We start from the raw sequence: 144,179 nt of genomic DNA, 5'->3' as shown, positions 1-144,179 counted from the left end.
GTCCGAGCAGCTGAGGTGCTATGGGCACAAGGAATGGAGACGGACAGGTGGAGGCAGAGATGCCACCAAAGAAGGCCAAGCCTGTGCTAGCTCCCTCGGGAACTGGCAGAAGCTACGGGAGCCGGACATCTCAGAACCTTCACCCTGTGACCTGGTTCAGTCATTATCCGCGGGTCTCCATCCCTGGCCACTAAAATGTGCCTGGGGAGGACTGTGGTCGAGAGGTCGGGAAAGAAAGGGGTTCCGGCCTGGAATTACCCTTCTTCTGCTAAACTCCAGAGATAGTGAGTTCACTGGCTCCTGGACTGGACACCCAGGAGCAGCCGCCGGCTCCAGCCCTAGTCCCTCTAGCTGGCACAGGGCACAGGAACGTTCCTGAACTGGGGATTGGCCTGGGAAAGTTATTCTTAAAGTAGCTCTGACTTTTAGGATCCTGGCTGTCTTTGGCCCCTTCTCTGTGGGATGGTGGCCCCCTTTAGCCCCCAGTACAGCCCAGAAAGGCCTTTAGTGGGTCTAAAATTGGCCACCTGGGGGGTGGGGTCTCAGCTTTCCGCTGGGTGGCTGGGACAGCGATGGGGAGGAGGGAGTCCTGTTGCAACTGGAGGAGGCCTTTCTAAGACTGGGGGGTGGGGGAAGCTGCCCACTGCTGTTTATCCAGGTGTGGGATGGGAGCACGGGCATGATCAGCACCAGTGCAGCCCCATAGTTGACCTCAACCACTGTCTCCAGTCTCTGCTACTCAAATAGATGTATTGGGAGGATTTGGTCTAGCACTCCTCCACTCTGTAGGTTGGTCTGTCCTTTCCTTTTTGTCCCTAAGAGAGAGACCTTTCACATCTTTGTCCTTAAGAGAGAGACCCTTCCCTGAGAAAGAGGAAGGAGATGGCACCTTTGTCATTCTACTTGGTGCCATCCTTTGGTGGAAGGGAACAAGAGCAACCTCAGATTTGGGAGGGAAGAGGAGTTTAGGGGCTTTTCCCTTTAACCCTGGTCTTGGGAAGACCCTTAGGTGGCTCCTCTGCAGATAGCCTTTCCAGGGCTTAGTGTGGAAGTGCTGGGGGCTATCTTGTCTTCCTGGTCTCCTCTCTTCTGCTGTCCTCTCTGCCCATTGAACACTCGGCCCCTTCCCTTTCCTGAGAAAGTATTTCTTCTTGTCCTGCCTCATGTGTGAGCCCCTGGAATCTTTCCTGTGCCTACTTTAGGTTTTTCTCCTAATGCTCCCCGATTCTGCCCTCCTCTCCCCATACACATGTGTATGCCTCCAAGCATAGTAAGCTAGCATGTAAGAAGAGAAGCATGCACGACTGTCCCCATTGGTTATTAGCCCTATGTGATAAACAGCTAGTGCTTCCAGGAACTTACTTCCCTGTGCTCTAGGCCCCCTCTGCAGCATGAGGGCCTCATCCTCAATACAGAGCTTTCCAATACAGGCTGTATGCTGGAATTACCTGAAGGCCTCACACAGGGATGCCTGGGCCCTGTCTTCAGAGACTCTGACTGAATTATCTGGAGTGGTGTCCAGGCATCCAAATATTTTGAAGGCTCCCGGGTACTTCTAAAGTGCACAGATGCAACATTAGATGGAGAGACAGAGAGGCAGCAGCCTGGGGACCAACTGCAATGTACAGATATTACTGTGCGTTCAGGAGGGCTAGCAGAAGAGGTCAGGAGAAATGTCAGGAAAGCCAAAAAGAGAGGCCCCTGCTTACAGGAGCAGGAAGCTGGAGACCGCTGAAGGGCAGCCTCGGGGCCCTGGGACAGGAAGAGGCTGGGGCAGCTGGGTGCCCATGGCTGTTCTCTCTCAGGATACTAAAGAAGCAATGGAACAGGAAACCAGCCGCTACCTTTCTCCCCCAGGAGAGGAGACCTAGAGAAACTTTCACGCTGAGTTAAAACACAGGAAAACAAAGTCTGTTTATGAGACGCTTTTCAGCACACCCGTCCCGTTCTTTTGCCCAGTACACACTGGGGCCTCTTCCTTGTCTGTTGATTAAACTCCAGCATCAGGTCCAAGTGGCTTCCCTGTACATTGTCAAGAGTGGCATGGAGCCAAAGGCTGAGTCTAAGGGATCTTCTCCTCCAAGTGCTGAAAGCATGGCCCACAGGCCTAACTGATCCCTGTGGAGCTTCCAGCCCAGTGATGAGATAGTGAATCAGGGGCCTCTCAGCCCCTCCTGAAGCCAGAAGCAGCAGCTCCTTTGTTAGAGATGTGAATAACTCACCTCCCATCTCCACACTTCAAAACTGCTGCTCAAGCTTGGAGGTACTTGCAACCTCAAGCAATCTTCAGAACCTCTGGCCTGCAAGTCAGAGAGACACAGCTTTCCCTGCAAATCACAGTGCACCAAGAGGAGTCTTGGATCTCAGCAGCAATGACAGCAGTCCCTGAATGCCACTTCTATCGCCTGCTGGTGTGGAAAATAATCTGAAGTGCTCTCAGCAGCTCAGAGTGGCTTTGACCAGTTCTGCCATTGAGCATATTAAAAGCATGATTTACCCGTGGCTAAGTGTAGGACATTGTCTGAAGTCGCCTGCGTGGATCAGGAAAGTGTCTTCAGATTCCCACCTGAACTTCAGGGACACCCTAGACATTGCAATGATAGAGACCTCAGCTGTACCCCAAAAACTCAACTGTTAAACCAAATATAAAGGTGAGGGCTTCCTTAAGATTTCATTAAATGGTTTCCTTTAAATAAATTGATCCCACAATCAGATGAGATAAAAGAAAAGTCAGCCAGAGAAAGGCACGGGACTAGGATAGGTCACATTGGTCCAATGTTTACAAAGTATCAAAATTAGGTCCACTCTGCTGTCACTGTCTGGAGGACAGGGGCTGCAGCACACTGGGGTAACCATGAGCAGCACCTCTGTTCTTTGGTAGTTGTTTTCAGACTGTCTTAGCAACCTGGCTTCATGGTTGTGCATATAAAGAGAATGAGATGTAAGATGGAAAGCAAGGATTTCAATTCTGAGCCATCTACTTACTGGGGTATGAGCGTGGGTGGGACCCTTGGAGGAATGCTTCTCAAAATGTGGACCCAGACTGGCAGCATCAGCCTCTCCTGTTACGAATCCGCATCCTGGTACCCACCCAGACCTGCTGGATGGCAAATGCAGAGGGTGGGGGCCAGCCATCTGTGAGTTAACCTGCCCTCGAGTGAGGGACTCGATGACTCTGGAGTCTGAGAGCCACTGGCTGGGCCCTTCTGGGCCTTGCTTCCTTATCTGGCCACTTCCCAGGATAGTGAATGAGGATCAGGAAAGAGAATTTTCCATGAATGCTTTCTGAAATCTCTAAACCATGGCCACATGGGCTATGGGGCACTCGAAATGTGGTGAGTTCAAAGTCAGGTGCTGTGTCAGACACACATGGGATCTCAAACACTTATGATGAACAAAGGAATGTAAAATATCTCATGAATACTTCTTATATTTCTTACATGTTGAGATGATAATATTTTGGAAATAGAGATAAAGCATATTATGAAATGAATTTTACTTGTTTCTCTTTTTTTTTCACCGTGGCTACTTAAATTTTAAATTTCATTCGCACCACACATTCCATTTCTACAGCATTATAGACCTACAGGATATGGCTATTCCTATAGCAATGCTGCCCAGGGTTATAAATGATGCCACTAACAAGGTGGCCCTGTGCTGTCAATACAGGAGCCACTAGACCCCTGTGGCTCTTTGAATTTAAGTAAGTTGAAAATAAAAATTTAAATGGGCTTTCTTAGCATATTAACTACATTTCAAGTGCTCAGTGGTCATGTGAGGCTGTGGCTGCCAAGCTGGGCAGTGCAGTCCTGAGATGCTTTCATCACAATGGAAAGTGGAACTTTTGAGGTTCAGAACCTGGAGTTCCACCGTGGCTCTTACAGTCTCAGCCATGGTTGCATACCTTCCAAGCTCCACCGCCTCTTCTTCCTCGTGGGCAGATCCCTGATTTTGTGTAGGACAGCACTTGAAATGTATTTGTGTGCTCAACATTGGTTTCCTCTCTGGAACCTGGGATCACTTCAGGGGTGGACACGTGGCCCAACCATGACTGATGAGACATGCGGGGAAATCTGCAGAGGCAACTTCTAGGAAAGGTTGGGCTCTTGCAGCCACCCTGTGACTATGAGGTGAGAAGCTTGTCCAGTGTGATAGCTGATCCACTGAAGATGACAAGGAAAACAGCAGAAAGGAACCAGGCTACTTGATCATAGTGAGAGCTGATAAGGCAGCCAATCTGAATTTCTTTCTACGTAAAACAATTAACATTAGTGTTTCATTGCATTTTCTATTGCTTGCAGCCAAAAATACTCTAACCACTGTCCTTGGGCAAATTACTGACCTCTTTAAGCCTTGATTTTCTCATCTCTGAGAGATGAACACAAGAGTTTGTATTTCATTGAATGAGATAAGGTAATGATAAGAATAAGAAATATTTATGCTGCACTTACTATGTGCTCAACTCTGTTCAAAACAGTTTACTCATTTAACATACGTATCATGCTTAGCCTAGGATCCTGAACCTTTTATGTTCTCAAACTTACCCTTATAATCATTGCTATTGCAGGAACTAGGCTATTAATTCAGACCTTCTGTTCCTAGACATTTTACCAACAGTGAAAGTAAACTTTCACTCCTCCCACCACCCCACAAGGAAAATTACAGGAGCATTTGAAAACATTTTTGAAACTCAAATGCTCTCACAATTGAATGACACAGGAATCAATACTTAGAAAACTCTGCCTTTTCAGTGTTCAGAGTATAATGCATATTTTTAAAAATAGACTCAATACAAGTTCTTGCAAATCTATTTGGAAGCGAAAAGAGCTCATTATAACAATGGTTCTGGATGGATTACAAACTTCTCAGTTTAGAAATGGGTTTTTGTTTTGTTAGTACACCATGCTCTCTACTATTATTTACTGCATAGTTTGAGTCACTCACTAGTCAATTTCTCAACGCTTTGTCAAGGACTATGAAGGGCTGAAGATTTACTCTACTTGAGAACGAACCAGGTAACCTCCCACAATTTCACAGATGCTAGCAGAAGACAGGGCACTCCTCGGTTAGACACCTAGGGCTTCATTACTTAGGGCCCAGCAGTCAGTGTGGGCACCAGTTCCCCTTACCCCTCTTCCCATTCCCACAGCTCATGGTATGTGGGTGGGTCCACGTGGACACTGCACAGAATTGAGGAACCTTGCATTTAAGAAGACTTAATCTTACAAGGGGCTGATAGCAAACTTTCCCAAACCTTGTCCCAGAGAAAGATATTGTCTTTATCATCCTGATCTGAATACTAATCTTCCCTCTGTAGAAGGAGACAGTATCTCTGTTTCCTAAGGCTCTTGCTGGACAAACATCTTTGAAAGGACAGTTCAGAGGAGATGCTGTCAGAGTCTTAGCTCACAAGATGTGCAGAAATGGAAAGGCCATGGAGAATTGTCTCCCAACACTGGGAAACCACTCAGTCTCACTCACCTCTACCATGCTTTTTCAGTGTACCCTATTTTTTTTCTCAGCAAAGCTGCTTGCTATATTTGCATTTGGCTCTGAGCTGACCCCAACCTCAAGTGTTACCTCTTGGTCATCCACCACTTTCTGAATAAATTATATTCAGTGGTCCAAGTTCAGATGACGAGGGAAGGGAATCTGATGGATCCAGCTTGGGTCCAGTATCCAGGCCTGGTTCAATTAGTGTCATCAGGGGTCAGTGCCATTTAACACACTTTGCCCACCCTCTGTGGATGGGCAGGAGTGGGTAGAGTCCTGTAGGGTAAGGACAGGGAGACAGCCTTGGTAAAAGTTCATTTAACAAGGATGGATTGCATAACTGGTTTCATCATTGTTAGTAGCAGTAGTCTCTCTATAAATCTTATAAATCACTTATATTGAAAAAAGTCATCAAGCATGACTCAAATAACTTCAGCAGAAAACAGTCACCCTAATAAAGTCATTTAATTATATATGTCTATATATTCTGAATATTCAGCGAAGTGGATTATGCCACCGGCTGAGTGTATCCAGAGTGATGCTTGACAGCTCCTTTTATTGCTAATGGCTCACAGAGTTTATGCCCTTTAGGAAGTGCCAGAATCATTAGTACTGTCACTGAAATGTGCTGTTAATGTAAATTCTACTCAGAAAAATGGAACAGCAATTGCAAAACCAGCAGCTGGAGAATGGGCAGCCCAGTGAGGAAAGATCAATGGGAGAAAGGCTTGTAACTTTCTCCCATTTTCTAGAAATTTGTGACTTTCTAGAAAACGAAGCCAGTCTCAACAGTGCCTCCAAGGACCTGAAGCTTCTCCAAGTGCTGTTTTGAATGGGAAGGCAGGAGTCGGAACTGGCCATCCAGGACTGTCTACATGGCCTCTCTCTCTTCTCATCTTCCTCTAAGAAATTTCTCCAGTTTTTCAATCTTGACCTCTCAGAAAAAAGAGATTCTGATCTTGTGAACTGATGCTGCATGTTGAATGAGTTTTCATCCTGCATGATACTTCATGGATTTATTTGCATTTTAATTATTCTTTTATACAAAAGAGCCATAGAAAAGAAAAGTCTGACCCAAGTTTTGTCAAGATAAAGCAGAGTATGGGAAGTGGGCAACTGTGAGAACTTGGTTAGAGCCAGTCTGTATAGTTTAGTATTTAATGGGGAAGTTTGGGGTGTGGGAAATGGGACCTATTTCCTTTGCTCTTGAGGTTAGGTTGAGCCATCTGGCTCCCTGCCCTGCAGTTCCCATAACTGAAGAGTTATACATCCCATAACCCCTGCCCACTAGTGAACCCCTTCCTCAGCTCTGGGACTGATTGTCTTCAAGCTGAGCACACACTGAGCACTGGGCCTGCCTTCTTCCTAACACAGGTTAGGACTGACTTCTTGCTTTGTCCTTTAACTTGAGTCCCCAGCCCACACCCCTGACATGTGGCTTTTCTCTCTCTCCTGCCGTGCTGCTCCTGGGCTGGCACCTAGGCTCCTGAGACAGGGGATTTCTGCCTTGTAATCCCACTGGCTTTCTAGGGCTGGAGTCCTTGGCTACCTGTTCATTTATTTATTAATTCATTCATCCATCTAGGTTTTTGTAAGCTCCAGACATTGGATAAAGCATTTTGAGGGATAGGTGAAAACGAAATCCTGCCCTTTACTCTTGAGAACTCACTCTGCTGTGGGAGGAGAGACAGGCAGGTAAGCAAAGAGCTCTCCCAATGCGATGACAGCCAGACCTGAGCCTGGGTCAGTGACTCAGGGAGCAGGGAAGACAAACCTCCTTCAGCTTGGGGCCTGGGACAGACTTCACGATGGGAGAGAATTCGGATAATTACTCAGCCTTCTCCTCTAGATCAGAGAAGGTGGGCAGGATGGAACCATGTGCATGGGTGGATGGGGGACAATCTAAGGACTCATTTTTTTTTCTGTGAGGCTGGAGCAGAGGGCCCCTTGCCTTTGCTTCTCTTGACCTCCCCTCTCCTGCCTGTTCTGGCCCTCAGTAGTCTCACTTGGCAATAAGAGTTGGATTCTGGGTGGGTGCCTGGACTGGAGAATCTTTGGCTGTTAACACTGTTCACACAGTTCAATATGGCTGGAAAAGTGTGGATGGAGCCATGTTCAGAGTAAAAGAAGGTGTGCTTAAGGTTTATACGTACGCACTCTCTGCAACCCCCCTGGAAGCTTGGCTACAGGATGGCAAGGGGTTGGCAATCATCTTCAAAGACCGAATCTGGAGTAGCTCTTGGAGATGTCTTTTCATAGCGTTAGATGCAATTACACCAGCAGGTTTCAACTCTTCTGTTTTAGTAACAAAATTCATGCTAAAAATAAATATTTGCTGAGTGACTGATTTGACACTCATCTTTCAGAGAAGCCCAAGAATGGCCCAAGTGTTGTTCTTTTAGGCCTCTGGTTGTCAAATTGGGATCTTTAGACCAGGAGCCTCAGCATTCTCTTGAGTCTGCCTAGAAATGCACATTCTGGGCTCTACCCTCCATGCTCTGAATTATATACTCTTGGGGCACAGGAATCTGCATCTAGCAAGCCTTCCAGAGGATTCTGCTAGTGCTTCGGTTTGAGAACCAGTGCTCCTGACTTTGGTTGGCCATTGGTGTCTGTCTGAAGAGGGTCTCCACTGCCCCAGGCATGTTCCTTCTCTCACTGCTGCCCCCTGGGATGGAAACTCGACATCCCCTCTTTCCCTTCCTACTGGCACCAACGGTACCAGAGCAAACCCCACAATCTCCATGCCTACATTTCTTTGACATCCACCTGTCACCATCTTTGGAGGATTCAAGTGAAGTTCTTTGTCTTTTATGGGACAGAGCTGTTTTCTAAAGTCATAGTAACATTCTCGGTCAATGTAAGATAAAATGACTGGGAATTTCACTTTTAAAAATAGGTATATCAAAGGGAAAAATAGTAACAGTTCTGGTGGAGAGACCTGGTGAGCAACACCTTAAACCAAGTGATGAAAGCTGAAATCAGCAACACTGGGATGAACCTGCATCACGTAATAGCGGATGTGATGCCCTGACAAGAGCACCAGTCCTGTTTGCAGCATCACTGCCCCAGATGCATGCCTGAATCTGTTCCTTAGGATACATCAGGAAACCCAAGCTGAGGAATGTTCTACTAAATAAATGATCTCTACTCTTCAAAAACATGCGGGTCAAGTGACAGGTGCCGAGGAGAGGGAGAGGGTCTAGGAAGACCCTAGTTGGGACAATTGGCAGCATTCAAATGTGGCCTGTGCATTTCATACTGGTACTGTTCAATGTGAAATTTCTTGATTTTTGTAAGATTCTCCCTGGGGCCTGATAGCTTAAAGGGATGAGTAACTCCTCCCTTCTCAGGCCCAGTCCCAAGGTGCAAGACCACTTGCATCAGCAGCCTGTGCCAGCAAGATAGCAGAAGCAGGAAGAGAGCCGGCCAGAAGACACGTACCCCTGAAGATTGAGAAACAGGCCATCCGGGTACAACGTAGCAATTACGTCAGACTAGGACACTTCCTGTTTAAAGGAGACTATAAAACCTTTGTCCTGTCCTCACTTGGGGCTGACGCCATTTTAGGCCTCAGCCCGCCTGCACCCAGGCGCTCATTAAAACAGCATGTTGCTCCACATCGCCTCGTGTTGTCTGTTGGCACGCTCTCGGGATTCGAACCGATACAAGAACCTTACAATTTTCTTTATGTAAGAGAATGTCCTTGTTCTTAAGAAAAGCCAGCTGAAATATTTAGAGAGTAAGTTTGCAGGATGTCTATAACTTACTGTCAAGTGTTTTAGACAGGAAGAGAATCACATAATGGAAAATGTAAACAAGTGAATGTGAGAAAGGAGTACATGAAAGTCTTTGAACTATTGTTACAACTTTTCTGTGGAAATTTACTTTTCAAAAGTGCGTATAGACATATAGGAAGAACAATTTTAGTAACTAACATAGTTATTTTTTAGTAGTGAGATGATGGGTAGTATTTCTTTTAAAAAGATCTGCTTTTCCCCAAATATTCTGTAACAAGCATGAACTATACTTGAAATCAGAAAAAAAATGAAATGATAAAGACAATTGTTTCTTTTCATACATACTGCAATGTAGCACATGAAACTGAGATCGGAGAGACCAAAATAGATGCCCTTTATCAACTAAGGTGGACTTTAAGGTTAAGAAAACAGAAAAGTTTTCTTCTCTGGTGGAGCAACTCCTTAAATTCCTAGGGCTACAAGAAAAGCACACCCTTGCTAAACTCCCTAACAATAAGAGCTATCAGGCAAATTCCTACCTCCGATTTACAACCCAGACCACCACAACTCTGATTGGACAGAGGACCTTAGAAACATTCTTTTCTGATAAGCAACTGAAGACGTCAAATCAGTTCCAGCAGCTTACAGAGACTGGGCACACATTGTGTTTGTCTCCTACAGTTCACTTTTTGATGGAAAAAGCCACATTCTACCTTATTTTTATGCTGAAACCCCACCCCAAAGGGAGCACGGAATGCATGGTAATACATCTGTGCCTATTGTGCGTGTGCTCACCTCCCCTCTCCACATGCATAGCTTTCCCCCAAACCTACTGAGTACATGTAACTCTATCGTGTGATACAGGCCCTGTGAGACATAAAATCCATTCTGCCCCTTCCCTCTTCAAAGAGAGAGCGCCAATGTCATATGCTGGAGACAGTCTCTTCCTGGTTTGCAAACTTATATTGCCAGTGTAACTGAAATAAATCCATGAACGAGGCACAGGGCTAGTCAATCCGCCAAGACACCAATTCACAAAGAGAAGGAGATTGAATCCTAGGACCCTGATCTAGAAGATGGGAAGGAACCTTAAATCCATCTCTCCAAGTGTACAATTCTCTCTGGGGCCTGAAAGCTTAAGGAGATGAATGACTCCTCCCTTCTCAGGCCCAGTCCCAGGGCGCAAGGCCACTTGTGTCAGCAGCGTGCATCAGCAAGTCAGCAGAAGCAGGAAGAGAGCCGGCCAGAAGACACCTACCCTGGCCGGAAGACAGGTACCCCTGAAGATCGAGAAAGAGGCCGTCTGTGTACAATGTAGCAGTTACATTATACTAGGACACTTCCTGTTTACAGGAGACTGTAAAACCTATGCCCCGTCCTCACTTGGGGCTGACTCCATTTTAGGCCTCAGCCTGCCTGCACGCAGGCACTCATTAGAACAGCATATTGCTCCACACTGCCTCCTGTTGTCTGTTGGCGTGCTCTGGGGGTTTGAACCGATACAAGAACCTTACACCGAGGAGTTTGGTATAAGGGATGTTAACGGTTTTGGAGTGGGCTGAAGTGTGGGGACGGTTGGTTGGTTGAAAAGTGCAGGGTGAAGTCATGGGATGGGGAAGTGGTGAAACTGTTTCTCATGCTGATTCTGTTCTTCTATGGGGGTCTTCATGCTGGTGGGTGTTTAGTAGGAATCTGGGATCTGGAAAACACCCTAGGCAGTTCTTAAACAAAAGCCTTATGATTCTAACATCAGAAATCCTATTCATAGGAACAATAGGGATGCCAGTGGTCAGTATCAGTGCTGCATGACTTTCAGTTACAAGGAAGTGGGTCAAAGTGCAGGCTGATTAATGCTTAATTATAACTCTATTTCTGTCCAGAATTCTTGCTAACCCTGTGAGGATGGCTTCACCAATAAAATACTCCTTTCTACTATTTAGCCATCCTAGTGGTCTTTTGAATGAAAAAGAAAGGCTGAGAAAGATGGAGTAGGGGCCTGCGGTCCCCCACCCCTCACCCCTCACCCCTCATTCACTTGCTGGTGCTCCCTTCAGCTCCCTTCAGCCCCCATCACTGGAGCTAGATGTCCATGAGCATTCTGCATTTTCTCTTCTTTCTGCTGACTAAAGAGTATCATGTTTTGCTGGTTTTTCTTCCATATTTGCTATTCTAAGGTGTTAGAAATGCTTAGAGCCAGAAAGACACACAAGAAACAACTGTGAAAGTTGATCATACAAATCGGGTCATTCTTATCATATCCAAATAAAACCGCCAAGAAGCCAAGAGGGAAAGGTGCTCAGGATGCATAACATTGCTCCAAGAATATAATTTTCTGCAAGCCTGGCTGCTGTAACCTGAAACCAGTTTTATCTAATAGCTGCTAAAATGACCTGCTGCAACTCTAAGACCAATTATACCCATTCCATTACTTACCAATCAAAAGTTGCCACCTCACCGGAACTGTACTAGTGCCAATGAACTTTCTCAAAGAGCAATACATAACACTTCTCTTTGTTATAAAACCTCCAACCATCTCTTTGTTCTTTAGACACACCGAAAACCACCCAATATGTGGTCTTGCAATTCTTTCTTCCCAAATAAAATGTTAAATTTAGAGGTTCATCTTTACCTTTTAATTCTTTGACACAACCGAATAGGACAAAGCAATGCATTTAACTTGTTCAACTGTTGATGAAATCATTGCAAAGGCAGCTCTAATTTTTTTTCAGACCTCAGTCTACTGACAGCATGAACAGAAAGAGAGGGTCTCTTTCTGCTGGTGCTTCGGTTTGAGAACCAGTGCTCCTGACTTTGGTTGGCCATTGGTGTCTGTCTGAAGAGGGTCTCCACTGCCCCCAGGCATGTTCCTTCTCTCACTGCTGCCCCCTGGGATGGAAACTCGACATCCCCTCTTTCCCTTCCTACTGGCACCAACGGTACCAGAGCAAACCCCACAATCTCCATGCCTACATTTCTTTGACATCCACCTGTCACCATCTTTGGAGGATTCAAGTGAAGTTCTTTGTCTTTTATGGGACAGAGATGATTCTCCACTCCAGAGGGTCTGGAGTGATTATAGGAATGTAATCGCCTTGAACAATCAGCGTGTTTTACAGCCTACTGCCCTGCATTTTGTGTGGAATGCAGTTGTCTTATTGCTTGGAACCAGCTCTCAGTAGACCTCAGCAGCTTATAGACAAACCCGAGTGAACTTTCCTCATGACCATGCTAGTGTCTCCATCCTGGGATGAGCCACAGCTTCATCACCATAACATGCAACCTATGTGCTGGTGTGATGACTCGCTGTGTCTGCACCACTGAGGCTCCTCCTCCACATGCCATGACGCGTCCTCTCTTCTCTCCATCTCCCCATGAAGTCCTCCTGTCACTTTCCCTCAGGGAGACATGGCTTTGGAGAGTACTCCCAACAGCATGCTTATTTGTGCCAAGTAATAAAACTCCTGTTGATCAAACCTACAGTCTCAAGGAGATTGATTTCTTACTTGCCAAGCAAAAGAACCTGGGTTTTTTTTTTGGGGGGGGGTGGTAAAAATAGTGTCTAATCCACATGTGCAATTAGCATTCCAGTAGACTTACACCATCAAAAAGATACTCTTTCTTCTGTCCTGCAGGGTGCCTTCTCCTCTGTCCTGCCATGGGTGAGGCTGCCTGGACTTAGGGGAGGCACTACCTTCCCTTTTCTTTGCTTTGCCTGCCTCACTGAGCAACTCTGAGGTATTACGGAGATGCCTATCTTTCCTGGTAATTTTAGCATTGTTACAATGTGCAGATCTGGACAATACTTTGGAGATGCCAAATACACAAGATAATGGCTGTTATTTTAAAGCTCTTCCTCCTCTGCAAATACAAGTTACTAAGATAATACAGAGGGCTTCACTATAACAGGTGTGGCTTTGGATGTATAAACAGTGCAATATACCAGAGTCTCTTGATTAGCTTGAAGTGCTGTGGGCTGAAATCAGGACCTTAGATCTCTGCCAGGGGTGGTAAATGTGCTCACTTTTCCTTCCAAACAATGGGTGGTGAGCCTGAAGGAAATGCCTCCAGAAAAGCTTACTGCTGTGCTACAACACCTTGTCTGTGTTTTAAAGGGCCACAATGGAGGCCCTCCCAGTCCACATTTGACTTCTCCCATGTATACTTTTCTTTTGAGATATGTTTATGACTTATTTGCGAGTTATTAGAAATAACACAACTGTTAGAAATAACACAGTTTCTTAAAAATATCTGTTTGTGTTAAGTTTCCAGAACTCTGTGACCGTGTTCAAGAGAAGACTGTCAGTAACGATAGCTACAAACCACACTCTATTTTCCGAGATCTTTTTGTTACGACAGACTTGCTGTCTAAAACCCTGCTTGGCCCATAGTGTTACTGGAAGGAGGTCCTGATCCAGATCCTAAGAGAGGGTTCTTGGATCTCACTCAAGAAAGAATTCAAGGCAAATCAATAGCGTAAAGTAAAAGCAAGTTTATTAGGAGAGTAAAGGAATAAAGAATGCCTACTCCATAAGCAGAACAGCCCTGAGGGCTTCTGGTTGGCTGTTTTTATGGTTATTTCTCAATTATATGCTAAACAAGGGGTGGATTATTCATGGGTTTCCTGGGAAAAGGTTGGGCAATCCCAGAACTGAGGATTCCTCCCCTTTTTAGACCATATGGGGTAACTTTCAGACATTGCATGGCATCTGTAAACTCTCATGGCGCTGGTGGGAGTGTCTTTTAGCATGCCAACGCATTATAATTAGCATGTAATGAGCAGTGAGGACAATCAAAGGTCATTTTCGTCACCATCTTGGTTTTGGTGGGATTTGGCTGGCTTCTTTACTGCATGCTGTTTTATCAGCAAAGCCTTTGTGACCTGTTTCACGTGTCAACCTCCTATCTCACCCCATGACCCCTTAACCTTCTGAGAATGCAGCCCAGTAGGTCTCAGCCTTATTTTACCCAGCCCCTATTCAAGATGGAGTCGCTCTGGTTCGAATACCTCTGACAACAGCCCATCTGTTCAATACGTAACTATTTAATTAAGTAAATTCCTGCATGTCTAATTAGCTCCTGTGAGTAGTTCATAGGCCTCGTTCCCTTTCGCAGAGCTGGGGTTCTAGGATTCCACGGAGTAGCAGAGACCTCTGCAGCCTTCTGGGGAAATGTGCTGTGTTTCCGCAGGTACTTCCCTCAGCCCCATACAGCATCAGGACATTCTCCAGGTGCTCCTGGGTAGGAGGGTGCCATGAGGGCTGTGGATTGAGTAGATGTGGGCTGTGGGACTGTGGGAACCTGTCTCTGAGCATCTGATTATCTGACTGCCACCGTGCAGGTGGGAAGGAGAAGCTTTAGAGTCTAGTGTTTTACCGCAGGTAAAGTCTAGTGTTTTTTACTGCAAGATATAGCAATCTTTTTTTTTAAAAAAATGTAATTCATTGAAATAAGCCTTCCTCAAAAATTCAACATGAAATGACAGGTGCTTTCTCATCTGTCACAGGCATCTCATGACTGGCCATGTTCAGGCCTTGGGCAACGTGTTTTTCTGCATATTTCGATAAGCCTTAATTTTGTGCTTTTTCTCTTGAATCTGACAACCAAGACACTAAGTTTTGTCAAAATAACCTGCGCTTATGAATTGCAGAATTCTAAAAAGATACAGGCGATTTGTCAAGAGCCCTTGAACAGCATAAAGCCCTTTTACCCGAGTCAGCATTGCCTCAGCCAAATCCCTGCATGGAACGACTGTCTGCAGCCAGCCCCTGGCACCGACTGTCACTGCCAACGAGTCTTTGCAGCGCAGGGCTATTTCCTCCACTCAGGCTGCCTCTGTTCACAGGAGAAAGCAGGTTCCAGGCTGCAGCTGCTGCATCCTGTCCCAGAAGGTCTTGCTGGGCATTTGCACTGACAGCCACTGAGTGGCACTCATGGCGTGGTGCCTGGCTCTTGAACTCCTTGCAGCTCTGGGGGTGCCTTTGGATGTTACTAGGGTAGATGGGGGAGCCAGCTTGCAGGTATCATGATCCTTCAGACCAAGGAGAGCCACCTTCCCAGAAAGACTCCCCTGCTCCCTGCAATGAGTGACATGGACCCACAGCGGGTCCTTTTCTCCTGTCTCCTGGAGAGACCCACTCTGGGGGTCATTCATGCTGTCGTCATGCAGTGGGGCTCATCCTGGCTCAGCTCTGTTCCCCATCCCCACCCTCTTCCCTTACCGTCCAATGAACACGAATGCTGGCCCACGTTCTGATTCTAGAAACCCAGCCCGGAACGCTGCCCTTATAAAGATGAGTCCAGAGCGAAGCCTCCTGCCAGCGTGTGTGTGTGTGTGTGTCTGTGTGTGTCGAGAACACAAGGCCAATGGTGTTCAAGGAACAAGTCACCACCCACTTCCCAAGTAGGGTTGTCAAACTACAGGATACTTGGTTAAATTTAAATTTCAGGTAAACAATCAATCATGTTCTAGGATAAATAAGTCCCAAATATTGTATGAGACGATAGTTTGGAGCTTACTTATTTTTAGTTTATTGCATAAGCTAAAAAACCACTACTTATATAAAATTCAAATTTAACTGGGCATTCTGTGTTTGTATTTGCTAAATCTGACAACTGTACCACTGTGTTTTTTGAGTCTGTGTCTATTTTGAATTGATGCAGAGCTTAAGAAAGCATTTGCAGCCACTCAGCTTCTCCTCATGAATAATAATTGTAGTAGTAGTAGTAGTAATAGCAATACCAGCAATAGTAATAGGAGTAGTGATAATTATAGCAACAGCAGCAGTAGTGACAGTAATAATTATAATAGCAACAGGTGCAGTAGTAATAGTAGTAGTAATAATAACAACAACAGTAGTAGTAATAGCAGTAGCAGGCATATTAATAGCAGCAGTGATAGTATTAAGTACAAATAATAATAGAAGCTAGCACATATTTAGTGCATCTTATATTTCAGGCAGTGTTCTGAGAGTGTTACACATATTAACTGATTTGATCCTCCAACTTCTCCCTTCCCCTGCAAGGTAGGGACTATTATGATCCACATTTTACAGATGACACAATAGAGGTCCTAAGAGGTGAAGTGATTTTTCCAAGGCAGCACAGCTGATAGACAGTGGAGTGGGCTTCAAACTCAGACAACCCAGGGTTCATGCAGTCTCTTAGAAGAGTCAGATTGCATGAGTTTTCCAGAAAAGTCAAATCATTTCCTGACCAAGGCCTAGGAATCTTTTTGGAGTGAGTAGGGATGGACAGGGAGTTGACCCCTTCTCTCTGCAGTGTCGCCGGTTTCTCATCCTGATCCTGCCCACATATAATGCAGGCATGTCCTCCTCTCTATTGTGTCTTGGGAAATTAACCTAAGCTTGTCATGAGCACCAGTACAGTCAGCTTCTTCTCTGGCTCCCTGTCTGGCCTACTCCCTGGGCTCTGGGTTTGTGGCAGGTACTACTCGTTTCCCCTCTGGTGCTGGAAGAGGCTCGTTCTGGCCAGGGAAGCACAGGGGTCTCTAGTATCCAGGTTTCTTCAACACTTATCAGTTAAGGAGGTTTGCATTCTTCCTCCAAGCACTCTGAAGAATATTCTCTGTTCCTGCTTTCTGCAAGTCTAAAAAGGTCACAGGTGGCCTGGCTAGCCCTCCCAGCCCTCTCAGCATCTGTGAAGGGTCTCTGCCTTGCTCTCCAGTTAGAACTAAAAGAGGGGAGCTGCAGCTGTGTTCCCTTCTGAGCGAAGGATGGAGGGGGGTTGTGTTCCCTTCAGAGCCTTCTGAGCACCTCCCCCCACCCCATGTCTCAGCACCTCTCTTCACTTTGCATTCCAGAGCACAGCTTCTTTTGATAGCTTGTTCAAAACCACTGCTGAACAAACACAACTATGATAGCAGCTAAGGATGGTTTCACAGCCGAAAGAATAAGAATGTGGGCATGGGAGTCCAGCTGACCCAGGTCTGATTCCTGGCTGACATTTGCCAGCTGTTATCTTGAAGCCATAACTTCTCTTCTCTGAGCTATGTTTCCCCTTCAGTAAAATGGGTATGATCTTTAAGGCATTCCCCTCCTTGCAGGGCAGCAATGAGGCTGAAATGAGGGGGACGTTTAAGTGGTCAGCGGGGGCCTGCAGAAAGGTCTGGAAAGGAGCTTTTCAGTTCTGGAAGAGACAATACTTGGAATGACCTGCTGTGAGCTGCCCAATTTTTTCAGGGTTTCAACTAAGGGCAGGCCCTGGTCTGTGCCACTCTGGGAAGTTAACACCCTGATCAATAATTTGCCTCTTTACTGGCATGAAGAACCAGAGGTCAAAGTTGAGAGGACCACAGCTGCTAGGGAGTGAGAATCCTGAGAAAAGGAGTCCAGAGAGGGGGTGCATGAACTCTGCTCGCTTCCCTGACCAACCCTTGAGCCACACAGGCACAGAGCAGGCGCCAGGCACCCAGCTGAGGATCAGGGAGCTGACTGCATTTGCTCTCTTCCCTGAAAAAGAGGGTTTCCAGTTTGAGCCCAGCTGAATTATTTTCCAGCTAAAACAAATAAGCAAGCTAATAAACAACCATTAGCATTGTTCTTAGAGGATAATTCACTCCACAGCATTCTGACCACAATGCCAGAAGACAATACGGAATTACTCAGTACATGAAGCACCAGGAAGATGACAACAGAAGAGAGAGGACCCAGACATTGGAATCAGCAGGTGAGGATGTTAAAGTGACTATTGGCTGTATGCTCAATGAAGTAAAGGAAGACATGCTTATAATAAACAAAAAGATGGAAATTCTAAGTGGAGAGAGAGAAATGATTAAAAATAGAAATTGGAGAACTTTAAAAATACAATGCCTGGAGTAAAGTTATTAGAATAATGTCAGGCACTCAGCAAATAGGTAGATGTCAAAGCAACGTGGAATGGAAGACATACTCAGTTTTATCAGAAAGGAACTACAGCAGAATAGAGTATACTTTTAGATAAAAATGTTATTCAGACGTCATTGATTATGAAGAAGCCTGTCTTTATGAAATTGAATTCCTCCTGAACTATTTCTTACAAAACACTCTTTCAGCAATTGGGCCATATTGAGCTGCACTTGAAGCCTGCTGCCTCACTGAATAGTGGGATCTTGGTGGGGGTAGGTGGAGGGGGATTGCAATTCATCTAAAAGCTTGTGGGTTTTGTGGCAGCATGGTAGAGAGAAAGAATACAGACTTTGGAAAGAGATGCTCATTCAAATCCTAGGTGTCTTTACCAGTTCTGTGACCCTGGCCCAGACAGTGTGTATATTTGTGCCTATGATTTTATTGTTGTTGTTGTTGTTTTTAATCTAGAAGGTAGATATTTTAGAAGCTGTGCTTATAGACTTGTTATGAGGATTTAATATGAACATTCATTGTAGTATGAGCCTGGCATATCATATCACCTCCTCTGTGTCTGTCAAATTTAACACTTTCTGAGATGTTTCAGATCCCTGGGGATTTTGTAATAGGCCCTTGGCTGAGCTTTAGCTGGGTCTCCGCAGGAACTTAGAAACTCCACACACAGACTGATGGGAGGAGGGACCTTTAGGCCTCCATTTGCAGGAACTGCTTTGCTCGGGCACCAAGATCAGCCCAGGACCAGGCAGAAGCCTGCCATGGGCAGCCTCAGCTTGAGGGCCACACACCTGAGGCCTGGGGAAGGGGAGCCCAAGAGCAGGTTCTGAAGAGGCCCCTTTTAGGATGAGCCCGATCAGATAAAGGGGAGGGAACTAGCCAACAACACATCTTTAAGGCCCTGGATAATAAAGTGTGCCCCAGTGAGGTAGGAGGTGGGACTCAATTCTGGAGATAGGTCTCAGATGTCAGACCACATTGAGGACTAGTTAAGACAGGGATGGAGTGGAAGTAGCTTTCCCTAAGATACATCCACCAGTGTGCCATGTGAGTTTACCATTGCCATGGCAACATCCAGAGGTTACCACCCCTTTCCATGGCAGTGAGCAGATGATCCAAAACTTACCATCCTTTTTCTAGAAATGTCTGCATACTCTGCTTTTTAATTTACATGTAATTAAAACTGGGTAAGAATGTGAGTGCAGACCTGCCTCTGATCTGCTGCTCTGGGCACACTGCCTGAAGGTAGCCCCACTCCATGAGGAGCAGAGCCTCTGATGCTGCTGTGCACATCTGCTTCAAGAAAATCTACTGTTTAACATCACAGACTGGCCCTTGAATTCATTCCTGCACGAAGCCAAGAGCCCTCTCAGGCTAAGCCCCAATGTGGGGCCTTGCCTGCCTTGTATCACCAGGGCAGGCTGTGGACCTTCTCTGTGTTCTGAGAGCAGCCCAGACGGTCTCACCTGGGTGGCTGTGCCTCCCTGCCACCCCCAGGCTCTGCAGCTTTAGGAGCACCTGCCATGCTCATGGTGTTCCCCATCCTGGGAGTGAATGCTGGGCAGTGAAGTGAACATTCGCTCCCTTTCTATTTCTCCATTGTTTTCCAGGCCCTGGCAAGAGAGCTGGAAGCTGGGGTTAGCAATGGATGCAAGGCAAGCATATTTAAAAAATATTTTTGCTATAACTTTAGAAGAATTAGAAATAAAGATTGAAATCAAAATACTCAGGTGGTAACATTTCAGCTTTTAGAAGAGACTAGGGGCCAGACGCAGTGGCTTACACCTGTAATCCCAACACTTTGGGAGGCCGAGGCAGGTGGATCACCTGAGGTCAGGAGTTCGAAACCAGCTTGGCCAACATGGTGAAACCCTGTCTCTATTAAAAACACAAAAATTAGCTGGGCTTGGTGGCAGGTGCCTGTAATCCCAGCTATTCAGGAGGCTGAGGCAGGAGAATCGCTTGAACTTGGGAGGTGGAGGTTGTAGTGAGCTGAGATCTTGCCATTGCACTCCAGCCTGGACAACAAGAGTGAAATTCTGTCTCAAAAAAATAAATAAATAAAAATGAAAGAGACCAGAGATGCCACTCTTTAGCTCAGAGCTTCAGGGTTCTCCAAGGCTGAGGGAACATCATCCTGGCTCTTCACCTTGACCTGTGAGACCTTGCTTAGCTCTTCACCCTTATCTTTTGCCTGTTGAACCCTAGCCTGTCTCAGGCTCACTGATAAACTGCAGTTTCTGCTAAACAGTCCAGCACAATTCCTACCCCAGGGCCTTTGCACACACTGTTTCCTATACCTGGTGTTTTCTTTTCTTTTTTTTTGAGATGGAGTTTCACTCTGGTGCTCAGGCTGGACTGCAATGGCTCACTGCAACCTCCGCCTCCTGGGTTCAAGCGATTCTCCTGCCTCAGCCTCCCAAGTAGCTGAGATTACAGGTGTCTGCCACCACACCCAGCTAATTTTTGTATTTTTAGTAGAGACAGGGTTTCACCATGTTGGCCAAGCTGATTTTGAACTCCTGACCTCAGGTGATCGAACCACTGTGGCCTCCCAAAGTGCTGGGATTACAGGTGTGAGCCACAGAGCCTGGCCCCTAGTCTCTTCTAAAAGCTGAAATGTTACCACCTGAATATTTTTAGTAGAGATGGGTTTTTGCCATGTTGGCCAGGCTTGTCTCAAATTCCTGATCTCAGGTGATATGCCTGCCTTGGCCTCTCAAAGTGCTAGGATTACAGATGTGAGCCACTGTGCCTGGCTGGTGCTTTCTTTAACTCACATCTGGGTGTTACTTCCAATTCTTAATTTTTACCTGCCAATTTCTACCGATTTGACAAACCATCAGTGCATTTCTTTGTCTGACCGTGTTTCCTACCTTTCAGACTAGGCGGGAGCCAACGTTTGATCATTTTATTAGGATGACTCAGCACTATATTATTAGCTGTGCAATTATGTGTCTACTGACCTTTTTTTGTCTCTGGCTCTGGGACAGCAGAAACTTCCTCTGCTTGTGCACTGCACTGTCCCCAGGGATGAACATAATCTGGATTGTCAAATATGTGTTCAGCAAGGGAGCAGCTACTTGCTTTCAATGTTCTAGTTATTTTCTTAATTTCTCCCTCCTTCTCTAAAATCATTCCTAGGAAAAAGCTAACGATCCTAGATATGTAAAATGAGGACCAAATGAATCTTGTTTCACTAATCGTTTTGGAATTTTAAACAAAACAGTACGTTCACTAAATTCAGATTTTGTTTATATACAATTTATATACATTTTTATATAGGGCACATTTATACCCTGCAGTGTGAAATTTTCAATTAATTATATGCTGTACCACTTCAAGAGCATCACTGTTAAGTCCAAATGGGATTGGTCCAGGCATCAGCTATAGTGTACCTTCTTATCAGCAATGAAAGCCATGCCCACCAACTAGTGGGACCTAGTAGCTTCACTGACAGTGTCAGCCCAACTGCCATAATCAGCCATCATTTCACTCTCAGCTTCTGCTGACTTTTGCTCTGGACCAGGATGGGAGTTGGAAAGGGCTTGAGGGGAGGGCTGTTGTACATTTATTTTGCAAGGTGTTGATTTGCAATGATGAAACGGAGGGTTAGACATAGCTTGGTGTACCTAATGTGAGTGTGAGAGGCAGACAGCTGTCTTAAGTGGAGATGTTTGCCAGCCTCAATTACTCTCAGAACATCATTGCCCTGTCTTTGGAAATCTAGATCCTTTCAAAGTAAGCTTCAGAATTTTCGTTTGAGAAAAAAATAATTGGAAAGCTTTCTCAGAATCCAGGTGTGTGCTAGGAGGGTCTTCAGAGTTTCACATAAAAGGGTCATAGTTTGTGAACTGAAATAGCAAAGGAAGTTATCAATTTCATACTCAGCAGGCTTCAAATGAGCACCTTGAATTCTCTGAGCAGAGACCATTGGCATAAATGCCTGTGAGGGAGGTGACCGACCTGGGTGTGTCCCAGGCCTACCCTGTGTGTAGACCTGGAGGAATAGGACAGCATTTTCATCAGAAGGAAGTGCCTTAAGGCCATATCCACAGGGACACTTAATCGAAGATGGCAAAAGGTGCTTGCCTCACTACTTCAAGAATAAACTTGTTTGTAATCTTCAAAAACCATTTCAAGCCCATCCTAGCTGGTGTCACTACTGCCTTGTGAGGTATCAGCAGGAGATATCATGGCTGCTGTTAGAGCTGGGAAGTCTACAGTTGATGGTTAAATGCTTGCTGGAGAGCCATCCTGCCACACCACGACAGAGCTGGGTCTTGAAAGGTTTTCTGTTTCCAGGATCCCAGAGGTCATGGTCCCAAATGTCTACAGGGGTCAGGGAATAATTTAAGTTAATAAAGTGGACCAAGGTAGTAGGGCAATAGGGAGTGGTGGGGACCATGGCCAGGTGGGATGCTATTCCCCATCTAAAAGGAGAGCTGCACTTCAGCCCTATCTGATCATGTAGTACTATGGGGCCTATTTTGCTACATCTAGTAATTTTACCAAAATTCACATTTGATGAAAAATTATTTGCAATTGCTTTTTAAAAAAGGTTGCAGGCTAAAGAAACAAAATTTTAGTTGATATTTAGCCCACAGGTGGTGGTGTTTGTTTTTCCATCAGGAGCCTCTGTAGAAGAGGGTTGGATGGGGCAGAGTGGTGCCCAGGGAGGGGCATTGGCAGTGGTGTGTGCCCTGTATTCTCAGTAGCCGCCTGTCCCATTTGTTCTGCAGAGGCTGGGTTATAGAGCTGGGGAACGGCTTTCCAGTCAAATTTCCCCTGAAGGGAAAGTTAAAAATGATGATGGTTAATCCCATTAACCTGGCAGATTAGATGCATGAAGTTCCTTGTCCCTGAGCCCACCTCCCTCCCACAACCCAGCTCCCAGCAGAATCCTGCCACAGCATCCACTTCTCTAAAATTATTTGTGGGTTTTATGGCAAAATTTCTGTGTTTTTTAGTGGGAAATGCAGTTAGTGTCTAATCTCCTCTTTTCTCATCCAAGCCTGCTTTTTGTCACGTCATTTTTGTAGACAGAAGGGCAGTAAGGAGCTTCAGTTGTATCTCCAGCTGTCATCTTTGAGCACTTTATCCCACGTATTGGCGGGCTTCTTGAGAACAAACAGTCCAAGGCTATGGGTGGGACCTTTCCAGTCCCAGCAGGTCATTCTCTGGGACCTCGCCCACCCCATGGTGAGGTGGGTTGGGGGGCAGGGGTGCAGACGGTGTCTGTTACCTACGGCTGTTTCTCACCAGGAACTCTGGGGTTCCCCTTCATAAAGGGCACTGCACAAGCCCCTAGTGTGTTCTCCACTCTCTAGGACAATTGGATTTGTCTGGAAGACCTGCTGTTTCTTCCAGGAGGATTGATGTGGTCTCGCAGATAAAACACATTGGCAGGAAGCCAGAAAGCACAACCTCCTCTGTCCTCCATATCCACCATACTGGCGGAGCCCGCTCTCCTCTGAGCCTGTGTCAAACTTGGGGACCCAGAGGGTGAGGCCGGGACCCTGCCCTTCGGGTGCTCACAGGCTCTCATTTGACCTTTCTGGGCTCTGCCTGAAGTGTCTCCTATTTATTTATTTTGCTTTATGTTATTTTTTGAGACAGGTTCTGGCTCTATTGCCCAGGCTGGAGTGCAGTGGCGTGATCTCAGCTCACTGCAACCTCTGCCTCACAGGTTCAAAGGATTCTCCTGCCTCAGCCTCCTGAGTACCTGGGATTACAGGCATGCACCACTATGCCCGGCTAATTTTTGTATTTTTTATAGAGTTGGGGTTTCGCCATGTTGACCAGGCTGGTTTTGAACTCCTGGCCTCAAGCAATTCACTGGCCTTGGCATCCCAAAGTACTGGAATTACACCTGGCTAAGCCTCTTCTATTTAAAAATAGAAATAAAAGAAAAAAAAAACAGATCAAAACCAAAAGTTATAGTGAGAGTGGACAAGCCCTGGACAACAGCAGGCATGAGGACTTACAGCCCACATGCTCAGGTATGCAAGAAATAAACTTATCTCTGCGTCCTTAAATCAAGGTCATTCTGACCCATAACCCCCTCCCCACAACTAAATTCCTGTTAACTGCCATCTTCGGCATTAGGAGAGGTGCCTCCCTTTAGGGCCTCATGGAGAAGGGTGTGTGATCTCTGTTAACCTTGAGCTCCCTGAGCAAACCTCAGGTCTTGCCACCCCTCTGGGTGCCCCACAGCTGAGCGCATAGCCAGGCTTCCACCCCAGGACTCACACTGCCCATCACCTTCCCAGCCACCCAGGGCACTGTCCTGATAGCTTCTCCCACCCTCTTCCAGCCACCAGGTGCAATCTCCAACATGTGCGGGCTTTGGGAAAACACAATCGGGCAAGTGAAGTTTGTTGCAGACAAGTTCTTCTTCCCCTCTGCCACAACCTCCTCCAAGGTAAGGACGTGTTCAGCTTGTCTATCAGCTTAAACAGGGAGAGTAAAGGGAGAAAGGCCAGGGGAAAATATAGAAATCAGTGATCCCAGAGTGATCGTGACAGAAGACAAGCAGAACAGACTCGAGGGGGAGATGTGGTAGTTTGTTTACATGGCATGATTCAAGGGTCCCTGCTAGGAGATTTTATAGTTTAGAATCATTCAGAGTGCCATTCTGCCTAAGATGTTCAGCATTAGAACATACTTTGTCTCCAGGAAATAGCTCTTACCTCAAGGCACTGTTTGTCATCACCACCATGTGGGCCCATGACCAAAGAGGAAGAAATCTGTCGTGGCAGACACTGGAGGAGGTGGAATTCTTGGCCAGGCTGTGTGGGTGTGGACTTTGCTCTAAGGGAGTGTGCCCGTTAGAACTGGGCAGTGTCCAGAGACAGCACCTTGAAGACCCACGTTCTTGGTGTGAAGAAGAAAGTGTTCCAGTGTCTGGGGGTTCAGAGGAGAATGCTGCCACTCACAAATTGCACAGCTTCTGAGCAGCCCAGACGTGGGGCTGGGGACATTATCCCCAAGTGTTTTTCATTTCAGGTGGCTTTTCCTGAGTTCAGCTATTCCTTTCCCATCCTTTTCTTCACAGGCCAGGAAGGAAATTTTTAAATGATTTATTCGGGACCCTAAGGTCTCTAGGTTACTTGAGTTTTTCTCTTTTTAGTCTTGAATTTCTATTTCTCTAAAAATTATATATACCTCTTTTAAACGATAGTCCTAGTGTTATTTTTATTTGAGAAATTGGAGATTATATATATGCACACATATACATATGTGTATATATGTACATATATAGGTATATATTGTATGTCTATGTATATACACACGTGCATATATACATATACATATGTGTATATATACATATATATATCTACATATACATATACATATACACATATACACACATGTGTATATATACATATATGTATACATATACACATATACACACATGTGTATATATACATATATGTATACATATACACATATACACACATGTGTATATATACATATATGTATACATATACACATATACACACATGTGTATATATACATATATGTGTACATATATACATATAGGTATGTGTATACATATATGTGTATATACACACACACACTCACAAGGTATATATCACGAATATCACCTCCTTCCCATCTCTACCCACCCTGATTCCCTCCCTGGAGGCCTCCGCTGCTGCTGGGGGTCTCTTCTCCCAAGGGTGGCAGCAGGGTGCAGGCTATGGCCTGAATGTGCATTGCCTTTGTTTGTGTTGGAGATGACCTCATGTCATTACATAAGCCACCTCATTCTTCATGACTGCATTGTATAGGCATCTCATAATATATTTAATTAAATCCCCTTTAATACATATTTAGATATTATTTTCTTTAGTTCTAAGCATCTACAAGTGATGCTTCATGATTCATTCAATATCTGTCTATATATTTTTTTTCTTTTTATCCTTAAAAATGTTTTCTCTGTTTCTGATTCCTGATTTTTATTTTATTATATTGTCTTTCCTAAAATTACTGTGTGTAAACATCACATCTGTGTGTGTGTCTTGGTTGTAGGTCAACTCAATTTTTGGTAGACTGGGGAGAAGTAAAAACAATGTAATTTTCTGTCCCTGTGCCATCCTTGTGGAATGGGATAGAATTGAATTCCTTTTATATGACTCTCACTGTCCCTGTGACTTTATTGCCACATGCTTTATATCTGGTATAGATTTACCCTGGAAATGTAGGGATCTTTCTAGGCAGCTGATATTTCAGCCAGTCTCCTAAGAAGATGCAGAGTGAGAAGATGAATGTTTCCGGCATTCTTTCTAACTCACCTGTGACAGAGCTATGGCATGCTGTGCAGGAGTGAAAACACGGATCCAAGTCAGTCATCGCAAGTTCCATCCTAAATGACTGCGGGCCATGGGCTCACCCTTTGTTGGGATGTCTGGGTCTTCCTGGCTTCACCTGTGACTAGGGAAGCTCAGAGTAGCTCAGCGTCCTCACCCTGCGTCAGCATCAGAATCACCTGGAGAACTTTATAAACAGCATGGTGCCTGGTCCCAGGCATGTTCCTTGGGTATATATCCTGGGCTGACAAGCCCTGGGACTGCATGACTATTGAATCCATGCGATTGAATGACAATTGCGAGGTTTTCAGTAGAACAAGAGGACTTGCGAAACTTGACCTCCTCAAATGTAGTTTACTGCAGCACTTTAAGGCTCACAGTTTTGAGTGTTGTAAAATATTTTCTCTCTCCAGTTTCATCTCTAAGTTTTCTATTTCTTGGAGTAGAAAAGACAAAATATGAATTTAAATTCATTCTTGGGGAAATAGTAAGCTGGAAGCCACCTTTCCCAGTGTTCAAGACTGGGGAGGAAGACTGCTGAGGAACTGGAAGTGCATAACCCTCCCGTGACAGAGGAGGGGAGGGGTGGTGCCTGGGGTACCAGCCTGAGACTGGAGCCAGGTTCCTCGCCCTGCCACAGAAATCTTCCCACCCATAGACTGGCTGGGCCAGGAGGGATTCTAAGTGCCAAGGCTCTGAGGGTGTCTTGGGTTCAGAGCCCCTCTTTCTTGGGGCCTCTAATGGTGACCTGCTCAGGGGCTGATTGGGAGTCACTCCTTGTGCGTTAGCCCCCTGCACTGTCCTTCCCATAGGAGAAGGGCATTCATCACTTTTATGAGCATATTCTCCTTATTGGTGGAAATCCAGCTGACTTTTATCTGTCTTTTTAAAAATTTTTTGAGATACGGTCTGGCTCTGTCACTTAGGCTGGAGTGCAGTGGCGTGGTCACAGGTCACTGCGGCCTTGATTTCCCAGGCTCAAGAAATCCTCCCACCTCAGCCTCCTGAGTAGCTGGGACCATAGGTGTGAGCCAGCACGTCTGGTTAATTTATTTTTATATTATGTAGAGACCAGGTTTTCCTCCATTGCCCAGGTGGGTCTCACGCCACTGGGCTCAAGATGATTCTCCTTCCTCGGCCTCCCAAAATGCTGGGATTACCGGTGTGAGCCACCGCGCCGGCCCAGCTGACCTTTCTTAAGCCTTCACTGTTGCCTTGCCAGAATGTTGCGTACCTTCCCTGCAGTCCTGTCATCTTTGCATTGTTGAATGTGTCAGAGACCTTAAGTCTGCATGTGCAGAGGTGATATTTTCATAGTACATTTAAACAAAACATCAATTTAAAACGCAAGTAAAATTGTAGGCATTATCACACTGTGCAGGGCCACACAAGGGGCTGCACTTGGGAACAAAGTGAATAATCAGAGGCTGTGGGAGGTAGGCTTTGTAGTGTCAAGAGGGTAGAATGACTGGGCACAGTGGCTCACACCTGTAATTCCAGCACTTTGGGAGGCTGAGGAGGGCAGATCACTTGAGCCCAGGAGTTAGAGACCAGCCCAGCCTGGTCAACATGGCAAAACCCTGTCTCTACAAAATACCAAAAAAAAATAAAATAAAATAAAATAAAAAAGCTGGGTATGACGGTGCACCTATAGTCCCAGCTACTCAGGAAGCTGAGATGGGAGGATTGCTTGAGCCCGGAGAGGTCAAGACTGCAATGAGCCATGAATGAGCCACTGCACTCCAGCCTGGGCAACAGAGTGAGACTCTGTATCAAAAAAAAAAAAAAAAAAAAAAGAGAGAGAGAGAGAGTAGGTGTCCTCTGGTTCCTGTGGGAAGATGTGATTGCCTTATTTAAATATTTCTGTGGGTTGGCAAAGAACTAAAACCTGTTACTCAGGGATAAGCAGGAACTGCATCTGGCCCCCTTTAGAAGTAGTGTTATTTGGCTAGGGGGCCTTATCATGGAAACAGAGTAGGGAGGGAAACCTGGAATTAGGCCATTTGAGGTCCTCCCAATTCCACCAGGTGTCAAGGTAGCACATGATAGTGGACGTAAATTTAAGGCCTTGTATCACAATGGATGAATGAGAGGAAAAAAGGAAGAAAGGAATAATGGACAGATGGATAGGAGGATGAATGGAAGGAAAGATACACAGATGGAAAGATGGGAGAAAAGATGGTTGGCTGAATGCACTGGTTAAGAGCTAGGCCTGAAATTATACAGGAGCTGTGGGATAGAGTTTGGCTTCTGACTGCCATTTGTTATCTTTGTGGGCTTGGGTAAGTTACTTAATCTGTCTAAGTACAACTCCCTGCACCATTACCACTGACCCTGCATCTTGTGAAATATGGATTTAGTAACAACTGCCATTGAGGATTTTCATGAGGATTAAATTAGATAATGGTGGATGCAATAGCCAGAAATACACAGTAAGTGCTCAATCAATGCCAGTTATTCTTTGTTTTGCTCCATTTTATTCCAAAGAAGTTTTGAGCTAGCTTTGAAATCATACATGATAAATGTATTGCAAATTTCTTATCTAAGTCTATATATTGTGTTTTCACTATCTTAATGATATATTTTAAAAAGGCATTCTAATTTTTAAGATAATTTATTTTCTCAATACTAATTGGGTATACCTAATTATAAAAACCAAAACCTGAAATGCTATAAAATCTGCAACTTTTGAGCATTTACATTATGCTCAAAGGAAATGCTCATTGGAGCATTTCAGATTTTAAATTTTTGGATTAGGGATGCACAACCATAAGTACAGTATATAATGCAAATATTCAAATATCACACCCCTACATGCCAAATTCGAAGTCTGAAATACTTCTGTTTCCAAGCATTTTGGATAGGGATATTCAGTCTGGTATTTTTTTGTGTTGTTGATGTTGTTTTGAGGTTGCTGCCTTTTGTATACTGTCATAATAATATTCTGTCTTCTTCTAAAAGCTTTACTATTTTACTTTTCACATTTTCATTCACTATTTATCTGCTAATAATTTTTGCATACGGAGTAGGGGTCAAGTCCATTTTATCCCACATGGAAGCCCAGTGGACCCAGTGCTTTATTGAAAAGACCACAATTTTCTCACTGCCTTTCAGCGGTTTCTGTGCCTAAATCAGGTGGGTCTGCTTCTAGACCCCCTAATCCTTCTCATTGTTCTTGCCTATCTTTGCACCACTACCACATTATTTTAAGAACACATATGCAGAATACATAAAAAAACTCTTACAGAAGATGAGACAGCTAGCATATATGGGATAATAAATTTTACAGACACTCAAGTTCATTTGAATTTTTGGCTTTTAATCATGGATTTAACCTGCCTTTATTGAGTGCCTAAAATGCACCATGCTGAGTGAGCAAAACTTGTTGCATTAATTTACTTATTTACTTGTTAGCCTTTACCTATGTGTTTTTCACTTTCCTTGATAATATTATGTGAGTGACCAATAAGAGAGGCAGATGTCCAAGGATTTTGGAAGTTCAAGATGGAATAATGGCAGCAATGCAAACAGAAGCCATAGAGAAGGCAATGGGCTGAGTGTGGACAGGAAAGGCTGGGGCACGTGGAGAAGATGGAGATGGTGCTGCCGCAGGTCACGTGGCTTACTCCTGTTACAAATTTGAAAACGTCCAACTGGAATGCACATTAATTCTTATATGCAGGAACAAAATGTTCAAGGCATTTAAAAAAATTGGAGCTCTCCTGGGAAGAATAGGAGATGACAAGACACAGCAAACTGGGAAAACAAAATTAAATGATTAACAGCTGACTCTCAATTGCAATGAAAGATTTAGGAATGATAACCGACACAACATTCATTCCACTGTAAACACCCCAGGTGTGCAAGAAAAGTGATGTACTCCATGTCAGTATTTTCATGGTGACCATTTACTAAAGACATTTGTAATCATCTGTCAAAAGACAGGGATATCAGGGAAATCATGCAATTATGTCTAAGTTTAGGATTGCATGTGTAGCATGCAATAGCCAGAAAATAAATGTTGTAAACACAGAGTGGGTGGAAAGGAAATAACAGAGGGTTTGGGGTTTATTGGCCTGTTGGGGAAATAAAAGCATTCAAAAGAGCCATTGAAATAATTTCTCAAAGCATCTCAGTTTGGAGTTAAACAGTGCCTGTTATTATTGTGATGTGACATTTAGTAAGTTTAACGGGAAAACTTGACTTTGATCACAAGACTCATGTTTATATAAACCAAGTTTCTGGCAAGATCTTCAAATAGAATCTGATGACCCTGAGGAATGGGTTCTCTCTCACTCTACATGGAGATAGGTTTCCCTCTTGCTTTTCATATTGAATATGAATCCCCAAGGACTTGGGCAACACAGAATTTTCTGAAGGGTGGCAATTTGAGCCACCACCACTTAAGCATCTCTTGAGTCAAAATGGAGGTGGCAGGTGTGGCTGCTGTGGACGTTGCGTATGCCAAATAATCAATGAGTCTAGATATTTGCAAGAGGCCTGTTAATGGAACTAGTTCCTCAGTGAATGAAATTGGCATGTATACTAACACAATAATTTGCCTGCATGAAACAGAAACAACTTGAGTTGAAACAGCATCTCCCCACACATAGAAGGGAACTTAACCCACAGTCTCTGGGGTGGCTCAGGGCAGTGAATCTCTGTGATAGGAATGTTATCAAATCTTGGAAAAGGACAGAAACTAGCAGATGAAAAGTTGTGGGAGCCCAAGCAGCAATATCTCCATCTCTTGGCCCTCCCTCTCTGTTTCTGTTTCCTTTTTTCTGCTTCACAGACTCACTTCTCTGCTAATCACATGGAGGGAGGATGGCAGCACTCCCACTGGCAACCAAATCTGCATGTGACATCCTGCTGCACAAAAACACCTAGTTCCATAATTCCAGGGGATGACTTGCTGGGGTCAGTCATCCTCCTTGAGGAGGAGCTAACTGCTATCAGATTTTACTCTCATACAGACAGACTAAGCAACTTCACACAACACTTTTAGTGGTTTCTGTGTTGATTGATTGATTGATTGATTGGGTTTGAAGGACTATCAAGACCAAATGTATCATTCTCTGTCAAGAGGATGGCCCTTTCCAATGTGGGTGGGCATCATCCAATCTGTGGAGAGTCTGATTAGAACAAAAAGGTGGAGGAAGTTTGCTTTAGCTCTGCCTGACCGCTTGAACTGGAACATCAGCCCTTTCCTGCCCTCAGAGTTCCTGGTTTTCAGGCTTTCAGGCCTGGACCAGATTCTACACCAACAGTTTTCTAGCTCTTATGTCTTTAAGCCACACCATCAGCTTTCCTACCAGCTTCTCCAGGTCTCCAGCTTACAGATGGAAGATCATGGGACTTCTCTGCCTCTGGGATTACATTAGACATTTATTCTTATAATGAATCTCATTATATAATTTTTTATAATAAATCTCTCTGTTGGTTCTGTTTTTCTGGAGAATCTTAGGTAATACAGATACAATGCACCCCAAAGTTTAATATAACATCTGGCATAAGTAGGTGCTCAAATATGACAGTGGAGAAGAATGACATTTAGAATGCTCTGATTTCTGCTCATAATTCATTTGCTAATTCACTATACTATAGGAGAATAATTCTACTGTGGCATCCTGGTGACCTCACATGTATCCACACAGGCCACACAGGCAAAGACATGAACCAGATTGACTCTGAGTCTTGGCAGAACGCTTTGCGATCTCCCAGAACACCAAGGTTTTGGAAGTCCTGTGAGGACCTCGAATCTATCTTGCCTCATCTGCCTGAGAGGCTGTCATGAGATGGTTCCTCATCGCCTCCTGGGTTCTGATGCAATTTGAGGCTTTCTGCCTCATGCACTCCAGGTGCGGATTCTTCTGCTCAGCTCAGCACGGGATTGGCCCAGCAATGTCTGTAGCAGTCATGGGCCCCTTTTGTTTTGAAGTTGTCCTGTTTGGTGTGTGGGATGAGGACTTGGGAGCTAGCACCTTTAGCTATTTAGTCCTTCTTTCTGTATGTAAGTTTACCAAACTGAATCTGAAAATGGCTCATTTTATCTTGACCAGCCGAACCAGTCCTGCTGCAGCTGTGGCCTTGCTTTCTCCTGGGTGCTTGACACAGACTGCTTTGAGCATCTTCTCTGTGTAGCACTGGGAACCCTGGAATGAGCAAGGTGGCCTTTGTCCCTGGTCCTGGGCTCAGATCTCTTTGTGCCAGTGATGATGACAGCTTTATTAGAGGTGGCACAGGATGACACACCTCTGACGAGCAAAGCAACTCCATTGGCCCTTCTCATTCTCTCAATTTACCCTTAAACTCCCCCTTAGTACAGAGACTGCAGGCAGAGCCATCATGCTTTCATTCTGCCCTCTGTATGCCCAGAGGCCACACTCTGGGATTAACAGTGAGCCTTGGTGAACTTTCTGAGTCAGTTTTCAGATGGAACTAAGAGTGGTCACCACAAGAGGATTCTTACGGAGGCTTCTGGGTCCAGGTCACCAATGGTGATTTAAGGGTTAGAAGGCCCCTACAACAAGATAACTTTGTATTATTCATTGTAGGAGAGAAAATAGCTTCAGCAGTTACTTCTTATCCCCAAAACTTTGTTTCTGTCTTGTTGAGAGAACTTTCAAAGCTGTCTTGAAACAAGGATTTGAGGGAAGTGATTTTTCCGAAGGTGAGCCCAGGATGCGTCGTCAGGAAAGTGGGGAAGGAAGACACGGTAGGGGTCAAGCCGATACACGGTGGAGGTGAGCAGGCTTCCACTGCAGGTGCGTGGGGTGCTGGTGAGCAGGTTTCCGCTGCAGGCGACTGGGGCTGAATCCCATGGGAGGGCTCTAGGAAACAGTGTACAACATACTGCAGGGTTAGCTGTGCCTGCTCCTGGGCTGAGGAGGCCGGTGTGACTACTCACCCACCAAGTCCTGTCTGTCATTGCCCACGGGTAGCTCCTGGAAGTGTTGGCTCCGTGGCATTTCTAGCCTGTCTCCATGGGCAGGGAGGAGGCTCTTTTGGGGAGGGGCGAGTCCTCGATTGTGGGGACTAGAGTGGTGAGGGCCTTGGGGACGTGGGCAGGGAACCAACCCCACCAGCTCCCACCTTCTGCCTCCTACAAGTGTTTGTCTGTTGTGGAGCCAGCCTGAAGCAAATCTGATCAATGCAATCAGCTGGGAAGGCTAAATGCCCGAATGCCAAGACATGGTCCTGACCAGAGTGGATGCTGGCTTTAGACACCCTGCGTGGGTTCTCAGAAGTAGGACTTGTCAAGAGCCACTCTAAGGACACCTCTCACTTCAAAGAACGTCCAGTTTCCTTCAATGGTTTATTGAAAAAATGCGTGGGGAGAAAACATTTGAGGGCAGCACAGAGACTTGGAACCTATCACAAAGAGACACAGTCTCCATTTCACAGTTATCTTTATGGGGTGCCTGACCGGTGTCTTCAGAGTGTTTGTAAATCTGCCTTTGATTTTGATGTATTACTAGGCAGCACTTAAGATAAAATTGCTTGGGTCTGGTCTGTGGATGGAACAGAAGGAGAGGCTGGCCTGGCTGGTCCCGTCTTAAGTAGAGATTTTATATGCCTTGTTGGAACAATTTGTGGTCATCTTGGATCTGAGGCAAAGGAAAGGAAACGTTAAATACTCACAATGTCCTGCACAGCTTTGTGGACAGTTCTGGAACTCAGCTTGCCTTTGTGGAAAAGACCAGCAATTCCTTCCATGAGCATGCCTTTTATGGTTAGCTGAGATCTTCAAGGACCATTTGCATCTGATTCTCACAATAGGCAAAGGGTGTTCTATGAACTAAACGTTTGCACCCACCCCCAGAATTGATATGTTGAAACGCTGGCCCTCAAGGTGATGGCATTAGGGGGTGTGGCCTTTGGAAGATGAAGTCACAGGGGTGGAGTGTTCATGAATTGGATTTGTATCCTTCTAACAGAAACCATGAAAGCTATTTTCCTTTTCTGCCATGTAAGGTTACAGGGAGAGCACCCTGTCTGTGAAGAAGCAGGTTCTCATCTGATACCAAATCTGCTGGCACCTTGATCTTGGACTTCCCAGACTCCAGGACTGTGAGTAACACATTTGTGTTGTTTACAAGCTGCTCAGAAGGTGGTAAATTGTGATAGCAGGCCAAATGGACCACGACAGGGTATAAGTTGTTTTATCCCCATTTTATAGAAGAGGTAAACAGGCTCAGGATGAGCACAGGCCAAAACCGCCTAATGAATATTAGCAACCAGATATTTCCTGGCACACAGTCCACACCAAGTAAATGTTTGAGCGGCTGTTGAGCTGAATCATTGTTTAATTTTTGTCTTTCCACCACAGGAAGATCACAGATTGACATCAGCAGGAAAACTTGCCAGGCAGCAGGAGGATCCATTTGAAAACTCACGAGAAAAAGGCCCTTGAGGCCTTTTTCCTGGTTATTGAAGACATCTTAGGAAACACTTATGGTGACAATTAATCAAGCAAAAATAGATCCAGTTTTTCTGAAGATCAAGCTTAACATGTGTGCCATGCTTTAAAATGTCTTTCCAGGCACTCTCTCCTGCCCACGGATCTTGCTTGGGAAAGGAATGGGGCAAGTGGAAATGGCCATTTCTTAGATGAACACATCAGGGACTTGCTCCAGTCTGAAGTCTATACAGAGCTAGGCTTTGAATCCAGTCACGTAACTGTAAGTCTATTTAGGTGTTTAACACTTTTGCCTACCTCTGTCTGTCCTGGGCCAGCGAGGCAGCCCCTTTGCCTTTGAGGAGTTAAGGGGCTGGGGCGCCACTTCACCTGTCTTGTGTCTGCACTCACACTTGCTCTCTGTCCTGTTCAGTCTCTCTTGACTGTTGGGGTTCATTGCCCTCAACACCATATGCCACTTAGTTCACATCTCTTTCAGCAGGTGTGTGTTCAGAGCTTGACGGATTACCACCAGGCTGGGCCAACAGGGTCGTTTTCAAGTCAGCTAGCCCTAAAAGGGCAAAAAATTGTTGCAATGCTCCCAGATGTAACTCTGACCTGGTATGGTTCAGGGACGAGGCCACTCACACACACTTGGGCAACTGCTCTTCTCGTGACCAGCCTCTTTCTGTGGGAATCACTCCATGGAGCCACCGTCTCTCCCAAGCTACAATGTTCTACAATGGTGCAAGTGGGGGAAAAATTTCAACAAAATTTTGGATATCAGCTGCTTTATGAAGGCATGATTTATAATGATTTATTATAAAATGATGGTGTTTTAATGCTCTTTTTATTGGTTTTCTAACAGTCGTGGAAACACCATCAGGAGGATATAGCTAGACTCTGGGGGAAATGTCCACACATACGGTGCTCAATCTATCCTTTCACTGACTCCACATCTATAGATTTCATAGGGGGTCTTCCCACGGCTTCTCGGGAATGGGCCAAAGGTCATCTTCTGTGCTTAAGATTTGATAATTTAAAAATTGTAATGCTTAATTGTGTTTCAAAGCATCAAGATATCAAGACCTGAGAATAACCAAATTGAAATGTCCCCATGAAAACATTGCATGACCTTCTCAGTCCCGTCTCTGAGTAGTCAGAGCCTCTGTCCACTTGCCCTGGATGGCAGGGTGACTCTGTAGCCAGACTGAACTTGCTCACACTCAGCTGCTCTTTAGAAGAACACCCCAAGGCCATTCAGAAAAAACAGAAACTTTGAGGAGGTTTGTGTAATATCACAGTGCCCTTCACATCTGAGCTCCACACACTTTCTAGAATGTTTCAGGCCTATGCTTATGAGGTTTTTTTTTTTTTAATTTTCCTAGAGTCAATGGAGTTTTATGAAGGAAAACTATTAGAGGATTTAATTTCAAACTATTATTTTTGCATAAACCCACATCAGCTTATAAAGGCGGAGAGGCAAGCCCTGAATCCTTAAGCATAGAAAGCCATTAGGCCCCATGACTCTCTAGAGGGGTGCTGGTTTACAGGGATTACCTGTGTTATAAAAAGCAAATGATGTTCTTCTGTATCTCCTCCCATACTTGAATCCATTCATTATATCCCATGAAGTTGCTAACTGCAGAATGAGCATGGGATCAGAACCTCCTGGTTGGGGAAACTTTTTTTTTCAGTTCAGTGATCCTAGGGAGGACCACTCTGCTACACTGAGACGGCAGTGCACCATTCGGGTGGCCCTCACACCACATGGTATCCACCCCTTGAGTCAAATGTTGTTCATAATTGTAAAGGTCCTGACATCCTTGCATGGTGCATCTCATAGAACAGGCACACACTGGTTGTTGGTTAAATGAACAAAACTCTTCTATCCCAAATCATAGTGCACATTGCTGAAAACTTCCAGACAGAGGCCATTCAGTCCATTCAGTGCTGGCTTGGGACTGAGCTTCAGCCAGGGGGCTCCTGCAGTGACTTATTCATGAGTAGCAGAACGTGTGCTCCTCCTGGGTCCAGGCTTCTAGTACTGCCATCACACTGCAAGGCCGGGAAACTGCAGTGCTAGGTTATAAACACTGAGGATATTGTTGGTTATAGCAGGGGGGAATTCACAATTTTCCCTCTAAACCTTAACCCCCTCCCCTTACACACACACACACACACACACACACACACACACCATTAATATAGACCCATTTTTCACTATTATCAAATTGCAGCTCTTTGAGGGGAGAAATAATAAAAAATAATCTAAACCAGTGGATCTCAAATTTGAGAGGGCATCAGGATCCCCCTGAGGACTCCTTAGCAGACAGATGGGTGGGCCAGGCCCAGATGGCTCTTGGGCAGCCCCAGGACTTTCATTTCTAGTGTGTTCCCAGGTGATGCCGACGTGGTTGTCTTGGGCACCAAAGCAGAGGCCCACTGGAATCAACCCACACAGCAGCACGAGGCTGCAAAACCTCAGCATTCCTTCCCCACTGCACCAAAGGACTTGTTAGAGAAAGGCCAGCTCCTTAGAGTTTCTCAGATAGGAACAATTTGAATATCACCTATGGGTTACAGATGAGAATGCACATAAAATTGTTATTTTTCCACAGGCATAGCAGCAAATCAGCCTTTCAGAATATTGCAGGATCAGCAATGAAATTCCCTTTGCCAGAGAAATGGACAAACAAGGAAGCAACAATGGTGATGGTGGAAGTGTTCTTCAAGTCTAAGTTTGGGTTCTAGAAACATCTGGCCAAATAACGTCTTTCACAACTAAAATAGAATATAAAGAAGCCATTTGACCTGCCTCAGTTATCATGGTCATCATGACAAGCTGCAGCAGGACAAATCAGCTTAACAATTTCGGAAACTGCCAGAAATGCTATTTGGATTAATTTTTATTTGGGAGTTGGCTAAAACTGGTCACATCCCCAAATACCTCAAGATAAACAACATAGCATTATCATACAAATCTATATTCACCAAATTAGGTTAAAATAGGCTGTTTTGAGAAGGTTGAATTTTTTTATGGGGATTATTCCCAAAATACGTTTAGACACAAGAAGTTCAACTTTTCTTTTTTCCATATTTGATGTCAATCAAACTAATTACTACATGTTTGGAATTGCATTAATTGTATTCTTCAGTTACCTATAAAATTTAATTATCATGTCTTTATGGAAATTTTAATATCAGATATAAAGAATGGCATATTTAAAATGACATTTTAATACTTTATAAGAAGCAACAGAAATTCGACTTCCAAAGCACCTCTCAGTACTACCATTGGAGTACATCTATATTTTTCTGTCAGAATACTATCCAAAGCAAGCATAAGTAATCCTTATTTTCACGATACATTGATGCTCAAAAGTTGTGTGTTCAGCATGTCTACAAAGTAAATTACCGTATATTTGAAACAGCAGACTAAAACTGAAGTAACATCTGGAAAAAATTGCCCTAATTGCTAGCCCCTAAATTCATCTGACCTTGACACTCTCATCTGAATTTAAAAGTGTTTTAAATTCTTAGCCAATCAATTCAAGCCAGAACTGAATTCATATGTCTTCAGAAACTGCTAATCTAGAACAATGTAACTAGAATAGATTCCTGATCAAACTTTGGTTTTGTTCAGGTATCCACTCATTTCCTAGGTGACCCAGAGGCCACAACTCACAACTCCACCCCTTCCCGTGGCTGGTCCAGGCTGTGCAGATCTTGTAGTCACAAAGTCCTGGCAATGGGCTGGGGGTGGGATCTGACCTAGTGCTGACCAACATGTCAAAAACAGATGGCTGCAGAACCCTCTGGAAAAGCTTCCCTCATTCTTAAGGAATCCTGTGAAGAGATGGTCTGTTTCTGTCCTGTTCCCTGGATGTCAAATGTCTGGGTTTGAGACCCAGAACTCCTGAAGCCATCTCACAACTACAAGGGGAGCAGATGTAGCCACTGAGGATGGCCAAGCAGAGGGAGGGAGGACCTTTCCTGCCAGCATCGCCAGCGGCTGAATCACAGCCCAGAACCCCACAGCACCCTAAACGTCCTCTTAACAAATGTAATACGTTGTCTTACTGTTTGTGCCTGTGTGAAAAGTCCTCTTTGCTTGCAGTGAAGGCATCCTAGTTGATAAACATGAAATTTGAAAATTGGAGATTTCTTGGAACCAACATTTCATTTGTTTCAGTTCATTTTCGTGGCTCATCTTTTAAACCCTCTATTGAATTGCTTTTAAGAAGATATGCTGTATTAAAAATTACTCCTAAACTATTAGTTTTTCTAGATGGAAGGATATTCAAGTATCAGGTTTTCCTAAAATGGGTCACATGAATATTTTCTTAATTGGCTATTCAACCTGGGCCACATTTCTTTACAATTGATCTCATGTTTCCCTTAGTGTTATTTAAAGTGTCAAGTGAAAAAGGCAGTAAAAAAATGTGTCTTGGTGTTTATTCCTACAGACTGCTGGACTAAATTATTTGTGGTAATTGAGGCCTAATTGGCTATAGGTTTTGTTAAAATTTGTGAAGTAATCATGTTATCACCCAGCCAGAATTCCCTGGTTTTGAACTTGGGGACTTAGATTACTCTTTAATTGGACACATATCTCATGTCTTTCCTTTTGTTTCTCTGACAACTAGAGACCCTAGATTTTCCAGCAATTTCCCAATTCTTATTATTTATCCAACACATTCATTATTCTCACTGATGCTTGTGGAAAATATAACCCCTGTGGAAACCAATTAAGAGGTTTTCTGTGTAAATGACTGAAAACTCCATGCAAACCAGTTTGAACAATAAAAGAAACATTGTTTCTAGAAACCATAAGAAACACCTAAAAAGCCCAGAGATCAGAAGGCCCTTCCATGTTGGTTTAACAACTGGATCTAAGACATCATCTATCCTGCCAGCTTCATCCCAGGGCCCGCTGGCTTCCCTCACTGCGTGGCTGCAGCAGTTCTGACCTTCACACTCACATGCCTCACCATCCAAAGAGGAGAGTGTCTTTTCCAGGGGCCCAGATCTCATGTCTCTTTGACCAAACTGGGTTATGTGTCTGTTCTTGAACCAGGATTTATGGAGAGAATCACCATGGGAGAGGCAGGATGGGGTGGGATGGGTGTCCTCAAGGACTGAGACCAGTCAGGCCCCACCGCCAAAGCCTTCTGAAATAGGGGAGGGAAGAATGGATGTTGACAAGACAGAAAGTGACTTCCACAAGTAGTATACCCAGATCTGTGTACATGGAGCCATGCCCTATGGCAGAGTTTAATATAATACAATATTCTCCTTTTGATTTTTAAGATAGTCACTTTTAAGCTCACCGATTCTGAAGGGTCAGTTGTTTTTACTGCTCTGCATAAACCCTCCCTTGGGCCCAGACACCCACACAGCCCCAGGCTTCTGCTCTTCCTTTGACTATCCCATGGCTCAGAGATCTCATGGACTATCTTGGAGCAAACACACCCATCTTCAAGTGCACTTCTGCATTAAGGCAGGAGGAAAACAAAGAAATGGGAGACACAGAAGCCAACAAGCTAGAGTTGTATATACAAGAACATGAAGGAATAGGTGAGAGAGCCAATGGAAATAAATCCTTCACTTCAATAGTTCCGAGGGGCTGGTCTGATTTCTAGGTCCTTCTCCCAGGGCTGAGGGGCTGGTCTGATTTCTAGGTCCTTCTCCCAGGGCATGTGGACTTGTATGTTTGACTGAAGTTCCATAAGCCAATGCTAGCCCACATGCAAGGGTGACAGCCACCACTTAGCCATCACTAGCCAAAAGCAGGACATTTGTCTCTCAAGTCCATGGCCTAAACACTGACTGTGCCCCTGCTGCTAGGCACTGTCCCAGTGCTGGCAGGTAGACCCCAGGGCATCTGACTTGCTGCCGTAGAAGTCCATGAAACATTTTTTTCAGGGTCAGAGGTGTGACAGCCAGTCTTGGCTTCTGTCTCTACAAGAACTCCCAGGGCTTCCCATGAAGCTCTAGCTGAACATGGTGTCAGGGATCCAGGTCTCAGCGGCCTGCTACCCATAGCACAACAATGGAAAGCATATTTTTCTGTATGCTTATTTTGCTTCCAAAATTTTATCTCCAATTTTGAAAGTAATACATATTTATTATAAAAAGCATAAAAAGGGGTGGAGCCAAGATGGCCAAATAGGAACAGCTCCAGTCTACAGCTCCCAGCGTGAGCGACACAAAAGATGGGTGATTTCTGCATTTCCAACAGAGGTACCATGTTCATCTCACTGGGGAGTGCCAGACAGTGGGTGCAGGACAGTGGGTGCAGCGCACTGTGAGTGAGCCAAAGCAGGGCAAGGCATCACCTCACCCGGGAAGCACAAGGGGTCAGGGAATTCCCTTTCCTAGTCAAAGAAAGGGGTGACAGACAGCACCTGGAAAATCGGGTCACTCCAACCCTAATACTGCGCTTTTCCAATGGGCTTAACAAACGGCACACCAGGAGATTATATCCTGCACCTGGCTCGGAGGGTCCTATGCCCACGGAGCCTCGCTCATTGCTAGCACAGCAGTCTGAGATTGAACTGCAAGGCAGCAGCGAGGCTGGGGGAGGGGTGCCCATCATTGCTAAGGCTTGAGTAGGTAAACAAAGTGGCCGGGAAGCTCGAACTGGGTGGAGCCCATCACAGCTCAAGGAGGCCTGTCTGCCTCTGTAGGCTCCACCTCTGGGGGCAGGGCACAGACAAACAAAAGACAGAAATAAACTCTACAGACTTAAATGTCCCCGTCTGACAGCTTTGAAGAGAGTAGTGGTTCTCCCAGCACGCAGCTTGAGATCTGAGAACGGGCAGACTGCCTCCCCAAGTGGGTCCCTGACTCCTGAGTAGCCTAACTGGGAGGCACCCCCCAGTAGGGGCGGACTGACACCTCACACAGCTGGGTACTCCTCTGAGACAAAACTTCCAGAGGAACGATCAGGCAGCAGCATTTGCATTTTACCAATAACCGCTGCTCTGCAGCCACTGCTGCTGATACCCAGGCAAACAGGGTCTGGAGTGGACATCCAGTAAACTCCAACAGACCTGCAGCTGAGAGTCCTGACTGATAGAAGGAAAATTAACAAACAGAAAGGACATCCACACCAAAAACCCATCTGTATGTCACCATCATCAAAGACCAAAGGTAGATAAAACCACAAAGATGGGGAAAAAACAGAGCAGAAAAACCGGAAACTCTAAAAATCAGAGCGCCTCTCCTCCTCCAAAGGAACGCAGCTCCTCACCAGCAATGGAACAAAGCTGGACAGAGAAGGACTTTGACGAGTTGAGAGAGGAAGGCTTCAGAGGATCAAACTACTCCAAGCTAAGGAGGAAATTCGAACCAATGGCAAAGAAGTTAAAAACTTTGAAAAAGAATTAGATGAATGGATAACTAGAATAACCAATGCAAAGAAGTCCTTAAAGGACCTGATGGAGCTGAAAACTGAGGCACAAGAACTACGTGATGAATGCACAAGCCTCAGTAATTGACGAGATCAACTGGAAGAAAGGGTATCAGTGATGGAAGACGAAATGAATGAAATGAACTGTGAAGAGAAGTTTAGAGAAAAAAGAATAAAAAGAAATGAACAAAGCCTCCAAGAAATATGGGACTATGTGAAAAGACCAAATCTACGTCTAATTGGCGTACCTGAAAGTGACGGGGAGAATGGAACCAAGTTGGAAAACACTCTGCAGGATATTATCCAGGAGAACTTCCCCAACCTAACAAGGCAGGCCAACATTCAGATTCAGGAAATACAGAGAATGCCACAAAAATACTCCTCGAGAAAAGCGACTCCAAGACACATAATTCTCAGATTCACCAAAGTTGAAATGAAGGAAAAAATGTTAAGGCCAGCAAGAGAGAAAGGCTGGGTTACCCACAAAGGGAAGCCCATCAGACTAACAGCTGACCTCTCAGCAGAAACTCTACAAGCCAGAAGAGAGTGGGGGCCAATATTCAACATTCTTAAAGAAAAGAATTTTCCAGCCAAACTAAGCTTCATACATGAAGGAGAAATAAAATACTTTACAGACAAGCAAATGCTGAGAGATTTTGTCACCACCAGGCCTGCCCTAAAAGAGCTCCTGAACGAAGCACTAAACATGGAAAGGAAGAACCGGTACCAGCCACTGCAAAAACATGCCAAATTGTAAAGACCATCAAGGCTAGGAAGAAACTGCATCAACTAATGAGCAAAATAACCAGCTAACATCATAATGACAGGATCAAATTCACACATAACAATACTAACCTTAAATGTAAATGGGCTAAATGCTCCAATTAAAAGGCACAGACTGGCAAATTGGATAAAGAGTCAAGACCCATCAGTGTGCTGTATTCAGGAAACCAATCCCACGTGCAGAGACACATATTGGCTCAAAATAAAGGGATGGAGGAAGATCTACCAAGCAAATGGAAAACAAAAAAAGGCAGGGGTTGCAATCCTAGTCTCTGATAAAACAGACTTTAAACCAACAAAGATCAAAAGAGACAAAGAAGGCCATTACATAATGGTAAAGGGATCAATTCAACAAGAAGAACTAACTATCCTAAATATATATGCACCCAATACAGGAGTGCCCAGATTCATAAAGCAAGTCCTTCGTGACCTACAAAGAGACTTAGACTCCCACACAATAATAATGGGAGACTTTAAAACCCCACTGTCAATATTAGACAGATCAATGAGACAGAAAGTTAACAAGGATATCCAGGAATTGAACTCAGCTCTGCACCAAGTGGACCTAACAGACATCTACAGAACTCTCCACCACAAATCAACAGAATATACATTCTTTTCAGCACCACACCACACCTATTCCAAAATTGACCACATAGTTGGAAGTAAAGCACTCCTCAGCAAATGTAAAAGAACAGAAATTATAACAAACTGTCTCTCAGACCACAGTGTAATCAAACTAGAACTCAGGATTAAGAAACTCACTCAAACCGCTCAACTACATGGAAACTGAATAACCTGCTCCTGAATGACTGCTAGGTACATAATGAAATGAAAGCAGAAATAAAGATGTTATTTGAAACCCACGAGAACAAAGACACAACATACCGGAATCTCTGGGACACATTCATAGCAGTGTGTAGAGGGAAATTTATAGCACTAAATGCCCACAAGAGAAAGCAGAAAAGATCTAAAATTGACACCCTAACATCACAATTAAAAGAACTAGAGAAGCAAGAGCAAACATATTCAAAAGCTAGCAGAAGGCAAGAAATAACTAAGATCAGAGCAGAACTGAAGGAAATAGAGACACAAAAAACCCTTCAAAAAATCACTGAATCCAGGAGCTGGTTTTTTGAAAAGATCAACAAAATTGATAGACCACTAGCAAGATTAATAAAGAAGAAAAGAGAGAAGAATCAAATAGACGCAATAAAAAATGACACAGTGGATATCACCACTGATCCCACAGAAATACAAACTACCATTAGAGAATACTATAAACAAATCTACGCAAATAAACTAGAAAATCTAGAAGAAATGGATAAATTCCTCGACACATACACTCTCCCAAGACTAAACCAGGAAGAAGTTGAATCTCTGAATAGATCAATAACATGCTCTGAAATTGACGCAATAATTAGTAGCTTACCAACCAAAAAAAGTCCAGGACCAGATGGATTCACAGCCAAATTCTACCAGAGGTACAAGGAGGAGCTGGTACCATTCCTTCTGAAACTATTCCAATCAATAGAAAAAGAGGGAATCCTCCCTAACTCATTTTATGAGGCCAACATCATCCTGATATGAAAGCCTGGCAGAGACACAACAAAAAAAGAGAATTTTAGACCAATATCCTTGATGAACATTGACGCAAAAATCCTCAGTAAAATACTGGCAAACCGAATCCAGCAGCACGTCAAAAAGCTTATCCACAATGATCAAGTGGGCTTCATCCCTGGGATGCAAGGCTGGTTCAACATATGAAAATCAATAAATGTAATCCAGCATATAAACAGAATCAAAGACAAAAAACACATGATTATCTCAATAGAAGAAGAAAAGGCCTTTGACAAAATTCAACAACCCTTCATGCTAAAAACTCTCAATACATTAGGTATTGATTGGACATATCTCAAAATAATAAGAGCTATCTATGACAAACCCACAGTCAATATCATACTAAATGGACAAAAACTGGAAGCATTCCCTTTGAAAACTGGCACAAGACAGGGATGCCCTCTCTCACCACTCCTATTAAACATAGTGTCCGAAGTTCTGGCCAGGGCAATCAGGCAGGAGAAGGAAATAAAGGACATTCAATTAGGAAAAGAGGAAGTCAAGTTGTTCCTGTTTGCAGATGACATGATTGTATATCTAGAAAACCCCATTGTCTCAGCCCAAAATCTCCTTAAGCTGATAAGCAACTTCAGCAAAGTCTCAGGATACAAAGTCAATGTGCAAAAATCACAAGCATTCTTATACATCAGTAACAGACAAATAGAGAGGCAAATCATGAGTGAACTCCCATTCACAATTGCTTCAAAGAGAATAAAATACCTAGGAGTCCAACTTACAAGGGATGTGAAAGACCTCTTCAAGGAGAACTACAAACCACTGCTCAATGAAATAAAAGAGGGTACAAACAAATGGAAGAACATTCCATGCTCATGGGTAGGAAGAATCAATATCGTGAAAATGGCCATACTGCCCAAGGTAACTTATAGATTCAATGCCATCCCCATCAAGCTACCAGTGACTTTCTTCACAGAATTGGAAAAAACTACTTTAAAGTTCATATGGAACCAAAAAAGAGCCTGCACTGCCAAGTCAATCCTAAGCCAAAAGAACAAAGCTGGAGGCATCACGCTACCTGACTTCAAACTGTACTACAAGGCTACAGTAACCAAAACAGCATGGTACTGGTACCAAAACAGAGATATAGACCAATGGAACAGAACAGAGCCCTCAGAAATAATGCTGCATATCTACAACTATCTGATCTTTGACAAAGCTGACAAAAACAAGCAATGGGGAAAGGATTCCCTATTTAATAAATGGTGCTGGGAAAACTGGCTAGCCATATGTAGAAAGCTGAAACTGGATCCCTTCCTTACACCTTATACAAAAATTAATTCAAGATGGATTAAAGACTTAAATGTTAGACCTAAAATCATGAAAACCCTAGAAGAAAACCTAGGCATTACCATTCAGGACATAGGCATGGGCAAAGACTTCATGTCTAAAACACCAAAAGCAATGGCAACAAAAGCCAAAATTGACAAATGGGATCTAATTAAACTAAAGAGCTTCTGCATAGCAAAAGAAACCACCATCAGATTGAACAGGCAACCTACAGAATGGGAGAAAATTTTTGCAACCTACTCATCTGACAAAGGGCTAATATTCAGAATCTACAATGAACTCCAACAAATTTACAAGAAAAAACAAAGAACCCCATCAAAAAGTGGGAGAAGGATATGAACAGACACTTCTCAAAAGAAGACATTTATGCAGCCAAAAAACACATAAAAATGCTCATCATCACTGGCCATCAGAGAAATGCAAATCAAAACAGCAATGAGATACTGTCTCACACCAGTTAGAATGGCAATCATTAAAAAGTCAGGAAACAACAGGTGCTGGAGAGGATGTGGAGAAATAGGAACAGTTTTACACTGTTAGTGGGACTATAAACTAGTTCAACCATTGTGGGAGTTGGTGTGGAGATTCCTCAGGGATCTAGAACTAGAAATACCATTTGACCTGGCCATCCCATTACTGGGTATATACCCAAAGGATTATAAATCATGCTGCTGTAAAGACACATGCACACATATGTTTATTGCGGCACTATTCACAATAGCAAAGACTTGGAACCAACACAAATGTCCAACAATGATAGACTGGATTAAGAAAATGTGGCACATATACACCATGGAATACTATGCAGCCATAAAATGTGATGAGTTCATGTCCTTTGTAGGGACATGGATGAAGCTGGAAACCATCATTCTCAGCAAACTATCGCAAGGACAAAAAACCAAACACTGCATGTTCTCACTCATAGGTGGGAATTGAACAATGAGAACACATGGTCACAGGAAAGGGAACATCACACACCGGGGCCTGTTGTGGGGTGGGGGGAGCAGGGAGGGATAGCATTAGGAGATATACCTAATGCTAAATGATGAGTTAATGGGTGCAGCACACCAACATGGTGCATGTATACATATGTAACAAACCTGCACATTGTGCACATGTACCCTAAAACTTAAAGTATAATAATAATAAAAATAAATAAAAAGCATGAAAAGACCAAAAAATTATTTTAAACTCACACACACACAAAATTCTACCAAAATTTTACTGCATGTCATTTTTTTTTTTACCTTAGTAACAATACATGCTTTTTTCTTTCTCTACCAGCATTTTCATACACTTCATATGCACAGACAAATAATTTTGTGAGTGCATTTTTGCCTGTCGTTTTTCAGTTTGCTTTTAGTCTGCACAGAACAAAGCTCTCATGAACATTGCTTTACTGAGGGCATACTATTTCATTGTGTGACTGGACCATAATGAACTCGGCATCCTTTCTTAGGACACTTAAGTATTTGCAATTGTTTTCTATTTTATAAATATTTTTCCTTGCATAATGCAGCCACTGCATTTTAGATTTTTTTAAATAATTTTCTCATGTATTGAATTATTATTTTTTTTTGAGACAGGGTCTTTCTCTATGTCCCAGGCTGGAGTACAGTGGTGTGATCATGGCTCACTGTAGGCTTGGCCTCTTGAGCTTCAGCAATCCTCCCACCACAGCCTATTTTTTGTAGAGACTATGCCTCACTGTGTTGCCCAGGTTGATCTCAAACTCCTGGCCTTAAGCAATCCTCCTGCCTCAACCTCCCAAAATGCTGGAATTATAGGTATGAGCCACTGCATCCAGCCCCAGGCGTTAAATTAATGAAGTGAAAGTTATTATTTAAAAATAGTTATTCATATATGCAGTAAGAGAGGAAGTGATGTTTCAGGGACTCTGAGTCTGGGGGAAAAGTCTTTCAGAGTCAGTCAATCCCTGAGCTGAAAATTCACTAGACCAGATGTTTCCTGATGCTGATAAAAAATTATCAAAGTCATAAATGTTTTCAAAGTTTATACTTTTAATATGTGTAAAACCTTTGGAAATTATCACAACTTACAATGTGTGATTTGTGATTGGTCTTGTTTCTTTCTGGAGGACAGGATGAAGAATGAGGTCAGGCTACATCTTTCAGATTGGCAGGTGGCACCTTCACCCACGTTCCTCACATAGGCCCCCCTGCCCTCCCCCGGCTCTGCCATGTGCATGCACACACTCACACACTCACACAACGCTGACACAACTCCACACACTCACACTGATGAGGATTGCCAGGTAAAATCCAGGTATAAGATGCGCAGTTAAATTGAATTTCAGTTAAACGATGAATACTTTTTGAGTATAGATATGTCCCATGCAACATTTGAGACATTACTTATACTAAAAATCTATTTGTTGTTTATTGGAAATTCGAATTTAACTGAATGTCCTTTTATTTGCTAAACCTGGAAACTCTACTATTCCCACAAACATACATACACCCAAACATGATCACATGACTCGCACATATACACACTTTCCTTTGCATTGTATACTGTTTATTTGCTTATTATAATATAAATGGGTACCCCAACCACTGAAATGAAAAGCACATGTCATGGCAGTAGCTTGATATATACTTTTAATAAAATTACAAACAAATCTCATGTCTTACAGGTGACCATCCTAGAGCATTAAAAACAGATCCTGGGTTGGGCAGGGTGGCTCACGCCTGTAATCCCAGCACTTTGGGAGGCCGAGGCAGGCAGATCACGAGGTCAGGAGATCGAGACCATCCTGGCTAACACGGTGAAACCCCGTCTCTACTAAAAATACAAAAAATTAGCCGGGCATGGTGGCGGGTGCCTGTAGTCCCAGCTACTCGGGAGGATGAGGCAGGAGAATGGCATGAACCCAGGAGGTGGAGCTTGCAGTGAGCCAAGATCGCGCCACTGCACTCCAGCCTGGGTGACAGAGCGATACTCCGCCTCAAAAAAAAAAAAAAAAAAAACAGATCCTATTGTGTCTGGAATTCTAGTGGCCAAAGTGAGTTCCAAATTCTAGTGGCACAGCGATTTTCACAAAAGAGGCCAGCACACAGGCCACCGTCAGATAGCTCAGGGTGATGTGGTCCTCAGCTCACTGCTCCCCCTCACTCTTGGCAGCTTCAGATCTCCCTGTAAATGCTTCCCCTTGCACTTCCTAAGTTCTGGGCATGTTTATTTTACAGAAAAGGGTCTCAGCCCATCTGGGATTTGTTTGGAAGGGATATAGCCTCTCTGCTTTCTTTATAAAAGTAACCCCGAGTCTTTCTGTAAGTGGGCCAACTGTTAACTCAGCAGTGGGCCTCACCTTTTCCTGGGTGTGTTTCTGGAAGCAGTGTGTGGAGCCTGAATGTTAACTGTTTCATGCGTTGTGCCCCACGCACTGTCCCCTGCTTGGTCTTCTTTAAAATAACCTCTACAGGGCTGCCTGCCCCTCTCTTCTTTGTCCTCAGGGCCCTCAGTTTTGCTGAACAAGTAGGCAAGCTCAGCTTATCTTACGTGAATGAGTGAATGAGTGAATGAACCGGAGATTGGATTCCAGCTCCTTTTAATCTGTTTGTAGTTTATAATTTTCACCATGAACAAGTGGTGCTCTTGTAGTCAGTGATCATTGAATTCAAACTAAGTGGGTCCACCACGACCAGGACATTCAAAACCATCTAAATTTTGTATATAATTCCAGGAATAACTTGAGAACTATTCTGCTTATTCCTCTTGGTATAAACTGAAGGTGTGTGGAATAGTAATAAACCAGGCCAAAGAGTAAAAGGACACCCCAAATATTCATATGCCACAACTTCTTTCAGTGAAATGAAGGAAATGAAGAAAAAAAAGAGCCACAGCCTATGCAAGCTGGCAGTGGTTAGGGAACCAGCGGCTCCAGGGTGTGCAGTGAAGGGGAAATGCGCTCCTGGGGCTGCTGAGTCGGTGAAGGCGGTGTTGTGGTTTTCCTGCAGGCTTTCACATCCACGTTGGCTAGTGCTAAAGGAAAATCCACTCCTTTACTTAGAGCTCATGGTTTCCTCCCATCCGTAGAAACTGAGGCTCTGCGGATGTGGCTCAGGGAGAGGTGGTTGGCATCATGAGAAGCGGCAATCATTCAGCATCAGGCTTTTTCTTTCTTCCAAGGAGCATGCAGAACTTTCTGCACACTTATTTCATTAGTCCCCTGAAGAGCCTGGGGGTGGGGGAATTGCCAAGAAATGCTCTCCACGTCCCACACAATTGAAAACAGATCTGCCCAGGGTACAAAGGAGACCAAAGCAGGGTGCCTTCACTCCTCTGCACACTGCGCCAGGTCTGTAATGTGCCATCTTCAGCTCTTCATGCCAGAACATGTGGCTTAGTGCAAACAAACACATCCACATACCTAATCACTCTGTGAAATCCACATCTAAGTACACATTTGGCCCTTTCGACCCCCCAAGAGACTGCCTAACATGGGCCTGCTTTCTTGTAGAAAAAGCCTATTGTCATGAGGTCAGAGACTTGGTTTCTGAGAAGAGGAGACAATTGTTTTATCTGAGGAGGAAGGATGTAGGGGGGAGCAGAGGACAAGATGGCTTTTGTCTTTAATTGAGGATGTGTTTTCACAAACATAGAGAGAAGTATCTACGCATCTATGGATAGGCTCCGGCCATTGCAATCATTTGTCATCTTGCAAAAATAAAAAAGGGGACGACTCTTCAAAGAGACATAGCCTTAACTCCCCACCCCTTGAGCGGGGGCGGCTCTTATGCACTTCCACAGAGCAGAATGTGGAAAAGGGAAAGTAGCTTTGAAGCTGATAAAACTTACCACCCCCCGGCAAGAAGTCATGCCGATTATGTGCCTTTCATATGCTGTGAGGGTGCGATACTTCAATTCTGTGGTCTTCTCCCAAACCCCCAGTCCAACCATCAGAAATATGTCAGACAAACCCAAAAGGAGGGACATTCCACAAAATGCCTTACCAGGACTCCTCAAGACTATGACGGTCATCAAAACCAAGGGAAGTCTAAAAAATGGTCACAGAACAAAAAAGCCTCAAGAAGCCTGAGGGGCCTGGTGTGGTGGCACATGCCTGTAGTCCCAGCTACTTGGGAAGCCAAGGTGGGGGGATTGCTTGAGGCTAGGAATTTGAGGCTTCAGTGAGCCATGATTGCAACATTGCACTCCAGCCTGGGCAACAGAGCAAGACTCTGTGTCAAACAAAACAAGAGGCGCAAAGATGAGATGTAATCTCGTATCATGGGTAGGATCCTGGAACAGAGAAAGGACAAGAGGGAAAAACTACTGAAATCTGAATAACATATGGATTTAGTTAATAGTAAAGTACTGATATTTGTTGCTAGTTGTAACAACAATGTACCCAGTAATGGAGTTGATAACAATCAGAGAAACTGAAGAGGGGCATCCAGGAACTTTCTGTACTATCTTTGAACTTTTCTATAAATCTAATGCTATTCTAAAACAAAAAAGTTATTTAAATTTACAATAATAAAAAGGGGTGGTCCTGAGCAGAAGGTATACAACATCTATGCTTGCAAGGAAGATTTTTAGAATGTGGTATACAATTAAAGTTCTTGAGTTCTTTCCAGGTTATAGTAGAAAGAGAATTTTGAGGGAAGCTGATTATTAAATAATGAAATTCTCCAAGGCAAAAAGCACTTGCCTTATGCTAAAAAATGTGAACAGAAATACCCAATACCAAAAGAATCTGAAATTCAGCCCCTCTGTTAGAATTTGTTATATAGGCTTGGATACCAGTAAGCTGAGGTCATTTTTTTAGTGGGTAGAAGGGACTGTGGGACTGTGCAGAGTAAATTCTATGTGAGCCTCTGATGAAACATGGCAGACTGACCCCAAACCTTTGTCTTCACTTCCTCTCCAAATGACTGTGATGATGGTAAAGAAATAAACAAAACATAATAAGTACAAAGAACATAAAGAAGAAGCCATTCCTAGAATAATGTTGATGTGGTTTGGCTATATCCCCACCCAAATCTCTCCTTAAATTGTAGTTCCAATAATTCCCAAGTGTCATGGGAGGGATCTAGTGGGAGGAAATTGAATCACGGGGGAAGTTTCCCCCATGCTGTTCTCACAATATTGAATGAGTTCTCACAAGATCTGATGGTTGTATAAGCATTTGGCATTTCCCCTGCTGGCACTCATTCTCTCTCCTGCTGCCTTGTGAAGAGGTGCCTTCTGCCATGATTGCAAGTTTCCTGAGGCCTCCCCAGCCATGTAGAGCTGTGAGTCAATGAAACCTCTTTTCTTTATAAATTACCCAGTCTTGGGTATTTCTTTATACCAGTGTGAGAACGGACTAACACAGATGCTTTAGAAGAGAAACAGCTAATATCTACAAATAGCCTTCTCTGAGGCTGAATATCTGCCAGTCTAAATTCTCTCCCTATGAGAATTTGTAGATGAACTGGTGGTAACATACCTAGGCAGAAAGGCAGAAAAAAACATAAACTAAGTGGCTATGGAGGAGAGTAGCAGCAAGAAGTCAGCTGGTGCATCCTGCAGAAACCCACAATAGCCCTTGGGCCAAGGCACGATACCCCAAGGGCAGTGCTGAAAGACAGTCTGATAGAGGATTCAGTGGGTGCCTCCCTGATCCCAGGTTTCCCTCTCCCCAAAGGCAGGAGGTCAGTTTATTCTCTGGAGACATTGAACCAAGCTATTTTAGGATTCTGTACACACAGAAGAGGGTGCAGACCAGCCCGAGGGCCAACTATAGGGGGATTCTTTGAAATTTTTCATCATGAACAGTGGGGCCATTTTTCTGGCCCTTTCCTCTGACCTGTTCCCAAAGACCTGCAGCCCAGTGTGCACTTATCAAACCATGGATTAGAGGATTATTTTGAAGAGACAGACCCCATCGTACTTAACTTATCCAGAGAAACAGCTCCAGATAAAAACTGTTATGGGCTGAGCTGTGTCTTCTAAAATTCCTGTGTTGAAATCCTAACTCCCAGTACCTCAGAATTGGCATATTCAGAGATGGGGCCTTTAAAGCGGTGATTAAGTTAAAATAAGGCCATGAGAAAAAGTTTTGAAACCCAACATGACTGGTGTCCTTATGAGAGGAGGAAATTTGGACACAGAGACACCAGATGTACACCGAAGAACCATCGCATGAAGACACAGGGAGAGGGCAGTCATCTGTGAGCCAAGGAGGGAGGCCTCAGAAGAAACTCACCCTGCTGGCATCTGGATCTCAGACTTCCACCTCCCAGAACTGTGAGAAAATAAGTTTTTGTCGTTTAAGCTGCCCAGTCTGCGGGACTTTACTCTGGCAGCCCCAGCAGACCAACACATGTATACTCTGGTGTGTGCCAGCGAAGAGGCCAGCCATGTTGCCATGAAGTCCACCAGCTGACAGGCAAGCACATGAAGTTTCTGGTGTGATCAGGGCTTGGCAAGAAATACAGATCACAGACTCAGAAGCAGGCAGAAAAGAGTTTAATGAGGAGGCGATTTGTAGAGGAAAGGTATGGTGAGAGAAACCACAAGGGACCGTGAAGCCCCTGGGGTGAGCAGCAGAGTGGAGCTGTGATTATTTCCCAGAACCCAAGAAAGGCTGAGGCTATCAGAGAGGGACAACCACAGGGACTGTCACCTTCAGAAGAAGAATGCAACCACTGCCAAATCACAGCTCAGTGGGGAGGGTTCCGGGACACAGACTTCTTAGACATTCTCTCCTCTCTGTGTCTGACCTCCTGCCAGTGCCCCTCATTGGCTGAATCCACTGGAGTCCAGAGTGCAAAGAAGCTCCGGTGATGCTGCCATGCAGATCAGCCTCCAGGGCAGAGCAGAGCAGAAGAGGATGGAATCTAGAAGCACAGGTACAAGATACACAGCTCACTCTCCAGCCAGCTTCCCTGTACCTCCCCATCCACTGTTAACAGATGGCTGAGGATGACCAGGTAGATGAAATCCTTCAACACGAAAGGTAGACCAAAAAGAGGTAACCACACAAACCCCAAACAAACAAACACAAGGAAACTGGAGGAGGCACACAATATAGTAAAGAGAATGTTTTTAAAAGGAGCCCAGAGAAAACAAGGTAGCAAACAGGAAAAAAGATGACCCAAGGCAAGTTATTCCGTTTTAAACATGTGATACTGTGCAAAACGGAAAAAATCAGATAAGATGAAGGAAGACCCAGAAATGAAAAATGTGATAGCCAAAAGCTTAGTTTGTTCTAGCTGCTGTAACAAAATGTCAGAAACCGGGTGGCTTTTAGAAAACAGAAATTTGTTTCTCACAGCTCTGGAGGCTGGGAAATCCAAGATCAAGGCATCAGCAGATTTGGTGCCTGGTGAGGACTCTCTGTCTGGTTCACAGGCAGCATCTTCTTGCTGTGTCCTTGGTTTTTTTGTTTGTTTGTTTGTTTGTTGTTTTTTGTAGACGGAGTCTCCCTCTGTTGCCCAGGCTGGAGTGCAGTGGTGCAATCTCGGCTCACTGCAACCTCCGCCTCCTGAGTTCAAATGATTCTCCTGCCTCAGCCTCCCGAGTAGCTGGGACTACAAGTGCATGCCACCATGCCTGGCCAATTTTTGTATTTTTAGTAGAGACAGGGTTTCACCGTGTTAACCAGGATGGTCTCGATCTCCTGACTTCTTGATCCGCCCACCTCAGCCTCCCAAACTGCTTGGATTACAGGCATGAGCCACTGTGCCTGGCCTCTCCCTTGGGTTTTTAAATTAAGGGCCCTAATATCATTCATGAAATCACCCTCCAAAGACTTTGCCTTGTAATATCATAATCTTAAAAGTGAGAATTTCGACACAGGAATTTGGGGTGAGGGACATATACATTATGACCATATCAATATTGTAGAGAAATATTAGAAGATTAAAGGACTCTTTTGGGAAGTAAAATAGACAAAAAAGAAGCAGAAAAATAGAGAAAAGAAACCTAGAGGCATCTTCTGTTCCAGAAGATGCAGCAACTGGCTCTTCAGAGTTCCAGGAAGGCTGAAAAGCATAAAGGAAAGGAACCTGTCAAATAAGCAGTGGAACAATTCTATACTCCTGAGGCATGTGTCTCCAAGTTAAAGAAGCCGTAAGAGTACCCCCCCAAAAGACAGGAGAAACATACATACCAAGGACACCTTCATGACATTTTGGGGTTCTAGAGAGAAAAAAAAAACGTCCTGAAGGTTGAGGGTGACACAGAGAGAGCAGAAAGGAGAGAAGATCCCATTAAAAAAAAAATCAGAAGGCAATGCTGGAAGGGAAGAAGTTAGTGCAGCAAAACCTTCAAATTCTAAAGTACAGCCTAGAATTCCACATCCAGTCAAATAATAAAGTAGAGGCAGAATCCAGATATCCAAAAATATCAGGTGTCTGCTTCCAGGAAGATAGAATAGATGGACTATCTATCTATCCATCCCTATCCATCCTGCTAAAAGTAACTAAAATTTGGGACATTGTGTGCAAAGCAAACATAAGCCTCTGAAAGGTGAAGAGAAAGAGGCAGATGGGCCAGGGACCCCAGGACCCAACGGATGACCTAGCGGTAAGTCCCAGGAATCTCTTTTTGATTCATATTCCAGAGTCAGAGCTAAAGAAGTGAGCCACCCAGAAATACCAACAGGCACAGGCAAGAAAGGCCCCCCAAAAGCCTGCTCTCTCTGGCCAAAGAACTAAGACTTGGCAAGACATAAAACCTTCAGGCACACTGCCAGTGAGAATGTAAATTGTATAACCTCTTTGGAGAACAGCGTGGAGATATGGCAAAGAACTAAAAATAGAATTACCCTTTGGAGTGGCAACGCCACTACTGTGTATCTACCCAGAGGAAAAGAAATCATTATATAAAAATGATACCTGCACTCATATGTTATCACGGCACTATTCGCAATAACAGTAATATGGAATCAGTTTAAGTGTTCATCAGCAGATGATTGGATAAAGACAATGTGATACATATACACAATGGAATACTACTCAGTCAAAAAAAATGAAGTCATGTCTTTTGAAGTAACATGGATGGAACTGGAGGCCGTTATCTTAAGTGAAATAACGCAGAAACAGAAAATCAAACACCACGTTTTCATTTATAAGTGGGAGCTAAATAGTGTATAAACTAGGACAAATTGTGAAATGATGGACATTGGAGACTCGGGAGGGTAGGGAATAGGAGACAGGTGGGTGATGAAAAATTACTTAATGGGTAGAGTACACATTATTTGGGTGATGGGTGCCCTAAAAGCCCAGACTTCACAACTATACAATATATTGATGTAACAAAATTATACTTATATCTCTTAAGTTTATACAAATTTAAAAAAGAAAGCCTGTTAGCAACATCTGCTTTACTCCATCTAAACACCACAGAAAATCGGCAGCCCCATCTCCACTCACCAAGGCCAGATGGGGAGCCTAGACTACCAGGCTAATGAGGAGTCCAGCCCCCACAATGAATGGGTCACCGTCAGAGAAGACTGAGTAGGGAGCCAAGACTTCCATCCCTGCCAGCCTGTGAAAGTCCCTCACTCCCATGTTACCAGGAAGACCGTGGAGGGAGCCTGGACTTTTTGTGGATGCTCATCAAGTTGGAAGAGTTTTCTTCTATTCCTATTTTTCTGAGAGTTTCATCATAATGGGTGTTGAATTTTGTCAAATGCTTCCCTTCCCCCTTGATATGACCATGTGATTTTTATTTAGTCCGTTAACATGGTGGATTATATTCATTTTTACATATTAAAGCAGCCTTGAACTCCTGGGGAAAAAAAATCTCACTTGATCATGGTATATAGTTATGTATTGCTGAATTCTATTTACTAATATTTTGTATGGATTATTGCATCCGTATTTTTTAGGGATAGTGGTCTTTGGGGTTTTTTAGTACTATCTGGTTTTGGTATCATAGTAATTCTATAATCACAAAATTAACTGGCATAGCATCCTTTCTGCCTTATTCTTTTGGTCAAGTCATCAGAGCCAGGATCAAGGGGAGAGCACATAGAGTGCAAAGAACTTTGGGGCCACATTTAAAGCCACCATAAAATTCAGTTAGGCATTCTGAATTATGACTCAAAAGGCATTATTTCAGGAACAATTTAATGGGGAATAATACTGTGCTTTCAGAACATCACAGGCTAAACTTTTGGGTGGGGGCAGAAGGAAGGGAACCATCTGCCTTTGTGGCTTGTCTGCATTGTTTCTATGGGAAATGTGTTCTGAATTCCTAAAACAATGTGCAAACAAGCTTTTTTAACTCAACCCTTTGTTTGCTGTATGATATTTCTTAATTCTGAAATGTAAAAAGCCAGTGGGGTAAGTCGTACAAGGTGACTGGCAGGACCTGCTGGAGCTGAAAAGGAATTGGGTAAGAAAATAGTGGCGATGGTTGCACAGCTTATTACAAGTGCCTGAAATTTGTTGGCCTGAAAGCCAAGGCTGATCTGTTACTGGATGATTGCCATTCTTAGACAAGTGATGGCAGATCCAAGGGTGTTGCTTCCTCTCATGTCCTCAGCGCTAGTGTCCTTGGGGACAGCAAGTGTTTTCCTGGCAAGCCACACTTTTCAGTTCTTTCATAGCTTTAGTCAACAGAAAAGCAGCCCTATGCTTTCCCACAAGCTAGTTGAGAGTTGTGGAACTCCACATTCCTGGATGTGCACAAATTCCTTGTGGTACCTCTTGCTTAGACTGGCGCCAGCCACTCTTGTTACAAGTTTACTTTACACTTAAACCCCTTCTCACAACATTTCCTGCCAGGTGGGGTGGTGAACCTAGCGGGGACTGTGATCTCTACAGTTTTAGGACCTCCTTTAAAGAATAGTCTGTCCATTAAAAGAACCGTCTAGATTTCTACTATGTGTCCCAAGTTTCTTAGTTTGCTTGTGTTGTCTCAATTTCCCCATTTGTAGAACTTCTTCTTCATGGACTTCCATCATAGAAGCTAACACCACAGGCAAGTTCCCTTCCCCACTGAGGGTGGGCTCACCCATGCTGGGGACTCCCTGCTCATCTGACCATTGATAGTTTGCCTCCTCTCATTGACTTCCGATTGTCTCTTAATTTGTTAAATATTTCCTTTGTTTCCTCTTGTTCCCCCAGAGGCTCAGTCGACTTTGTTCCTCTGCCTACCACCACCTCTGGGTTCTGGAACAGAATATCCAAGACCAAATTCTGTCATAGATGGCAGTACATGTGACAAGGCCATCCTCATGTCAGCATGTCAGGTGAGGGCAGGTTTGGGCACTCTGGCCTATGGGAAAACCCAGACGAAACCAATATGGATAGGGTATTGGTACAAGTAGCTCCCCACCCACCTGCTCACTCTCCTCCCAGTTCCTGTAGTCCTTGAATAGGTTCTGCACTCTAAAGCTTTGATATACATTTAATTGGTAACCGACAGCTGACTGAATTGTGAGGTGCTTAAAGAGGAGACAGGTTGTGCTACAGATAGACTGCAGTCAGTCACAAGATGTGTCTGGAATATGGGTTTTTTTGTGCCACGGACCTCTTTGGCAGTCTGCTGGAGCCTGTGAAACCTTTCTCAGAAGAAAGCTGATAAGTGCTGAAAATCAAATACGTGTGATTTAAAGAAAAAGCACTAAACTATGTAAGTATAGTCATGTCTATGTGGTTTTAGCTATTAACAGGTCCTAGCAGCAAGTGTGATAACTTCTATAATTTCCAAGTAGTGGGGAACATAAATGCTATTTGAAGATATATTTACATGTTTGAAATGAGATGAAAATATCTTCAATTTCTGCTGGAAATAAAGTCATAAGTCCTGATAATAAAACTCTAGCTTGTTGCCTCCATTCATGGTAGAAGGAGATGCCAAATTTCAGTTACAGGCTAGTGGAAATAAAGATGTAATTTCTTCTTAACCAAATTTCTGTCCTCAGACCTCAAGGTGGAGATCCCATCCCTGTTCCTAACAGAATTCTCCCCAAGATGAGAAGGACATTTTGTTAGGGAAATGGATCTTTGGCTCTGCAAAGGAGTCATCCTGGCTGCTCAGGAGTATGGGGGAGCTGTTGATCATATTAAATTGAGAAGGTTTTCTTACTGCCCCAGGAAGCCTGAATTCAAGTTCCTGGTGACTTGAGACAGAGGAAGGAGAGGCAAGCTAGATGCTTTGTGAGAGGGATTTGGACAAAGGCTTAGGGTAAGCGTAGGTGAGTATGTATGTGCGAGGTGGGGATGGCCTGTGCCCAGGGGAAACAGTGGTGCCTGCTCAGATTTAAGCTCTTTCCATTTTACCTATCATCCTCTGCTCTTCCAAAGTTCCATGCAAGGGTCCTTTGTTAGGTGCCAAGAAATGATGAAGAAGGGACAGTGTCAGTGCTTGAAGGAAATGAGAGATGGATAAGCCAACAGGCAAGCAAGGGAAGACCTAACACCTCCACTCCCCCACAGCTTTTAAAAAAGCCCACGTGGAAGCTCAAAGCTATGGAGGAGGATTCAATCACAAGATGTCCCAAGCTCCACCCCTAGCTGCCCTTGGGAATGTTTGGTTCATCATGGCTTGACATGTATGTGATACTTAGTATGACAAATATATAGTGAATACCATATAACAAAGTTTATTAACTACCAAAAGGTAAATTCCAAGAAGAAAAGAGTGACACAAATTTTGTTCCTTTCAGCTCATGGGGTGAGTGGAACAGGTGATTCTAGAGAGATGAAGAACTTGTTTTCTGAGTGGTCCAACTTTGATTTTCCAAGTTAACTATTTGGAGTCCTGAACAAAACAGGTAAAGAAGAGCAGCTCTGACTAAGGTCAGACGGGGCTCTGGACCAGCATTCCTGTGCCTGTACCTTTATGAAGCCCAGGCAGAGGGACACTGCCTCTTCCAGCTCCAAGGAATGGATCCATAATAATGACTGGGCCATGGATCAACAGGCAGCACAGCCTACGATCCTGGATTAGCCCTCCTGCCCATCCCCAGAATTCCTGTAAGCTCTTTATCCAGGCAGGAACAGAGCCCTAGGCATGTTCCTGAGGACTCAGGCACCTGGGCTCCCAGGCATGCCCAGATACTCCCTTCCCCAGCCTGAAGAGCCAGCACCAGTGACCTGGAATTTTTTTCAGAATTATCTTTGAAAATTTTGCTACCCTCTTCTGGGCCCTTTATATTGAAGCTTTTTATTGGCTTTTCTTTGGACTTATCCAAAATTGACCCTCTTTTGTGGCCCTTTGGATGACTTACAACGAGGGGGCAGCAGTGAGTCAACTACCTCCACTGCAGCCTGCTTCCAAATGGCTGTTCACTGTTCTTCCAATTACCTGTAGGTTGAAGAATTTGGACTAGATTCTATTCTTTTTAGAGGATATTCTTATAACTCCTACTTGAAGATTTGAGACAGCATATCATTTATTCATTGTTATGCTAATTACAAGGGACCGTTTCACTGGAGGGTTTTACCAAACATTCAAAGTCAAGGTAACACCAGTTTCATATATCACTTCCAAAAAAGAAAAAAGCATGTTATAGGACCAACAGGTTCATATACTGCTGTGCAGTAGACCAATTACACTGAGACAGCAGGGTTTGCAGAGAAAGTTTAATGATCATAGTGCATCAAGTGAGGAGATGGGAGGAGACCCTCAAATGCATCTCCCTGAGGAGTTCTGAGCTGGGGTTTTTAAGAGGACTGTGGAGGGTGAGGGGTTGGAAAATTAGGGTTGTTGATTGGATGGGGTATGGGGGATGAAATCATCAGGATGTAGAAACTGTTCTTTTGAGTCAGCTCCTCATGGGGTCCTTAAGACCAGCTGAGTCAGTAGCTGCATCAGTATACAGGACCTGAAGCAGTCTCCCAAAAGGAAAACGTAACTTGAACATCATGAAACTCTATCTATAGAGCAGTTAAGGGAAACTACAGGGTCTACACGACTACAGCACAACAGGCACTATGCAGCTCAGAAGAAGCGTCAGAGAGCAGCTGACCTCATGATGAACGCCGAGTGGGCTGCAAGCTGGGCATATTTTGTTTCTCCCTTCTCTTCTTCCCTCATTAATTTATCAAGTTTATAGGAACTGTTTCAGGCCGGTCACACTTCTCAATGGATTTGAGGAAGCCAGTATTACCTGGAGATCAAAGCTAGAAAGAGAGCACAAACACAAAAAAACACTAAGTTCTTGAGAGATGTTAGTCTACAGATATAAAAATTCTCACAACATTAACAAATGCAACCCAACAATGCACAAAGAATAGTATCCCATGATCAAGTGGTATTTACTCTAGTTATGTAAGGTTGTTTTTAACGTTTTAAAATCAACTGGGTATGGTGGCTCACGCCTGTAATCTCAGCACTTTGGGAGGCTGATACAGCCAGTTCACTTGAGGTTAGGAGTCCAAGGCCAGCCTGATCAACATGGCAAAACCCCGTCTCTACTAAAAATACAAAAATTAGCTGGGCATGGTGGCTACTTCAGAGGCTGAGGCAGGAGAACCACTTAAATGCAGGAAATGGAGGCTACAGTGAGCCAAGATTGTGCCATAGCCCTCCAGCCTGGGCAACAGAGTGAGACTCCACCTTTTAAAAAAATTTTTCCATAAGTTATTGGCGTACAGGTCGTATTTGGTTACATGAGTAAGTTTTTTAGTGGTGATTTGTGAGATTTTGGTACACCTATCACCCAAGCAGTATACACTGCACCATATTTGTAGTCTTTCATCCCTCACCCCCATTCCACACTACCCCCCAAGTCCCTAAAGTCCATTGTATCTTTCTTATGTCTCTGCATACTCGTACCTTAGCTCCCACATATCAGTGAGAACATACAATGTTTGGTTTTCCATTTCTGAGTTACGTCACTTGGAATAATAGTCTCCAATCTCATCCAGGTCACTGCAAATGCTGTTAATTCACTCCCTTTTATGGCTGCATAGTATTGCATTTTATATATATACTACAGTTTCTTTATCCACTGATTGATTAATGGGTATTTGGGTTGGTTCCATGATTTTGCAGTTGCAAATTGTGCTGTGATAAACATGAGTGTGCAAGTATCTTTTTGAAATAATGACTTCTCTTCCTCTGGGTAGATACTCAGTAGTGGGATTGCTGGATCAAATGGTAGTTCTACTTTTAGTTCTTTACGGAATCTCCACACTGTTTTCCATAGTGGCTGTACTAGTTTACATTCCCACCAGCAGTATAGAAGGGTTCTCTGTTCACTGCATCCACGCCAATATCTACTGTTTTTTGACGTTTTTATTATAGCCATTCTTGCAGGAGTAAGGGGGTAATTGTGCTTTGGGTTTGCATTTCCCAATCATTAGTGATGCTGAGCATTTTTTCATGTTTTTTGGCCATTTGTATATCTTCTTTTGAGATTTTCTATCATGTCCTTAGCTCACTTTTTGATGGGATTGTTTGTTTTTTTCTTACTGATTTATTTGAGTTTGTTACAGTTTCTGGATATTAGTTCTTTATCAGATGTATAGATTGTGAAGATTTTTTCCCACTCTCTTGGTTGTCTGTTTACTCTGCTGACTGTTCCTTTTGCTGTGCAAAAGCTCTTTAGTTTAATTAGGTTCCAGCTATTTACCTTTGTTTTTATTGCATTTGCTTTTGGGTTCTTGGTCATGAAATCCTTGCCTAAGCCAGTGTCTAGAAGGGATTTTCCAATGTTGTCTTCCAGAATTTTTATAGTTTCAGGTCTTAGGTTTAAGTCTTTAATCCATCTTGAGTTGAGTTTTGTATAAGGTGAGAGATGTGGATCCAGTTTCATTCTCCTACATGTGGCTAGCCAATTATCCCAGCACCACTTGTGGAAAAGAGTGCCTTTTCCCCACTTTGTGTTTTTGTTTGCTTTGCTGAAGATCAATTGGCTGTAAGTATTTGGGTTTATTTCTAGGTTCTCTGTTCTGTTTCATTGGTCTATGTGCCTATTTTTATACCAGTACCATGCTGTTTTGGTGACTATGGCCTTATAGCATAGTTTTGAAATCAGGTAGTGTGGTACCTCTAGATTTGTTCTTTTCACTTAGTCTTGCTTTGACTGTGCAGGCTCCTTTTTGGTTCCATATGAAATTTAGAATTATTTTTTTCTAATTCTGTGAAGAGTGATGGTGGTATTCTGATGGGGATTACGTTGAATTTGTAGATTGCTTTTGGCAATATGCATTTTCATAATATTGATTCTAACCATCCATGAGCATGGGATGTGTTTCCATTCGTTTGTGTCATTTAAGATTTCTTTCAGCATTGTTTTGTAGTTTTCCTTGTAGAGGTCTTTTGACTCCTTTGCTAGGTATGTTCCTAAGTATTTTATTATTTTTTTTTGCAGCTATTGTAAAAGGGGTTGAGTTCTTGATTCAGTTCTCTGCTTGGTCGCTGTTGGTGAATAGAAGAGCTACTGATTTGTGTACATTAATCTTGTATCTGGAAACATTGCTGAATTCTTTTATCAGTGCTAGGAGCTTTCTGGAGGAGTCTTTATGGTTTTCAAGACAAATGATCATATCGTCAGCAAACAGTGACAGTTTGACTTCCTCTTTACTGATTTGGATGCCCTTTATTTCTTTCTTTTGTCTGATTGCTCTGACTAAGACTCCAGTACTATGTTGAAGAGGAGTGGTGAGAGTGGGTATCCTTCTCTGGTTTTAGTTCTCAGAGGGAATACTTTCAACTTTTCCCCACTCAGTATTATGTTGGCTGTGGGTTTGCCATAGATGGCTTTTATTATATTGAAGTATGTCCCTTGTATGTTGATTTTGCTGAGAGTTTAATCATAAAGGGAGGCTGGATTTTGTTGAATGACTTTTCTGCATCTATTGAGATGATCATGTAATTTTTTCTTTTAATTCTGTTTATGTGGTCTATCACATTTATTGAGTCGTTTATGTGAAACCATCCTGCATCTCTGGTATGAAACCCACTTGATGATGATGGATTATCATTTTGATATGTTGTTGGATTCAGTTAACTAGTATTTTGTTAAGGATTTTAGCATCTATATTCATCAGAGATATCAGTCTGTAGTTTTCTTTTTTGGTTATATTTTTTCCTGGTTTTGGTATTAGGGTGATGGTGGTTTCATCAAATGAATTAGGGAGGGTTCCTTCTTTCTCTATCTTGTGTAGTGTCAGAATGATTTGTACCCATTCTTCTTTGAATGTCTGGTAGAATTCTGCTGTGAGTCGGTCCTGGACTTTTTTGTGTTGGTAATTTTTAAATTACCATTTCAATCTTGCTGCTTGTTATTGGTCAGTTCAGGGTATCTAATTCTTCCTGATTTAAGCTAAGAGGGTTGTATTTTTTCCAGGGATTTATCCATCTCTTGTAGGTTTTCTAGTTTATGTACACAAAGTTGTTAATAGTGGTCTTGAATGATCTTTTGTATTTCAGTGGTGTCAGTTGTAATATCTCCTATTTCATTTCTTAGTGAGGTTATTTGGATTTTCTCTCTTCTGTACTTGGTTAATCTTGCTAACGGTCTATCAATTTTATTTACCTTTTCAAAGAACCAGCTTTTTGTTTCATTTATCTTTTGTATTTCCTTTTGTTTGTTTCCATTTCATTTAGTTCTGCTCTGATCTTGGTAATTTCCTTTATTCTGCTGGGTTTAAATTTGTTTCATTCTTGTTTCTCTAGTTCCTTAAGGTGTTACCTTAGATTGTTTGTGTTCTTTCAGACTTTTTGATGCAGGTGTTTAGGGCTATAAACTTTCCTCTTAGCACCACTTTTGCTGTATCACAGAGGTTTTGATAGGTTGTGTCATTTTTGTCATTTAGTTTGAAGAATTTTTTAATTTCCATCTTGACTTATTTTTTGGGTCAGTGCTCATTCAGGAACAGGTTATTTAATTTCCATGTATTTGCATGGTTTTGAGGGTTCCTCTTGCAGTTGATTTCCAGTTTTATTCCACTGTGGTCTGAGGAGCGCTTGATATAATTTCAATTTTCTTAAATTTATTGAGGCTTGTTTTATGGCCTATCATATGGTCTATCTTGGAGAAATCTCCATATGCTGTTGAACAGAATGCAGTTGTTGGATGGAATGTTCTGTATGTAGCTGTTAAGTCCATTTGTTCCTAGATGTAGTATAAATCCATTGTTTCTTTGCTGACTTTCTGTCTTGATGTCCTGTCTACTGCTGTCAGTGTAGTATTGAAGTCCCCCACTGTTATTGTGTTGCTGTCTGTCTTATTTCTTAGGTCTATTACTAATTGTTTCATAAATTTGGAAGCTCCAGTGTTAGGTGCATATGTATTTGAGATTGTAGTATTTTCCTGTTGTACAAGGCTTTTTACCATTATATACTGTCTCTCTTTGCCTCTTTTTACCATTGTTGCTTTAAAGTTTGTTTTGTCTGATATAAGAATAGCTACTCCTGCTTGCTTTTGGTGTGCATTTGCATGAAATGCCTTTTTCCACCCCTTTACTTTAAGTTTATGTGAGTCCTTATGTGTTAAGTGTGTCTCCTGAGGGAGCAGATAATTGGTTGGTGAGTTATTATCCATTCTGCAGTTCTGTGTCTTTTAAGTGGAGCATTTAGGCCATTTACATTCATTGTTAGTATTGAAACGTGTGTTACCATTGCTTTCATCATGCTTTTTGTTGCCTGTGTACTTTTGTTTTTTTGATTTTGCTTTTTAACTTGTATTTTTGTTTTATAGGTCCTATGTGATTTATGCTTTAAAGAGGTTCTGTTTTGATGTGTTTCCAGGATTTGTTTCATGATGTAGAGCTCCTTTTAGCAGGTCTTGTAGTGGTGGTTTGGTAATGGTGAATTCTGTCAGCATTTGTTTGTCTTAAAGTGACTATGTCTTTCCTTCATATATGATGGTTAGTTTTGCTGGATACAAACTTCTTGGCTGATAATTCTTTTGTTTGAGGAGGCTGAAGAGAGGTCCCCAATCCCTTCTAGCTTGTAGGGTTTCTGCTGAGAAATCTGCTGTGAATCTGATAGGTTTCCCTTTATAGGTTACCTGGTGCTTCTGTCTCACAGCTCTTAAGATTCTTTCCTCCATCTTAACTTTGGATAACTTGATGACAATGTGCCTAGGCAATAATCTTTTTGTGATGAATTTCCCAGGTGTTTTTTCTGCTTCTTGTATTTGGATGTCTAGGTCTCTTGCAAGGCCAGGGAAGTTTTCCTTGATTATTCCCCCAAATATGTTTTCCAGACTTTTAGAATTCTCTTCTTCCTCTGGTACACCGATTTTTCTTAGGTTTGGTTGTTTAACATAATCCCAGACTTCTTGGAGGCTTTGCTCATATATTCTTATTCTTTTTTCATTGTCTTTGTTGGATTGGGTTAATTTGAAGATCTTGTGTTCGAGTTCTGAATTTCTTTCTTCTACTTATTCAATTCTATCCCTGAGGCTTTCCAGACCATTTCTAAAAGTGTGTCCAATGTTTCCTTAATTTTTGATTGTCTTTTTTTTAAGCTATCTATTTCCATGAGTATTTCTCCTTTCACTTCTTGTTTCTTTTCTTTTTCTTTCTTTTTTTTTTTCCTTGCATTGGGCTTCACCTTTCTCTGGTGCCTCCCTGATTAGCTTAATAACTAACCTCCTGAAATCTGTTTCGGGTAAATCAGGGATTTCTTCCTGGTTTGGATCCATTGCTGGTGAACTAGTGTGATTTTTTTGGTGGTGTTCAAGAGCCTTGTTTTGTCATATTACCCGGGTTGGTTTTCTGGTTCCTTCTCATTTGGGTAGGCTCTGTCAGAGGGAAGGTCTAGGGCTAAAGGCTGTTGTTCAGATTCTTTTGTCCCACAGTTGTTCCCTTGATATAGTACTCTCCCCCTTTTCCTATGGATGTGGCTTCCTGTGAGCTGAACTGCAGTGATTGTTATCTATCTTCTGGGTCTGGCCACCCAGAGAGTCTACCCAGCTCCGGGCTAGTACAGGGGCTTGTCTGCACAGAGTCCTGTGATATGAACTGTCTATGAGTCTCTCAGCCGAGGATACCAGTGCCTGTTCTGGTGGAGGTGGTGGAGGGTGCAATGGACTCTGTGAGGGTCCTTAGCTTTGGTGGTTTAATGCTCTATTTTTGTTCTGGTTGGCCTCCTGTCAGGAGGTGGTGCTTTCCAGAAAGCATCAGCTGTAGTAGGGTGAAGAGGGACTGGTGGTGTGTGAGGCCCTAGAACTCCCAAGATTATATGCCCTTTGTCTTCCACTACCAGGGTGGATAGGGAAGGACCATCAGGCAGGGGCAGGGCTAGGGATGTCTGAGCTCAGATTCTCCTTAGGCAAGTCTTGCTGCAGCTGCTGTTGGGAATTCGGGTGAGATTCCCAGGTCACTGGAGTTGTGTACCTAGGAGGATTATGGCTGCCTCTGTCAAGTCTTGCAGGTTGGCAGGGAAGTGGGGGAAAGCCCGAAGTCACAAGCCTTACCTAGCTCCCATACAAACTGAAGGGCTGATCTGACTCCCACTGTGCACTGCCCAACAGCCCCAAGTCTGTTTCCAGGCAGAGGGCAAGATAGGCTTGAAAACTTTCCTGAGGCTATCTGCCTCCCATCTGCTAGAGAAAAGGGCTTTAGTTCTTCCCTGGCCTGTGAAGTCTGCATGCCCGATCTTGCCCTCCCCTGAGTTCTAGCCAGGAGGCTTCTCACACCATTCAAATTGTTACAAAGTTCGGCTAGAAAATTCCTTCTCCTTGTGGAGTTTTACCCCCTGCTCCTCTGGCCACCCTCCCAATGGATCCCTGTGGTGCCAGGCAGGAATATGCTGCTTGGGGACCCAGTGAGCTCCCAGGGCCTTTCTGCTCCTTACTATACCTCTCTAGTTTGCTTGCCTCTCTAACGTGACTCAGATCCAGGTAACATTGGAAACTTCTCCTGCAAAAAGACCTTCAGCTTCTCCACTGGGGGTGTGTGTTCAGGAGAGGAGGTGTCCCTTTCCCACTTCTGCTGTTGGGGCACTCACAGTATTTGGGGTGTCTCTCAGGTCCTACAGGAGAAGTCTGCTTCCTTCAGAGGGTCTGTGGGTCCTCCTGGGATTGCTGGTTTGTTCTTGCAGTCAACCTGAAGTTAAAATTCGCAATGCAAGCTTCTGCATGCTGCTCTGTCCAGAGCTGCAATCTAGTCCTGCCTTCCGTCTGCCATGATCCCCTGAATCCTGAGAGTCCATCTTTAAATAAAAAGAAAAAGAATCAGTTAATGTAATCCACCATATCAACAGGCTGAGAAAAATGGACCCAGGAAAGCATTTGATAACATTCAACACTCACTGGTGATACAAACTCCCAGCACACTAGGAAGAGAGAGGAACTGTCTGAGCTTTGTGAAGAAGACACAAAATCTATAGCTGATCTGTAGTCTGTAATGTATAGCCTCATCTGTGCTTTCCTTGAGGCCCTTCTGGTCACTACTCTGATACCTGTGTTTACCTGTGCCCAGGAGCTCTGTGGCATCTTGCATAAGTAACAACATCATCCTTGCATCTGGACAGACTGGTGCAAGTAGCACATTATGATGATGCATCTCCGTTTTCTCATGACATGAGGAGCAATTTCACAAAGTTTTGAGTATTTCTTACGTTACAATGGAAAGAGAAAGCTGGAGCTAGGGTTTTCTTATCAAGGTTCCTTTTTATAAACCTACCTGTGGGATTCTGCCTTGTCTGGTCTGTGTTAGAAGGAAAACTGTGTGGTGCATGCGGTTTGGCCAGTGTTAACCGTGGTCTGGAAGCCCACCTGGCAGTGGTGAGATGAACACGAGGCATTGAAAGAATGAATAAAGAATCCTCTATGTTTTCTGCTATCTTTACAATGACAACAGAGGCAATGGTGGAGAGCAATGAAATTATTAAGATATACATCTTCCTAGCTAACCTGGTGAATTTAAGAGTGTTCTACAAACCAGCCCAAAAATCTGAGGAATCTGAGAAGCCGAAGAAGAGGATCACGAATCCAATTTCTCAAAAAAAAAAAAAAAAAAAAAGGGACTGATGAACAGAAGCCATGTCTGTGTCTCAGGTGTGTCTGTCTCTGTGTCTCATTGCCGTGAGACAAGATGGTGGATTCCTCACGCCATCACTCCCAGACCCAAGGCTTACATACCATAAGGAATGAATGGTTCAGAAGGGTTGTGTAGGACATCTGAAGTATAATAATGTTAAGGTTGTTTGATCCAAGGGCAGGATTTATAATAAATAATTGCTCTTAAACAAAGAATGATAGGTAAGTTAGAAATCCTAGCGGCTTCCTGGAACAAGGGTTAATCAAAAGCCAACACAACAGATCAGCATCCAAAATGCAGTTCTTTGGCCTCCACACTCTACCTCCTATTTGCTCTTACATTATCATGTGTCCTCTTCTTCCACAGTGGTCCCTGAACCTTTAGGGAGGGTACCTGATATTGTATAGCTTTAGCAGCAGTACAAGGGCAATAATGAGCCATTCATGCAGAAGGGGCCCCCTTTAACTAGAGCATTTACCATGACCTAGGTAATAGACATATTCAGTGGGTGAATATTCAGCTTATCATAAAGCCAGTCCTTGCATGTGAAGCATATCAGCTTCTTCATCTGTTGTGCTCCACTAGGCATTTATAGAATGAACTGGACAGTTCCCCTTCTCAAGGTAGGCAGACAATTTTATCCAGTGGCTTTTATCTGGTCTACCATGCTGGCTGTTCTCTTGGGAATACCTGTGTATCTGGATCATATATATACACCCAGCTGTGTTTGTTCAATAGTGAGCCGTGGGTCCTGTATCAACCCAAACATGCTCTTCTACTCTGCAGCACTTAAAAATCAAAGACTTTCACAATCCATTTTAGTAAAGGTTCCTCAGCAAGTTGATGAAACCAATCTGTAAAATGGAACACTCCTTCACACTATACCCTCTGGTTTCAATAGTTACTTGTTTTTGCCCAACCCCCACATAGACTACCTTCTCAGTAACCGTAGATCTCAGAGGCTGTTTTGTTTCTGGCATAATTTTCTATATGGTGAGCTTTGAAGTTAGTGACCTGAGCTCACACAGGCCTACATCTGAGCTGGGTCCATCCTCAAGGCCCAACGCAGCACATTCTTTTTATTTTCATTTTAGCTATTATAGATAATAACCAGGAGATTGAGTATTTTATATTTTACTATTAGTTTGCATCTCCTTATGAATCTAGTGAGTCAATTCCCTGGGAGTTTGATCCATCTCTAAGTTCCACTGGTAACTTATACCCTTAGTAACTGAATGGAATTCAGCTATAGCTCCATACCATGGTGACCACATGGTCACCCAAGAATCAAAGGTTTCTCATTTCCCACCATTTTATCCTTCCTTTCCATCCATTTAGTTTCATCACTTTTTTCCTTTGTTTTGAAACAACTTTTAAATAGCCTCTAAACAAAATGACTTTTTCTTTAATTGGAAATTGTATCTTCATGTTCTATAAACATGTTTATCTGAAACATTAACTTTAATATGTTATATATGTTAATCATATTAATCATATATGTAAGTGAAAAATAAAATTCAAGGACCTCTAACCAACTGATGGACCCTTCACCTGGGCCAAGGACATTCCAAAGTTAATTTGAAAAACTATTTCAGGCCATAATGGGAAGTAGGGGGTTGGACTGCCTCATTATACCCTCCTCCTTTTGGAATTCAGGCACAGCTGACCAGCATTTACATTACTACAGATTTTTTTTATCTTAATAGAGATGGGGTCTCACTCTGTTGCTCAGGCTGGTCTCAAACTCCTGGGCTCAAGCGATCCTCTTGCTTCAGTCTCCCAAATAAAACAGATCTTAAGACTGACAAAGCAGACTCTTTGTCGCAGTAAGACACCAAATTCCAGCCTGACTCTACTATCACATGACAGATAGCCAGCCCTGAAAGAAATTGAAGTTTTTTTTAAATCCCAAATCATATTTGACATGTTTTGAAATGGCCCTGCAAAGCTATCTCTTGTGGGGAAAATCTACATTCTGTAGAGAATCTCCATTCCTTTCCAGGTCTCTTCCCTGGTCCAGGAGAGAATTAACTAAGAGTCTGGCATCTTTTTTGTCTGATAAGAGCTCGAAACCTGCCACCTGGAGGCTTCATCTGCATGATTAACCTTGGTCTCCACAACCCTTTATCTTAATCCAGACATTCCCTTCTATTGATTCCAGGTCTTTAGATCGTGGTTTAAGTGCAGAGATGGAGATTCCTTTACAAATGAAGAGTTCCTTTAAAGACGTACATTTATTTTAAAAAGAGTTATAAAGACTGATTTAGTTTGATACTAGTTTGTTTCTTCATTAGATTACTGGATTTAGGGTGGAGGCTGTTAGGGAACAGGGCTAAGAAAGCATGCAGTTTTTAGGGCCTAATTCATGCTTTTTTTTTTTTTTTCCTCAGCCACCCCAACACAGGAAAAATGTGGTTCAGAAGGGATGTGTAGGACAATTGAAGTACAATAGCATACGGGTTGTTTGACCCAAGAGCAAGATTTATGGTAAGGACCTGTTCTTATACAAGAAACAATAAATAAACTGGAAATCTCAGAGGCTTCCTGGAATAGGGGTTAATCAGAAGCCAACCTGGTGGCTCAGCGTCTAAGATGGAGTTTATGAATGAATCCTCCACAAACAGGATTCTCTCAGGGAGGAGGATGGAGGACTTGCATCCTAAGGCTTATAAAATTAGCTGAAAAAATAGGTGCCCAGATTGTTGCAAAACTAGAAAAAGCTTTTCATGAAACATCTAGCACAGACAAAAGACAAACATCAAGAGGGATTTTCCTTAAAGCTCCAAAAACTCTAGGCTTACTGACAAGCACTGAGAAGTTAAAAGCACACCACCTGCTGATTCAGAGCTGAATGAGTCAAAGCAAACACATAAAAAACTCAAAGAATTAGGAAGAAATAACTAGACTTCAAGTTGGGGTTTAAGTTTTTGCAAAAGGTAACTTTAAACTCAAAAAGCCTGTGAGTACTAAGAAACTTCTAAGCTAAATAAAATTTGTGCAGAAAGACTATAAGCTATAAGACTATAAGGCTATAAGCCCATTGACAACCCACCAGTCTTGGCAGTCCCTGACCACACCTTGAAATATAAAGCTTTGGTTCTGTGCTCAGAATTCCAGAGCGGCAACTTATGATAAGATGATTAGATCAAGTTAAGTCATTCCTGAGATGAGTGAGCACTCTATGGAGACCATTCCTGAGGGGCTCAAAAAGGGGCAACAACACCTGTCTCATCAGGTGAGGTTGAACAAAGAGGATCATAGATGCCAAAGCATCAGCAACAGATTGATAAACTGGAACATGTCCTCACACAGATGCAGGCATTGTCCTTATCAGGAAGAACTGACCGGACCACACAGCAGCAACAGCATCCCTCACAGTTGGCATGCAGCTCAGAGGTTCTCAAACTCAGAACGACTGAAAAGAGGTATACAACCTTTATAGTTTAACTCTGCAGGCAAGCTGACTTTGAAGGAGCTGGGTGTAGTTCATTCAGAGTCGGGAGAAAGAAGCCAACTCATTTTCTATAAGACATGTGCATATACAGCTTCAACTAAATAGTGTCAAATATTAGAAAAATCAGAAATGAGGCTGGGTGTAGGGGCTCATGCTTATAATTTCAGCACTTTGAGAGGCCGAGGTGGGAGGATCACTTGGGGCCGGGAGTTTGAGACCAGCCTGGGCAACGTAGCAAGATGCCATCTCTGAAAGAAATTTAAAGAAGTCACCTGGGTGTGGTGGTGCATGCCTATAGTCCCAGATATTCAGGAGGCTGAGGTAGGAGGATCACTTGAGCCCAGGAGTTGGAGGCTGCAGTGAGCTATGATTGCAGTAATGCACTCCAGCCTAGGTGACAGAAGGGACCCCATCTTTAAAAAAGTTTTTTGGTGGAAGATCTTCAGGGGAGTTTTGTGCTTATTTACAAGAAGGAATGGCATTCGACATAGACCGACTTTCAAAAACCTTCAAAACTGCAAAGAATAAAACTCTGAAGTCTGATCTGTATGATTTGATGTATGGGATGAGCTTTGGAGGCAGAAAAAAATGCAATAATAAATCTGTGTGAAGATAAAGAAGCCCATTCTAAAGAATTCTTATGTGTTCTTTAGGATGTACAGCAAGAGAAATGGGAAGAAACAAGTGTGAACAGTGGATGGCAAGCGTACAAACACAAGAAGAAAGTCTCTTTTCCATGGAAAAAGTCACTAGGTCTCTGGAGAAGTCTAGAAATGCTAACAGTGTGATTGTAGCTGACCTCATGGAGCCAATCAAGATCATCAGTCCATGAGTAAATAGAAATGGACACTGAAGCAAGACCTGGAGGATGTGAGTCTCAAACATGCACCTGAGCTCTGGCTGACAGCACGATCGAGCTCCAGCAGATAGAATGTTGAGATTCTAGAAGTGAAAGGAACCTTTGAGAGAACTCTGAGGACACAGAGCTCTGTGAAGACCTGGCTCATGCCATGAGTATCTGAACATGCTTCCCGGAGGCTCTGGAAGACACTTGGACTCTGCCAGCCTGCCAGGGAAAAGGGAGGCACCCAGTACAGCTCCAGGAACTGCAGCACATGCTATACTAGAAGACAGATGTCTCAGTCTATGCAGGCTTCTGTAACAGGATTCTATAAACCAAGTGGCTTACAAACATAAATCTCTCACAGTTCTGAACACAATTCTGGAGGCTGGGAAGTCCAAGACCAAGGCACAGGCAGATTCAGTGTGTGATGTGGCGAGGGCTGCTTTCTGGTTCACAGACAGCTGTTCTAGCTATGTCCTCACATGGTAGAGAGAAACAGCTTGAGATTTTCATCAGGACACTAATCCTGTTCATGAGGGATCTAGCCCCCTGACCTCATCTAGTCCTAATCACCTCCATAAGACCCCACCTCCTAATACCATCATATTAGAGGGTAGGTTTTCACCATCTGAATTTTGGGAGGACACAAGTTTTCAGGCCATAACAGAGGCCGTGGATCAGGAGAAGAATAACTTCATGGTGAAGCAAGGCAAACATGTTATGATCTCCCTGGTAAGTATCCCAGGAGTCCTGATACCACCTTCTGGAAAACACATGTGGCAAAACTCCTGGAAACACAGGAACAAGAGAGATGAAAGTGTCTAAGGTTTCATTGTAACCCCACTGTCAGACCTCAAAGAGAGAAATCCATATCCCTGAAGTCTTCAGAATGAAGCAATTGTTGTGTGAAATGGCGTGCAGACACCTGGAGTGGTTTAAGGAGAAGAATGAGCTCCTGCCAGGTCAGCTAGGTGGCATTAAAAGACAGAAGGACAACAGTGATGGAATCCCTGACAGGCTGAAGTGCAAGGAAGCAATGACCTAAAACAGACTTGAAAAAGTCCCGCTGCTGAAGAAATGCTGAAGGCAACTGACCTTCAGACTGAGGCAATGGGCTGCCTTGCATGTCATGGGAGGCAAAGGCATGGGGATTGGGAGGTTCAGGCACTGCAGGCAAATGGGCCTCTGAAAGCAGGTCCTGAGAAATGTCTGCAGGGAAATTAAGAGAGAGAGACCAGATCAGGAAGTTAGGAGGGCCAAGACCTACAGCAGACGATTCTGCATGTGGCAAGGGCAGAAAAGTGTCCCAAAATGTGTCCTTACAAGGAAAGCAAAGAAAGCATCCAGAGAATCCCAGGCAGCTTCCTGGAAATCACCTTCACCTTGCTTTGAGATTTTTTCTCCCATTCTACAAGTTAGAGTTAAAAGTCTCTAGGAGGTTCCAAGCTTTTCCACATTTTCCTGTCTTCTTCTGAGTCCTCCAAACTGTTCCAACTTCTGCCTGTTACCCAGTTCCAAAGTCGCTTCCACATTTTTGGGTATCTTTTTAGCAACGTCCCACTCTGGTGGTACCAGTTTACTGTATTAGTCCATTTTCACAGTGCTGATAAAGACATACCTGAGACTGGGAAGAAAAAGAGGTTTAATTGGACTTATAGTTCCACATGGCTGGGGAGGCCTCAGAATCATGGCAGGAGGTGAACGGCACTTCTTACGTGGCAGCAGCAAGAGAAAAATGAGGAAGAAGCAAAAGTAGAAACCCCTGATAAACCCATCAGATCTCATGAGACTTATTCACTATCAGGAGAATAACGTGGGAAAGACCAGCCCCCATGATTCAGCTACCTCTGCTTGGGTCCCTCCCACAACACCTGGAAATTCTGGGAGACAACAATTGAAGTTGAGATTTGAATGGGGACACAGCCAAACCATATTAAAAGGGCAGAACCTTTTGAGAGAAGGGAGAAAAAGCTCTGCTTAAGAGTTTAGACTGAACTTCCCATTTAACCCAGCTGATCTCAAAGCATCAGCATTTTATGGCGGCATATTCTAAGGGCCCAGCCCTGAAATTCTTGGGGCTGGCTCTGCCATGTGTCTTAAGAAGCCTTAGAGACAACTATAATGCTCTAAGTTTGAGAACCACTGGTTTAACCTAAAGGAGATAGAGTTTACCCAAGAGACAGCTTTATATTTGAGGAAACAGATAATGTTCAGTCCATTCCTGTTAACCCAACTTGAAAATGGGATGTCCCATTGAGTTAAGATGCAGAAAGAATGAGCATTGTAGTGTGTGAACTGTGTTCTGCTCACCTCAAATCCCCTTTTTGGGCTGGGGTTGGGGGAGGTTATCTCTGAGCCCTCCAAGGGGAAGAGAGGGGTGCAGTTAGGTGGCTGACTCTGCTGCCCAGGAGATGTGGCCAGTACAGCTCCCCATGATGGCTGTGGTGGGAGGATGTGAGTCTGGTTAGAGCTTCACCAAAGCACACAGGGCCCCTCAGATGTGAGCCAGCAGCCGAGACTCAGTCGGAAAATGCCTGGAAAGGAGGCACAGAGGGAAGGGAGCACAGCATCATGCGGGCTCTGGGCGGAATCTCTTACCCTTAATTTCACCCCCTCCTGTGGGACCTGTGAGGAGTTGTTAAGGCTTGTGGAAATCACAAATTGGAGGAAAAACAAGTATTTTTCTCAGTATATATTTAAGGTTTCCTGAAGTGTGGTCACACCTCAGAAAGAGCTTGAGAAAATGTCCTCATTTCTGACATCTCAGCAAACCCCTGACAATTGCAGTGAATTCAGCTCTGCAGCAGAAAAAATCTGGGGTCATATGCTCTGCTGATACCTTTTTCCAATAGGGCCCCTGTGTGTCCTCGGATGCTCACTCCTGACCCCAACAGCCCAAGCTAACCCCCCCTTCTAAATCAACAAAGCTAACCTATAACAACCCTTGGGACTTCAGTGGTTTCTGTAGGTGACTTTTGAAGGCACCACATCCTTAAACCCAAAAGGAGTTTAAAGTCACGAAACAGAAGATGGTGGTGTTGACATTTTTATGCGAAGTCTGCGAATCAACAAGCAGTCTTCAAACCCAGCTTTATCAAGTTATCGATGCCTGGCAGATGGCCACCAAGCGGTGTGACATGCTTGATTCCTGCATTGCCAGCTGTGCCCTGAATCACTGTCTGATTTGAGAGTCTGACTTCTCACAGCACCTGTCTGTTAGACCCATCATCAACCTGGGTCCCACAGAAGGGGCAGACATAGTGGCCCAAGCTGTGCACTGGTTTCCAACTTGCTCCATAACCCCTGACTCCATGGCCCTCAGTAGATAATGTGGGTGCTACCCAGATCCCTTGAGCTCCCTTTACCATTTCTGTGCCCCTGTGGAAAGCTTCGGTGTACTTTTGACAGCATTCGCCCATGGTTCTTCAGAGGCCAGCCCTACAGCAACTGCAGCCACTTGCCTGCCCACACCCAGTAGGGTTGCCAGGGAGTCTATTTTTCCTCCAGGATGGCCTCCAACAGTGCTAGCGCAGGGGTGTGAAAGTCTCAGGTTGGGACATCTCTGAGGAGTCACCTGCCCTCCCGAATTCCCTGCAGGATGGGGTGAAGCTGCCTGCTGCAGCCTTTGCTTGAAATTCACCCTTGCAGTCTCTGTCACTCCTGTGTCCCTGTCCTGCTCTGCTTACCCTGCTCCCTTATGGGGCACCCATAGTCCACAGGTCTCCTCTCAGGCGCTGCTTCTGGAGCAGCCAACTCAAGCATCCTCCACCCCACAGAGCTGATTCATCCAAGATGGCCTAATAAATTTCACCTCCTGGGGTTTCACCATCACAACACCAAGAGCTGGCCTGAGTTAGCTGAGCTTCATGGTTGTGGGTGAGACCGTGGGTGAGACCCTGAACTGGCGAAGAGAGAAAGCTCATTTGGAGAGGAAGGGTGAAGAGTGGGAGAGGGGACAGAGCTGCATGAAGGAGCAGATGTGTTGCCTGAGAGGCACAGAGTCTTCCTTGGCATCACTCAGTGTTCCGATCCTCATTGCCTTCCCGAGGCCCTGCTGCACTGCATTCCCTGCCATGCTCTTTCAAAGTCTGTGTCCTGCAATATGCCCATCAGCAGAGCTGCTCCAGTTGGCCTGTTCCTCCCAACAGAGGGAGGCCCACCTGAAACAATCTGCATGAGGATGAGTCTGTTTGGAGACATGTGGGGTCCAGGTGCTCTTCATTCTCCATCCCACATTTGCATTCACCTGAGGCTGGATGGGGCAGCTCCCGTGCATGCCAACATCGGCCCACCCCAAGTCCTGTCTCCCTCTCAGCCTCTGCAGGGACATTTTCCAGCACCGGGGCAAAGGGGCAGCCTGGAAGGGGGGTGAGCAAGTGCTGCTAGGAGCCACCCTCAGTCGATGTGGAATGGGAGTCAGTGATAAATTCCCCAATTCCCAGCCCAGCCACCCATAGCAATAACCTGCCTCCCATTTCTGTGCCCCCCTTTTCCCAGCTGCTCCCAGTGCTACCTGAAGGTAGGGGGTCCTCTCCTAACTAAACTCCCCGCAGCTGAGCAACCTCTCAACTAGACTTCCTGCAACCAAGACCTCGACTCAATCTCCTTTTAGGGTGACCCCAACTAATACAATAGGGTCCCTCACTTTTCAAAGCAGAGTGAGAAACTCTCTGAAGCTCTGGGGCAGATTCTTGACTCTGCTGCTTCCCAGGAAACTTGGAGAATTTGGTTAGTAATGAATGCCTCTGTTTACCCCTCCACTCCCCTCTTTATTAGTTCTTTAGTAAGTCCTATCCATAGAGGATTAAAAAAAAAATCCTGTTTGTTTATGGTTTGGATGCACCAGGAAAAATTTCTACGACAAGTCGCAAGGTCAAATTTCCAGGAAGCCTCCAACTGATAAAAGGCTAGTAATTTCTAATAATAGCAGATACTTATTGAGTATTTACTATGTGTCATGCACTGGCAAACTTTACGTGTATTAACCCATTTAGCCCTCACAAAAGGCCTGTGGCTTAAGTATTCCTATTACCAACAGAGACATGAGCCAACAGGCGCAGAGAAGTCAAGCAACCTACCCAAGGTTGCACAGGTAGTAAGCACAGAGCCAGGATTCAAATCCAGGGAGTCTAGCTCAGAGCCCATCCTCTGAGCCACTTTGCCATTCTGCCCATGGAGGACACTGGCTGGGCGTTTGAGGCATGGGTTTCCCTAGTAACAAAGGTAGGCTTTGGCCTTCCTGGAGCATTTCTAGGAGTCCTTACTGCCCAGAAAGCCAAGTTCATCTCCTCATTCTGGCATGCAGATGCTCCCGGAGAGGTATGTTCATCTTGTCCACCTCATTGTTCAGCCACAAAAGGGAATTCCCTCCCCTCACCCTTCCCTCTTACCAGTGAGGCTGTGCACAGCTTCTCACAGAGGCCCTGATGGCCAGCACCAGACCTTGGGCTTCCCACCCCTGAAACGTCCATCCTCACCCAATCCCCCTGCTTCTCTACACATCAGACACATGCTGGCAGTCTGTTGGGGTGCTTTTTAATGGCCTGTGCAATGTTTTCTATATTTAAAAAAAAAAACTTTTTTTTAATTTTTATTTTTTGAGATGGAGTCTCTCTTTGTTGCCCAGGCTGGAGTGCGGTGGTGTGATCTTGGCTCACTGCAACCTCCGCCTCCCGAGTTCAAGTGATTCTCCTGCCTCAGCCTGCCGAGTAGCTGGGATTACAGGCTCCCCCCACCACGCCTGGCTAATTTTTGCGTTTTAGTAGAGACGGGGTTTCACTGTGTTGGACAGGCTGATCTCAATCTCTTGACCTCATGTGATCCGAGTGACTCGGCCTCCCAAAGTACTAGGATTACAGGTGTGAGCCAATGTGCTTGGCCACCAACCTTTAAAAGTCAGGAGAATTTACATACATATATATATATATAGAGAGAGAGCATCAGCTTTTCTTGAAAAAAAAAAAAAAAGTTCAGTTACGATACTGCAGTCCTCCAAGCCCCAGTTAGAAAGGACGCGTGCACTGTGGTTTGCTGTCGCTTCCACCTCTTTCTTTGTCTTAGGTCAGGTCAAACCATGCATTTCCTCGCTGAGCCATTGGCATTTGGTATCCAGTCCCCTCTTCCAAACCCAGCTATAGTGCCATATCTTGCTAAAACACAAATTCCAGGGCCCCACCTGTAGAGCTTCTGATTATGTGGGATTGAGGTGGGCCTGAGAATTTGCATTTCCAGTAAGTCCCCAGGTGATGCTGATGATGCCGGCCTGGCAGCCACACTTTGAAAGCCACAGCTCTAAGTTAAAACCTGGCTGTTCCCTGAGCCTCTCCTGACCTTTTCCTTGTGGTCTTTTTTTCTCCTTGTCACACACGAGGACTGCAAGGAGGTAGGTATCTGTTCCTAACTGCTACTTCCAGACCAGACCACTTCTCTTCCCTTGTCCTGCAAAACCTCTGCTCATTTGAAGCACATACAACGAGATTATACCGCCTTCCCTCACTTAAGGGGTATGTTAATATCTGACTCTTCTTTTGTCTTCGCTCTTGAACACATTAAAAAATCCAAGGAGATCATCCGTCCATTGCCCTGGCTTCTCAGCACCTTGACTTCCTCATGTCTAACTCTCTTTATCCACTCCTCTTCAGCAATCCCCTTCCATGGTCATTCCATCTCCAAGATCTCAATTTTGAGCATTCCATTCTCAAAATTCCATCTTCTCTCATTCTAGCTCACTCATTTTGTCACCCTTACTGCAAACAATGGGACACCAGCAACTGACCCATTATCTCCTTACTTCATCCCCTCCCCTCCCTTCCCTTCCTCTCCCCTTCCCATCTCTCCCCTCCCTTCCTCTCTTCCCTCCTCATTCAGTCCCAGCTCCAGTCTCTTTTCCTCTCTTCTCCTGGCATATAGCCTCAGCTCCCTTCACTGTTGTCACCTGACAAATTCAGGTGATAAACCTGATTCTTTCCCTAACCCACATGCACACCTGAGGACTATAGCCAGGACAGAGCCCACATCCATGCTGACTGTTCACATTTGTTTTAATTGAGCTTTCTTTAAAAAATTTTGAGATAATTGTAGAGCCATTTGCAGTTGTAAGAAATGATACAGAGAAATTCTGTATATCTTTTACCCAGTTTCCCTAAAGGTATTATCTTGCAGAACTAAGAATGATACCACAAGCAGGATATGGACGTGGATACAGTCAAGGACATTTCCGTCACCATGGGACCTGCCTGCTGCCTTTTTACAGCCACATTTCTCTTCCATCCCTTTCACTTCCTTAAGGCCAAGAAACCACTTATCTGTTCTCCATTTTTTTAAATTTGTCATTACAAGAATATTGTTTAAATTGAATCATACTATTTCTATTTTCCATCTGTTTAATCCATTTAGAGAAATGTGTGTTTATGTGTTTTGCTTGTTTCCTGATTAGGTTGGTTTTTTACTGTTGAGTTCTACGTATATTCTAGATAGTAGTCCTTTGTTAGATATGTCGTTTTCAAATACATTCTCCCTGTCTGTAGCTTTTTTTGTTGTTGTTCTCTTGACAGGGTCTTTCACAGAGCAAAAGTTTTAAATTTTGATGAAGTTCTATTTATCAAATGTTCCAACTTTTGATGTCAATTCTAAGAACTCTTTGCCTGGTCCCAGATCCTACAAATATTCTTCTGTTTTTTTTTTTTTTTCTAAATGGGTTATAGTTTTACCTTTTACATTTAAATCCATGCTCCATTTTGAGTTTATTTATGTTCAAAGGTGTGAGTCTTAGGTTGATATTCTTTGTTTGTTTGTTTGTTTGTTTGTTTGTTTGCCTGTGGGTGTCCAGTAGCTTTAGCACTGTTTGTTGAAAGGGCTGTCTTTCCTCCATTGAATTGCTTTTGTACCTTGTAAAAAAAAATCATTTGGGCATATTTGTGGGTCTTGTTCTGGGTTCTCTATTCTGTTCCATTGATCTATGCATCTACCCCTTTGCCAGTGGTTCTGGTCATGTTGTAAAGTCATTCATGGAGTCCCCGCTGGCCCTTACCCATGCCCATCTGCACCACTGGATCTCTCTATTCTGCTCATCCTTGGTATCATGGGAATGGCCATATGACATCTGTTGCCATTGCTAAATGTCCATCACCCTCTGCACCCACTTCACTCTCCATCCATGTCCTCACTTCTGACTGCCTTGAGGAGCAGGTGTATCAGAAGGGAGTTGCCCCATCACCCCACCACCATGGCATCTACTGACTGCCTCTTTCTGGCATGCGTGCTCTCACTTTCCTCCTAGTGTGTCCCTGAGGGTTCCATGCTCCCACTGAAGGCCAGCCCTGCAGCTTGCTTACTCAGCCACATGTCCTTCTCTTGCATTTAGGAGTTTGTTCTTCCAATTCTCCTTTCTCTTTCTTGAATTCCCGAATTTTCCCTATCATTCCAATCTGCATAGAAACATGTCACAATATCCCCCAAAAATGGGAGCCACATGAACTTCTGTGGGGAAAATTGTGAAGGACTTTGAAATGCACCAAAAGCTTAGTGGATGGCTTCTGTGGAAAACAGGTATTGTTTAGACATAGTTTCCCTTTTATCTGCTTCTCGGGGTGGAGCGGGGAGTGCTCTGTACCTTTCATTGTCTTTGAGCTATTTTATAACTATGTGAGTTGTAGATACCTGATTGATAGCAATAAAATGATACTTACCCATGAATACACAAATTCTGTTTTGTGTAAAGACAATTAATTTTTCTTCTGACTCTGTGGAAAAAGCAAGTTCGGCATCTATTTATAAAATTTATTTCAGCATTCCTAATTCAGTTATTGAAGTGTGGTAGTTTGAATTCTCCTTGGAAACAGAGGTAACATTTTACCATTACCTCTGTTTCTTCATTAATTAATAAATTGAATAAAATCTTGGACAAATATTAATTTTATGTTTATCTGAGTCATGATTTTAACTTTTAAATATTATAATCCTTTCACACATTCTTAAACCCAGATCCTTCTACAGGTACACTTCCATTTTCTTGCCTCTCTTTTGGTAAAGGCAGTTTTAGTCAACCCTCTTGACGGTGTGGTCTATACTTGTCTCTGCCTCCATACTGGGTCAGTGTAAAGAAGGGAATGCAGTATGATGTGTGGCATGCCTGAACTCTGGACTGAGATTCAAACGTGTCTCATGTGTGTGCCTCTGTCTCCCGATGATGTCATGACTTGCTCTAATCAATAACAATATAGAATCCTCTGTATCAGGCCTTTCTAGACCCCTTTAGATGCTAGGAGGGGGTACAGGAGATGGTAAAAAAATGTGAAGGATCTTTGAAGCCACTCATGTCCTTGGCAGTGTAAGAATTCTTGCTGTATTCCACATGACAGAGAATGCTATGATGGGAATTTAAATGCTATTCACCCATATTACTCTAGACCAAGGTTTCTCAATCTGGGTACTATTGACATTTTGGGCAGGGTAATTCTTTGTGATAGGGGGCTGTCCTGTGTGTTGGGGGATGTTTAGCAGTGTCCCTGTTCTCTATCTGCAAGAGGCCCATAGCTCCCCTTCCCCACCTAGTGACATCCAAAAAGTGTCTCCAGACATTGCTGAATGTCCTTGGGGTTGGGTGGAGAAAAATCACCCTAGCCAAGAGCCACTGTTCTAGAGTTTCTAAATCTGACCAGCTATTGTGGTAGGTTTGCCTCATCTAATTTTTGCAAAGAGCCAAAGGGGTCCACATGGAGTTGTCATTTCCCTTAGGAGCTTCTGCCTTGTGCCCACCCTGCGTTCTGACTGTAATGCCAGGCAGTAGGTCGGACAATGAGCAGCCTCAGCTCTCTGGGGAATCTGGTTCCAGTGGTCCTAGGGCCTCTGCAGTCAGAAATGCTCCTCTTTGTCTAGCACAGTTTCTTTGACTAACAATTTAAATTATCTTTACTCTCCCCAAGGTGGTGAAGAACAATTGTGAACCATTTGAATTCAGAATCAGGAGGTTAACCTTGCAGACACAGCTCAACCTCTGCCAGGCTAATATGACCAGGCAAATCATTACTATGTGGAGATTGATTTCTTAATCTTTAAAGTGAAGTGAACTGGTGGAAAGATCTTTGGGGCCCTGCCCTCTATATTTTTTAATGAGGACTGCCTCCCATCTTCTTCCTCTTTGCCTTGGCAGGTTACATGAGCTCCCATCTCATCCACCAGCCGTTGTCCTCACAGCACTTCATTACTTTCCCCACCATCCCCTCCAGACTTTGTTTAAGCCTGGCTTCCCAGTCTGCTCCCTTAATTACCTGATCGGTGTGCTTTTCTTTATGGGAGAAGAGTTCTAGATTATCGTGCTGTCCAGTACTGTAGATACTAGCCACATGTGGCTATTGATATTTTTAAAACTTATAATTCAATACAATACAATACATTTTAAAAAATAATTCAATACAATTCAATACAATACAATCAGAAATCAAGTTTTTTTAAAAAAATTCTTCATGAATTGATTTTGTGAAGTTATACTTTGTCTAGAATTTTGTCCATTCTGTGCACATTTCCAAATGAAAAACTGAGTTTTTCAATGGCACTAGTCAGTTTCTCTGTAGCTACACACGGCTGGGGGCTACTGTATTGGGTAGTGTAGATGTGAAAGAGTTGCATATTAGCACAGAAAGGTCTTTTGGACAATCCTGAACGCTAAGTATTTCAATCACTTTGTCCTCATGGACTTGGATATATTTATTTTATTAAGCTGAGTGTTTTCATGCATCTGTTATTTTTAACTTCTCTTCCTCCCACCCTTACGTCACTCAACATTGGATGATTCTTGGAGTTTTGAGTTGTCTTTTTCAGCCTTATGTCATAATTGCTAAATTTAATCCATTGAATAGGGACAGAAAGGTGATGGGATGAACTCACACTTGTGCTTCAGCTGAGATGGTACAGGGACCTCATTCCTGCACGACAAAAGAGAACACTGAGGTTCTAGCTTCTCCTCGACTTCCATTTCTCTTGACAGAGAACCCCTGTGTGGGGCCACGTAGAGTCCTGGGAGATGTAGCTTAAAGCCCTCAAGGGGGTGTGGTTGGGGAAATACTCTCTCTAAGCACTTCTACCATTGCTAGGTGCCTCCTCGGTTGCAAGAATTGAAGAAAGCTCTACTTCCCAGATGCAAGACCATGCCGCGAGGCTTATCCAGTACTCCAGTTTCAGACATGAGAGCAAATCTACCCAGGACTAGAAGCCATCATCCTGAGGTCACATCTCTGCCTCCTCACCCTCTCTGATGTGAAATTAAACTTAACTATTGTCCAGATCCCAGTTCAAGTTTCTTTTATCGCAGAACCTTAGTTTTCTATCTCCTCGGGGGAGATGATAATACTTACAAGGAGACAGTGGGAATTGTTATCTGAGGATGTTTGTAGCATTACCAAGGCAGAATCCAGCTGAGAATGGACACTCAGCACAGAGCTTTTTCTTCCTGAGTCAAAGGCTGTCTCTGACGCCAGGGTCTCAGATGTTCACACTGTGGGTGGTGGTGGCCTTTTCATGTGGTTATTCTTCTTAGTGCTTGGGTTATGAGCTCCTTAAGAAAGGAGGTGCCTCTCATATATTCCACTGGGTCATATATTTAGAACATGGCCTTTAGGCAAATATTTACTGTTAGACAGATTATTGCCTTGCTAATTTCTGGCATCAACTGTGTCTTTGTTGAGAAGGAAGGCTGACTCATAGTCTCAAGACCATGGGGAGACAATGTATTTAACTAATATTTAATTTATATTTGTTGCACAACTATATGGTCAAGAAATACAGTGGGAGAAAGAGAAATATAGTTTCATCCCTACCCATGGTAACAATCAACTCGTGGCATGAGAACAGTCTTTAATTTTGGTTCTTTGAGAATGACAAATGGTCAGATTTCACAGAACCCTTTCATGGGATGAAGAACTCAGAGAGGGCCTGGGCCCACAAGGGGCTGTCTGGGGTCTGTTCCCAGACTGTGGTTTGACTGGGCGTTGTCTGTGGGGTTTTTAGTGATTGTGCCATTGGTGGCCTTGGCTCCAAGTTGCAGTTGTTAAAAGGGCTATTTCATTACATTTTGTTTTCCTTATAGCATAGAGGGTGGGGAGAATGCCGGACTAGGAGTCACGATGACTCTGCTGCAGCCCTAATCTACCATTTAGATGTCAGATCCTGGCCAGTCATGCATTGCTTGGGCTGCCATGTCTTTATTCAAGACATGGGAACACCAGCCCTCTCTATTCTTATCCAGGAAAGGAATCACATTGGGAAATGGATATGATGAGTATGCAGATGCTACATAAATGTACACATATTTTTTTTCCTTTGGGCAAGTAATATAATTTTTTTCCACTTCTATGTGCAAAATGAAAATGATGATATTTACTTAGCCCAAAATACCTACTTTTAAGAATATAGGTAACATTTTTAGGAAAAAAGGAAAGAAAACAAACTTGATGTCAGTGGGTATGGGGTGGAGTCAGGTTTCTAACCCAGATATGGCCAACACTATAATTCCAATCTCTACAAACAGGGGCACCAACACTTCCCATTCTCTGTCTTTTGCAGGCAGAATAGTGGCGATTGAAGAATGGACCAAGAGCTCTGATCACTGAATAAGAAAAGTGTGTGTGTGTGTGCGTGTAGGGATTCTAAGTAATACTATTTCTGACTCAGAATTATTTAGCATCTTGAAAAAGTTTAGGATTTGTTTTAGTAGAGCTTATTTTTCAAGATTCTTCAGCTGTTAACTAACATTAACTATCTAATGCCTACAAAGTACCTTCCTCATCATAATAATTTGTGTGCTTTTTCTAAAAAAAATTGTCTGGCTAGCCAATAAAAAATTGGTTCAAATTTGCATCAAATATATGTAAATCAAAGCAGGAAGGAGTTTGAGCAGTAAGATTGGTAAAGGTCAGAAAGATTAATAAAATCTGCAACTGGTGTTGGTGTGTTGAAATAGGTACCCCTGATGGGGTCGGTGAGAGTGAAAGACTGTAACTTCTCTGCAGGATGATGCATGAAATGTGCTCATCTCCTTTTCCAATTCCAGACACTTTTTCTCAGAAGAGCATTAGGCAAGACACAGAGCCACTTGTGCAGGCTGTCCATTACAGCAGGAAACAACAGAAATATCTACCAATGGAGGGGTGGGCATTCTCACAAATTACTTTACAGATATGCTATGGGTTACTATGACACCCATGATGATGGCTATCTATATTTGGTAATAAGAAAAGGTTTTGAGTTGAAAAATCAATATAAAAGAAAGTTCTGTTTAATGCATACCTTTTAAATAAAATTTTACCTGTAGACATATATGAACATGCAGATGTATAGAGAGAGGATTAGAAACATATTTGTTCATCAAATGAAAATAATGGTTATTTCTGGACCAAGGACTTTCAAATGACTTTCAGTTTCTTCTTTATGAGTTTATTTTTTAAATAATTTTAAAACAAATGCTTACTATATTATCCAAGAAAATAATTTTTTTTAAAGGATAAATATAGTTGATACTTTGTAGCATGAAGTAAACAGGACAGCTATCTCACAAAGTTGAAGTTCTCCAGAGAGACAGAACCAATAGGAGATGCCAGATAGATAGATAGAGATGAGAGGGGATTTGTTAGGGAAATTTGCTCACTTGATTAGAGGCTAAGTCCCACCATAGGCTGTCTGTAAGCTGGATAACGAGGGAAAGTGATAAGGTGGCTCAGTCCAGATTTAAAAGCCTCAAAATCATAGAAGCTGGTGGTATAACTCAGTCAAAAAAGGACAGTCTGAAAATTCAGGGGGCCACTGGTGACAGTCTTGGAGTGCAAAGGTCATAGAATCTGGAGTTCTGGTGTCCAAGGGCAGGAGAAGGAGGAGGTCCCAGCTCCAGGAGGAAGAGAGAGGGGGTAAGAGAGGGAGCGAGCAAATTCAACTTTCCTCTGCCTTTATGTTCTATTTGGGCCAGCTGATTGGATGGTGCCTCCCCAACCCCACATTGAGGGTGGATCTCTCCAACCTAGTCCAGAAACTCATATGCCAATATCCTGTGAAAGCATCCTCACAGATACACCTGGAAATAATGCTTGGCTAGCTATCTAGGCATTCCTTAATCCAGGTGATGACTAAAAGTAATAATCACAGTGCATATTGATAAAAGATTTGGATTTACTAGACCTTTAAAGATCTTTGAAAATATGCAGCTGCTTTGAACTGCCTGTGTTGCCCCCAAATCTATATGTTGATTCCTAATCCCCAGTGTGATATTTTGAGGTGGGGTCTTTGGGAGGTAATTTTGTTTAGATGAGGTCATGAAGGTGGTGCTCCTAGGATGAGATTATGTCCTTATAAAAGATGAAGATATCAGAGTGTGCTATCTCTTTGCCATAGAGGACACAGCAAGAAGGCAGCTGTTTGCAAACCAGAAAGTGAGCCCTCACCAAGAATTCCACCAAGTCAGCTCCTTAGTTACAGACTTTCTGCCTCCATAAGCATAAGAAACAAATGCTGTTTAAGCCCCCCAGCTTATGGCATTTTGTTCTGGCATCCCAAACTGTCTAAGATAGCAACTCAGGTGTCCTCTACAATTCTAAGCTCCTGCTTAGATTGAGACACTATTTGGCTTGGGGTCTTTTCTGGGTCGGAGGTAGCAGGGAGCCCTGCAGATTCTTCACCCAGGATCTCTGCAGTCAGTGTTGCTTTTCCTCTTGGCAAGAGAGAAGAGTTCAGAAATATTTTAAAGGAGAGAGATGCATTCCTTTCTTCAGCCTGACCCTGACTCATAAATTGTGTGGCTCTAGCCTCCACTCCCTCTTGGAAGAGAACCTAAGTTAAAAATGTAATAAAATAATTGGATTCTTTGTTCTGGATTTAAAAAAAAAACGTCACCAGGATCCAGCCAGCCTCTGTGACTCCAGTTTTATAACCAAGCTTGAGTGGTTTTCCTATCTCAGGAAAAGTTTGAGACACCGAAATGCTAATTTTTAATTTTCAATAAGTGCATCTGAGAAACATGGTCTGAATTGGAAAATGTCTTCTTTGAAGAATGCTATTTCCTTTCATCATACATATGTATATGAACTCTAGATTCTAAAATAATCTTTCACAGTTGCTTTTTTTATTATCAACTAAATGTGAGCAAATTATTAGATTTCTACCCTCTGCTTAAACCAACAAAAATATCTTTCTCCGCTCAGTGATTGCATGTGGGCATTCGCTCTCTGGGGCCAGCTGGAGGAAACACAGACCCATGTGCTGCGCTCAGCCTTCTCTCTTGGGGAGGAGGTAGGTAGAATGTAATTCAGAATGAAAACTGGAAGGAAGTATTCTCCAAGATATAAATGACATGAGCTTCTTCCTTAATGTACTCAAACTTTACATAGAAAAGTTTCCTTATAAATTAAGTCTGCACCACTTCTCCCCAAAGAACATTGTCGCTGTGGGGGCTCCTTCTCTATGGCAAGGTTTCATCTAATTTCAGAGGGTCATGAACTTGGATGAGGAGAAAAACCTACACCTCTTCTTTCACTTGCCTTAGAAACTTAGCATGTGCTTTGGTTATGAATGTGACAGCAAGCTACGGTAGTATTAGTAAAACCTGTGTTTTATCACCCATAAAGATTATGGGTATCTTCATATCTCAGATAACTGTTTTCATGGATATCTGAAATCATCCTGTACACAACTCGATACCTTAAAATTATGGTCAGTATTAGATCCACTGCTAGCTCTTTGTTAAAGAAGATCATTATTATCATATAACAGTGTTTTTATGTTTTGATAAGTGCATTTTTACATAATTGGTTTCCTTTGTGATTCTGTGTTTTGAATGTTTATAAGTATCATTCTGAGAAGGGGTCTGTAGGTTATCCACACTGCCAAAGCATCATTGGCACAATGAAGACCAAGCGGCTGACCTAGAGACCAACCCAGGCTCCAGGAAATCTTGCGGCACTGGGCAGGTCCCCACTTCCCGAGGAAAGACTCCTTCTTGGAGAGAGAAGTAAGTGCAGAGTAGGTACACACTAGATACTTGGTGAGGAAGGAACAGCCCTGTGCCCACTGCTGTCCATAACATCCCTCCTAATGAACGCCCCCTAAGCTTTTTTTTAATTTTCCAAAGATGATGTAGTGTTCATCGTGCACGTTTTCATGAAGAGCAGAGTGGTTAAGAACATGGCATTTGCCATCTGACAACTGGTTTTTGGATCAGGATGCTGTCAAATTCCAGCTGCATGGTGGAGGCCAATCGGTTTACCAGCCAGTGCCCAGTGCCCCTTCTCCAAGTGCAATGCCATCACCCACCTCATGGCATGAGAGTGAGGATTTGAAGAACTGATATGAATAAAACCCCTCCCACAGCGTCTCCCACACAGTGGCCGGTGACACTCACATCCGAAGTCCTGTGTAAAACCCCTCCCACAGTGTCTCCCACACGGTGGCAGGTGACACACACATCTGGAGTCCCGTGTAAAAACCCTCCCACAGTGTCTCCCACATGGTGGCAGGGATACACACATCCAGAGTCCTTGTGCAGGTGCAGCCTCAGGGCTGGAGAGAACTTTAGAGGCCCTTGGAGGTCTCCTCCTTCCAGAGGTTGCTCTATGAAGACCACTTGTTTCAGGAGGCCAATTTCTTTCATCTCTTCCTTGCTCCTTTCCAACTTCACCACTGGTCTCTCCACTCAATGGCTTAAGAAAAGAAGATTTGGGGTTGGAGTGTGTAGTGCACATCAATTTGAAGTGCTTCCCAAGCACCTAGTTTCCTATCTCCCACCCAACAGAATCCTTATTTCCTTCAGCCAAGCAGGAATAAATTGTAAGTGAGGTTGGTCACTTTGGGATCCATCTGGCTTAAGCCAATGATAGGTGTAAGAATGGCCATGTGACCTTGTCTGAAGCAAGGCAAGTGATTACTCTTCTAGAGGTCCTAGAAGGAAGATTTTCTCTCCTCTAGTCAGGGTGGTAAAAAGAGATTAGGGCTGGGGCAGCTGCAGCCATTTTATTACTATGAGGCGAAGCCTTACGAAGCCATGGAGAACAGAGCCCAGCGCTAAAGAAAACAAGCCCCTTGGTCACATCCTAAGAGCTCCTAGATTAGGCCCTGACTGGAGCTACTTACACAAGTCAGTTTGAGTTGGTTCCCTGATGCCTTAACTGAAGTATCCGATCTAATTACAACACGGTGTGATGAGAAAAATGATGTCTAAGGACTGTAACTCAAACAGGGGACTTCAGGGCACTATTCACTGAGCTGGGATGTCTGACTCCTGGCTTACTGCTTTTTTGGAACCGACTTGTGTATCTAAGCTCAGATAAGCCATCCCTTTCCTTTCATATTTCACAATTTCATGACATCTTCCTGGAGCTGTTGATAAATCACTTGATTGTTTCAGCATGGTCTGAAATATAAGAGTTTCCTTTTTCCTCTGTGCATCTTAAAAAATTTTTCTTAAACAATTTATTGGACACGAAAAATGATAAAGAATGATTTACAGGTTGCCAGACAGGTGTTTTGTTCCAGTTCTATATTTTAAAAAAGAACATGATAAATAGTTGATTTATGCAACACTGATGTATGAAGTACATGTAGCCTTAAAAATTAAGGAAGATGGAAGTATCTCTTTTTTTGAAGCTATTTCCACCTGGATTCTCTGGAGAAAGCTGTTTAAATTTGGTTCCCAAAGCATAGGGAACCCACCAAGATATCAGAGTCTTCTTTGGGTATAAGAGGTTGTTAGATCTCAGGCTTGGGTTAGTTTTATATGAAAACAAGCTGCATAAAATGTTATTTGAAAGAGGAGTTTCTCTGCCAAAAGATGAAACAAACAAGCACCAATGCCTAAAGAACTTAATACAAATAAGAACATTTAGAAATTCTCAGGAAAGCATTTATTAAGTAACAGATCTTCCCTTATGGTTATTTTATTTTAGAGATTTAAATATGTCTTTAATATAACATCTGTTGGCATTGAGTCATAAACTGCAATTGATTAGACATACAAAGAACTCTGGAAATTCCCAAAATTTCTGGAAATGGTTTTTATGGGTAAAAATGCTTTTTTAAATTTTGAAATAATCTTGGACTTACAGAAAATTTGCAAGAATAATATGAGAACTTCCTGTGTACCCTTCACCCCAGTTCTCCAAAAGTTAACACTTATCCACATTCGCATTATCATTCTCCTTCTCTATAGATTTGTTTTCACTCCTTTGGGGTAGGTTGCAGACATGGTGTCTACTTTTTTTCTTTTTATTCTTAAATATTTGAGAGCATATTTTGTCAAATAAGAACATTCCCTCCTTATCCCAGTATAATGATCAAAATCAGGAAATTAACATTGATCCAGCATTATTTCTAAACTATAGATCTAATTTAGATTTTGCCCATGGACCTAGTAAGACCATTTACAGCAAAAGAAAAAGAAAAAAAAGAATGGTTCGTAAACCTTAGTATTTTTTAATCAGAAATAGTTCCTTAATTTTTCTTTCATTTTTGGTACAGGTGAGCTATGTTGTAGAATGGCCTTGAATTTGGATTTGTCTGATGTTTCCTTGTGTTTAGACTCAAGCTATGCATTATGGGCTCACGTGCAACTGAGGTTACATTGTGTTCCCAGGGCATTGCATCATGGAGCCATACAAGTAATTTGTCCCATTACTGGTGAGGTTAATTCTGATCACTTTGTTTATGCAGTGTCTGCCAAGTGTCCTCTATTTTCTTTCTGTGATTAATCAATATCTTGTAGACAGTCACCTGAAGACACTACCATGATAATTACTTACTAGGGTTAGCTTTATTTCCACTAGAATGTAAACTTCTTGAGGCAAGAAGCAATGGTTGTTTTTTTATCATTTTGGATCAAAAATACCTAGAACAATGCCTGCCACATGGTGGTTGCTCAGAAAGTATTTGTGGGATGAATGAAAAAGAAGAGAGAGGGCCAGGTGCAGTGGCTCACGCCTGCAATCCCGGCACTTTGGGAGGCCCAGGCGGGCGGATCATGAGGTCAGAAGATCGAGACCATCCTGGCTAACACAGCAAAACCTCGTCTCTACTAAAAATACAAAAAATTAGCCGGGCATGGTGGCAGGTGCCTGTGGTCCCAGCTAGTCGTGAGGCTGAGGCAGGAGAATGGCATGAACCAGGGAGGTGGAGCTTGCAGTGAGCCGAGATCGTGCCACTGCACTCCAGCCTGGGTGACAGAGCAAGACTCTGTCTCACACACACACACGCACAAAAAAAAAAAAAAAAAAAAAAAAAAAGAAGAAGAAGAGAGAGGGAAATATTTATATTGTAATGATAAAATACTATAAAATACTAGGTTTTAAACTGATAAAATACTATGGTGTTATTCAAGATCTATTGGGTTTTTATTTCTTCTAAATTATTTCTAAAATGTCTTGCCCCTCTCACTCTAGTTCCTCTCTTTAGACAGCTCCTACCTCTCCCATATTTTTAAACACAACCTTCAAGTGAATGCCTCCTGCTTCTGTGTCTCTAGCTCAGGACACTCCAGGCTCCAAATGCCTACATCCCACAGCCTTACAGGCTTTCCTTCTGGCTGTCCCATATGCCCTTCAGGTTCTCCTTGGCCTATCCCAATCTTCATTACCTACTTTTTAAACCTACTTCTCATTCTGAGCCTTTTACCTGAGTTATTATCACGGTTATTCTCTCATGGCCAAGTACACAGCAGTAAGTCATTTAGATTCTCCTCCCTTTTCATCAGGCTGTAGGTTGCCAGGGTTATCTTGTGCCCTGGGTGTAGAAACAAAGGAAGCTGTCATCACCCCAAGGCTTGAAGAGGCAAAGGGAGGTGCCACAGAGAGGTGCCAGCCTATCATTGACACCCAGGACTGGACACACAGTGTCACAATCGCCTGCCTCTGTGCGGGGTGTTTCCGTAGCTGTATGCCCCTTTGTGATTGGTTTTCCGGGCAAATTCTTACATTTCCATTCTCAGTTTAGCAGTCACTCTCTGAGGAAGGCTTCCTTGACATCCTTTGCTTTGAGTCTCATGTCCTTCGAACAGACCTTAGATAAACATTTGTTGTTGAATTTACACCATATTATATTTCAGATGTGTTTGTGACAGGAGACCCTCAATTCCTGCTGCCCCCTGCTTTTCATGCCCTTGAGTAATTTCCCCCTTTCGAGTGTGGGCCCCTGTGACTTGATTCTGACCAAAAACCACAACAATGGTGATGGGCCATCCCTTCTGTGAGGAGATTACAAATGCCTGGGACTTCTCTCTGGCTCACAGACTCTCCCTATTGTACTGGAAGCCCATGCGAAAAGGAAATGAGGGGGGCCTGCAGCCCACGGCCAGCAGGAACTGAGGCCCTCAGTCCAGCCCTCAAGGAACTGAATTCTCCCAGCAACCCCTGAGCTTGGCAGTAGATACCTCCCTGGATGAACCTTCAGATGAAGCCCCAACCCTGGCTGAAGATACCTGGATTGAAACCTGGGAGAGAAGCACAAGGACCAGTTGTGCACAAGACCCAGATCTGCCATGGCTTGATTTCTGATCTACAGAAACTGTAAGGTGATAAATGTGTGTAGCTTAAAGGCACTGCATTTGTGGTAACTTGTTCTAGAAATATAGATAACTCATCCAATTATTTTTCTCCATTAATAAGTGCATTTACTTTGCACAAGTGACTGGCATTCTGCTTAATTCATTTAGTCTTCGTGGCCCTCCATAGCTGGTAGAGAGTATCATTCCCACAACATACATTTTTAAAAACCGTGAGGATTAGAAGACTAAGTTATATTCTGAGGCCAAACAGTTAGCAAGCACCAGAGACAAGGTTCAGGCTGCGAGGATCTGCCTTTGGGCCACTCTCTGGCCCTGCCTGTGTGCCCTTCTTACTCCGCTGACCTGTCTGCCTCCATGACTTGTTCTTTCCTCCTAGGCTGTGGGATCTCTGAGACAAAGCTTGGGCATACATCACTTATCTTTTGTACCAGTCACTCTCTCTGGCACACAGTAGGTCCTCAATGGATGTTTTCTGAATGGATGTGGTTGTGTTCCATAAAACCCTTTTTCTCAGTACCCATGATTGGAAGGCAGTCAGCTGAGTGTATCTTACATGTAAGCAGGGCGTCTTCCTGTTTTTGGAGGACAGAACCCTTTTATCTGGAAGAGGGCTCGGTACTTGTGGCTGTTTGCTTTTTCTTGTTGATCCAGGACATGGATATAAATGGAAGGCCAGCTAGGTCTCATTTTGAGGAAGTATATCACTCTGTAAGGAGAATTCTGAGCCAGCACCAAGGCTTGTTGAGATCAAGAGCCCAGATCAGTTGGTGATGTCTTCTGTGGGGCTAGAGAGCAGTGCAGGACACCACACACACCTGTGCTTCTCACTGTAGGAGGTGTGCATATGTTCTCATCTTTCCTGCTTAACACACAGAGAAGCAGAGGCAATACAACACTGGCATCCTTCACTTCAACCGAAGTTAAATTAAAGACCTCTGAGCTTGCTTTGTGCAGAGTCCTTGAGAGAGGGATTTTGGCATAGAGTCAGGGGTAAGGAATTGGAAAGAAGCTAAAACTTGTTTTGGCTTTTGTGGTGCCAAAATCTGCCTAGGAGCAATAAGCAAAGAGTTCTTTATTAAAAAGCAAATACTCAATTTAATACTCTTATGCCTATAATACCATGTTTTCATAATATCTTTAAATGACCATGGTATCTTAACTGTAAATATCTTTCCAACTTTAGTTCTCAGATCAAGCACTTTATTTTGCCACAAAATATCAGATACACCAAGAGGCTGCCATTGTATTTAGAGAGATGATTACATGCCTGCAACTTTTTCAGTTATTTCAACTTGTCTCAATTTTTCTTCCCTGAAATAAGTTAAAAGCATATTTCTAGCTAATGGAAGCACATCCATCACCACAATTGTTTCTGGAGGTGGGTAGAAGAGTTGAGAAGAAAGTGGAGTGCTTGTATTTATAAATACCTTCAGATCTAACATGTGTTCCAAGTATATTACATTGCATTCCAAGTACATTGCATTTTGATGTGGAAAACGTCCCTTCTCTTGTTGCTGCTGCTTCAGTAATATCAGTACACTTAAAAAATTTGTGTAGGTCACATCGACAAGGCTTCAAATAGTCTGAGACATTTTATTACTTTAACAGTGGATTCATTCATTCGTATGCAGGGCCACACCTTAAGGTCAGTAGAAAACAGATCTTTCTCTGTGAATAACAATTTATTCTCTTGTAAATGCCTTTGGCTAACATAAAAGGTCAACTGGAAGATTTTTTTTATTGCCCAAATCATAATCTCCTTTGCTCATAGGGCCCCTCAGACTGTATATCTGGAGAACACCAAGGAAGGTAGAGATCTTGTCATTTTTTCCACAGATAGAGGGAGGTATAGAAGGAGTGTATGTAGCAGGAATGATTGGTACCCCCTGCGTCCTTCCAAACTCATCACTTCACATTGTGCAGTCCAGATGCTAAGGATGCCAACTGTAGGTATTCACGACTCTTGGTCTGAAGGTCATCTCTAGTTACCTAAGCCTGCTTTCCCATGGGAAGGGCCAGAAATGCTGGGAGTTAATATCCTTCAGGAGAAGGATTCCCTCAGTCAATGACTGAGAGAAGCTGGTGGATAAATGCCATCGCTTCCCCGAACCCAGGATCGGACAACTCTGAGGAGTATTCTATCTACTTTCCCAGATGGCTCCAGGGGATGGAGCTGCAGTTGCCTGTAGCAGTAACTTGCTCAATAATGTGCCATTTTGCTGGCTGCTTCTCCTTCTCTAATTCACTTACCTGTTTCCCTGTGGGTATTTCCTAGAGTCACCTCCCAAATGAACTGCTTACTCTTTAGTCCTTGTCTCAGAGTTAATTTTAAGCCCATTTAAAGACAGTAAGTAAGTTTTTTAGTTTGAGTTAATGCTCCAGTGTCTTACCAAGGCAGAGAAACAAGCAGGCAGAGAGAGAGACCCACACACACATTTCATTTTGATTCTCATAGTAAATGTCTGAGGAGATGCAGAAGGTGGAGAGGTATGAGGCATTTACTAAGCCAAGGGCAAAACCAGTTACTCTAAGCAGTCTGAAGGGGATGTGCCTGGACTTCTGGGTGATCTAAAAAAATTGACCTTTTACAAAAGTTTTATGTAAGAGCAGTGGGAGAGATAAAACCTGTGAAAGAGCTGCCTTCCAAAAGAAAGAAAAATGTAAATAAAAAAATACAGACCCACTTTAACACTGAGCCAGATTTCTGTTTATGTCCTTTGAGATATTGCTAAATTCAAGAAGTTTTTGTGAGAAACAGAAATCAATGGAAATGTTAAAGTACCCAGGAATATAAGGAAGCACTGGGTATGATGAGATCCCTGCTTAGCCCAACAACAACAAAAATCTTAAGATCTGAAGTGAAATGTCTCTATCAACTATGTATCTGAACCAGACTGTAGAATTTTGTCAGAAAACTCCTACAAATTGGTCTTGATAAAAATCAGTGTTCTTATAACTCTTGATTGGTTTTATTCATTTGAGGCATAAGTAAGATAGTGTTCCATTCAGATTAGAATAAGTCTGCTGTTATATTTGGAAAGAGTTTCTTTTACTTGGAACTTTATGTAGACCTCAGTAAATCTGAGAAGAGTCATTGAGAAAGTTATGCAATGTAATTTCACACATTTCTGAAAGAATTATCTCAGAGTGACATTGGCAAGATGGTAGACTAGGAAGCCTCATGCCCTCATTTTCCCATGGAAACAACAAATAATAATAATGTACCTAGCAAAATACTTTTGTGAGAACTCTAGAAACCAGTTAAGCAGCTGCAGCAACCAAGCAAACACCTAACCAATGAAAAATCACCCTCATAATGGTAGGAAATTTTGTGACATTTTGCTCAGCTGCTCCCCCACCTGCTCCCCCACAGGGTGTCATCAGAACATGCAATTCCCAGCTCCTTCCTTGAGATGTAAGGAAAGAAATGAAACTTTCTCAAAACATTCTGGCTTGTTTAAGGACTGTTTGATGGACTGGTTTTTGGCTCTTGTCTCAAGGCATTGATGGGAACTGTGGCATAATTTGGATATTAGGTTGGAGGCTGTTGGAAGCAGTAGAAGGTGCTATATGGCATGAGAGAGCTCAAGGGGAACTTCAGGCCCATAGGCACTTGAGTGCAAGAGATGCAGATCAACACAGCACCTAAGGATCCAAGAAGAAGCAGGAGTGAGAATATTTAGGAAATTGACTTTAAAGCAGACATACACACACAAACACACACACACACACACACACACACACACACACATATGTATATATATCAGAGCACTGAAACAAAAGCACACAAAAAAGAATATGCATCCCAAGCAAAAGTTGGAGAGGCCCCTTAGCATTCATACCAGGCTGGTTAGTGAAGGTCTTTCCCTGCACAGAGCAAGTCCACAAAGACTGGCAGTGGTGGCTGTTTTTCAAATGCCCAATTTCCAACAAATGTTTACAAGGCATACAAAAAGAGAGAAAACACAGCCAATTGAAAGGAACAAAGCAAATCTCCAGAGACTGATCCTAAAGAAACATGAGCCTCTGGCCTACTTTAAAAAGATTTTCGAACAACCATCTTAAATATGTGCAATGAGCTGAAGTAGAACACAGAAGATTAAGCAAAATCAGGAAAACGATATATAAACAGAATTCAAAAAGGTAGAAATTAAAAAAAAACAGTAATTCTGGAGCTGATAGATACAATAACTGAATTGGAAAATCTGCTAGAAGAGTTTGACAGCAGACAAACAGGCAGAAGTAATAAGTGAACTTGAAAACAGGTCATTTGAAATTATTAAGTTGGGGAAGCAAAAAGAAAAAATAATAAAGAAAAGTAAACAGGGGCTAAGGGATTTGTGGAACACCATCAAGCCGACCAATATATGCATTTTGGAGATCAAGGAAGGAGAAGAAGGAAAGGGGCAGAAATTTTGTTTGAAGAAATAATGGCTGAAAAATTCCCAAATTCAAGTACATAAATTGATACACAAATATAAGAAGCTCAATGAACTTTTTTAGACAAATCCAAAGAGATCCACCCTGAAACACGTTATAATCAAATAGCAGAAAGTCAAAGACAAAGAATTTTCAAAGCAGCAGGAGAAAAGTGGCTCATTATATAAAAGGGAGCCCCTAAAAGATTACGAGATAATTTCTTACCAGAAACTTTGCAGGTCGGAAGGCATTGAGATGATATATTTAAAGTGTTGAAAGGAGGAAAATGCCAACCAAGAAAGGAACAAAGTAAATAATATATCTGGCAACATCATTCCTTAAAATAAGGGAGAAATTAAGACATTCCCACATAAACAAAAACTGGAGGATTTAATTACTACTAGGCCACCCTACAAGATTTTTTAAGGGAAATCCTTCAAATTGTAACAAAATGATGCCAGATCATAACTAAAAGTTATAGGAACATTTGAAGATCTCGGGTAAAGGTATAATAAATATATAAACACATAGAAAAACCTATATTATTATAATTTTGGTTTGTAACTCTGCTTTTAATTATTTTATATGATTTAAAAGACAAAATCATAAAAATAAGTATAAATCTATGTTAATGGGTACACAATATATAACAATGTAATTTGTAACATCAATAACATGAAGCGGGGACAGAACTGTAACGGAGTAGAATTTTTATATGTGATTGTAGTTAAGTTCTTGTCAGTTTAAAATAGGTGGTTACAACTTAAGATGTTTTATGTAATCCCCATGGTAACCAAAAGTTATAGATTGACAGAACGGATTATAAAAGAGGATATCCAAATATATGTTTTTAATAAGCAATTTACTTTACATCTAAGGACATATATATGTTGAAAGTAAAAAAAATAGAAAAAAAAATTCCATGAACATATTAACCAGAAGAGAGCTGGGGTGGTTATACTGATAGCAGATAAAACAGACTTTAAGTCAAAAACTATTGCAAGAGACAAAGGAAATTATATAATGATAATAGGGTCAATTCTCCAAGAAGATATAACAATTAGAAGTGTGCCTGTGTGTGTGTGCATGCGCATGAGTGCATGTGTGTATGCAGCAAATATCAGAAGTCCTAAATATACGAAGCAAACGCTGACAGAATTGGAGGTAGAAATAGATAGCTCAATGATAATGGTAGGAGGCTTCAATACTCCTACTTTCAATAATGGAAAAAGTCCACCAGACAGAAGATCAGTAAGGAAATAGAGGACTCGAACAACATATACAGCAATGGTACCTAACAGAGATAGGTATCACAGTCCACCTAATGACAGCAGAAGACACATTTTTTCAAATGCATGTGGAATATTCTATTCTCCAGGATAGACCATATGTTAGGTCACAAAACAATACAAATAAATTGAAAAATAATGAAATCATGCAATGTATCTTTTCTGATTGCATTGAAACTAAGAAAAAGAAAGCAAAAAATCATTAATTTGTGGAAATCAAACAATACAATCTTAAATAACCAATGAGTCAAAGAAGAAGTAACAACAGAAAGTAGGAAATATCTTGAGGCAAATAAAAATAAAAGCGCAATAGAACAAAATTTATGGGATGTAGCAAAAGCAGTGCCGAGGAGGAAGATTTATCGCAGTTAATTCCCATATATAAAAAATAAGATCTCAAATTAATAATCTAACTTTATGCCTTAAAGTACTAGAAAAAGAAAGCAAAACTAAATCCAAAGCTAGTGGAAGAAAAAAATAGATTATAAGAGATAAACAAAGTAGAGAATAAAAAAGCAATTCAGAAAAATTGCTTCTTTGTAAAGATTGATTCCTTGTAAAGATCAACAAAAAGGACATAGCTTTGGTTATATTGTTTAAGAAAAAAAAACAGGACTCAAACAATTGAAATCAGAAATAAAATAGGGGAAAGTCCAACTAATTTTACAGAAATCTTAGAAAATTATAAGAGAATGTGATGAACAATTGTGTATCACTTAATTGGATAATCTACTTAAAATTATAAATTCCTAGAAACAACTTAACGATGGCTGAATAAAGCAAAAACAGAAAATCTGAACAGATATATAAACAGTAAAGAGATTGAATCAGAAATCAAAAACCTCTACACAAAGAAAAGTTCATGACCAGATGGTTTCACTAGTGAATCCTGACAAACATTTAAAGAAGAACAAACACCAAAGTGCCTCAAACTCCTCCAAAAAATTGAAGAGGAGAAAACACTTCCAACCTCATTTTATAAGGCCAGCATTACCCTGATACCAAAGCTAAACAAAGATACAAGCAGAAAAGGAAAGTACACATCAGTATCCCTTATCCATAGTGATGCAAAAATCCTCAACAAAATACCAGAAAACCAAATTCAACAACCCATTCAAAAGACTGTACACCATGAGCAAGTGGAATTTACTCCTATGTGCAAGGATGGTTCAATATATGAAAATTAACTGAGGTAATACACCACATTAACAGAACGAAGGGAAAAAACACACAATTAGCCGGGCGCAGTGGCTCATGCCTGTAATCCAAACACTTTGGGAGGCTGAGGTGGGCGGATCACGAGGTCAAGAGTTTGAGACCAGCCTGGCCAATATGGTGAAACCCCATCTCTACTAAAAATACAAAAATTAGTCAGGCATGGTGGCGCCCGCCTGTAGTCCCAACTACTCAGGAGGCTGAGGCAGAAGAATCGCTTGAACCCGGGAGGCAGAGGTTGCAGTTAGCCGAGATAGCGCCACTGCACTCCAGCCTGGGCAACAGAGCGATACTCTGTCTCAAAACAAACAAACAAACAAACAAACAACCACATTATTATCTTACTTGATGCAGAAAAAGCATTTGACAAAATTCAACATTTTTTCATGATTAAATAACTCAACAAACTAGAAATAGAAACTACTTGAACATAATTAAGGCCATATATGAAAAGCCCACAGCTAAAATAATACTCAGCAATGAAAGTCTGAAGTTTTTTTTCTCCAAGATAAGAAACAGGACAAGGATGGCAGGATGGAGGGGTACTGAGTGGGTGCTGAGCCTCCCTTTTGGTTTAGTGGAAGATATCATTTGTTGATTTTAGAGTCCAGGTTGGAAACCAGCTCCCCACTGGGCAGTCACACGGATACATGGCTATGTTGTGTTGCAGCATCCAAACCCTCCTGGCTCTTCTGAGGGTAGCTCAGTCACTGCTTTTCCATCTTTCTTCTGAATTCCAAGAACACTTAACGGAAACCTAGTTTATGTCTTATTATTTGCTGCATTTTATTTTTCCTATAAGTTCTTTACTAGATTTTAAGCTGCCTTACAGCAAGATTTGTATCTTGTACTTGTTTTATATTCCTCCCCACTACCATGTCTAGCTCAGTGCTGGTCACCCAGGAAGAGCTAACAGATTTCTTTTGCCTGCCAAGCAAGCCTCATGTTTCTGAAAAGAAATGATCTACTGAGCCTAAAACATTGGGCCCTGAAAAAAATAAATTAATGACATCTTTGAAATGGAATAAAAAATAGAATTCCAAAAATAAGGGAAAGAAACAAAATGAGACAGTAAGAAATCAGAGTGAGTAGGAAGTGTAAAAAAGTTGGAAGATATAGAACCTCAAATATTTTTAGAGGAAATAAATTTGAATGGCTTTAAAAACACCCTATTAAAATGTATATAGATACTCAGAGTATACATAAAAAGTAAAATCTAATGCTTCACTGTAAGAAAAAAGCTTTGCTATTTATAATATAAATTAAAAGTAATAAAAAGAATGACAGGTAAAATGTATTCAGTGCATACTATACACTAGGCATTTTCCCACACACTTTCACATACACTGTCTCAACAGGGACACAGTCAGATGGAAAAGTGGCCACAGTAATACCCTGGAGCTGGGGAATTGGATAATTAGATTCCAGAGGCCTCACTGTTAACCACTATATTATTTTTAGATAGAAATAAGTTTAGAAATTGAACAAAGAAATTTAAAGGATGGACAAAGAAAATACCACAAAAAGAAAGCAGCAACATCAATATTGATATCACATGAGGTATCATTTAAAGTCAAAGGTAAAATCTACCGAGAGAATGAAAAGCTCTTGAATGTTTATGTATAAGTGCATGTATAAATGTCAGTGACGCATCTGCAGCAATGACTGTTAGAAATGTAAGAACCTCATAAAAACAAGATAGAGGCACAGTGTTTAACAAACTCCTTGCAGGAGTGGCCAAACATATTGCTAAATATAAATAAAAATGCAGATCACTTAAAAACTGCATTAGCATACTTTATTTAAGAGATACTTTTAGCATTTTTGCTGATGAGAGAATACATTTTGCAAATGCTCATGAAACATTGGCAAAAATTGATCATGTTTTAGAGCCAAAGGAAATTTCAAGAAAGCCTCAAAGAGTGGTATTCTCTAATCACAGTGCAATTAAACTAGTGTAATAGTTAACTTTATGTGTCAACTGAACTGGGCCATGGGGTTTTATTTCTGGGTATATCTGAGAGGGAGTTTCTAGATGAGACTCACATTTGAATTGATAGACTGAGTAGAGAAGATTGCCCTACCCAATAAGGGTGTGCATCTTCCAGTCCAACCACAGAGAACCCAAATAGAACAAAAAGGCCGGGGAAGGAGTTTGTTCTGTCTGCCTGGCTGCTTGCGCTGGGATACTGGCTTCCTCCGGCTCTTGGTCTGGGACTGATGCCATCAGCTCTCCTGGTTCTGGCCTTTGGACTCAGACTGGAACTTGCAACCTGAACTCTCTTTGTTCTCAGGCCGATTGGTTCTGTTTCTCTGGAGAACCTTGACTAATACAATTAGAAAATAAAAGTAAAATTTCCCGTGTCCCCTTCCTCTATCACCAATATAACCACCCCAAGTTAAAAATAATAACTTAAAAAAAAACCTTAGGTTAAGCTAGACATGACAACTAAAATTATGGCTTTGTTAGAAGTTAAAGACAATGAGAACACTATATGTTGGTCCAAAATTATAAAGAAAACCCATAGCATTCAATATTTTTGTTAATGAGGAGAAATGTTTAAAAATATATTAACCAAAAGTTGCTTAAGAATGAAGAATTGTACAACAAAATGAACCAAAGGAAGTTAGAGGAAAGAATTTATAAACACCAAGTAGTCATTACCTAACTTAAAATCACCAAAAATACCCACATAAGCAAACAGTAGAACTGATAAATGAATCCAAATCCTCTTTCCAGGAAAGACCAATAAATAAATCAGCCTCTTACACATCTCTTTAGGAAAAATATGGACAGCACAACAGACAACACCACAAAGCAGAAAATAAATGTGAGGGTAGATATAAAGTATTCTTTAAAAGAATATTTTATATAAATGTCATCCGGAACGTTTTAAAATTCACAAGAATTTAATGCTTCTTTAGGAAATCATAAATTACCAAAATTTTACCCAACAAGAAGCTAAAAAGTACACAGATCAATCACTGTAGCAAAGGCTGAAAAGTGTCCAAATCTATTTCTTCAAAAGGTTCCATGTCTAGATCGTTTTATAGAAAAGTTTTATCTGGGAATAGATTATTTCTTTACATGATAAACTGCTCTGGAACTATTCATTTTATGAGCATATGAACTAACAGTGAAACCTGAACAAACTAATTCCCCCCAAAACAGAAAACTAAAAGCTAGTTTCACATATGAATACAAAGGCAAAAACAATAAATAGAATACTAGTACATCAAAACTAGCATTATATGAAAAGAATCATATTTTAATCAAATAGAGTTTCTTTCAGGAAAAAGAGGCAGGGTCAATGTTTAACTTCTGTTTAACCTACCGCAATTCATCAAGAGGATAAAGAGGAAATTTTTTTAAAGAATTTTGAGAAATCATATAATACATTCAATATTTATTTCTCATAATAATACATACCAGAAAGCAGAAAGGAAAGCCCTCAACATGATAAAGGATATTTATCGTAAATTACAGTGACACCATGTTCAACAGAACAGCAGTGAGACTGTTCCTAGCACAGACAGCGCAACAGCCAGGCTCACCGCAAGTCCACGCTTTTTTTTTTTTTTTGAGATGGAGTCTCGCTCTGTCATCCAGGCTGTAGTGCAGTGGCGCAATCTCGGCTCACTGCAAACTCCGCCTCCCGGGTTCACGCCATTCTCCTGCCTCACCCTCCCAAGTAGCTGGGACTACAGGCGCCCGCCACCAGGCCCGGCTAATTTTTTTGTATTTTTAGTAGAGACGGGGTTTCACTGTGTTAGCCAGGATGGTCTCGATCTCCTGGCCTCGTGTTCTGCCCCCCTTAGCCTTGTTCAACATGCTTATGCCTTATTTGAGATAAGAGAAATACTTTGTTTTCCCGGGAATACACTTGAGGAAATCTGGAGGAAAATGAAATTTATCACTGTATATTTTATAGACGAGCTATTTGTTAATAGTAGTGTTTATATTGTGATTATTTAAGCTTTTATTATTGTTTGATTACATTCTGTCGGTGGTCTTTTTCATGGGGCAGGTTTCCTTGTTCATCTTACTAGGATGCAAACTTGTACATAATATTTCATCTCCTTGAGGACTCGGGAGTGTGAAGGGCCCTTGTGGGTTTCTGCATAGATTTTGAGTAGCTTTGGGTCTCAAACCAGAATAGTAAATGCATTCCCTATTAATGTCTGGAAGGCTGTTTCTGAAGAAATAGGGTATTAGAAGATTTCACAACTTCTTCAGGGAGCACAGCCTCCTAGTAAACTAAATTTCATCAGAGTTAAGCGAAACAACTTTTTTTAGTTTATAAGCATGCACATTCCTTTACAGTCATTTTTCAGCTGGATTCTGACAAACTAAGTGTAAAACAATCCTATCATCAGTTTCTACACCTGGAAATTCCTTATTTTTCTAGGCTAATATGATTATACTGTTCCTGGAGGTATTTTACACTTAGTTCTCAGCGAAGAATGTCTTGATCTGAAAACCTGGGTCAGAATTTGAAAGCCTCCCTTCATTTTTATAGCAGAAAAAGTTTACAGAGTCATTTTCATGTGAGTTCAGAGAATGCTGCTTTCTAAAATTCTTCAGAAACAAATTTTCGATTCACTGTCTGTGCTTTGTCAACAACAAAAATCAACTTTGTGTCTGATTCTTCGTTATTTCCTGCCTCCATGATAATTAGAAGTATATATGTATGTATGTATGTGTGTACATGTATGTATTTATAAATTTATTTATGCTACTTACTTCCAGAAAAGACTAGAAGCAGCCTAATGGCAATAACAACAAAAGAATGTGGACAATGATACTGTTAAGATAAGTTTTTAAGAAATATTGAAGCCATTATTTTTGGTGGTGGTGATTCGGGGACAGGCAATGATGAAGATAAATTGTACCAAAAATATGAGCCCTCCAGTCAGTTGTACTATTGAACATGAAATGTAATTAAAAATCTCATAAGATCAAATAGAAAGGGAAAAATGGGTTGCCCAGTTTCCTTTATTTAAAAAACCAGTCTACCACTTTGTCAGGAAAGTAAAAGTTTTCCCCAAGCGTTTCATCTCTTAGAAGTCACTTTCCTTTGGATCTTCAAATGAAATAGAATGACATACAAACAGCTGGTCGATAACCATTTTGAAAGTCAAGCTCGATGAAAGACAAGAGCACAGAGTAAATCCCAATTCTGTGGACACGTTTCCAGAGAGACCTAAGATAATGGCACTGGGGTGGAGCTGTCTCCTTATCTGACCTGACATGGCATAAAGCGTGGGGCGCCTGAAGAAGCGGAGCAGTGTGTGTGTTACACAAGCTGTGCAAAACACAGACAGTTTGGGGCTGAACAGTGACAACAGAGGATCAAAGTGTTCTGGGAATTACTAATCACATTTCCCTAAGCAAACACAGTTCCAGAAACACATCCTAGCTCCAATTCCCTGGTGATTCTTTGCCCTTTCCAAAATCATCTTTCACATGTAGACACGTGACAAATATTTATTGAATAGATATCTCACATTATATCAATAGGTCATTCTAAGAATGACCTGTCTTCTCTCATCACTTTCTTTTTTGCATAAACTCTTGCCTGCAAAATAAAAAATTAAAGATGCCCCCTTGAAGCAAGAGAGAAGTACTTAATTATATGACATTTATTTCTTGGGGGTTGCGGTGAAGTGTTCAGGCTTTCTGTTCTTTATGTCTGAATAGTGCCAGGCTATTGCATGTCATATGCATGAGCAGCAATCAACTGAAGTGCCTGCAAAAAGGCTTGCTTCTCCTGAGAAGCACTAACTTAACAGGGTACTGTCACTCATTTTTCCCATGAGGACGCATGGTGATAGAGGCTCAAGTGGGGAATGAAGGGCACTGAAACATCTGACCAGAGACATGCTCTGACTCTCAGAGGACAGCGTTTCAAGTCACTGGCAGTTCATTATTTCCATTTACTGAAGCCTTCCCTTCTTGGTATTTCATTTTTCTGAGCGAGGCTGATAGGAGGCAACTGCTACCTTGGCCTTCTAGGGACTGGTCCCTTTTTTGAATAATCTGCTTCCTATTTAAAAAATTAGTTTTTTAAAAATTGCCTAAAGATTGATCATTTTTTTCTTTGTGCTCATCATTCATTTATTCATTTATTCAGTGACTTTACTGGCATATATTGAATGTTAAGAAGGTTTTATGCATTACAGAGTCCCAGAGAGTAAAATGCAGTCTTGCTCCTCGGTAATACCATGGTAGAGGAAGCATGGACATGAGGAGTGACCAAGTGTGGTGGGAGCACAGAGAGAGAATAATTACTTCCATTGTGGGAAATTACAGACAGGCTCACATAACCTTAGACAAACCAAACTGTGGGACATTCCACAAAATGATTGATGAGTGCTCATCATGAACGTCAAGAGCTTGAGAAAAAAGACTGCAGAAGCATTACAACTTGCAGGGGACTGCAGAAACACAACAATTAGACCTGGCCTTGGATAGCACGGGGGTTAGGAGTGCCATCCCCCTGCATAGTAGAAAATCCAGGTACAACTTTTAACTCCTGCAGATCTTAAGTACTAATAGCCTACTGTTGGCAGGAAGCCTTGCTGACACCATAAACAGTTGATGAACACATTATTTTGTATGTTTCATTTATACTGTATTCTTACAATGAGCTAGAGAAATGAAAATGTTATTAAGAAAATCATAAGGAAGAGAAAATAGTAAATGAATATTTACTATTCATTAAGCAGAAGTGGATCATCATAAAAGTCTTCAACCTCATCGTCTTCACATTGAGTAGGCTGAGGAGGAGGAGGAAGGGGAGAGAGGTTGGACTTGCTATCTCAGGAGTATCCTAGGCAGGAGAAAATCCACTTATAAGTAAACCTATGCAGTTCAAAACCATGTCGTTCTGGAGTCAACTGCACATGCAAAGTGAGATTCTGGATTGGAACACAGAATAGTCCTTTTTTAAAAGGACATTTTTAGAAAGACAAGTGAAATTTAAATTAAGTCTTGGCTTAGTTAATAGTATTGAACCAATGTTGATTTCTTGGTTTTGATCACTGTACTATGATTACATAAGATTTTGGCATTACAGGAAATCTGTGTGAATAGTACAGGTATTCTGTATTATTTTTATACCTTTTCTGTAAGTAAGTCTAAAATGATTTAAAATCATTTAAAAATACAAGTTAGAAAAACTGGCAAACTTCCCAGAGGAGGTATTATTTACATTGACCCTTAAAGAATAGAATTTCAAAGGGAGAAGTGAGGGAAGAAGAGACCAGGAAGAAGCAGGAAAGAACATGCTTTCCAAAGAGGTGAGCTGTGGTTGTCCTGGAAATATGTGGAAGGAGACATTTGAAGTAATAGTGTAAGAAAATGCAGTTTGTATGGTTTGCAGGTGATCGAGAGGTGAAAAGTCATCCCTGAGCAGAGCCATAACGTGACTAACAATATCATTCAGAAACAAAGGCAGAGTGAGAAGAGGATAGATTAAAGAAGGGCAAACTTAGACTCAGTGAGACCAGGTATTTGGCTGCTGAGATAATCAGAGAAGAAAAGTTAATGTATCTCAACCAGGATCATGGTGGGAGGCAAGGCAAGGCAAGGAAGGCTTGAAGCTCAGTCTTTAATGACCTTTAAGAGTAGGTGAGCAAGAGGACTTGCTTAGCACCAGTTCAGTGGCCCATCCTACTCATGGCCTCTGTTTTCTAGTCATTATCTGTGCTTTATTGGTCATAGAAAGAGGCAAGAGCCTTACCAATGGAAGGTGTTGAGTCAGGAGAGGAGTCTAGTGTCCTCTGGACCCTGTCCCTCTTTTTTGGGTAGACAATCTGGAACAAAGGAACCACCAATTTTCTGTTTGCCAAACTTCCCATAAAAGTGTGAATGAATCAGATTCATAAGGAGATGATTTCTCTTATTTTGAAATGTGGGTTTAACATTTTTAGAGGAGAAATGGCTTTATAAAATGTGTTTTGCTCAACTGAAAACATTTGAGGAAAAATAGGAAATTAAGGCACTGCCATGGGCTCTTCAACCTTATCTTCTGGTATGTCAGATTTCAAAAGATAACCATCTTCTTTGTCTAGAGATTTTCAGAGTTCAGAGTTGAATCCAACATTGCCTTTCTAGAGGGCATTAGTGAGCCATCAGAATGTCTAGGGATGAAGGCCCTGGAGGCCACTGCCCCCACCCACTCGACACCTCTAGTGACATTTAAGACTGGAGTGGAGAGCAAGTAGTCCCCTGCAAGCTGTAATGGGTCCGCAGTCTTTCTCTCATGCTCTTGAAGTTCGTGATGAGTACTCATTAGTCAGCCTCACGTCAGTGCTGATGTGAGGCTCTGGACTCAATTTCCTGGTCTGAGGTATTCCTCTTGCAGTTGCCTTCTGTTCAGCCAGAAAGGCAGACAAAGATGGCAGCAAGGTGTCTTCAAAACTCTAGAAATTAAGTTATCAAATGAAACATAAACAATTTTTGAATTACAGAATTGAGAAAAAAAAAAAAAAACTAGTGAGCCCTGTCTCTGCGAGAAGGTTGTCATCTTTGGAAACTTTTGAGGTTGAGAACCAGACCCTGAGACATGGCAGGCTATCTGAGGACAGACCAGCATGTGAGACATTGTGGCTGTGAGCAGCTGGCTTTTCTCTGGTGACAGCCTTTGCCCTCCACCCCAGACCTAAATGTCAAGAGGAAGCAGAAGTTTGGGCAGATGATGGAACGTGGTGATGGAAGGCTGCTTTGATTGAGACTTATATAAACTTCACTGTTTCCTGGGAACGAACAGGGGGAAAAGAAAAAAAAAAAAAAACACTGACCAGTCTCACACTTCACTGAGGGGAAAAGAAGCAAATGGCAATAATACAAGTTAAGTAGACACAAAGGAAAAGGAGAGGGGAAGAGAGAGGGAGAGGGTGGAGTTCTATGTGATTCTTGAATGTGCTGGTGTTGGAACAGAGATGGGTGGGGATTCAAGTCCCTCTCCAGTACTCACTGTCAGTGAGGACAAGCAGCTGCCCTCACTGACCACAGACCCTGCATCCATAAAGTGGGGATAACAGAAGATGCTCCTCACCAGACTGTGCAGGAACAGAAGATGTGTCATGTACTTGGCACATGGCTGAATACAGAAAAATCTTTAAAAATTTGGGGGTAGAAATAGAGGGAAAGTTTTGAGAAAATTTTCACCACTTCAGAAACTGGGGAGAGCTAAGACCACAGACAGAAGACAGAACAGTGGAGGACATGGGATTCTTCTTCCGCCTTCTCTCCCAGGGGCAGTGAACGTGCCTATGTCTTGGAAATAGGAGGGGGGTCAAATTTCCTCTCTGTCCTGGGGGACTCTTTTGCAGACTTAGGCAAGTGATTTCATGACATCTCTGGCTCCCACTGCTTGCTGCTTTCCTGCTGGGGCCACAGGTAACTCAAGTTTCTGTGGTGGGCCTGTTGGGTTCTCCTTAGAGTCTGGGTTGCTGGAGCCATGAGCCTAAACTGTATCCTTCCTGGAGATCTCTGCTACCAGTTCATTGCTGAATCATCCTTGTGTTCATGATTCAACACCCTTCAAAGAGGTCATTTCTCCTCATACAGTTTTTGTTGCTGAATTTCCACCTGGACACGGTTTATTATCAACTCTTACCTACGCTCTTTTATCCTCCCTGCTTCCTACCTCCTGCTCCCTTTTATCCTCTTCTTCAACAAGTTTCTCTTTTTGACTATTCCTACTTGACAATTACTATGCAAAGCATTAATTATTAACATTTGACATGTTATACTGAACTGAAATCAGCACCCAAGCTGCCCCAGCCAGCCAACTTTTGGGAGTCAGCTACTCATGAAACAGCTCACTTGCCTGATGAGAGACTCACGGCAGCTGCAGTCTGGGAAGGAGGGCTTGGCACGGCAAGGGTGGGCTGGTAATGTGTTCCAGGGAAACCAGCTGTGTCTCAGACCCTGACCAGCTCCACCACAGAATTACTCCCACTTGTTCACATCAATTAGAAATACTGAATTTCTTAGTGGTGTCTGATATTTTATTTTTCTTCCAAGTCAACTTCCAAAGGATAAGGATACTATCTATTCTTTCTTTATTTACAAAAACTAACACTTAATGCACGGAAATTGAAAGAAAAACAAGAGCAAAAATCAAAAGGTCCCCAATTTCACACTCAAATGAAACTTGTTGGCCTGGTTTTTTTTTAAAAGTCGTACACATGCATAATCAGAGAATTCAGAAAGTATAGAAAAGTTCAGAGTAAAAAGTAAATCTTTTCTACTGGAATCTAGTTCTTCCCCTAAAATAATTATATTATACACACATACATGCTGTTTTCAGATTTATTTTCTTTGGTTAGATGATTATTCATTCACCTTCTGTCTATTTATGTAAGTATTTCAGGATACACATTTTCTGTGAGAGAGATTAGCAAAACTCCATCTGTTTTTATATGCCATGCTTCCAAGAGATTGAGTCTATCCATTTTCAACTTTATCACCTGAAATCAGAGCTTCATTCTGTACTATTTCTACTTTAAATTTATTCAGAATTTTTCTGTGGCCTAATAAGTGGACAAATTTTTTGTACACTGTTCTTTCTCTGTGGTTAGAGATACATACTGAGATCTGTCTCTTGGTTAAATTTTGTTATTATTTTTGATCCTCCACACCATATTCTCAAAGTGTGACCCCAGGCCCAGCAGCCCAGTAGCATTACAATGGCCTGGGAACTTCTCAGATGCAAATTCTCAAGTCCCCTTCTTCTCTACTACTGAGGCAGAAACTCCAGGGTGGGCCCAGTGATGGGTGCTTGAGCACATCTGAATTCGGAGACTGGGTCAAGTTTCAGAGCCACTGCTCTACCGCATTGATTAATTTGTGAATTTGTATCCACTTCATCAATCATGACATCATATAGATGACTTAGTATCTTACTACTTCTGTTTTTGGTTGATTTATTCTAGAAGTGCCTAGATCATATGTTTTATGGGTTTTTGTTTCTTCTTGTTATTTGGTACATAAAAAGCATTGCATTCTCAGTGTAACTGTGTTAATAACCCAATTTTCTCTAGTTTATCACTTTCTGATGTAACTTCATCCTTGTCTAATATTTTTATGGTGAACTCTAGGTTTCTTTTTGTTAGCATTTTCCTGGTTTATCTTCATCATTTTCACTTTATGTGTCCCACTTGTATGTACCTCATTCTGCAAGTCTTTTCTCCAATAGGCATGTTATCATGTATACATTTATTAGCATTATTTTATCTAAATGCATTACTCGAGTATTACTTTTTATCTTTTACATATTATTAGCTTAACTTTTGGGATTTTAATTTGTTTTCAATATATTCTTTATTCTCTCATTTACTCTAGGAATTGCCTTTCTTTCATTCTTTTTCAGTGTGTATGGTGTGTGTGTGTGTGTGTGTGTGTGCCTTTTGGTAATTTGGAGGATTAATAGTATATTTTAGTCTGTCTGGTAGGTGTTACCATGTTACACTTAACCCCCCATGTCTTGATTTAAGAAATGTGGGCAGCCTCTACAGATTATCCTCCCTGTTTTTGCTGTCTAGATTGTTCTCATTTCTTTTTGTGGCTCCCTTTACTATAGCAATATACTTGAATCTTTCTTTAACTTAAGGAGTATAAGGAAAGAGTCCTTCTTTGTTTTCTTCTTTGGTGGCCAAAGAAGAGCTGGAAGGAGTCTCCTTTCCACCATAACAGTAAGGCCAACCAGTCCCCAACCACTGTCTTTAGACTGGTCCCAGCCTGGTCTCTGTGGCGAAACACCAGTGCACGGAGTCCCTGGAGGGAACAGCTTCATGAAATGATGAAATACCTCCATTTGACAAGTAAATTGCACTTATTAATCTTATAATTTTCTTTATCAGTTTAATCTATTCTTTGGCATGCATGACAAGTAAACAGTTTTCATTTCCAAATGATAAATATGGGGAAGTTAGAGGCTTTTGTGGTGACATTAAGTCCTCAGAGAAAGGAATGACTCATGATTATGCCAGCTGGAAAAATGTCATTGTGGTTAGACTCATTTTATCAGTTTTTGCTAAGAAATGTCAGCATGCTTTTTCTGTTGTTTGTTACGGGTACTGGATGAAGAATGGGTTTTAAACCAACTCAGAACTAAATACTCCCTTACATAGTTGTCTAACATTTGTAGATTCCTTCTTTTAAAAGTTTAAATTTAATTCAGTTGAACTTTTCACAGTCAAAATCACCATTTTCTCACTGCTTCATCCCTCCCCCAGCTCGTAATTAGTCAGAACTTCACGTTCTTTTTCCTCTGTGCTCCACACTCCCAGTCCTCCAAGTCTGAAAATAAAGGTCTCCACTGGGAAGTTTGGAGAGACGCATAAACTATCTGCCTAATGGCAGCATCGAGGTGGGATTGTGCTTAACAGACCAAACCACAAGTAACAGGGAAATCTTGTCTGTTCAGCTGGTGTCCTGAGTAGGGACCCTAGTGTTATCACCTTCATAAAAGATCTTCCTGAAAATTTCTGTATTTCTGAACAAAAACAGCAGAAAGTTTTGCTTTTCCCATGAGATCTGTGCTCATAACAGCTTCCTTGTCTATGTCTATTGCCTTGTTCTTCATGCTAACACCTTTAAAAATGCAGGGACACTCCAAGAGCGTAAACGACTCTCTCAAGGTACTAGGACTAAGAGACGGTGCAGAGGGGTCTTGATGAAGGGGTTCCATTATTCCAATCTGCCTTGGTCTTCTGTGAGCAGCCACTCCTGATGTCTGGGGTGATGCAGGCTGGGCAGCTAGTAGTATGGAGTACCCCCTAGAAGAGGAGAAAAGATGGAAAGGATTTCTCTCACTCTTGATCTGCTGTCTATGTTGCCTGAGTGACCTTGGGTGTGAGTGTGACCATTCCAAAGAGAGTAAACATAGAAACAGCTACGGTTGTTAAAACAGAATTGTCTTGACAACAGCTGATGGAAAAACCTGCTATTTACACTACTTTTGTGGGCGGTAGAGTATTCAATGTTGTTTCATAAAAGTAATGCTGTAAAACCAGCTTCTGTTTCTGCTCTCCAGGGGCCAGATTTGTACTTCGATGAGCACACTTGGGTGCACGTCCTTCCCCTTGTAACAGATGTCATGGAAATTTGCTCATATCTTCTCAGAACTCATTTCTACAAGCAAAAGCTTTTGTTCTGGATGTAGGAACATACGTGCTTTGTTTGCATGTCAAGCCCGAAGTGCCAGAGAAGAAATACACCTCTGAAAAACAGCCTTTGACAAATGATGAATGGGTTTTGCCCCTCAGGTGGACTGACTCTAGGTCACCGTCAGATGTCCCACACAGGATGAAGCTCCATTGCCTTCGTATTAACTTCTTGACAAAGAATCCTTGGCCAGGCGCAGTGGCTCACACTTGTAATCCCAGCACTTTGGGAGGCCAAGGTGGGTTGATCACTTAAGGCCAGGAGTTCGAGACCAGTTTATCCAACATGGTGAAAACCCAGCTCTATTAAAATTACAAAAAAATAGCCAGGTGTGGTGGCACATATCTGTAATCCCAGCTATGTTGGGAGGCCGAGGCACGAGAATTTCTTGAACCTAGGAGGCGGAGGTTGCAGTGAGACGAGATTGCACCACTGCACTCCAGCCTGGGCAACAGAGTGAGTCTCAAAAAAATAATAATAATAAAAATAAAATACAAGAATCCTTCATGGGCAACTTGAATTTGTAAGATTTACCAATGGGGAAGAAGTGAGTGGGAAGATGACTGTGATAGTTACTTGAGGCAGGCGACTATCTGGGAGGCTAGAAGAAGAAGTATGGATGGACTTATAATGCAGGCCGAGGAGCAGGTCAGATACCAGAGCAAACTGAAAATGAAATGAATTGTTTAATGGTGTGCCGAGTTCTCCGACTGTGCCAGGATTTAAACAAAAGATGAAAAGTCATAGGACAGCAGTTCTGAAAATGAGAATCAAACAGTGGGTACTTAGCAGCTGTAACTCTAATATCTCTTTCATTGGTGATATTCTTGGGTTTAGTCTCAGCTACTTGATGGGTAGGTAATGTGATTACCAACCCCGCACTTTTGTCTTCTTGGTTCTGTACTGATGTGTGTAAAGCATGGCCTTAAATAGACATAGTGTGTCCCTGTGGAGCCCTGGGACAGTTCCAGGGTCAATAAATGTTTTTTAGCTTCTCCAGGTCCTGGCACCTTGCACTCAGACTGCTTGTGAAGATTGCTATTCAAGTCTTTGTTTCTCTTTGATGAATATTTTCTTCAAGCCCAAACTGTAAACAAGGACCATGCCACGTATTGACCACTGGCATCCTCATCACCTTGCACTGTGGCTGGCCCATCACAGGTGTTTAGTAGCTGTTTATGGAACAAAAGGAAGTGAGCCTTAACATAGGCTCTGAGGCTACAAAGTTGAACATGATACATCTCTTTTTCCTTCAAGAATCTCATATCAACCAATGATTTCTATGCAACATCAAAGTAGGCAGAGAACAGGAAGGTGGGCACCTGATAAAGGGAGAAGAACATCAGAAAAGACTACCACAGGAAGCTAACAATTGAGATGTCTTAGTGTAGCATCCCCAGTCTTTAACATGCATGAAAATCACCTGGAGATGCTGTTTAAATGCTGATTCCGAATCAGTGGTCTTAGGTGGAACTCAAGCGTCTGTATTTCTAACAAGCTCCCAGATGGTGTTGATGCTGCTGGTTAGCAGAACACTCTTTGAACAGCAAGGTCTTAGAGGGTCAGTAGGTTTTCAAAGAAGAATGAGAATTACAGGAAAAGCAAAGATCTTAGAGGCATGGACGTATATGAAGTTTTAAAAGATGGTGAGTTTGGTAAGAATGGATCTTAAATTATGTGGAGGAGACAGAAAAAGAGAAAGTGTGTGAGGGGGACCACAGATGAGAAAGCAGAGGCCATTTTAGGACAAGGCAGTTTATCTTTGTCTCATTTTTAACCTTATAGGCAATAGAGAGCCACCCTATGCTTCTAAGCACAGAATGGCTTGAGCATCTTGAACTTTAGATGGGTTGCCTGGCAGCTGTACAGTGAAGCATCAGTGGAGTGGAAGTGAGAGTGGAAAAACTCAGGAGTTTTGAGTTGTGACCCAATCTTGGGATGTAAATGAAAGGCAGTCATGGTTTACAAGGGGCTGTAGTGATGGAGAAGTAGGGGAGGTATTAATCAGTGTTTAAAAAATAGAATCAACAGGACTTCCTAATGCAGAATTTAAGAAAATGTGTAGAGATTAATACAAAAATAACACTCTGATTTCTTTCTAAGGAGCCTGATTGAATGATTGCATCATTGATCAAGATAGAAAGTACAGTAGAAGGGCACCAGGAAGACAGTGAGTTCAGTTATTGATTTCAAGGATTCTGAGGAACATCCAGACTTGTAGATAGGTTCACACACATGCACATTCACACACATGTGGGATTAGGGGAGCATGAGCCACACATGGTGATTCAACCCCCTTTCACAAGAAAAAATAATAGAACATGTTACTATCATAACTGAAGAATACAACAGCTTCAAAGATGTCTTCAACACAGCTGTCTTGGAGCACAGGGTTGTGTGTGTACACTGGCTGTTAGGAGTGCTGTTGCTTAGATACCAAAGAGGCACATTATCTGGATGTTTCCACAGCTGTGTCCTCAACTAGCTTTTGGACCTCAGGCAAGTCTCTATCTTGCTGGAGGCCACTTTTCTCACCTTTCTTAATTCTCTTTATGTAAATCATTATCAAATATAGAAGCAGACATAGTCACACATCATGTCTCCTTTAACAGATCAACATTGAAAAGGAAGCCCAAGATCTCAAAAACAAAACAAAACAAAACAAAAACAAAAACAGAAACCAGCATATTGACAAACTATCTTATTAGGCATGATTTCCCCTTAGCTAATACTGCTGTTGTTCTTTCCTGCTCTATCTGACACTACCACCCTTAAGACATAGACCTCCCCAACTCCTCCGCAGCCTAAGTAAGCACTTCCTCATCCATGTTCTGATAAAAATTCATAAATAGCATAGTGTTTGGATTACCCAAAGCATAAAATAAACACACTTGAGTCTATAATATTACAATATAAATAAACGACTGAATAAATGAACAAATGGAGAGCAGAGACAAATCGTCCTTACAGAAGAATTTCAAATAATATAGAAGGTGCTTTTCCCTTCAACAAGTGGAATGTAATCTTTCTCCTCCATTCAAATGTGAGATGCACTTAATGACTCACTTCCAAAGAGCAGAGTATGGAAAGGGAAAATAGTGCACCTAGAGTAGAAAATCCTGGCGGATACCACCTTAATCAATGGTCAAGATTAACAGCACCAGTGATAAATCGCATTGATATCATGTACTCCCTGATATGATATAATAAGAAGGGTACTACACTTCGATCACATTCTTTCCTAAAACCTATATTCCTAGTCTATTCATAACCAAATGTAGAAAAGCCAAATTGAGGTGCAATCTATAAAATATCTGACCATCATTCCGCAAAATTGTCAAGTTTGTGAAAAACAAGGAAAGGCTGAGAAATACAGAGCAGGAGTCAGAAGAACTAAATTCAGTGGGCGATCCTAGAGTAGAAAAAGAACATTAATGGGAAATCTGGTGAAATTCAAATAAAGTAGAGAATGTAGTTAATAATATTGTACCAAAGTTAATTATTTAGTTTTGAAAAATGTACCATAGTTAATGTAAGATGTTACTATTATGGGAAGCTGTGTAAAGGGTATACCAGAAGTGTCTGTACTGCCTCTGCAATTTTTCTGTAAATTTAAAATTATTTAAAATAAAAAAGTTTATTTATTACTTATTAGATTGTAGCTCTGACTCAGACAGAGCAGTGTGTGGAGGCTCACATCATGAATTTTAGCTCCAGAACGACTGCAGGAATAAATTAGGAAATCCAAGAGGACCCACGGATCCTGTAAAGGAAACAAATTGCTCCTGCAGGACCCAGGAGACACCCCAAATACCGTGAGTGCCCATACTGTGGAAGTGGGAAAGGGGGATCCTCTGCCCCTGAACACACACCCCCACTGGGGAAAATGAAGGTCTAGTTTACAGGAGAATATTCTGGTCTTACCTGGAGCTGAGTCAACGTAGACAGCTGAGTGAAATACAGGAGTAGAGGAAGCAGCAGGAAAGGCCCTGTGAGCTTGCTGGGTCCCCAAGCAGGCCATTCCTGCCTGTCATCACAGGGATCCTTCAGGAGGGTGGCCAGAGGTGTGGGGAAAACGCCACAAGGAGAAGGAAATCCCCAGCTGAACTTTGTAACAATTTGAATGGGCGGAGAAGCCTCCTGGCCAGAACTTGGGGAGGGCACGAATCCTCCAGCATGCAGACTCCACAGGCAGGGAAAGAACTAAAGTCCTACTTTCTGTTGCAGCTGGGAGGTGGGTAGCCTGGGGCAAGTTCTCAGGCCTGCTTGCCCACTGCCTGGAAACAGGCTTGGTGCTGTTAGGGGGAGCATGGTGGAAGTGAGACCAGCCCTTTCGATTGCGTGGGAGCTGGGTGAGACCTGTGACTACTGACTTTCCCCAACTTCCCTGACAACCTGCACGACTCAGCAGAGGCATCCACAATCCTCCTAGGAACATAACTCCACTGACCTGGGAACCTCACCCCTATCCCCAGCAGCAGCTGCAGCAAGACCAGAGCGAGGAGAGTCTGAGTTCAGACACACCTAGCCCCACCCCCACATGATGGTCCTTGCCTACCCACCCTCGTAACTGAACACAAAGGGTATATACTCTTCGAAGTTCTAGGGCCCTGCCCACCACAAGTTCCTCTCTATACTACTGCAGCTGATACTCTCGGGAAAGTGCCACCTCTCAGCAGGAGGCCAACCAGACCAAAAATAGAGCCAAGTGGGGAAAAGTTGAAAGCATGCCCTCTGAGAACTGGAACAAGACAGAAAGTCAACAAAGAAACAATGGATTTAAACTATATCTTAGAACAAATGAACTTAACAAATGTATACACAATATTCCATTCAACAATCGCAGAATACACATTCTATTCAACAGCGCATGGAACTTTCTCCAGGACAGACTATATGATAGGCCATAAAATGAGCCAATAAACAGACCAATAGTTTTAATAGCCAATAAATAGGCCAATAAATTTTAAAAAATTGAAATTATATCAAGCACTCTCCCAGACCACAGTGAAATAAAACTGGAAATCAACTCTAAAAGGAACCTTTGAAACCATGCAAATACATAGAAATTAAATAACCTGCTCCTGAATGATCACTGGGTCAAAAACGAAATCAAGATGGAAATTTAAAAATTCTTCGAACTGAGCAACAATAGTGAGGCAACCTATCAAAACCTCTGGGATACAGCAAAGGGGGTGCTGAGGGGAAAGTTCATCACCCTAAATGCCTACATCAAAAATACTGAAAGAGTGCAAACTGACAATCTAAAGTCACTTCTCAAGGGATTAGATAAACCAAACCCAAACTCAGAAGAAGAAAGGAAATAACCAAGATCAGAGCAGAACTAAATGAAAATGAAACAAACAAGCAAAACAATACAAAAGATAAATGAAACAAAAAGCTGCTTCTTTGAAAAGATAAAGAAAATTGATAGACCATCAGCAAGATTAACCAAGAAAAGAGGAGAAAAACTCCAAATAACCTCAATAAGACACAAAACGGGAGCTATTACAACTGACACCACAGAAATAAAAAAGATAATTCAAGGCTACTATGGGCACCTGTATGTGCATAAACTGGAAAACCTAGGAGAGATGGATAAATTCCTCTCTAGTAGGAAAGATACAACACTCCTAGCTTAAATCAGGAAGAATTAGATAACCTGAACAATAACAAGCAGCAAGATTAAAATGGTAATCGAAAAATTACCAAATAAAAAACAGTCCAGGATGAGATGGATTCACAGTAGAATTCTACCAGACATTCAAAGAAGAAATGATACCAATCCTATTAACACTATTCCACAATATAGAGAAAGAGGACCCCCCCAATTCATCCACTTCATTCTGTGTAGCTGGCATCACCCTAATATCAAAACCAGGAAAGGACATAACCAAAAAAGAAAACAAGACTGATATCCTGATATCCTTGATGAACATAGATGCTAAAATCCTTAACAATATACTAGCTAACCAAATCCAACAACGTATCAAAAAGTTAATCTACCATGATCAATCGGGTTTCATACCAGGGATGCAGGGATGGTTTAACATATGCAAGTAAATAAATGTGATACACCACATAAAGAGAATTAAAAACAAATTTGTATGATCATCTCAATAGACGCAGAAAAAGCATTCGACAAAATCCCTCATCCCTTTATAATTAAAACTCTCAGCAAAATCGGCATAAAAGGGACATACCTCAATGTAATGAAAGTCATCTGTGACAAACCCATAGCCAATATAATACTGAATGGGGAAAAGTTGAAAACATTCCCTCTCAGAACTGGAACAAGACAAGGATGCCCCCTCTCACCACTCCTCTTCAACATAGTACTAGAAGTCCTAGACAGAGCAATCAGACAAGAGTAAGAAATAAAGGACATCCAAATCAGTAAAGAGGAAGTCAAACTGTCACTGTTTGCTGATGATATGAGTGTTTATCTCGAAAACCCTAAACACTCCTCTAGAAGGCTCCCAGAACTGATAAAAGAATTCAGTGGAGTTTCCAGATACAAAATTAATGGACACAAATCCATAGCTCTTCTATATACCAACAGCGACCAGACAGAAAATTGCATCAAGAACTCAACCCCTTTTACAATAGCTGCAAGAAAAGTAAAATACTTAGGATTATACTTAACTGAGGAGGTGAAAGACCTCTACAAGGAAAACTACAAAACACTGCTGAAAGAAATAATAGACAACAGAAACAAATGGAAACACATCCCATGCACATGGATGGGTAGAATCAATATTGTGAAAATGACCATTTTCACATGGTCAATCCCCATTTCACAGTGCAATCCCCATCAAAATACTACCATCATTCTTCACAGAATTAGAAAAAAAACACTAAAATTCATATGGAACCAAAAAAGAGCCCACATAGTCGAAGAGAGACTAAGTGAAAAGAACAAATCTGGAGGCATCACACTACCTGATTTCAAATTGTACTATAAGGCCATAGTCACCAAAACAGCATGGTACTGGTAGAAAAATAGGCATATAGACCAATGGAACAGAATAGAGAACCCAGAAATAAACCCAAATACTTACAGCCAACAGATCTTCAATAAAGCAAATAGAAACATAAAGTGGGGAAAGGACACCCTTTTCAACTAATGGTGCTGGGATAATTGGCTAGCCACATGTAGGAGAATGAAACTGGAACCTCATCTCTCACCTTATACAAAAATTAACTCAGGGTGGGCACCGTAGCTCACACCTGTAATCCCAGGATTTTGGGAGGCCGAGGCGGGTGGATCACCTCGGCCAGATTGATACCATCCTGGGTAACATGGTGAAACCCCATCTCTACTAAAAAAAAAAAAGAAAAAAAAATTAGCCAGGCATGGTGGCACGTACCTGTAATCCCAGCTACTCAGGAGGCTGAGGCAAAAGAATTGCTTGAACCCAGGAGGCGGAGGTTGCAGTAAGCCAAGACCATGCCACTGCACTCCAGCCTGCGTGACAGAGCGAGACTCAATCTCAAAAAAAAAAAAAAAAAAAAAAAAAAAATTCAACTGAAGATGGATTAAAGACTTAAATCTAAGACTTGAAACTATAAAAATTCTAGAAGATAACATTGGAAAAACCCTTCTAGTCATTGGCTTAGGCAAGGATTTCATGACCAAGAACCCAAAAGCAAATGCAATAAAAACAAAGATAAATAGCAGGGACTTAATTAAACTAAGGAGCTTTTGCACAACAATAGGAACAGTCAGCAGAGTAAACAGACAACCCACAGAATGGGAGAAAATATTCACAATCTATTCATCTGACAACTAATATCCAGAATCTACAATGAACTCAAATAAATCAGTAAGAAAAAAGCAAACCATCCCATCAAAAGTGGGCTAAAGACTTGTATAGACAATTCTCAAAAGAAGATATACAAATGGCCAACAAACATATGAAAAAATGCTCAACATCACTAATGATCAGGGAAATGCAAATCAAAAGCACAATGTGATACCACCTTACTCCTGCAAGAATTGCCATAATCAAAAATCAAAAAACAGTAGATGCTGGCATGGATGCGGTAATCAGGGAACACTTCTACACTGCTGGTGGGAATGTAAACTAGTACAACCACTACAGAAAACAGTGTGGAGATTCTTTAAAGAACTAAAAATAGAACTACAATTTCATCCAGCAATCCCACTACTGGGGATCTACCCAGAGGAAAAGAAGTCATTATTCAAAAAAGATACTTGCACATGCATGTTTATAGCAACACAATTCACAATTACAAAATTGTGGAACCAACCCAAATGCCTATCAATCAATTAATGGATAATGAAACTATGGTATATATATACAATGGAATACTACTCAGCCATAAAAAGGAATGAATTAATGGTATTTGCATGACCTGGATGAGATTGGAGACTATTATTCTAAGTGAAGTAACTCAGGAATGGAAAACCAAATATCATATGTTCTCACTGATACATGGGAGCTAAGCTATGAAGATGCAAAAGCATAAGAATGATACAATGGACTTTGGGGACTTGGGGGAAGGGTGGGTGGGGGGTGACGGATAAAAGATTACAAATAGGGTGTAGTGTATACTGTTCGAGTGATGGGTGCACCAAAATCTCACAAATCACCACTAAAGAATTTACTCATGTAACCCAACACCACCTGTACCACAATAACCCATGGAAAAAAATATAGGCTATATATAATTTATTAATTACTGAATACATAAGGAAACTCAGAGTTAGCTAAAATTAGTAAAACTAATGTTTTAGTATGAGGAATTATATTAAATAAGTTATATATTCATACAGTATATATACATTATATTGGATAATTATTAAATGCAATAGGGGATAGCCAAAAATATTTTCCATATTCTTTTTGATACTTAAAGCAATTACTATAGAATCAATATAAATTTTTTAATTTTAAACTCTTAATCACTATATGTTCCTTGCTTATCAATTTTTTTACCTCAAAAAATATTATTTTTGCATAAAATATATACTCAATAATTTAAAAATAAGAACTTATCAGAAAACGGCTAATTGATTTCATACTGAAATTGGTTTCTTATAATATCTGATGATTTCTCATTTAAAATGATGATTTTCATTGTTAATAAATGGGTAGCATTTAGGACTGGGTCCCAAAAATGTTTATGCAAAGCTCTATTATGGCACAGACTACCATATTGTGAATTTTTAAATAAATCTTTCTTCCATGCCAGTGAAAGAGTTTCTTGAGGATAGACAGAGATTGTATTCATATTTATCTCTTCCTTCATCCCCAGACTGAGCACAATGTCTGGCATCAGTGATCATTTTGAATAAATAAATCACATTAAGCATATTCTTCTGTATTCCTCTATTGTCTAAGATGGCCATTTTTTAGACAATAGACATGCCTTTGCATCATGACTACTGAGCTCACCCTAAGCTCAGAAGTATAACAGTGATGCTAGTGACTAAGGACACATTTTTGGCAGTTTACTTTTAAAACAGTGTATGGTACTGCAAAATTACAATGCAGGCCAGGCAAATGTAGGTTGTGAGTGTGACTTCATCAGGAAATCAGAGGACACAAGTCAGAGACCAAGAAACACCGTGAAGGGCAACTAACATATTTCACTTGGACAAGCGTTGGCTCAGTCGCTGGGACATCGTTCCCAGAGACTTAGTAAATGGGGAGGAAGCTGTGCTGGACCCTGGCCATCCTTCACACACGTTCTGCCTTGATGCTACCTGCCCTCTACCCCTTCCCTGCCATTACCTGTGTGAGTCCAGCTGTTCCCAGGATGGCTTTAATTAAAATAATATTGACCATTGAAACAAGTTATAATAGCAATTGTTTGTAGTGTTGATGGCCACAGAAAAGGAACAATTGAATGTAATCCTAATACATCAACCAGGAAAGAGACCAAAATGTAAGCTGAGGGAGTTGTTCTCTGTGGGTTTGTGAGATGGTGAGGATGGGTCAGCTTACTCATAGCAGGGAACAGTAAGGAAACAATCAAACACAAGCATGCTGGCTGGCAAGGCTGGGACACCCCTGCAGGCTCACAATTCTAACAAACGGTGTCTCTGTCAGGTGGAAGCCAGAGGTGTAGTATTAGAGGAAAAAAATAAAATTGGGTGCAAAACAGAGGACTTTAAAAGAGAGGTCGAGAGGGCAGAAAGGGCAGTGCACCTTTCTGGACTCTCCTCAGAAGATCTACACAAATGGACCTCCCTGGGTCTGTGGAGCACTGTGGACGTCCTCAGTGCACCCCCGTCCAGTTTGAATACATGCACGTCTCCCCATGAGCTTCTTCCAGCTCCCTCAACTGTCCATCTCCAGTCTTTACAGGGATTTCTCCTCCCATTCTCTCCTTAAGTGACCCCCAAACTCATCACGACATCTGTCCCTGCTGATAATTGTGAATAAGTAGATACTGCTATGTATATTCCTCTGGGTTCTTACAACTTGAATGGCAGCTTCTTAGATCAGAGCCTCTCTTTTCATCCAACTCACTCTCCAGGATCAGAGCCATCTCCACGCTGTGACTCTCAGATGAGCCAACCCTTCTCTTCCAAAACAGGCATAATTTTAGACTCATCACCTCTATGTTCCCCTAGAAATCAAGTGCCCACAGCTCCACACCTTTTACTGCAGTCACCCTCTATGTTCCTGTCATAGCATACAATTAAAAGCCCATATCTCTGTTACTTCATCTCTCCCAGTCCCTTCAGAGTCAAATGTATAGAAAGTCGTCTATACCCACCTCACTTTACGCTCACTTCTCAGTCACATGGAAACCATCTTGTATCCCCACCCCTCTACAGAAGCTGTTCTCCCCAAGTCACGAAAGATTTCCTTGCCTTGAAATGTAACGTAGGATTTTTAGTCCATAGCTGAACTTCATCTTGGCAGTGTTTTATATAACTGCTTCTTCCCTTGCCCTTTGTGGCATTCTCATTTTCCTGGCTTTCCTCTCACCTCTCTGGCCATTCCCTTTAGGCCTCCTTTGTTGCTTTCTATCCGCCCTTTAAATGTAGTTCTCATACTTCTCCTGGCACTTGTCTCTTCTCACTCTCTGCTCAAATGAACAATGTTTCCCTGAAACATTTTATCCTCTTTTATGAATGCATTTAGCCTCTGTATATATGGATTATTTCCAAACTCAGCACATTCCCCTCTCCTAAACTTCAGACCCATATAATACCACTGTGTAACTGAACATTGCTATGTGAACATCATATAGTAGCTCAAACACAACAATGGCAAAACTGAACCCACCAGCTCCTCCCCCAGCTTTCTTCCCCTGTTCCATCCTCTTGCCCATCTAGTTGCATGAGTCATGGTTTTAGGGCCATCCTGGGTTCCTCCTTCTCTCACAACTAGCACCTCTAAATAGGCACATATCCTTTTGTTTCCACTGTCCACAAATCCTTCAGATCCATCCAGTCATTTCATTCCCACTGCTAATTCCATTCTTTCTTGCCTGCCTGCCTCTAATAGCTTCTTATGTGATCGCACAGCCTGCAGTCTTCCCCCCACTCCAATCTAATTGGATCTATAGACATAAATCTCTTAAAATGTCAATACAATCATTGTCCTTTCCCATGTAAACCCCTCTGTGATTTTCCATTGTTCTTAACATAAAGAACACAGCTCCCAAGGGTCTTAGGTTATAGTCCATGTTGCACCTAAACTTTCCCCTTTCACTGCCCCATATTTTACGTTGCAGCAAAATTCTAGGAAATCACCTTCCAGGAAATTCTTTTAGTTTCGCTCAAGCAAGTCATGCTTATTGCCCCTCCCAGCCCTGCCAGATCTTTAACCTGGTTCCCACACTGCTCTCCAACACCTGCCATTGCTTTAGTGGACGGGTTCCTTCTTTCCTTTCAGGTTTCATCTTGGCTCTCATTCCCTGGGGTGATTCCCCTGGTTCCCCAGTCCTGGGTTTTGTCTTAGGTTAGCTTCCCAGAGAAGCAGCTTCTGAGACAAGGATTCCAATGCAACAGTTTATCTGGGAGGTGACCCCCAGGAAATGCCAGGTGAGGAGTGGAGAATGGAAGAGGAAAGAGAAGCAAGTGGATACAGGGTGTTTTCACACAGCTTACCACCATGGAAAATGGGGCTTTTTCCCACTGGAGACCTCAAAGAGAAGCATAGAGCCCTTCTCCAGAAGGGTGAGGAGGTTGAGGTATTTTCTCACTGACTCCCCGACATCACTGGTTGAGCTCAGCTCCCTGCTGCATGACTCCCTTGGCACTGCCTGCCTGCTCTACCTGCAGGTGGAGCCCCTTTCTGAGCCAGAGACAGCATCAGGAAGTCACTGGGGCCCGCAGCAGGAAAACATCAGCATATATGGGAGTGGGGAGGGCACCAGGGGCACCTACAGTCTGCTGTTATCGCACTTAATCACTGTTTATTAGAATTGCCTTTTGACTGTCTACCTCTAAGTCTTAGGACAGCCTTGCTTTATAAAAGAAGAATAAATAATAATGTTTGGGGGAAGTCAAGTGTAGACATGGAATGCAAGGCGGGTTGAAGCAGATAAAGACAAGCTGGTGTCAGCCGAAGTAAATACACAAGTGTAAGTGGTGAGCTTCAAAAGACAGTGACCTCAGAGGGACTGGAGAATTGGAGTGGAAGAGACTGTATTCATAAATGACACAATGACAGGACGTGGGGTGATCGCATTTAGGGAAGGAAAAGGAGGGAAGGTCAAAGATGAGTCTCCGATTTCTAGGCTGGAGGGATGGAATCACATGGAAAGCAGTGAAGCTTGGAATCTGGTTTCCATTGCAGCTCCTGCTAACCTCCTGCTGGGCACTCTCAGGGTGATCCCCAACACTGGAAAACCTCTGTTTTCTCATGGTTTTCATAAAGAGACTAGAATATATTTTTAAATCTCTGTATGTCTTTAACATGCTATCATCCTGGGTTACTCATAGCAATTGGAAACTCACATTACTAAATAGAGTGCTGGACCATTCTCATTGAAAAACTTGCCTCTAGTACTGATTTAGGCTAGCGGCCTGGGATTCCTTTACATACCTGTGCGACGCTACCCAATGGGAAATGTGCCAAAAACATTACAATGAGCATAAAAGTGCCAATGCTTAGAAGTTCTTTCCTTAATTAAAATTAGAGCTAGTTTTAGAGCTCCTTATAACAACATTACTCTCTGCCCATTATTTATTCATTGGCTGTCTTGAACTATATGTCCTTGTAAGATTCAGAACATTTTTCCCTTTCACTTTCTGTAATAGTTATCAGTGAAGAGCTGTAGGGTAAACACACCTGATAGCAATAACTTGAGCATACCCTCAGAATGACCCTGTATGGGAGATGAGATGCACCTGAATGTGTGTTCGGAGCTAGGGAATCTGAGGGTGGTCAACCTGGAGATTCGTTCATTGCCTATGTGTGACATCTGAGCCCCGGGTCCATCCCATGAAACATGAGCCATCCAGGGGATTGAGACCCTGAGTCTCAATCTTGGGTTAAATGAAGATTCCCAGGCCAGGTGTGGTGGCTCACGTCTGTAATCCCAGCACTTTGGGAGGCCGAGGCGGGCGGATTGCCTGAGGTCAGGAGCTTGAGACCAGTCTTGCCAACATAGTGAAATCCTGTCTCTACTAAGAGTACAAAAAAATTAGCCAGGCTTGGTGGCGTGTGCCTGTAATCCCAGCTACTTGGGAGGCTGAGGCAGGGGAATTGCTTGAACCAGGAAGTTGGAGGTTGCAGTGAGCTGAGATCGCTCCACTGCACTCCAGCCTGGGTGACAAAGAGAGACTCCATCTCAAAAAAACAAAAAAAATGAAGATTGCCAGGTGCAGTTCATTAAGGGGAGGGAGTTGAATGAAAATGCTGTATAAACTGCATGGTTTTTGCAACCAGTTACCGTTCTCATGTCCAGCCTGCCACCACTAAGCCATGAGAATATCTTGTCCAGCCTGCAGACCCTGGACTCTCTCCCCTGGATGTAAGCCCCTAATAATACCCTATGTATTGTTTGCTGGGTCTGGGTCTCTTCTTTGGCCTGTTGAACCTGGTGCCTTACCCACTGAGGTTAGTGGGGGTTGGTGCAGCAATGGCTTAATGCATATTTGCAGCAAAGCATGATGTCATGGTTTACTTTAGAAGAAAATGGTTAGAAGCAAAGGAAACTTGTTTAGAAACCCATACCATGGAAGCCTACTTCTTTCCTGCATCTGCCACAGTGACTGGTAGGTTCTTGGATCCTGACATTATTACCAAACCCATCAGATCCCCAACATAGCCAAATTAGTGAGGGCTCCTAAGTCGGGTCTTCTCAATTTCTAATTCCTTGATTAAAATTCATCTCGATCTTCTCTTTATCACTTTGGCCAATGTTCCAAAGTGGAAGTATCTGTACAAGTTTCCCATCAGCTCAAAAAGGGGTAGAGATTCCAGCTCCACCGGCAAGGACTCTGTCGCTTGGGGCACATTCCCCCACTGTCCAATCTCTTCTGCCTTATAGGGTTGTTCTGGAAATTAAACCTGATGATACTAGAATGGCATTAAGAATATGTATGAATTTTCATTCATAGTACAACATCTTCCTTATATTGGCTTTCCCAGAAATAGAGCCTGAAGTAGGGGCTTGGGAACAAGCAGCTTATTTGGGAGATGATCTCAGGAAGCACCCATGCAGGAGTGGGGAAGTGAGACAGGGAAAGGCAATCCAGGATGCATGAATGAGCAGGCCACATCTGTGACAACCGGGCCTCAGTCCTGATGGGGACTTCTGAAGAACCAGGTGGAACATGCCTGAAAATCGTCTCATCTCATGTGTGAGGGAGCTGCATTTTTATTTTCCAAGTCCTGTCCCTCTCTGCTTGAGAGCTGTTCCCCAGGGCACTAACTCTTCAGCACTTCTGACCTGGCTCGCAGCTGAAGTTAGTGGTCTGAGCGCATCTCAGATGTGAGCACACCTAAGCAAGACCTCAACGGAGCCCCAGGGGCCCGCGGCAGGAAGCAGTGGAGCTCGTGGGAGGGTGAGCATCTCCGGCTACTGCTCTCAGTCTGAGTGAGCAGCCGAATCATCTGCAGGGCTGGCAAACACACAGACGGCAGGGCCTCTATTTCAGGATCTTATCCAAGAGGTTTGGGGAGAGGCCAAAGTCTGCACTTCTCACAAGTTCCCAGGAGATGTTGATGTGCTGCTGGTCGAAGGACCACATTTGAGCAACACTGGCCTAGTAGAAAACAGTAAGGCTTCAGTGGTGTCTGCTACAGAAAGCTTACTAGTACAATCTTCAGAGCAAGAAGTCTGCAATTGCGGATGGTGAATGAAACTCGGAGAGGAGGGGATCGTGGAACAAGAAAAAAGTGGGAAGTGACCACACACAGCATCTCTTTTCTCTCACTCTTAGAGAACATGATTTCTTGGCAGAGTGGATAAGCTGTAAGTTTCCATTCCTGAGTGTCATCTTCACTTATAATGGAGTTTTTAAAAATCATGCTGGATCTGGTAGACATAGTGGTCTTAATGTTTTCCAATAGCCACATGTATAAAGAACAAGGGTCTCAAGTGTGGCACACTTTTATGGGTGTGTCCAGATTTCGACAAAAATCTCTCAAACTTTGTGAACAGATAAAGCACTATAATACTTGTAATCACCATCTTATTCATAGTAAGAGTGCAAGAATATTTCTAAAAGTGCCTCAGCAGGAAAGGAAATTGGTCAGTGTTTATTCATGATACTGCTGATTCCACCCTCCCACCCACTCATGCAAGCCTGAAGGAAGGCCCTGGCAAGGTCAGGCTCTAAGGGTCTGGTAGCATGACTTCCAGCAAGGGCTGGGCAAATGGCCTTCACACCAGGCCGGCAGCTCTGAATTGAGGAATGTCCTTGACTCAAACTGTGCAAGGTGATGGAGTCTGTTGAAGTCTTGGGTGCTGTGCCCTCATCATCACCTCTCATGCATCACTGCTGGTGATGTGTGGAACTTGGCCTGGATTCAGTGGTCTCCATCCTGCGTCCAGGCAAGATGGCTTCCTGGGTTGCTTTGGCCTTGTGCATGCGGCAGGGTCAGGAGGCCCCTTGAGTTTCCAAAACCGCCCTCACCTACAATCGTGTGTCTATTGGGGGTAGGGGAGGACCAGAAGATTGTACTTCCATTTGTCATGGAGAATATTTTTGCTGGGAGTCCCAGCAGTCCAACTCCTCTCTGTGAGTGGTAAGGTGCCCTCTGTGGTCTCTGTGTCCTTTGAGCCTATTCTTCAGGCTCTCTAAATCAGGACAATATGTTATCTATGGTTTTCCAATGCTCCTTCAGCTGGAAACGATTCTTCAGAGCCTGAGTCATCCATTCAAATAACCCAATGTTTGTGAAACCCATTCGTATAATTGCTGGTCTTAATTATGAACATTTCTGGATCATCAGGGAAGAATTAAATCTTCTTCAGCTGAAAAAGAGTGTTTAATATAGTTACATTTACAGTGTGCAATTAATCAGAAAGCCCAGTTAGCCAGCATGCCATACCCCCCACCATTAAAGACAGGAAGGAGGTGAATACGCAGAGTGAGTTGGAGGCGTGGAAAATGAAGCCAGTTCCACAATCTTTCCTTAGATTAGGTGCGGTGGCTCACGCCTGTAATCCCAGCACTTTGGGAGGTCGAGATGGGCGGATCACAAGGTCAAGAGTTGGAGACCAGCCTGGCCAACATGGTGAAACCTTGTCTCTACTAAGAATACAAAAATTAGCCGGGTGTGGTCGTGTGTGCCTGTAATACCAGCTACCTGGGAGGCTGAGGCAGGAGAATCGCTTGAACACCGGAGGTGGAGGTTGCAGTGAGCTGAGATGGCATCACTGCATTCCAGCCAGGGTGACAGAGCAAGACTCCATCTCTTAAAAAAAAAAAAAAAAAAAAATTGTCCTTATTGTTCTCATGAAAATTATTTTTATCTGAGCACAAATGTTTCCAAATTTCAAACAAGAAACAATTCTTTAATTTTTACAGTGGCTGAGAAATCAATGTTTATAGCTTATAGCAGAATTCTGCCAGCCACTGCTGCTTCTGATACACAAGGAAAAACAGATTACTGAAGGAGATCTTTATTTCCTTTCAATCAGTCTACATTATTTTAGGAGACAACAGAAAGATGAAGTAAGTCTAACATCAAAGGAAAAAACAGATGAGGATTTTGTGTTGTCTTACTTAAGGTCATTTCAAACTGTCCCACTTGAATCCTGACCTGTGTCTTTAGTACTGACCACACATTTCCAAAATTTGAAATTTTGCTTTAGAGAAAAATTTAGTTTTGTAAGAAAGCCTGGGTTTTCTTTCCTTCTTCCCTCACATTTCTTTTAGTTTATTTTCTTTAATTTATAAAAGACAACCCATCTTCTTAACTCTCTTATGGGAGTGGGTGGGCAGTCTTGGCAACTAAAACATTGTGTTAAAAATCAAGAAAAGAGAAAAAATGCCAGAAAAGAGTTTTACACTGCAATGAATTAGATAGTTAAGGCAATTACAGCCTGAAAGACCCAAACACCCAAGATTGATGTCTTATCATCCTTTAGAAAGTTAAAAACAGAATTAGTGTGCCTTTGGCAAAAAAAGAAAACAATATATATCTTACATCAAGAACACAGGCAAAAAAAAAAAACCAAACAAACAAACACTTTTTTGAGTATTCTTTTAAATAAAAGAGGAAAAAAAAGTATATTAAGTAATAGAAACCCCTTGTTTGTGGTGATGGTTTCACAGGTGTCTGTATTTGCCCAAACTTGCCAAATTGTGTGCATTAAATACATGCAGATTTTGTATATCATTCATACCTCAGCAAAGGTGTTCAAAAAGTATTAGACAAGTATTATCACTTCTATTTTGACGAGACATGGCCTTCTGGCTCTAGTCATTTACTTGTTTATTTTTCTTTCCAGCTTTTAGGTTTGAAGTACCTGTGCAGTATTGTTACATGGGTAAATTGTATATAGCAGGGGTTTGGTACACAGATTATTTTGTCACCCAGATAAAGAGCACAAGTATTCAAGAGGCAGTTTTTCAATATTCACCCTTTTCCCACCTTCTATCCTCAAGTAGGCCCTGGCCCCAGTGTCTGTTCTTTTTCTCTTCTTTGTGTCCCTGTTACTCAATGTTTAACTCCCACTTATAAATGAGAACATGTGGTATTTGGTTTTTCTGCTCCTACGTTAGTTCACTTAGGATAATGGCCTCCAGCTGCATCCATATTACAGCAAAGAACATGATCTCATTCTTTTTTATGGCTCTGTAGTATTCCATGGTGTGCCACATTTTGTTTATTCAGTCTACCATTGATGGGCATTTAGTTTGATTTTATGTCTTTGCTGTTGTGAATAGTGCTGGAATGAACATATGTGTGCATGTGTCTTTATGACAGAACAACTTATATACCTTTGGGTATATTATATACCCAATAATGGGATTTCTGGGTCAAATGATAATTCTGTTTTACATTCTTTGAGAAATTGACACACTGCTTTTCACAATGGCTGAACTATCTTACATTCCCACCAACAGTGTATAAGCATTCCCTTTTCTCCCCAGCCTCACCAGCATTTGTTAGTTTTTGACTTTTTAATAGCAGCCATTCTGTCTGGTGTGGGATGGTATCTCATTGTGGTTTTGGTTTGCATTTCTCTAATAATTAGTGATGTTGAGCTTTTTTTCATGCTTGTTGGCCATATGTACATCTTCTTTTGAGAAGTGTCTGCTTAGGTTCTTTGCCCACATTTTAATGGGGTTGTTTTGTCTGATTCTGTGAAAGATATCTTTGGTAGTTTTGTATGAATAGCTTAGAATCTGTAAATTGCCGTAGGCAGTATGGTCACTTTGGCAGTGCTGATTCTTCCTATCCACGAGCACAGAATGCCTTCCCATTTGTTTGTGTCATCTCTGATTTCTTTCAGCTGTGTTTTGTAATTCTTATTGTAGAGATCTTCCACCTCCATGGTAAGCTGTATTCCTAGGTATTTGTATTCTCTTTGTGGCAATTGTGAATGAGACTGGTTCTTGATTTGGCTGTCAGCTTGGTATATAGAAATGCTGCTGGGTTTTGTTTATTGATTTTGTATTCTAAAACTTTGCTGAATTTGATTATCAGATCTAGTAGTCTTTGGGCAGAGACTATTGGATTTTCTAGGTATAGAATCATATTGTCTACAAACAGAGACAGTTTGACTGCCTTCTTTCCTATTTAGATGCCTTTTATTTATTTCTCTTGCCTGATTGCTATGACTAAGACTTGCAGTGCTATGTTGAATATGAATGGTGAGAATAGGCATCTTTGTCTTGTTCCAGTTCTCAAGAGAAATGCCTCCAACTTTTGCCCATTTAGTATGATGTTGACTGTGGGTTTGCCATAAATAGCTCTTATTATTTGGAAGTATATACCTTTGATGCCCAGTTTGTTGAAGGTTTTTAACATGACAGGATGCTGAATTTTATTAAAATCTTTTTCTGCATCTATTGAAATGATCAGGTGGTTTTTGTTTTTAGTTCTGTTTATGTGATGAATCACATTTGTTGACTTGCATATGTTGAACCAACCTTGCATTCCATGAATAAAGCCTACTTGATTGTGGGGGTTTAGCTTTTTGATGTGTGCTGGATTCAGTTTACTAATATTTTGTTGAGGATTTTTGCATCTATTTTTATCAGGGATATTGGCCTGAAGTTTTCTTTTTTCATTGTGTCTCTGCCAGGTTTTGATATCAGAATGATACTGGCCCCATAGAATAAGTTAGGGAGTAGTCTCTACTTCTCAATTTTTTTGGAATAGCTTCAATAGAATTGATACCAACTCTTATTTATGCTTCTGGTAGAATTTTGTTATGAATCCATCTGGTCTAGGGATTTTTCTGATTGGTAGGCTTTTTATCACTGATTCAATTTTGGAACTCACTGTTGGTATGTTCATAGTTTTAATGTCTTTCTGATTCAATCTTGGGAGGTTGTATGTTTCTAGGAATTTATCCATTCTGGTGGGTTTTTTAGTTTGTGTGCATAGAAGTGTTCATAATAGTCTCTGATGATTTTCTATTTCCATAGGGTTGGTGGCAATGTCCCCTTTGTCATTTATGATTACTTATTAGAATCTTCTCTTTTTGTTTTTCTTTATTAGTCTAGCTTGCAGTCTATCAATATTATTTACTCTTTTATAGAACCAACTTTTGGTTTTGTTGATCTTTTGTATAGTTTTCACCTCTCAATTTTGTTCAGCTCAGCTCTGATTTTGATTATTTCTTTATTTCTGCTAGGTTTAGGGTTGGTTTACTCTTGTTTCTCTAGTTCCTTTAGGTGTGATTTTAGGTTGTTAATTTGAAATCTTTCTAACTTTTTGATGTGGGCACTTAGCACTATAAACTTTCCTTTTAACATTGCTTTAGTTATGCCTCAGAGATTCTGGCATGTTTTATCATTGTTTTCATTAGTTTCAAATAATTTCATGATTTTGGCCTTAATTTCATTGTTACCCAAAAGTCATTCAGGAACAGGTTGTTTAATTTCCATGTAATTGTATGGTTTTGAGAGATCTTCTTGGTATGGATTTCTGCTTTTATGGTGCTATTGTCTAAAAGTGTGGTTTGTATGAGTTTGGTTTTTTTGAATGTATTGGTGGATCTAGCTATTTAGTAGGTAAGCAAACAACTCACAGGACACTAGCAGTCTGCTTCCTCTGTAAGACCAAGCTTGTGCTCTTGAAGGTATCATCTTGTTTCAACCACACAGTAGCCTGTGAGCTCAATCTGTGCATTGATGTTTCACTAGTGAGGAAGTGGAGGCCTCCAAGTCTCCCTCCCAACCATTAGCACCTAGATTTCTTACCTCCCTGTTTCCTCTGGCCACCAGAGTTTTCTCTGCCCAAGCATGACAGGCAGGAAGTGCTGGAAACAGTGACTCTCCAGAGCTGCCCTCAACTCAGTGGCTAGTGGGGTGGAGGGTAAGGACCCCAGCTCCCTCCCATTTCATGTGGGATGGCTCTGAGGTGTGGTAGCAGATTTCTCCAGCAGAACCAAGCTTCAGCTACCTACCGGTCCCCTGCTTGTTAACAAACACTCCACTAACTGGCTTTCCTACCTGATCTCTCTTCTCCACTTTCCTACCAGTCATCACCTCCCAGATAAGCTACTTATACTGTAATCTGTGTCTCAGGATTGGCTTCTGGGAAAAACAGAAATGAAAATAATGTTCTCTCCCTCTTAGAAAAAGAAAAGACTTGTCCTAACAGACAAAAGTTCCCTTCAGTGGCAGTATGGGGGCTCTAACCAATTGTCCTACCACCTTTCCTGTACAAGGGCCTGGAAGCATAGAGCCCAGCACTTCTGCTTCCTACTACAGCACTTTTCCAAGTCTGCTGTGCTCAAGTCTTTAAACTCATTGCAACTATAAAAGCAGAGGGTGGCTTTTACCTTGGCCTAGAGGAAAATAATGCAGAGTTAGAAACATGCAAGGGAGAGAAGGAAAGAATAGAAATGAATTAGCTTAGAGACCCTGCCATTTCTCTATGCCCATCTCGCTATGCTGTGGATACTAGCATGAACATTTGCTTGGGGGAGGACGGGAGTGGTTGATGGCAAAGATTTTTTTTTAATTTTTATTGAAGCAATTTTTCTTATATGCTCTGGAAAAAAAACAGGTATGACTGTGGCTAATCTGTTATTCTCAGGCATGGTGGATGCCAAGAAGGGACTGTAAATCAAGGGCAGCTATCAAACCCAAAGAACCTAATAATCATGTCCTGGAATATTTCATGTGAATACCCATGTGAAAACTTCTACTCTTTGATTTCAACATCATTAAAGTACTAACTAGGCCTGAAACACCATAATTCAGTTCAGTGGGAAGGAATCAATGTTGACTCAGAAATAACTTAGGAAGAAAAATTCTACAGCATGCAGTAAAGAGATATGCAGGGACTTTGGATTTTCTCTTTTACTTTAAGACAGATCTGGAAAACTCAAGACTGAGGTGAGAACAGAAACACATACCATGGGTGAACTGGAAAAGTGAATGTAAGCCTGTCAGTGTCCCAACTCTTGGGTTGGGAGCTTTTTAAAGACTTTGCTTCAGGAGAGCACTTGCTCTTCTCTCATGCCTGTAGCTGTGGAGGGGAGTGAGAGGAGATAAAAGATGCAGTTGTATGGCATAGCTCATCTAGATGGAAGTGAATTTTGAGAAACAATACTTTGTAGACACAATGTCACTTGATTTAGTCCATTCTGGGTTTGGGTAATAAAATGCAAGTTCACGAATTTTATTTTTTTTGTTTTATTATTATCATTATTTTGAGACAGTCTTTCTGTGTCATCCAGACTGGAGTGCAGTGGTGTGATCTCGGCTCACTGCAGCCTCTGCCTCCCAGGTTCAAGAAATTCTCCTGCCTCAGCCTCCCAAGTAGCTGGGATTATAGGCATGCGCCATCATGCCTGGCTAATTTTTTTGTATTTTTAATAGAGACAGGGTTTCACCATGTTGGCCAGGTTCATCTTGAACTCCTGACCACAAGTGATCTGCCCACCTTGACCTCCCAAACTGCTGGGATTACAGGTGTGAGCTACCGCATTCTGCAAAGTTCATGATTTTTTAAATAAATGAGAACACTTGTTTATTACTGAAAACTCAAAGTTTGTAGATAATAAATTACAAAGCTTCAATAATTTCTGTTCCCAGAAATCACCACCATGAGCTGTTTAGTGTCTGCCTCCTTAACTTCCCACCCCTTCCATATCAATGAGACCAGGTAAGGTGTGCAATTTGGAGTCCTGTGTTTGTCTCTCGTTATTGATATCCTCAGGACTTCTTGTGTTATTAAGAATTCTTATGTTATTTTAAAAACATTTTTGTGTAGGTAACAGAGAGAAGACAATATGAACGTTACAAGGCCCCAACCCTCCAGGGAGCTTGCAAGATTGCTGGGGATAACATGTGAATTCCTCCAAGAAAAAGAGGCAAGTGTGCAATGCAAGTGTGTGGAATGGGATAAGGGGATTTTGATGAGGATGCTCTTATTCTTAAAAGGAAGTTCAAGAAGGGTACCAGACCGAATATATAAGCAGCTGGCTCTCAAAGACTGAGTAGGAGTAGACACAAGGCATATTCGATGGAGCCACAGCACCTGTGTGGCAGAGTGTGTTTCTCACATGCGGCCACAACAATATATCTATCACTCATGTTCTTTCTTCAAAGTGACTTTGACACTCGTCCCATTGAGAGGTAGAGTCTAGGTCTCCTTTGGCACTTGGAATCGAGAGAGCTTTTGTGACTCTCCTGGCCATAAGAGTAAGACAGAGATGACCTTATTGACTTCCAAGTCTAGGTAATTAAAAACCAACTCAGCTTCTACCTTCCTGCTGGAACACTCATGAGTGGTGCCCTGAGACGCCACATAAGCAGTCTGACGGCCCTGAGGCCACCATGCTAGAAGGGAGCCCACATCATCCCATGTTGGGAAACCACATGGAGCAGTCCCGAAACCACATGAACCGACAATGCTGTCCAGCTAGCCCTCAGCCTCTCTAGCCCTCTGATCCCCCAACCTGTTCCAACTCCAGCCAAGAGACTGAGCCAGAACCACCTGCCCAGCTCTTCCTAAGTTCCAGACCTACAGAAACTATGAGAGAGTAAAGTAATTGTTATTGTTTTGAGCCACTACATTTAGAGGGGATAAGCGAGCAGAAACTACATGAGAACATGTGGAAGGATGTGGGGCATCATGATTCTACTCCTTCCCCATCAACAGACCCTGAGAACAGCCCACCTGCCGTCTTTGGCATGAGTGGTTTGCACAAAACTGAGTTGCCATGGAAAGATGTGAGCTGGTGGGCAAGGGGCTAATTGTAGGTGTGTGGCCTGGTGCTGACACGTATTGACTGAGTTTTTAATATTTTTAGCACTACTCAAGTATAAAAGGAGGCCTATGACAAACGCAGCATCAATCTTTGTATATCATAGCCTAAGAATCTAACACAGACTGAAGTGTGGAAACTAGAAAGAACGGGAAGTTGTTGGGTGCAGGCCAGCAAATGATGAGAGTGATGCATCTTGGGAGGGATGCCTGCTATATTGAATGAGACCTTCCAAGGATGGCTGGAGGCTGTCATTTGATTTTTTTAATTGAAAAGTGAAATTGTATGTATTCATTGTGCATAGAATGATGTTTTGAAGTGTATCTGTATTGTGCAATGATTAACTCTAGCTAATTAACAAATGCATTATTTGGGGGGTGAGAACACTTAACATCCACTCTCTTTGTGTTTTTTAAGAATGCTGTATATCACCATTAACTATAGTCATCATGCTGTACAATCGATCGCTTTAACTGATTCCTCCTGCCTAACTGTAATTATGATTTTAAAGGATCAAACCTCCCTGGGTTGTGAGTTTGGCCCTTTTCCTGCTTTAGAACTCCTGTAAAAATCTGTGTTGTGGCTGGGCGCGGTGGTTCACGCCTGTAATCCCAGCACTTTGGGAGGCCAAAGAGGGCGGATCACGAGGTCAGGAGATCAAGGCCATCCTGGCTAACACGGTGAAACCCTGTCTCTACTAAAAATAGCAAAAATTATCCCGGCGTGGTGGTGGGCATCTGTAGTCCCAGCTACTCAGGAGACTGAGGCAGGAGAATGGCATGAACCCGGGAGGCGGAGCTTGCTGTGAGCTGAGATCGTGCCACTGCACTCCAGCGTGGGCGATAGAGCGAGACTCTACCTCAAAAAAAAAAAAAAAAAAATCTGAGTTGTGGGGGCATGTTTGGAGTAGCATTATAATTTTTTTCAATTATAAAACAATTCTTGTTGACTTTTAGAAATTCCTAAAATATTTAAAAAATGAATAAGAAACCAAACATTATCAATAATCCTATCACCCATGGTTACCATTTTTATGTACTTGTTTCCAGCATCTTTCAGTGTTTATACATACATTAATACATATCTACTTAGAGTAATGCATGTTTTCAATATTCAGAGGAAAAAATACTTCCATAACATTCAGTCTAACACACTAGCATTTGCTCAGTAAGTATGTAAATGCACAGATAAATATGATTACTTATCTATAATGGAAACAGTTTTATAAGAGTTCTATTGTCTATATAAGCTATGATTTTCCTTTTTTTCACTTCACATTATGTCATAAGCATTTATGAAGTGAGATCATGCAGGGATAAAGGATGGAACCTCAGCGCCTTTCATCTCTGACTTGAGTTCTGACTCTGCCTCCATGCCCTTTAGTTACTATCTGAACCATGGGGCAGGACAGGTTTCTAACAGGCCTTGTGCCCTGGGACATGCCACCCATCTCTGTGCTGTGGGAAATTCTTTTGATGCAATGATAGCCTCCAAGTAACTTTGAGGCAGCTGCCCCAGAGGTCATAAAACAGAGTGGCTTTTAAAAACACAGTAAGAAGCAACAGAAAAGTGATGGGGTAAGTTTCACGCTCCAGATGGAGCACCAGCGGGATGAATGCACCCAGTTACTGTATTCCTATGTTTGCTCCTTCATTTTCCTGCTGATGGGGAGTGACAAGGACCAGAGGGAGGCTCAGGAGATGGAGGGGCCTGTGTGTCAGGCCAGCAGCTATAGCTCCCAGTGACCTGCAACCAGTCATGACTCCTGTCTGTGTGTTTTGGGTGACAGACACACGGAGCCAGAAAGTCTGTCACCAGTGGGTGGCTGGGTTCAGTTTCAGATCTCATAAATGCTGGTTACCTCTCTGGCCCTCCCATCCCTTTCTGTCACTTGGGAGCACACACACACACGATCAGCTTGAGTCACTGAAGTCTTTGTGACTTGCAGGCCACCTGCTTCTGCACTTAGATTTATCTGTCACCCTTATTTGATTATTTATCTTATTTTCTAGAGCAAAGTTGAGTATTCTCAAATAACACAGAAAATACATGTCATAGTAGGAAAATGGCCAACTTCTGGATCCCAAGCACACTGACAAGTCAGAGCGGAGTAGATGAGGGTTGGTTGTCTCTCACCTACTTAAGGGAACTTCGAAGTCAGAGAGTGAAGGAGTGCAGGGACGTCAACAGCACTGCAGCCAATCATGAGGTGGCATCTCCTGGGCTGGGGATTTCTGTGAACTCGTGAGGCCAGGGCAAGAAGAAGCCATTTGGGGCATTATTAATCTGTTTTAAATCTTGATAATGGAGATCTTTATTATTTTTAAAGCCTGGCTTGATGACATTTAATTACAAAAAAACTCATTGGACTTCTCTCTTAAAAAAGGCTTATACCAACTTGTCCACCAAATCTCTGTTCTGAAGACTTCTAGTGCATCCAAACTAAGGTTGTTCAACTTTTGAGACACACGTCTTTTAGAGATGACCAACTAGTCCTAATTATAAAGAAAAAAGACCTGACCTCAAACTTACTCCTATATTTGAACTTTACATTTCAACAATTAAAGGAAATATGCAATTCTTCCTTTCCTATTTTTTATCTTTATTTTTTTTTTTGCTAGTGCACCTGGTTTAAGTTAGGTTAACACTCAAAGGCCAAGTAATCCTGTTACGCACCAGGACATTTTCAGATTCATGCTTAACTCAAAGTTTAGGAGGCCTGGGTAATGAGAATGACATCAAAATCATCATCACCCATTAATGAGCATCCAAAAAGTAAAGAAAAGAAAAGAAAGGAAAGAAAAATCAAACTGCTTAAGAGAAGAGGCTGGAGTCAGGAGTTATAGAATCATAGAATGTCCAGGGGACTCTGTGCTGTTCAAGAAGAAGGATGGTGTGGGAGGAACCTGTGGCGGGGTGCTTGTAGACCTGGAGGGCAGGGAAGACATGCAGCTCTGCAATTAAGATTTCTGCCAACATGAAGAAGTAGCCAGCTTGACTTTTGTCCAGACGGTTACATGAGGAATGCTGTTCCTGTCTGCTCCGCCATGACCATGCTAGCCAACCCAACCCTGGCGGGCGTGCTGAAGCCACTGTGGGCCTCGGCTTCATCAGCAGTGAACGCTAAATACAGTCCTAATGGAAACCTCTGAACTTGACTCAAATTCAGTATTTCCATGAGGGCTCTGGTTCGAACACCAAAAAGCATCCATAATTCAATTCAGACACCACAATTAAATTTTTGATATTTTGGCAGAGGGCTGTATTAGGCCACACTTGCATTGCTATAAAGAAACACCTGAGACTGAGTAATTTATAAAGAGAAGAAGTTTAATTGGCCTACAGTTCTGCAGGCTGTTCAGCAAGCATAGTGCTGGAATCTGTTCAGCGCCTAGAGAGGCCTCAGAAAACTTATCATCATGGAGGAAGGTGAAGGGGAACAGGCACTTCACATGGCAAAAGCAGGAGTAAGAGGGTGGGCGGGGAGGTGCCACACACTTTTTAAATTACCAGATCTTGAGAGAACTATCGTGAAGACAGCACTAAGCCATGAGGGATACGCCCCCATGATGCAAACACCTCCTACCAGACCCCCCCTCCAGCACTAAGGATTACAATTCAAAATGAGATTTGAGCGGGAACAAGTATCCAACCTATATCAAGGACTGTACTGAATTTAATTAAGTGAGAAAGTTTGTTGAATAATTTAAAGAGGCCACATAAACAACATCAGAGAGCGAGTATCTTTCAGGCTTGGAGATGCACTGTCTGTAGACAGTTTGCTGTTCACAGATGGTTCTTAGCCACTCCTGAATGTGACTGTGGTGGGTTACTGCTGTGTGTGATGCATAAAGTCCTAGAAACTGCATATATCCAAGAGAAGCAAAGCTGCATTGTCTGAAACAAATTTTGTAACTCAAACTTTCTACTAAATTAAACCAAGTGTTATGATTCAAAAGAAGAATTTTCTCTGTGTATTGGTTTAACATATAGTTGTAGGTATTGCAGAATTCAGAAATTCGTCTTTGGAGTGTTCTGACATTCACTGGTATTTATCACTTCTTTTCCCTCTATATTCATTTAAGAATCTAAGACTTCATTGTCTTAGACTAGGTCCCCTCCTAGAGGCAAAACCCAAAATGGAGATGTGGATGAATATGGCTTATTTGGGAGGTGGTCCCAAGAAGCACTAGGATGAGCATGGGGAAAAGGACACAGAAGACAAGGGAGCGCCATTGCTCCAGTCATGACTATGGACACTCAGGATGCTAAGGAAAATGGCACAGGACATGGGTTGTCTCATTGAGGGGAGAAGAGGCTCAGGTGTCTACCCACCAGCTTCCACCCTCATTACTTGAGGCTGTGTCATTGCCATCTGTTTTGATATAGAGGATTCTTATCCATTCTACTCAGGATTTCCTTTAGTGGAATGAAAGGAGGGAAAACAAAAGTGTGTTTTGTTATACTCTGCCTGTGTTTCCATAGCTGTATAATAATGCCTAGACTGCGGGGCTATTTGGAGTTGCATTAATACTTTTAGTATTTTGAGACACTCCTTTTCCCAAAAGTTTCCTCAGTGGTAAAAAAGACAGAAAATATAAAGGTAGACTAAAAGCTTGTAATGATTTTACTGCACCAGAAAAAGAAGTTCAAACCCAAACTATGATGTCCAACATCCATTTTTAAAGTCTGAAATCAATTCCACAAGCAGAGAATGGGGAATGCAGGTACGAAAGGGTCTTTGGACTTGAGCAGACCACGAGCTTCATAGAGGCTGTCTCTGCAGCTGTTAAAGTGTTGCAGATTTTAGGAGGGAAGTTGATTCTCCTCTAGGGAAAGTACTTGTCTAAATGGTTTCTCTTGCTCAGGTGGTATTGAAAGTCAGGGGCAGGGATGGGTGGCGCCTTTTGAGAGACACGTTCACAAAATAAACTAACGAGCAGTCTAAGAAGCAGATCACACAGAGAATGACCAAAGAAACAGAAAATATTGTTCTCAGAAAATCTAATATTCATGGGAGTTATGAAAAGTCTAGTTATCAGAAGCACTGTCTTGTGCAAAGGTGTCTCTGGGTTTTGTGCAGCTCCAGAAGGTAAAACAAGGACGCACAGGTGAGTGTTATGAGTATGGGTCTAGCAGGAAAGGGCTCTAACTCCAGGACTGCCTGACAAGAAGTGAGATCCTTGAAGTTTCTGAAACTTCTGGTCTGTTCCTGCTGCAAACCAGTGTAGATATTCTAAACATGGAAGCTCAGAAAAGTCCATTTTTTTAAAGAGAGACAGGTCTTTCTCTGTTGCCAAGGCTGGAGTGCAATGGCACAATTAGGGCTCACTGCAGCCTCAAACTCCTGGGCTCAAGCTATCCTCCTGCCTCAGCCTCCCCAGGTAGCTGGAAACCACAGGTGCACATCACCACAACTGGCTACTTTTTTATTTTTATTTTTGTACAGACAAGCTCTCACAGTGTTGCTCAGGCTGGTCTTGAACTCCTGGCCTCAAGTGATCTTCCTGCCTCGGCCCCCCAAAGTGCTGGAATTGCAGGCATGAACCACCATACCTGACAAAAGGTGATTCTTCAGCATGTTTTATTTTTTTGTTTTGTTGCATAAAAGTGGGTAGGGAGTAGGGGAAACTAGTGGAAATCTCTGCAGAGAGAAATTGCCTTTCCTCAAGATATGGCTCCTATACTTAATATTTCTATTTCATACTCAATGTCAGTCTTTCCAGAGGAGTGTAGAGCTTATGCATTCCAACAGGTGCCAATCATGAAAGCATAAAATTGGAGGATGTGGTGGCATCTCAGAGCCAGCTTAAATGCAATGGGAATAGCTTGTGGTTGCTGCTGCGGGCCCGGGTCTCCTTCCAATTCACCTTATGGAAGCCTTTTGTGAAGGGCTGTCCATCTGTTTTATCCTAGGTCCCAGGGAGTTCTGGCAAGGTGGCCCAGATGGAAAACAACTAGGAAGTGGTGGCTTAGCTTCTCATCTGGCAAAATGACAGATTGCAATCATCCCAGTTCTCACACTTGGCAGCCTTGAAAGCCAGCAACCCTTCCTTGGAGTCATGCAGAGTCACAACACGAGTGGCCACTCACAGCTCAGAAGACAGTGTGTTGTAGCAGGCCTTTGTTTATGGAAGTCACTTGGTCTGGGCACTTGGGATTTCATCGGCTTTGGCCAAATGATTTTTTAATGTGCAGGGAGAGGTGGGCTGAGGACAAAGGAAAGTTAAAAAGAAACCAAAGCTGCATGGTGTTGGGTTGCAGGGATGAGGAGTAGGGATGTTTAAGGGCTGAGGGTGAGAGGAGAGTGTTCCAGGCCTTGCTTTGGAGGATCTGTCTGTGAGAGGCTCTGCGGCAGGAGAAAGTGTGACTGGAAGAAAAATTGTTCAGAGTGGCTGAGGTCCAGATGGAGGTGCAGGGCAGTGAGACAGGCAGGAGAAGTGTGGTAGCCAGGCTTCTGGGGATCATAAACTCTTTAAGAATTCAGATGGTGTAGATATGAAGATGCTGGGACATTCTCTAATGCTCAAGCTTAAAGATTCTTTAGCTCAGGGTGAAAAATTCAAGT

The 144,179-nt window shown here is 42.4% G+C and overlaps 2 long non-coding RNA genes and 1 pseudogene across 17 annotated transcripts, besides 2 other annotated features; 2 read left to right on the top strand and 1 right to left on the bottom strand.

Moving 5' to 3' along the window:
• The first annotated feature begins 3,871 nt into the window (after positions 1-3,871).
• On the top strand, positions 3,872-38,966 carry LOC101929707 (uncharacterized). Of its 16 annotated transcripts, XR_007067736.1 has the most exons (9): positions 3,872-4,130; positions 4,972-5,015; positions 7,079-7,188; positions 17,816-17,918; positions 24,405-24,512; positions 34,381-34,476; positions 34,736-34,863; positions 34,949-35,087; positions 37,426-38,966. It is a non-coding gene; the product is annotated as an uncharacterized LOC101929707 (long non-coding RNA). The 16 variants fall into 16 exon arrangements; XR_007067738.1 differs by lacking the exon at positions 34,736-34,863; XR_007067730.1 differs by having other exon boundaries at positions 34,736-35,087.
• Positions 38,967-60,467: 21,501 nt separating this feature from the next.
• Positions 60,468-117,972, bottom strand: LOC107985449 (uncharacterized). The gene is made up of 3 exons (XR_001754537.2): positions 117,692-117,972; positions 67,806-68,009; positions 60,468-61,021 (listed from the first exon to the last, which is right to left on the bottom strand). It is a non-coding gene; the product is annotated as an uncharacterized LOC107985449 (long non-coding RNA).
• Positions 67,403-68,602: an enhancer, noted in NCBI's record as "MED14-independent group 3 enhancer chr20:22946709-22947908 (GRCh37/hg19 assembly coordinates)". NCBI's record gives its function as "activates an origin of replication core promoter dependent on BRD2, BRD4, P300/CBP and CDK7 cofactors, and independent of MED14, by STARR-seq in HCT116 cells {active_cell/tissue: HCT116}" and the evidence as "EXISTENCE:reporter gene assay evidence [ECO:0000049][PMID:35650434]".
• Positions 71,467-73,426, top strand: LOC100419956 (kinesin family member 15 pseudogene; annotated as a pseudogene).
• Positions 112,398-113,597: an enhancer, noted in NCBI's record as "BRD4-independent group 4 enhancer chr20:22901714-22902913 (GRCh37/hg19 assembly coordinates)". NCBI's record gives its function as "activates an origin of replication core promoter dependent on BRD2, P300/CBP, MED14 and CDK7 cofactors, and independent of BRD4, by STARR-seq in HCT116 cells {active_cell/tissue: HCT116}" and the evidence as "EXISTENCE:reporter gene assay evidence [ECO:0000049][PMID:35650434]".
• Positions 117,973-144,179: the final 26,207 nt, after the last annotated feature.

The sequence above is a fragment of the Homo sapiens genome, chromosome 20 (genome assembly GCF_000001405.40).
Source record: "Homo sapiens chromosome 20, GRCh38.p14 Primary Assembly".
NCBI lineage: Eukaryota > Metazoa > Chordata > Mammalia > Primates > Hominidae > Homo > Homo sapiens.
Note: the sequence above shows the minus strand (reverse complement) of the source record. Positions and strands in the feature narration are given on the sequence as shown.